The following is a 144179-nucleotide window of genomic DNA, read 5'->3' as shown; positions in this document are numbered from 1 at the left end:
GGAATTGGAGAAGTCTGAGGGAAAGGAGGACAAAAGCGAGCCATTTTTCTGGCAACCTATGTGTCATCAGGGGAAGGTGGGACAAAATCCTTTGAAACCCATGCATAGTTCATTTTAATGAAGATTAGCTCATCATCATTTTGGGTCGACAGATGGGTCTTTTTTCTGTCAGGATTGAGCCAACAGCACTGAAGACTCTTTCCGATAGCACACTAGCAGCAGGGCAAGCAAGCTCCTGTAAGGCATATTGTGCCAATTCAGGCCAGGCGTCCAGTTTAGAGGCCCAATAGTCAAAGGGGAATGACCTGTGCGGGAGAACATCGATATGGGATGAGAAGTAGTTTGTAACCATAGTTGACAACTGCTGTCTCCTGTCACTTTCAATCGATGCAGTATTACCAGTCGTGTGAGCGGGACTTGAAAAAACAGTCCACAACATGGTCATGAAACCCCTGTCTCCAATGCCAATTCTGATGAGTGCACCACGAACACCTCTTTCATGTTGCCCCCTACGGCTCATTGGAGAACCATCACCGCTGCTGTGTGCTGGGAATGCCTCAAACAAACAGTTTACCAGAGTTGCTTGTTTGTTAGCCAATATTAGGTCACGGTTCTCCTGTGGTATGATGTTTTGGAATTTGCCTTGGTACAGTGCTTACTAGGGATGGGCGAATCTACTCGTTAGGACTCGTTACTCTGCGAGTAGTAGGGGACTCGCAGGAGTCGGTACTCTGCGAGTTTCCAAGCGATTACTCGCACAGTAACGAGTCCAATGCAAATCAATGGCAATCCTAGTTTTTGCAGAGTTTCTTAGCGATTTTGTGTCAGCAGCTGGACACAAAATCGCTAAGAAACTAGGATTGCTTGTATTAAACTGTGAAAAAACTAGCTAGGAGTTCTCTCTCACTGTTTTGCAGCGATTCCTGTGCTGGGGGATTCCTGTGCTGGGGAGGAAGAGAATGGGGATGCGAGTTTTGCAGCGATTCCTGTGCTAAAGGGGAGAGAGAGAGAGAACTCCTAGCTAGTTTTGTGTGTCCTAGCTGGATACAAAATCGCTAAGAAACTAGGATTGCTTGTATTAAACTGTGAAAAAACTAGCTAGGAGTTCGTTCTCTCTCTCTCTCTCTCTCTCTCTCTCCTCGCATCCCCATTCTCCTCCTCCCCAGCACAGGAATCGCTGCAAAACAGAGAGAGAGAACAACTAGCTAGTTTTTTAACAGTTTAATACAAGCAATCCTAGTTTCTTAGCGATTTTGTGTCCAGCTGCTGACACAAAATCGCTAAGAAACTCTGCAAAAAAAAAAAACTGCATCCCCATTCTCCTCCTCCCCAGCACAGGAATCGCTGCAAAACTCGCATCCCCATTCATTAACATTGGACTCGCTAGACTTGCAACGAATAGCGAGTTTCCAAGTCGGACTCGTTACAACCTAGCGATTCCGAATATTTCAGGATTCGCCCATCCCTACTAAGCATGCAACTGGTATTCAAATTTCTCAGATTTTTCCCTTGGCTAAAGGTCTTTGCGCACTTCTTACAGATAACCTTTGCCTGATCATTAGGATTTTGTTCAAAAAAGTGCCACACTGCACTCTTCCTACTATGGAAGACATTTTGAGGCCTTGCACGCTGTGCTAATTTGACCGTCTGGCCTAGCTGTCCTGCAACTCTTTTGGTTTTTGTAACCCATTTTTGTACTGCTCCGGGCCTGCCAGATAACAGCTGTTGCGATGTCGTTGCCTGCTGTGGATGCTCCTCCTCCTCTTCTGAGCTATTGGCAGTGGCGCCCTCTTCCCCCAATGGATGCCAATCTGGGTCAACAACTGGGTCATCCATCACCTCCTCTTCAATGTCATGTGCACCTTCTTCTGTGTCACCATGTAAGGTGGCATAGTATGAGGGAAGGGACACCTGAATTTCATCAGGGTCAGATTCTGGCTCAGTACACTGCGAGGACAATGTAGTGCTCTGAGTGAATGTACCAGCAGCTAAATCTAGCAGTGGCTGTGCATCAGTGCACTCCATGTCAGATTCTTCTTGGACTGGGTAAATTCACGATTTGACTTGATAACCCAGGCATGGTATGTGAAAAGAGCTCCATGGAGTAATCTGTAGTGTGGCCTGCCGCATCCTTTACTTTTGGTATGGGAGAAGGACACAAGGAAAGGTGTGGTTCCTGACCATGAGCCTCCAATGACGACTCAGTGCTTTTATTGTTTGAAAGTTCAGAAGAGGAGGCGATAGAGCTGGAGTCTGTGTCAGCAATGTAAGCCAAAACTTGTTCCTGAAGCTCCGGCTTTAAAAGCGGTTTACCTACTCCCAGAAAAGGGAGCCTTCGAGGCCTTGTGGAGCCAGACGATGATGCAGGCTCAACACCTCCTGCATTAGGTGCTATTGTGCTTTTGCCACTACCAGCAGATCCATCACCACCACCAACACTATCATTACCATCTGGCAACCCCCACCCACTTGCACGGCCTCTTCCAACACACTTCCTCATTATTGGGAAAATGTACCCAAAATGCCACCAGCAATATGGTACTGTAAAACAAGGTACAAGGTGTATATAGTATTGGGGAGAATTTGAATCTCCCTACAGACTTGAGGACACTGAACTATTATCTCAGGCCCAGCGTAGATTACACCTCAATATAACAGGCTGAAATTGGATGGTGTATAAAATGTCTATATAGGACTGGGGAAAATTTGAATCTCCCTACAGACTTGAGGACACAGAACTAATATCTCAGGCCCAGTGTAGATTACACCTCAATATAACAGGCTGAAACTGGATGGTTTATAAAATGTCTATATAGGACAGGGGAGAATTCGAATCTCCCTAAAGACTTGAGGACACTGAACTATTATCTCAGGCCCAGTGTAGATTACACCTCAATATAACAGGCTGAAATTGGATGGTGTATAAAATGTCTATATAGGACTGGGGAGAATTTGAATCTCCCTAGAGATTTTAGCAAGCTGACAATGATGCTCTCCGTCCCAAGTATGGCAGCAGGTAGCCTAATAAGCAGGACTGCTCCATACAGAAGTGTGGAAAAATGAACGCTTGGTAACTGGGCAAAAAAGAGGATGAAAAGTATTTTTGCTTTTAAAAAAGCAGTTTGCACAGCAGTGTGAAAACAGCAATGCAGCTATCAGGGAGTCTTATAATGCAGCCTAATAACCAACAGAGCTGATGCACCAAAATATAGCCTCCCCTTGCACTGCACACTAACTGGTGTGTTGTACAGGCAAAATCGCTAGCAGCAGAAGCAGTTTTTTGTATCTTCTTCCCTGCCTAACGCTCTCCCTACAGAATTAGCAGCAGCAGTTCTCCCTATTCTGAGATCAGCAGAAGTAAGATGGCGGTCAGCGTGCACTCCCTTTTATAGCCCCTGTGACGCCACACAAAGCAAGCCAATCACTTGCATGCCCTTCTCAAAGATGGTGGTGACCGCTGCCTATGTCATCGCGTTGCCCACAGTGTGCGTCCTCCATCATTGGCTGAAAAAGGGCGCTGAAGCATCATTTCAAACATGACTTTGGCGCCATGGTCGCCGACCTCGTGGCCGACCTCACGCTATGGTCGGGTTTCGTTTCATGAAACCCGACTTTTGCGAAAGTCGGCGACTTTTGAAATTGACCGACCCATTTCGCTCAACTCTACTGACCAGCAGTAACTTATACTTAAAGGCTGTGACATCATTAAAATGGTTTGAGTTACCACCGCCCTCCCCTTTTTCTAGAGTACAGATTTGATTCTGAAAACTTCTAATAATCATAACTTGGCTTGAGAACTTAGCAGACTAATGGCAGACACATCACTCATCTTATATTAAAATTAGCTTTCTAAGGACTCCAGACACGGACTAGCTATTCCACTCTGTTCAGGAGAAATCCATTTCTCGGGTTCTTTTGGTGCTAGGATTTAGCAAAAACCACTGTAGTGAAGCATAATTGAAGCACGTCCCAATATGTCATTTTCAGTTTTTTTAGCATAAACTGCCGTCGAGTTATGTCGAAATGATTAGCTTCTAATTATAGGCTATGAGAAGAGCTGAGCACATTTTGAAAGACAAAGGCATTCCTTTGGGAGGGGGTGACAGGGAGGAGTGAGTGAGCTGTAGTTTCATGTTACAGGCAAGCAAGTGAAGGATCTCCCCTAGGGCAGGGGAAGGGGGGGTCGCAGCTGCAGCATGTGTGTAGGGTTGAGGGTGAAGGAGGGGGGTCACTTGTCTCTGCAGCTATGATTATAGCAGAAAGTTCTGGAAGGTGTATAGAGAAGGGAAGATTCCGGAAGGTGTGCTAATAAGGGGAATCATAGCTCATATTCACATTATCGTTACAGATATGCACAGAGATAGAAAGCAAACATCTGAAGGGCAAGACCAGGAAGACATACAAAAAGATCAAAGTGATATGACAAAACTTTAAACAGAGAGTGGGAATGTTGAAAGATGCAAACGGGAACAAACTAACTGAGCCAGAATAGATCAAGGAAAGATTGAAATAATACATGGAACACCTCTACAAGAACAACTCAGTGATACAGGAAGAAACTGAGACTGGAAATTGTAGCAAACCAAACATTTTGAAAGACAAAGTTGTTGCTGTGATAAAGCTTCTGTCAAAAAACAAAACACTTAGATGTGACAATATTACAATAGAGCTAAGAAAGTCTTCCAAAACAGAAGTTGATGTCATCATACACCTGTGTCAACAGATATTGCCATATGGTAAATGGCCCAAGGACTGGACAAGATTGCTTTTTATTCCTATTCTGAAGAAAGGAAATGCTACCGACTGAGGAAACTATCGAAGTATGAGCTCATACCTCATGATAGCAAAATACTATATATAAAATACTGCAAAAGATCCTGCAAAGCTACAACCTGACTTTGACAAAGAGAATCAAACCAGAGAATCAATCAAGTTTCAGAAAAGGCAAAGGAACAAGAAATGTAATTGCTAACATTAGATTGATAATGGAAAAGGCCAAAGAATATGACTAGGGGATCTATTTTTGCTTCATTAACTACAGCAATGCCTTTGACTGTTTTGGTCACCAGAAACTTTGGACTGCCATGAAGGATATGGGTGTGCCAACCATCTAATCAGCCTTATTAGGAACCTTTACATCAACCAAGAAGCAACAGTCTGAATGGGACACGACGACATGGCATGGTTCAAAGTAGAGCGAGGCTTCAAACAAGACTTCATCCTGTCACCATTTCTCTTCAATTTATATGCAGAAGCTATTTTAAGGAAGGCTGGACTTTCCAAAAAGAAGAAGTAATCAAAATCATCAGCAATCTTAAGTACACAGACAATATAACATTGATAGCATCAAGCGTAGATGAAATTAAATACTTATTATGGAGTGTCAAGATGGAAAGCTTGAACATGGGACTCCTACTGAACACAAAGAAAACAAAGATATTTACTACTGTCAGGTATGACTGGGACACATTTGAGATGGATGGCAGTGAACTGGAAGTTGTAAAGGACTTCAACCTACTTCAACCTACTTGGATCAATGATCACTCAAGATGCAGCGACGACACCAGAAGTCAATAACAGAATATCTATGGACAAATCAACAATGTAGTCACTGGACAAGGTCTTCAAATTGAGAAACATTTCACTGGCGACGAAGGCACGGCTCATAAATAGTCTTGTTTTTCTGTGGTAACATATGGATGCAAAACCTGGACAATAAGGAAACAGGATAGAAGAAGAATCAACGCCTTTGAAATTTGGTGCTGGAGAAGGATGTTATCAATACTATGGATGGCAAAAAGAACAAACAAAACCAAAACCAATCAAGCCAGACATGTCACTCGAAGCAAGGATCACTAAGCTCTGACTTTCCTACTTCATACGAAGAGAGCAATCACTGAAGGACATCATGGTCAGAAGAATAGAAGAAACAAGGCAAAGAGGAAGACTGGCAACCAGATGGCTTGATGCATAAATATAACGGTGTAGAAGACCCTGGTGGACTTATTTAGGCTTGCACAAGATCGATCACCATGGCTGGAGATCATGCTGAAGGTCATGAAATAATAATAATAATAATGCTAATGGCCTGAGAGGGTCCTGTTGTTGACCATTAGGCTGTTAATGGAATACTACCCAGGAAACAATCTTCAGTATAGTAAGGTTTAATATGGTGGCCAGGGGCATTAACACTGTCAGCACTAGTGTTGAGCGATACCGTTCGATACCCAAAAATATCGTATCGGATGGTATCACCCGATACGAAAAAAATATCGGGTATCGCCGATTCTGATACCGGAAGTCCCATTCAAGTCAATGGGACTTCCGGTATCGGAATTAAAAAAAGGCCTTTATTTCCTTGTTGGCTAATTCTACATAATTGAAAACAAATAAGAATCATGTAGAATGTATTGTGGGAGGTGGAGGAGACATTAAAAGCATAGTGGTTTATTCAAATCACATGGCATAGCATTAATTCCAATTTTTTTTTCAAGACGTTCGGAGTTAAAAAGATATTGACTATGTTAACTTTTTTATATTTAGTCAGATATGTATGTTTCACAACTTCCATGCTCTTCACCTTCTTTTGTACTTCTCCCACACTTTCTCCTTCATGATCCGCAGCAGTAGCATTTTTTTCATCAACTTTTTCTTCACCTTATTCATCTTCTTCTTCTTCTTCACCTTCTTCCCATTAATTTTTTTTTTTCCATTCTTCATATTCTTCTTATTCAGCTATTATTAATTTTCATATGCTATTTCTTCATCTTCTTCCTATTCTTCTTTTTCTTCATTTTCTTATGGCGACAGGCATTCCTGTAGTACTTATCTATAAAAGTGATAAGATTACACCTTACGTTCTGCCTGTCACAAAAGATTTACAACAGGATTTGTCCGCGTTCAGTTTGGCCTGCAGCAGCAGGCATTTTCCAGGGGCACCACGAGGAGGAACGGACTCACCCCCATTTACTGCTTAGTCTTCTTCTGCTTATAATTTTGATTTCTTCTATGCTGATTTTTTGTCTTATGCTTAATGTTCTTCTGCTTTCTGTTCTTCTGCTTTTGCTTCTTCTGCATCTTGTTCTTCTTTCTTTTGTTCTGTATCTTGGTGGTTGTCTTCATGCGAGAACCAGCTGACAGTACTGGAACCTGTAGTGGCAGCAGAAGGAACAATAGCCAATGGCACTACTGAGGAACAGCTGACGGTGCTGGACCCCGGTTACTATGCAGGAGGTACCTGTGCTAGAAACCACTACCAAGGACCAGCTGACGGTGCTGGACCTCGGATACCGAGATGGAGGCACCTAGGCCAAAGGCTGTGGCGAGAACCAGCAGACAGTGCTGGCACCCGGATGGGTAGCAGAAGGAACAAGAGCCATTGGCACTACCGAGGACCAACTGACGGTGCTGGACCACGGTTACTAAGCAGAAGGTACCTGTGCTAAAAAGCACTACCAAGGACCAGCTGATGGTGCTGGACCTCGGATACCGAAATGGAGGCACCTAGGCCAAAGGCTGTGGCGAGAACCAGCAGACAGTGCTGGCACCCGGATGGGTAGCAGAAGGAACAAGAGCCAATGGCACTACCGAGGACCAACTGACGGTGCTGGACCACGATTACTAAGCAGAAGGTACCTGTGCTAAAAAGCACTACCAAGGACCAGCTGACGGTGCTGGACCTCGGATACCGAGATGGAGGCACCTAGGCCAAAGGCTGTGGCGAGAACCAGCAGACAGTGCTGGCACCCGGATGGGTAGCAGAAGGAACAAGAGCCAATGGCACTACCGAGGACCAACTGATGGTGCTGGACCACGGTTACTAAGCAGAAGGTACCTGTGCTAAAAAGCACTACCAAGGATCAGCTGACGGTGCTGGACCTCGGATACCGAGATGGAAGCACCTAGGCCAAAGGCTGTGGCGAGAACCAGCAGACAGTGCTGGCACCCGGATGGGTAGCAGAAGGAACAAGAGCCAATGGCACTACCGAGGACCAAATGACAGTGCTGGACCACGGTTACTAAGCAGAAGGTACCTGTGCTAAAAAGCACTACCAAGGACCAGCTGACAGTGCTGGACCTCGGATACCGAGATGGAGGCACCTAGGCCAAAGGTTGTGGCGAGAACCAGCAGACAGTGCTGGCACCTGGATGGGTAGCAGAAGGAACAAGAGCCAATGGCACTACCGAGGACCAACTGACGGTGCTGGACCACGGTTACTAAGCAGAAGGTACCTGTGCTAAAAAGCACTACCAAGGACCAGCTGACAGTGCTGGACCTCGGATACCGAGATGGAGGCACCTAGGCCAAAGGCTCTGGCGAGAACCAGCAGACAGTGCTGGAACCCGGGTGGGTAGCAGAAGGTACCCATTGAAAGCAAAGTAGCCAGGCCGCAAGCCGGCCGCAGTTACCGAAACCCACAGTCCTACAGGGGTCCCTGTCCCATTGGCACTACGGATCCAGCCTTCAGTGCCAGTTCCCGCAGCCCACATAGGAGTCACCTAAACTGCAGGCACCGTAGAGTCGGCTAACCCGGCCGCAAGACGACAGGACAACGGATTGGTGGCATAGTGACCTTGACACTACCCGGAAACAGCAGGCGTGCTGGAACCAGGCTGGGCAACAGGCAGTCCCCGTGCCAAAGACACTGCCGAGAACCAGCTGACGGTGCTGGAACCCAGATGGGTATCAAAAGCTACAAGAGCCAATGGCACTACCGAGGAACAGCTGACGGTGCTGGACCACGGTTACTAGGCAGGAGGTACCTGTGCTAGAAAGCACTACCAAGGACCAGCTGACGGTGCTGGACCTCGGATACCGAGATGGAGGCACCTAGGCCAAAGGCTCTGGCGAGAACCAGCAGACAGTGCTGGAACCCGGGTGGGTAGCAGAAGGTACCCATTGAAAGCAAAGTAGCCAGGCCGCAAGCCGGCCGCAGTTACCGAAACCCACAGTCCTACAGGGGGTCCATGTCCCATTGGCACTATGGATCCAGCCTTCAGTGCCAGTTCCCGCAGCCCACATAGGAGTCACCTAAACTGCAGGCACCGTAGAGTCGGCTAACCCGGCCGCAAGACGACAGGACAAAGGATTGGTGGCATAGTGACCTTGACACTACCCGGAAACAGCAGGCGTGCTGGAACCAGGCTGGGCAACAGGGAGTCCCCGTGCCAAAGACACTGCCGAGCACCAACTGGCGTTGTTGGAGCCCAGGGACAATCATGGTGTAGGCCGAGGCCTACTTGGTGGTAGTTTTAGATTGTTTGTAGGCTACAACAGACTGTCAACGTGCTCCAATTAGGCATCTGTCTCCACTCTGTTTCCAGGATTTCACGTGACCACCAACACCGCCAGTTTATGCGTACAGTAGCCGTCTGCCCAATCCACACGTGTTGCTGTGTTACTGGGATTCTGTAATGTCAGCAGATCCCCTGATGTGTGTCTGCCACTGTCTCCTGCTCTGTCCACCTTCCCACCGCTTGCAGTGGGAAGGTGGACAGCGCAGGAGACAGTGGCGGACACATATTGGGGGATCTGCTGATGTTACAGAACCCCAGTAACACAGGAACACGTGTGGAATGCATGGACGGCTACTGTGAGCAGGAACTGGCGGTGTTGGAGGTCAGGGGAAATACTAGAGACAGAGTGGAGACAGAGGCCAAATCAGAGAATGTTTAAATCTGAAGTAGTTACAATTTGGAGGCAGCAGCAGTTTGCCCTCCACACAGCAGGGGATCAGCTGACGTTACTGACCCCCACTTTCACATGAACGAGTGTGTTTTTCTGTGTGGACAGCACTTCCGAGCACCAACTAGCATTGTTGGAACCCAGGGACAATCATGGTGCAGGCCGAGGCCTACTAGGAGCGAGGTGTAAAGCAGAGGTATTTTTACTTTGGAGGGAGCAGGACACTTTGCCCTCCACACAGCAGGGGATCAGCTGATGTTACTGACCCCCACTTTCACATGAACGAGTGTGTTTTTCTGTATGGACGGCACTTCCGAGCAACAACTGACGATGTTGGAGCCCAGGGATAGTCATTTTGTAGGCTCAGGCATACTTGGAGGCAGTTTAAGATAAGACGTTGTTTGAATTTGGAGGCAGTAGCAGTTTGCCCACCACACAGCAGGGGATCAGCTGATGTTACTGACCCCCACTTTCACATGAACGAGTGTGTTTTTCTGTGTGGACAGCACTTCCGAGCACCAACTAGCGTTGTTGGAGCCCAGGGAGAACCAGGGTGCAGGCCGAGGCCTACTTGGTGGCAGTTTTACAGTGTTTGTAGGCTACAACAGACTGTCAACGTGCTCCAATTAGGCATCTGTCTCCACTCTGTTTCCAGGATTTCACGTGACTACCAACACCGCCAGTTTATGCGTACAGTAGCCGTCTGCCCAATCCACACGTGTTGCTGTGTTACTGGGATTCTGTAATGTCAGCAGATCCCCTGATGTGTGTCTGCCACTGTCTCCTGCTCTGTCCACATTCCCACCACTTGCAGTGGGAAGGTGGACAGCGCAGGAGACAGTGGCGGACACATATTGGGGGATCTGCTGACGTAACAGAACCCCAGTAACACAGGAACACGTGTGGAATGCGTGGACGGCAACTGTGAGCAGGAACTGGCGGTGTTGGAGGTCAGGGGAAATACTAGAGACAGAGTGGAGACAGAGGCCAAATCAGAGAATGTTTAAATCTGAAGTAGTTACAATTTGGAGGCAGCAGCAGTTTGCCCTCCACACAGCAGGGGATCAGCTGACGTTACCGAACCCCACTTACACATGAGCGAGTGTTTTGTCTGTGCGGACAGCACTTCCGAGCACCAACTGGCGTTGTCGGAGCCCAGGGAAAATGAGGTAGTAGGCCGAGGCCTACTTGGAGCCAGGTGTAAATCTGAGGTTGTTTGACTGTGGAGGGAGCAGGACACTTTGCCATACACACAGCAGGGGATCAGCTGACGTTACCGAACCCCACTTACACATGAGCGAGTGTTTTGTCTGTGCGGACAGCACTTCTGAGCACCAACTGGCGGTGTCGGAGCCCAGGGAAAATCAGGTAGTAGGCCGAGGCCTACTTGGTTGCAGTTTGCGATTGTTTCTAGACTACTACTAACTGTCAACGTAATCCAATTAGGCCTCTGTCTTCACTCTGTTTCGAGTATTTCCGCTGGCTTCCAACCACGCCAGTTGCTGCTCTGAAATGCCGTCTGCACAACCAACACTTGTTCCTGTGTTACTGGGGTTCTGTAACAGCAGCTTCTCCCTAGAGGTGAGTCAGGCAATGTCTCCTGCTCTGTCCACATTTCCACTACAAGTAGTGGGAATGTGGACAAAGCAGGAGACATTGCCGTGCTCAACTCTGGAGATGAGCAGATGTTACAGGACCCAGGTACCACAGGATCAAGTGTGGATTGTGCAGACGGCACTTGAGAGCAGAAACAGGCGGTGTTGTAGGCCGGAGGAAATACTCAAAACAGAGTGGAGACAGAGGGCAAATCAGAGAACATATTAAATCAGAGGTAGTCAGAAGTTGTAGGCAGCAGGAGAGTTTGCCGTACACACAGCAGGGAATCAGCTGACGTTACCGAACCCCACTTACACATGAGCGAGTGTTTTGTCTGTGCGGACAGCACTTCTGAGCAACAACGGGCGTTGCTGTAGCCCAGGAAATAAAGTTCAGGTCATAGAAACATGAACACAACAGGAGACCTGGATCCTGTTGCCAGCCAATTATTTATTCTGGAAGAGGACTGGCAAATTCAGGTCAGATCCAGGCCTTGTTCATTTTCACAAAAGTAAGCCGGTCAACATTATCGGCGGATAGTTGCGTGCGACGGTCTGTTACCACACCACCTGCAGCACTAAAGACACGTTCCGATAATACACTGGCAGCAGGGCAAGCCAGCACCTCCAATGCATACTGGCTAAGCTCTGGCCATGTATCCAGCTTAGAGACCCAATACTTGAAGGGGGAAGAGCCGTCTGGGAGAACACTAACAGGGCACGACAAGTAGTCTGTCACCATCTGACGGAAACGTTGCCTCCTGCTGACTGGAGCCGTCTGTGATGGTGTAGCCATTTGTGGCGGTCCCACAAAACTTTTCCACATTTGGGCCATACTGGCCTTGCCTTGTCCTGCGGCACTGCCTCTGCTACCTCTTTGTGCAGAGCTTCCTCCACTGCCTCTACCCACATGGCTGCTTTGAAAAGCACTACCAGCAACACTTGTGGGGGGAATGGAGAACATGATGGCCTGCACAAGTGTTTCTTGGTACTCCCGCATTTTTCGCTCCCGGTTCAACTGTGGTATGAGGCTTTGTAAGTTGTCCCGGTAGCGAGGATCTAGGAGGGTGTACACCCAATAATCAGCCGTGTGGAGAATGTTGGCGATGCGGCGGTCATTTAACAAGCACTGCAGCATGAAATCAACCATGTGCTGCAGACTGCCAACTGGACCGGAAACGCTGTCCCCAGCTTGAGGCAGCATCTCTGCCTGCTCAGCATCACCCCACCCTCGCTGTACACACTGACTACTAGAGCCTTGTGTACCTCCCTCCTCTGGAGAGATGTGTTCCTCCTCCTCCATTGACTCCTCGTCATCCTCCTCACTAAGTGTCCCCTGCCTGGGCCTTTGTGTGGAAGCACGTTGCGCAGACTTGCCAGAAACAGATGGCATTTCTGACTGCTCATCCTCGACCTCTTCAAAAACCTCCTCACTTAGTGCTTGTAAGGTTTTTTGAAGCAGACAGATGAGGGGGACAGTCATGCTGATTAGTGCATCATCTGCACTGGCCATCCGCGTGGAGTCATCGAAGGCATGCAAAACTTGGCAGATGTCCCTCATAGTGGCCCACTCAGTGGTGGTGAATAGAGTTGAGCGACTTTTGGTTTTTTAGGGTCGCGTTTCGTTTCGTGAAACCCGACTTTTCCAAAAGTCGGGTCGAGCAAGATCGTCCGATTATAGGGAAAAGTCGGGGTCGTCCGAAACACGAAACCCAATGTAAGTCAATGGGGAATAAAAGTCGGCAGTGAGAGGAGGACAGGAAACACACCTACAGTGCCCATTTGAATGCCAAAAGCATCAATTCTTCTTACTTAAGCTTGTCAACCTTAATTAACTTCATAATACAAGTTACGCACTGAAAAATGGGGGTTATTTGGCTAAAGTTGTGGGGGGGGAGGGCTGGCTGCAGGTTTTCATGTGCCCTGGGCGAAAGAGCGCCCCTTTAACACATACCACAACTCATCATGCTCCGATACGGCAGAGAAATAGCGGTATAGTACAATGAAAAATACCTCACTTTTTACATCTCATGACGAGGCCCATCTATTTCTCCATACAGAATCATTGGTCCCATATAATGCTTGAAACAGTATATGATGAGCTCCACATAATGCTACAGTATATGTTGGTCCCCATGGATGAAGCTCCACTGTCTTATGGGCCCAAATAATGCTCCAAACATAATGGGCCCCATTTCTAATGCTCTAGTGTATAATGGGCCCTGTAAATGCTGCTCCAGTGTCTGATGTCCACCTTTGGAATGTTCCAGTGTATGGTGGGCCCCATCTATCATTCTCCAGAGTATAGTGCTCCCCAAAAATTGCTGTCCCAACCTTGAAAACAATCAAATAAGTCTCCTCGCTAGGGAATCCCTGTACTTGTCTGGATTCCTCGTCGTCCCCATCTTCCATCTCACTGCACAGTATTTCAACTTTGCAAGTACTGTGATCCTGGGCAAGCAGGGGGGGCCCACTCGTTGGCGATGGCACTGGCACAGGGCCCCTGATAGTACGGTGGTGTGTCTGATGGCGGGTGGGCCGAACCTGCACTTTCATCTGCAGCTTCCTCTTTGTCACCGTGTAAGATGGAACTGTATATGGGAAGGGTAACCTGAGTTTCATCAGGGTCAGATTCAGGTCGTGTAGCGTGCGAGGGGAATGTAGTGGTCTGGGTCAATGTACCAGCAGATTCATCGAGCAGTGGCTGGGCATCAGTGCACTTGTGTCGCCCCCAGGAGTACGGTCGCCACAGTGGCATTACCTTCTTCCTAGGGAGTGTGATGTCATGCTTGGGAGCAATGAAGGATCTCTCTAGCAGGTTAACTGATTGGGTGGCGTTATTCCCACGAGTCATGACCCTCCAAACAGCGTTCATGAAGGCAAAGTGTTTGTTTTACGTGGGCAGTATGGTTGCAAAGCTGAACCTTAAAGGAATGTCCAGAAGGGCACCACCAGGAGTGGAGCCTACGGTTAAATTCGACTCCACCTGGGAAACCTCAACCATGCCAGCTACAGAACAGATGCACACATTGCAAGCTTAATTCCGTTAACGAACGAGACTCCGTCATGCCCCGCGGTCCGAGTCCGGCTTACTAGAGGGACACGTGAGGCTCTGGCACATGAGATTGGCCAATAACTGGTGTGTCATGCCCTTACATGTCCGTGGCTGCATGTGCGCTACACTGAAAAGGCCAGCGTTTGTCGCTTACAGGTGCAGATAACCCGCTGAACAACGTTAGTGATGGGGATCACTGATTACAATTATTACCCGCGAACAATGATTTCCCAGTAAGTGCAGGTCAACCGCAGTTCCGGAATTAGGCCTAACCGTCATTCCTGAAAAAATGAAAAACTTACTTGTGCAAACCACAGGTGCTGTAGCTTGCTTAACAGCTCGCCAGCCGTTCTCACGCCCAGTATGGATTACACGTGATTGCACAAAGGTGAGAAAGGGTACCGCATCCCCAGATAACATGTATGGATAGCGTACACATTCAAAATATATGTCTCAGGAGGCAGGCTCAGACGGTGTTAGGCCCAGTATGGATTGCACGTGATTGCACAAAGGTTAGAAAGGGTACCGTTTCCCCGGATAACATGTATGGATAGCGTACACATTCAAAATATATGTCTCAGGAGGCAGGCTCAGACAGTGTTAGGCCCAGTATGGATTGCACGTGATTGCACAAAGGTTAGAAAGGGTACCGTATCCCCGGATAACATGTATGGATAGCGTACACATTCAAAATATATGTCTCAGGAGGCAGGCTCAGACGGTGTTAGGCCCAGTATGGATTGCACGTGATTGCACAAAGGTTAGAAAGGGTACCGTATCCCCAGATAACATGTATGGATAGCGTACACATTCAGAATATATGTCTCAGGAGGCAGGCTCAGACGGTGTTAGGCCCAGTATGGATTGCACGTGATTGCACAAAGGTTAGAAAGGGTACAGTATCCCCGGATAACATGTATGGATAGCGTACACATTCAAAATATATGTCTCAGGAGGCAGGCTCAGACGGTGTTAGGCCCAGTATGGATTGCACGTGATTGCACAAAGGTTAGAAAGGGTACCGTTTCCCCGGATAACATGTATGGATAGCGTACACCTTCAAAATATATGTCTCAGGAGGCAGGCTCAGACGGTGTTAGGCCCAGTATGGATTGCACGTGATTGCACAAAGGTTAGAAAGGGTACCGTTTCCCCGGATAACATGTATGGATAGCGTACACATTCAAAATATATGTCTATACATCAGGAGGCAGGCTCAGACGGTGTCAGGCACAGTATGGATTTGACGGCCCAGACTACACAGCGGAGGAGCAGGGAGAGGTAAAGATTGCAAAAATAGGGAGTTTTAGAAAGTGGCATATGTTGATGTTGGACATTCAGCTGATGCAAAAGGTGAAATAGGTCAAGTCCCAGGAAGAGGTGGACCAAAGCAAGCCATTTTTCTGTCACCCTATGTGTCATCAGAGGAAGGTGGGACAAAATCCTTGGAAACCCATGCGTGGTTCATTTTAATGAAGGTTAGATCATCCACATTTTGGGTTGACAGACGGGTCCTTTTTTCTGTCAGGATTGATCCAGCTGCACTGAAGACTCTTTCCGATAGCACACTTGCAGCTGGGCAAGCGAGCTCCTGTAAGGCATATTGTGCCAATTCAGGCCAGGTGTCCAGTTTAGCGGCCTAATAGTCAAAGGGGAATGACCTGTGTGGGAGAACATCGATATGGGAGGAAAAGTAGTTTGTAACCATAGTTGACAACTGCTGTCTCCTGTCACTTTCCATCGATGCAGTATTACCAGTTGTGTGAGCGGTACTTGAAAAATCAGTCCACAACATTGTCATGAAACCCCTGTCTCCAACGCCACTTCTGCTGTGTGCACCACGAACACCTCTGCCAAGCTGCCCCCGGCCCGTACGGCTCGTGTGAGAACCATCACCGCTGCTGTGTGCTGGGAATGCCTCAAGCAACCAATTTACCAGAGTTGCTTGTTTATTAGCCAATATTAGGTCAAGGTTCTCCTGTGGCATGATGTTTTGTAATTTGCCTTTATAGCGTGGATCCAGGATGCTGGCCAACCAGTAGTCGTCATCGTTCATCATTTTGGCAATGCGTGGGTCCCTTTTTAGGATCTGCAAGGCATAATCTGACATGTGGGCCAATGTTCCCGGTGTCAATGATGCACTGCGAGTGCTGGTTGGAGGAGCACTTTCTGGCAAATCCACATCCCTCCAGTCACGCACAAACCCTGTACCAGACCTTGCCACGCCAACATTTTCACTTGCCCCACGAGATGCATCCTCCTCCCCTAAGTAATCATCCCCATCATCCTCCTCCTCCTCCTCTTCTTCCTCCACCTCGTCCAGGAGAGGTCCCTGAGCAGACAATGGCTGAATGTCATCAAGGATTCCCTCCTCCTCTTCCTCCTCATCAACATTGGCTGCAGACGCCTGCTCCTTAAGGTGCGTCAAAGTTTGCATGAGCAGACGCATAAGTGGGATGCTCATGCTTAGGATGGCGTCGTCTGCGCTTACCAGCCGTGTGCATTCCTCAAAACACTGAAGGACTTTACAGAGGTCTTTCAGCTTCGACCACTGCACACCTGTCAACTCCATGTCTGCTCTCAAAGTGCCTGGCCGTGTATCCTCCCACAAATGCATTATGGCCTGCCTCTGCTTGCACAGCCGCTCCACCATGTGCAGGGTGGAGTTCCACCTTGTTGCAATGTCGATAATGAGGCGGTGGTTGGGAAGGTGGAGCAATCGCTGCAGCTTCTGCATACGAACGGAGTGTACAGGCGACCGGCGGATGTGCACGCACAGTCTTCGCACCTTCTGGAGCAGGGCTGTTAACTCCGGATAATTTTTGAGGAAGCACTGCACCACCAGGTTCAAGGTGTGAGCCAAGCAAGGTATATGGCTGAGTTTTGAAAGGGCTATGGCTGCCACAAAATTACGGCCGTTATCACTAACTACCTTGCCTGCCTCAAGATGTACACTGCCCAGCCATGACTCAGTTTGTCGCTTCAAGTACTCGGCCAGCACCTCGGCGGTGTGTCTGTTGCCCAAACACATCATCTGCAACACAGCCTGCTGACGCTTTCCACTAGCTGCTCGATAGGGGGACACATCGTGTGCAACAGTGGCAGCTGCAGATGGAGTGCTGGTACGACTGCGCTCTGTGGACGAGCTTTCGCTTCTGGAGGAGGAGGAGGAGGGTCGAACGCCTACAGCCAACTGTTTCCTATACCGTGGGCTAGGCAGCACTGTCCCACCACCGCTGTCCCCTGTGGACCCTGCATCCACCACATTAACCCAGTGCGCAGTGATGGACACGTAACGGCCCTGGCCATGCCGACTGGACCATGCATCAGTTGTGAGGTGCACCTTTCCGCTCACTGACTGCTTGAGTGCATGGACAATGCGGTCTTTCACATGATGGTGGAGGGCTGGGATGGCTTTGCGAGAGAAGAAGTGGCGACTGGGTAGGTCATAGCGTGGTACTGCATAGGCCATGAGTTCGCGGAAAGCTGTGCTTTCCACCAACCGAAAGGGCATCATCTCAAACGAGATTAGTTTGGCAATGTGGGCGTTCAAACCCAGTGTACGCGGATGAGAGACTGAGTACTTTCTTGACCTACTCATAGTGTCTGGGAGGGTGAGCTGGACTTGAGAGCTGCATATGGTGGAAGTAGCGGTGGACAGGGCGGACTGAGAGAGGGTTGATGATGGTGATGGAGTTGGTGTTCTTTCTGATGGCTTTCGTTGATATAACAGTGGGATTCCCTGACTGCTGTGGCCTTGCAACGACACCTCAACATTTGCTGCTGTGCTAATCGGTGGGCTTACAGTGGGGGAAACAATGTAGCATTGCTGACTACCTTCGTTGTGATCAGTTGCACATGTGGCACTTGAGGTTTGGTGTTGTGTCCACGCTTGCAAGTGCATGCTGGTTAAATGTCTAAGCATGCAACTGGTATTCAAATTTTTCAGATTTTTCCCTCGGCTAAAGGTCTTTGCGCACTTCTTACAGATAACCTTGGCCTGATCATGAGGATTTTGTTCAAAAAAGTGCCACACTGCACTCTTCCTACTTTGGCAGACATTTTGCGGCCTAGCACGCTGTGATCTTTTGACCCTCTGGACAAACTGTCCAGCAACTCTTTTGATGTTTGGAACCTGTCTTTGGAGTGCTCCGGGCCTGCCAGATAACAGCTGTTGCGATGTCGATGTCTGCTGTGGATGCTCCTCATCTGAGCTATTGGAAGCAGCACCCTCTTCCCCCAATGGATGCCAATCTGGGTCAACAAGTGGGTCATCCATCACCTCCTCTTCTATGTCATGTGCACCTTCCTCTGTGTCACCGTGTATGGTGGTATAGTGTGCGGGAAGGGGCACCTGAGTCTCATCAGGGTCAGAATCTGGCTCTGTACACTGTGAGGACAATGTAGTGCTCTGAGTGAATGTACCAGCAGAATCATCCATCAGCGGCTGTGCATCAGTGCACTCCATGTCAGATTCATCTTGGCCTGGGTAATTCACCATTTGACTTGATAATCCAGGCATGGTATGTGAAAACAGCTCCATGGAGTAATCAGTAGTATGGCCTGCGTCATCCTTCAATCTTGGTTGGGGTGAAAGACACAAGGAAAGGTGTGGTTCATGAACATGAGCCTCCAATGACGACTCAGTGCTTTTACTTTTTACAACTGAAGAAGAGGAGGCGATAGAGCTGGAGGCTAAGTCAGCAATGTAAGACAAAACTTTTTCCTGATGCTCTGGCTTTAAAAGCGGTTTGCCAACTCCTAGAAAACTAAGCATTCGAGGCCTTATGTAGCCAGACGATGATGCAGGCTCAACACCTCCTGCATTCGGTCCTATTTTGCTCTTGCCACTACCATCAGATCCACCACCAACACCATCATTACCAGCTGCCAACCCCCGCCCAATTCCACGGCCTCTTCCACCAGCCTTCCTCATTTTTGGTAGAAATGTAGACAAAATCCAACAAACTATATAGTAATGTAAAACAAGGTACAAGGTGTCTATAGGACAGGGGAGATTTTGAATTTCTGCAGACACTTGTGGACACTGGACACTTTTGGATTGTGTGAGGCCCACTGATATCTGAGCGCTATGTGACAGGCTCGATGGCACAGCTGTGACCAAAGTGACTAGAGGATAAGGGAGATTTTGAATTTCTGCAGACACTTGTGGACACTGGACACTTTTGGATTGTGTGAGGCCCAATGAATATCTGAGCGCTATGTGACAGGCTCGATGGCACAGCTGTGACCAAAGTGACTAGAGGATAAGGGAGATTTTGAATTTCTGCAGACACTTGTGGACACTGGACACTTTTGGATTGTGTGAGGCCCAATGAATATCTGAGCGCTATGTGACAGGCTCGATGGCACAGCTGTGACCAAAGTGACTAGAGGATAAGGGAGATTTTGAATCTCTGCACACACTTTTGGACACTGGACACTTTTGGATTGTGTGAGGCCCAATGAATATCTGAGCGCTATGTGACAGGCTCGATAGCACAGCTGTGACCAAAGTGACTAGAGGACAAGGGAGATTTTGAATCTCTGCACACACTTTTGGACACTGGACACTTTTGGATTGTGTGAGGCCCAATGAATATCTGAGCGCTATGTGACAGGCTCGATGGCACAGCTGTGACCAAAGTGACTAGAGGATAAGGGAGATTTTGAATCTCTGCACACACTTTTGGACACTGGACACTTTTGGATTGTGTGAGGCCCAATGAATATCTGAGCGCTATGTGACAGGCTCGATGGCACAGCTGTGACCAAAGTGACTAGAGGATAAGGGAGATTTTGAATCTCTGCACACACTTTTGGACACTGGACACTTTTGGATTGTGTGAGGCCCAATGAATATCTGAGCGCTATGTGACAGGCTCGATGGCACAGCTGTGACCAAAGTGACTAGAGGATAAGGGAGATTTTGAATCTCTGCACACACTTTTGGACACTGGACACTTTTGGATTGTGTGAGGCCCAATGAATATCTGAGCGCTATGTGACAGGCTCGATGGCACAGCTGTGACCAAAGTGACTAGAGGATAAGGGAGATTTTGAATCTCTGCACACACTTTTGGACACTGGACACTTTTGGATTGTGTGAGGCCCAATGAATATCTGAGCGCTATGTGACAGGCTCGATGGCACAGCTGTGACCAAAGTGACTAGAGGATAAGGGAGATTTTGAATCTCTGCACACACTTTTGGACACTGGACACTTTTGGATTGTGTGAGGCCCAATGAATATCTGAGCGCTATGTGACAGGCTCGATGGCACAGCTGTGACCAAAGTGACTAGAGGATAAGGGAGATTTTGAATCTCTGCACACACTTTTGGACACTGGACACTTTTGGATTGTGTGAGGCCCAATGAATATCTGAGCGCTATGTGACAGTCTCGATGGCACAGCTGTGACCAAAGTGACTAGAGGATAAGGGAGATTTTGAATCTCTGCACACACTTTTGGACACTGGACACTTTTGGATTGTGTGAGGCCCAATGAATATCTGAGCGCTATGTGACAGGCTCGATGGCACAGCTGTGACCAAAGTGACTAGAGGATAAGGGAGATTTTGAATCTCTGCACACACTTTTGGACACTGGACACTTTTGGATTGTGTGAGGCCCAATGAATATCTGAGCGCTATGTGACAGGCTCGATGTCACAGCTGTGACCAAAGTGACTAGAGGATAAGGGAGATTTTGAATCTCTGCACACACTTTTGGATACTGGACACTTTTGGATTGTGTGAGGCCCAATGAATATCTGAGCGCTATGTGATAGGCTCGATGTCACAGCTGTGACCAAAGTGACTAGAGGATAAGGGAGATTTTGAATCTCTGCACACACTTTTGGACACTGGACACTTTTGGATTGTGTGAGGCCCAATGAATATCTGAGCGCTATGTGACAGGCTCGATGGCACAGCTGTGACCAAAGTGACTAGAGGATAAGGGAGATTTTGAATCTCTGCACACACTTTTGGACACTGGACACTTTTGGATTGTGTGAGGCCCAATGAATATCTGAGCGCTATGTGACAGGCTCGATGGCACAGCTGTGACAAAAGTGACTAGAGGCTAAGGGAGATTGGATTGCTTTTAAAAAAGCAGTTTGTGGAGCAGTGGATAAACAGCAATGCCAGCCTGTCAGGAAGCCTTAGAAGGCAGCCCAACAACCAACACCACTGATACACCACTATATAGCCTCCCCTTTCACTGCACACACAGTGACTGGTGTGTTGTGCAGGCCAAATTGCTAGCAGCAGAAGCAGTTTTTTTTTCTTCTCAGCAGGACAAATAAAAAAAAATTGGGATTGCTTTTAAAAAAGCAGTTTGCAGAGCATTGGGTAAACAGCAATGCAGGAATGTCAGGAAGCCTTAGAAGGCAGCCCAACAACCAACACCACTGATACACCACTATATAGCCTCCCCTTGCACTGCACACACAGTGACTGTTGTGTTGTGCAGGCTAAATCGCTAGCAGCAGAAGCAGTTTTTTTGTCTTCTTCCCTGCCTAACGCTCTCCCTACAGAATCAGCAGCAACCTCTCCCTATACTGAGATCGGCAGAAGTAAGATGGCGGTCGGCGTGCACGCCCTTTTATACCCCCTGTGACGCCCACCAAAGCAAGCCAATCACTTGCATGCCCTTCTGAAAGATGGTGCTGACCCCTGCCTATGTCATCACGTTGCCCACAGTGTCCGTGGATCCTGATTGGCTGAAAAAGAGCGCAAAACAAACTTTTGAAACGCGACTTTGGCGCGTAAGTCGCCGACCTCGTGGCCGACCTCATCCTAGGGTCGGGTTTCGTTTCATGAAACCCGACTTTGCCAAAAGTCGGCGACTTTTGAAATTTTTCGACCCGTTTCGCTCAACTCTAGTGGTGAAGTGTGTCCGGCGCACAGTGCGACTTGTTTGCGCCTGATGCAGCTGGTACTCCATTACTGCTGCCTGCTGCTCACACAACCGCTCCAACATATGTAACGTTGAATTCCACCTGGTGGGGAGGTCACATATGATGCGATGTTCTGGCAGGCGGAATCGGCGTTGCAGAGATGCAATGCGCGATCTTGCCATGCTGGAACGCTGCAAGTGAGCACACTCTAGGCGAACCTTGTGCAGCAGTGCATCAAGATCCGGATAGTCCCTCAGAAAGCTCTGCACGACCAAATTGAGCACGTGTGCCAGACATGGTATGTGAGTGAGGTTACCTAGGCCCAGAGCTGCCACTAGATTTCGGCCATTGTCACTCACTACCAAACCTGGCTGGAGATTCACTGGCACAAACCACACATCGCTCTCCTGCTTGATGGCATTCCAGAGCTCCTGTGCTGTGTGGCTCCGATTCCCCAAAGAAATTAATTTAAGGACGGCCTGTTGACGTTTGGCCACACCTGTGCTCATATCTGGCCTAACAGGCTCACGCAGTGCTGATTCCGAGGAACTAGAGTAGGAGGAGGACTCAATATGTACAGACTGCATTCCTGCAATCCTTGGAGTTGGCAGAATACGTACAGAGCCACTCTCCAGATCTGTACCCGGCTCCACAACATTGACCCAATGGGCAGTGAGGGAAAGGTATCGTCCCTGTCCATGGCTACTGGTCCACGCATCGGTGGTCAGGTGGACCTTGCTACTGACGGCATTTAGTAGCGCATTTTTAATTTTTCCCTCCACATGCTTTTGCAGGGCAGGGACAGCTTGCCTGCTGAAATAAAAGCGGCTGGGCACATTGTATTGTGGAACTGCCAATGACATAAAGTTCCGGAATGTGTCAGTCTCCACCAGCCTGAATGACAGCATCTCAAGGGCCAGTAGTTTGGCAATGCCGGCATTCAGAGCCAGTGCTCGGGGATGGTTTGCCGAGTATGGCCGCTTTTTCTCCCATGCCTGTGCTACCGATTGCTGGTGAGTGGCCTGGGAGGGTGCTGATGACTGCGAACGTGGTTCAGTGGGTGGAATTTCACTGGGTCTCTGGACAACAGTGGCAGTGGTTCTTCCATGGCGTTCCAGTGAGGAAGCCGAACCAGCTGTGTGTGAGCTGGAGGAAGAGGCCCCAACACGAGCTGAAGAGGTGGTAGGTGCTGCTGAAGGTTGGCCTACATCTTCAGTGTGTCTGTGTAACTCCACCTCGTGCTTGGTACTCACATGTTTCCACATATTTGTGGTATTGAGGTTGCTCACATTTTTCCCTCGTTTCACTTTCTGATGACACAGCTTGCATTTGACAAAGCAAATGTCATCTGCAACTGTGTCAAAAAAAGACCACGCACTGCAAGTCCTGGGAGCGCCCGTTTTGTGTTTTGGAAGAGGATTGCTTCTCACGGGTGCCAAAGTGGAGGCTACAGGCAACCAAGTCTGCCCCGCCCTCTCCCTCCTCTTTTGGCCGTTCGGGGAATCTCTTCCTCAGAGCTGCTCCCACCACCTTCCTGTGGCTGACGCCATGATGGGTCAAGGACCTCATCATCTCCACTCCCCTCTTCAAGCACCGGCTGGTCCTGGGTTGTCTCGCCAGCACCGTACGCACCAGAAATTGGCAACTGAGTCTCATCATCATCTGATGCATACTGAGGTGTGCTGACCATAGGCACTGGCCCACCCGCCTCTTCAGATTCAGAGGGACAAAGCAGTTGCGCATCACTGCATACTCCCTCTTCTTCACGCTCTAGAATGCTGCTTGGCTGGCCCCCTCTTTCCAAGCCAACAGATTCTGAGAACAGAAGTAAAGATTGAGATGGCTCCTGTCCAGGGCTCTCAGACTGCCTGGGCAATTTGGCAGGTGGTGAAGAGACAGATGGTTGCTCTTCAGTGCTCTGGCCTTGGGAGGATGCGGAAGTCATTGAAGTGGATGCGTTAGCTGCCATCCATCCGACAACAGCTTCAATTTGTTCGTCACGCAGCAGTGGGGTACGGCGAGGTCCTACAAAGCTGCGCATGAAGGACTGTTGCCTGGTAAAAGTGGGGGATGCCGGGTCACTGGTGGCCGCAGCAGATACCGAATCCCCACGTCCTCTCCCTGCTGAATCCCCCCGTCCTCTCCCTGCTGAAACTCCACGGCCACGACCACGTGCCTTGCTCCCTGCCTTCTTCATCTTGGTAGACTGATAAAGATAGGCAGAAAAGTAAAAAAGGGGTGGCTTAGTGTTCTTATTCCTGAACACCTGCTAACCAGTATAAGAAACACTAATTTGGCTAAGAGTGTGTGTACTACACTTTAATATGATCTAATGTGGCCTAGACAACTGTAAAGTGGAGTGTTTGGTGAACTTTATTTCCTTTTTTTTTTTGGGTGGGGGGGAAAGGAAAGGAAAGGATGTGACCAAAGTTTGAAAGCTATAGTATCACAAACTTTTTGGAGCGATTACAATGCAGGAAGCTAACCTACAATGCAATTGATGAGGCTCCAAAAAATAGGGTGATACTAGCCTGGCTGGCCCTGAAGGGCACAAGCCAGCAAAAAGGCTCCTCTATCTAATTCTATATAGTGTTTGCAACCAACCAACCAATGACAATGGATGCAGTGGAAGCACGCAAATATAGGAGCAAAAATCTGGCTAAATTTGCTGCAAAAAAAGGACTATGTATGAGGCAGTGACGCACGCTGAGCGGACTACAGCTAGCGGTGGCTGTAGAACACACTGCAACGTGAGCTGCACTCACACACAGAGAGACCTATCAGACAGCCAAAAACAGTGCAGAGAAATGGGCTATAGCACTGAAAGGCTGCTGAAAGGCTCCGCTGTCCACTCCTTTAGTGTTTGCAACCAACGTATATGGATACGTATGGAAGCACACTATACAGGAAAAAAAAAAAGCAGCAATAAAAGAAAAATGTGTATGAGGCAGAGACACACGCTGGCCTGCCTACAAGCAGACGTGCCTGCAGGACACACTACACAGCGTGGGTCTGCACTCACACAGCCCTTGCAGACAGCTGTGAAAACAGCGCTGCTAGGGAAAAGCAAGCTACAGTGGTGGTTTATGTAGCCTGGATAAAGCACAATATTGTTTTTAGAATCGCTATTTCTAACTGTCCCTCACAGTCTTCAACAGCAGCCTGTCCCTAACTGAATTCACAGCAGAGTGACCAGAAATGGCGGCTGCAGCGCTTTTTATAGTGCATCATGACATCATTTCAGCAGCCAATCACAGCCATGCCAGTAGTTAACATGCCTACATGCCTAACAGGATATGCCCACACTTCTGAGGATCCCCATTGGCTGAATCAAATCGAGCGGGCTCCTAGCATTATGGGAACTTCCGATTTCGGTATTCGATATGAAAAAAGTATCGGAACTAAGTATCGGAATTCCGATACAGCTAATATCGGCCGATACCCGATACTTGCGGTATCGGAATGCTCAACACTAGTCAGCACACTTCAAGGAATGCTCAATGGATAAAGGATACACTAAAGTCCCAATACACCTTAGATGCCTGTCAGCTAGATAATGGTTTGGCTGTTTGTTCGGCCAGTAGTGAGGTTGCTTGGTTCTCCTGTACACAGGAACACTTGCTCTTCCAAGATACCAGCTACCAGACATCACTGGGGATGGCTTATCTCAAGGAGAACAAATAAATCAACAGTCCAAAATCACGCCAGATCCTTAACTCCCCCAACAAGCATCTCTCTGGGGTCCCCATACACAAGAGCCATTTGGCAGGTTTGGATGAATTTAGTCTAATGTATAAGGGAGACTTTAGACCCTTACCTATACTCTAGTCCCTGTTCCAATTGTATATTTTCCACTGGCTTCCATTCCCTCAGCGTATACAATTCAAATTACTAATACTGACCTACAAGGCCACCTATAGCCTGTCTCCTCCATATATCTCTGAATTAATCTCCCGATATCTTCCCTCACGTAGTCTCCTGTCCTCTCAAGACCTCCTTCTCTCCTCCACACTTATTCGCTCCTCACCCAACCGCCTCCAAGACTTCTCCCGAATAGCCCCCATCCTCTGGAATTCTTTGCCCAAACACGTCCGGCTATCAACCACACTCAGATCCTTCAGACGGAACCTGAAAACCCACCTCTTCAGGAAAGCCTATAGCCTGCAATGATCCCCGCTGCCCCTCACCACTACTGGAGCTACCGCCTCACCATCACTGGAGCTGCTGCAACCCCCCAACCTACTGTTTCCTTCCCCACCATCGTGTAGAATGTAAGCCCGAAAGGGCAGGGTCGTCTCTCCCCTCTATATCAGTCTGTGATTGTTAGTTTGTTTACTGTAAGTTATATCTGTAATTTGTATGTAACCCCTTGTGATGTACAGCACCATGGAATTGTCATGCTCACCATGTCTGTCATGTCTGCCATGTCTGTTTTGCCTCAAGAACCCCTGGAGCGGTGTGCACGCGCATCTCGTGTCTGCTATCCTGCATGTTACCTAGAGCAGTATGCACACTCACCTCATGTCTGTTGAGCTGCAGGATGCCTGCATTTCTGCTCTAGAATCCCTGATCATGTGTCCTTCCTGTGTTCCAGCATAGGCTGGTTCTGCATTCGTCTCAGATGTCTGAAACCCTGATCATGTGACCTCTCCTAGGATCCTGCACTGTCCGGTTCTGCAATCGTTTCTGCATGTCTGAAACCCTGATCATGTGACCTTTCCTAGGATCCTGCACTGTCCGGGTCTGCAATCGTCTCTGCATGTCTGAAACCCTGATCATGTGACCTTTCCTAGGATCCTGCACTGTCTGGTTCTGCAATCGTCTCTGCAGGTCTGAAGCCCTGATCATGTGACCACGCTCTGTGATCCCAGAGGACTGAACTGGAAGCTCTTCCCTGGTCCTGACACGGAAGTGGTGGTGCTATGCCCTATATCAGACTGCCCCTTCCTATGCTCAGGGCCTGAGTATTGTGTTGCTTCTCTGCATGGCTGCTTGGTCTGTGGGGTTGCTCCCTATATTCTGTGCCCTTGCACTCTGCTCTGTTGTGCGTCTCTGCACACGCTCCGTGCTCGTATTCCGTCTCTTGTCTTGTGCTTTGTCTCATGTTGTCCTCCGTGCTCTGTTTCTCCTTGCTATGTCTTCTTGTTATGTCCGCTCTGTCCCTGTCCCTGACGTGCCTCTTTACACATGCAGGCCTCGCTCTGTACCCTGTCCCTGGCGTGTCTCCTACACGTGCAGGCTCCGTTCTGTACCCTGTCCCTGGTGTGTCTCCTACACATGCAGGCTCCGTTCTGTACCCTGTCCCTGGCATGTCTGTCTACACGTGCAGGCCTGCGCTCTGTACTCTGTCTAGTCCCAAGGTTTTCCCTTGGCCCAGCTCTGGGCTTCGGCCTACGCTCCGCTACTAGACTCTGTCCCTGTCCCTGACGTGTCTGTCTACACGTGCAGGCCTCCGTTCTGTGTTCTGTCCCTGGGGTCCTCCTCGGTACGCGCAGGCCTCGCCTTGTACTTTGCTCCTGGCATGTCCTTTGCATGCGCAGGGTCCTGTCTACTACTCTATGCCTTGTCTCTGATACTTCGTGCGCTCTTGCACTTTTCGTACTAGGCTTTGCCGTGCTGTCTGCACGCGTCTCTGTCCTGTATCTTTGTCTAGCCCTGCCTTGTGGCTCCATGCCTCCATGCATGTGCCTGGTCGCCTGTGCCTGCCTGGTGTGCCTCAGCCGTGCCCCCTCTAGCCATGCTCGCTTGTGTGCCTCAGCCGTGCCTGCTGTCCAGTGCTATAGTGGTTTCCGGCTGCGTGGCCGCAGTGGTGCCGCCTCTAGTCGTGTCCGCCTGCTTATGCCATCGTCGGTACCACCTGCCGGTGCCCCCAGCTGTGGTCTCCGTGCTCCCTTGCATGCACACTGGTTCTCGCACTGTGCCTTTTCGTGCTACTCTTGCACAAAGCCTTTTGCCTCTTTTGCTCTGCTCTGAACCCTAGTTTGCCTGCCGGATTCCGTAACCTGCCGACCGCTGCTAGAGGTCTGGACCTAGATGACTGCGGCCTGATGTCTGGAGCTGATGTCCATAGCCTGATTCCTGGACCCTGTCAGTCGATGCCAGCACCCTGGATTCCGATGCCATTGAACCCGTCACTGGAGTGTCATCGCACGCGCAGGCCACCGTCCATGTGCTCCTCCCTGGCGTGCCCTCGCACGCGCAGGCCTCCGTCCTTGTACCCGTCCCTGGCATGCCCCTTGGCATGCGCAGGTCTCCATTCTGTGAACCTGATCCTGGCATGTCTCCTTGCACGCACCCTGTTTTGTCTCCTAGTTTGTCTGCCAGATTCCTGAAGCCAGCTGACTACTGTCGGAGGTCTGGAGCCAGATGTCTACACTCTGATGCCTGGACCCTGTCAGCCCTTGCCAGCCTTCCGGAGTCCGATTCCTCGCACCCTGCCTTGGACTTTGGCATGCCCTGGCATGCACCTTGTTATATGGATTCTGTGTGTTCATGTTTCGCACCTGTTTTACCTTGAAGAGTTCCTCATGCCTTGGACCTCGGCGTGCCCTTGCACGCATCTTGCTTTGTGTTCATTGTGTGTTCACCTTTGCACCTGTTGTACCCTGAAGTGTTCCTGAATGAAGTTTACTTGAACTAATGTCTTGTCTCGTCTTGTCTTGCTTCCTGAGCCGGCCGTCTGGTCCAGCAGCCATGTTGGCTCACCCCCTTGGTCTTGCCCCTGACACTCCCTGTATAGGGGGTGGTTCCTCACTAGGTCAGCTCGCCCTAGGTGGGTGGGTGCCACAGCCCAGAGGGTCCGCTCTTTCAAAGAAGAATGACTCAGCGTAAGCTGACGCTCATCACAGGAATCAATTGCGCTATATAAATAAATATTAATAATAATAATAATAATAACATAAACATTAATACCATTTGTTTCTAAGATATGTGCCCAGCTCATGATTGCTTATGGTCAAAATATGCCTTTCATTGTTTCATTATGGCCACTACACAAAGTTTCTTTATCCTATCATCCTATCATAGGTATTATATACATATAGGTTTCACACTTAACAGAACCTTCCCCCACTATACTTTGAGGCTTATAGCCCTTATACTTGAGAACAGTCTTATGGCATCACAAGTGGTTTATTACCTAATTTCCTACTTCCAGAGCACTATCCTGATTAAGATTTATGCCTGGCTACCTAAGGTAAGAAAGGGTATCATTGTGGTTTATTCTCTGTGTGTTTCGAAGTCATATAGAATCATAGAATGTTAGAGTTGGAAGGAGCCTCCAGGGTCATCTGGCCCAACCCCCTGCTCAATGCAGGACTCACTAAACCATCTCAGACAGATGTCTGTCCAGCCCCTGTTTGAAGACTTCCATTGAAGGAGAACTCACCACCTCTCGTGGCAGGCAGCCTGTTCCACTCGTTGATCACCCTCACTGTCAAAAAGTTTTTCTAATATCTAATCTGCCTCCTCCCATTCAGTTTCATCCCATTGCTTCTAGTCTTTCCTTGTGCAAATGAGAATAAAGATGATCCTTCTACAATGTGACAGCCCTTGAGATATTTGTAGACAGATATTAAGTCTCCTCTTAGCCTTCTTTACTGCAAGCCTGGAGTGTGAAGTGTGGAGCTGCAGCAGCTGGGACCCTAATATAAAAACCTTTTACAGTGTTGTGTCTCATACAACCACATCAGGTGAGTGGTTCTGCCTTTTGCGTATTGCCATAATTTGGATAAAACCCTATTGTGCTTTTATTGTTCCCCCAGCTATTATCTAATTACCCAGAGCTGTATACACACAATGTGCAAGCTACATACACATAGGCTAAGAGTAATCCCTGGCCAACATATAAAGACTTCCAGGGACTGTGTGTGTGTGTGAGGGAGGACCAGGGCTGTAGTCGTGGCCACTAACATCTGCAACAGGGTTCCCTGGTCTCCCATCACATAAATACGCTGCCCATCACTCAACATAACTGCAGTGCCTTTCATAGCTCCATCAGGCTCCTCTGAATATTTCTGGATAACTTCAGGATCCACTTTAGAAGTAACGGTGTAACAGTCCAGTTCAACCTTAAATGGAGCAAATTTACTGAAACTGGTGCACAGCATATTCATATTCTTTCCAGCATCTTCATCATCAGGGTTCACAGCATACAACTCCTCTTCTGTCCCTCCTCTCTCCACCACTAGGCCTTCTTCCGGGACGGACCATGCCAAACAGTCCCACACCATCTTCAGTGCCCAACTTTACTCCAGTCGGGTGTTCCCTCACTTGTTTCACCCCAGAAACGAAGGCATCAGCCCATGAGGTAAGCTGCCATATGTTGAATGTTGTGCCCGTACTGCCTAGTTTTCACCAGCAACTGCAGACCCACTTTAACTGCACTGCCAGCACTGTTGCTGTAACTCCTTCCTGTGATGATCCCGGTCACAAATATATGCTGGGTTCTGAGCTTGCCAAGTGTTACATGGCATGGTGTTGCCCAGGGATAGCCTGCCCTCCTAAGCTATGGGCGCCCTGGCACCAAATAGTGATGTGTCGTTTGTGAACGGTCCGACCCAAAGAGCCGGCTCCCTGCTGTGAACGATGGGAGCCGGCACCCCAGTGAGAGCCACTAAAATCCCCGACTGGCTCTCACTGGGCATAAAATCCCGCTGTTTGGCAGACGTAACTCTACCCACCTGAACAAAACTCCGCCCACTCAGCAATTTAATTGGTTCCTAGAAAGTGGGCGGGGTTTACGCAGTAGGTGGGAAGAGTTTCGGACGCCTGAACATGTAAGTAATAGGGATCCATTTAGAGTCCAAAAAGAGCCGTATCTTTTTGGTGAGCGGAGCCATGAGAGCTGTATCACCAAAAAGATCCGGACTGCCCATCACTAGCCCCAACTGACTACTAACAGGAAGTATCCTACACCTTATCCCACCAAGACACTCATATATTAACCATTTCTATACTCTACACTACATTTTCCCCATCTAGTGGCCCATCTGAAGCAATGCTCCCCTTTTACACTGTGCTCCATCTAGTGGCCGAAATGGGATAATACACTCTCCCTAAATATAACATAAGACATAATACACAATAACAGTAACATTAAATATACATCAAATATACCTAAAAGGGGTTATCGGCAGATATCAACATTACAACCCCTTACATTTGTGGTGCCCCTTTATGAAGTACAAGTACACCTGGCTATCATTGGAAAAAGTGATTTCCCTACTTAGGGATGGCAAAACCAATGGAAATGGACACCAGTAACAGTTGAAGAGAATTATGCTGACCAGGAAGCAACAAGCTTTGTGAATAGGTGTAAACAAAGCTACAAAGCTGTGTTTTAGCAACACGCCAACACTGGCGACAATTTTCTTGCACTTGCAACAGTGTGGTAAACACCTCGGCAGTGTTTTCTTCTTCTCAGTCTTCACTCAGCTGAGTGAACCTCTATGCTCTCCTCTCCTTTTTTTTCCCAGTAATGAAAGATCACTCATCCAGTAGGGCTGATCTCTTCCTCCTAGGGCAGGATACCAAGCACTGTATTGCAGGATGGAGTTCTTTCATGCTCCTCTGCAGCCTTAACTACAGAATTAGCAATGTGTGATAACCTTATTTCACATGGTAATAGTCTTTCACACATTGGTGCAATTCGGCCCGATGTCGGATCACCATACACGGACTGTCTGTGGTTCTCCTGACCTGAGCATGACAGCTTCATATATTTAAAGCTGTGTGAAAAACTGTTTGCCCCTTCCTGATTTCCTATTCTTTTGCATGTTTGTGACACTTAACTGTTTCAGATCATCAAACAAATTTAAATATTAAACTAAGATAACTCAAGTAATCACAAAATGCAGTTTTTAAATGAAGGTCGTTATTATTAAGGGAACTACAGAGTCCTGTGTGAAAAAGTGATTACTCCACTCACCCTTAAAACATAAATTAACTGTGGTTTATCATACCTTCAAGAAGCTGAGTTCACATATCCTAGCCACACTCAGACCTGATTACTGCCACACCACTCCTCAATCAAGAAATCACTTAAATAGTACCTGCCTGACAAAGTGAAATAGGCCAAAAGATCCTCAAAAGCTAAACATCATGCCACAATCCAAAGAAATTCTGGAACAAATGAGAAGCAAAGTAATTGAGATCTATTAGTCTGGAAAAAAGTTATAAAGGCATTTCTAAAGCTTTGGGACTCCATCAAGCCACAGAAAGAGCCATTATCCACAAATGGCAAAAACATGAAACAGTGGAGAACTTTCCCAGGAGTGGCCGGCCGACCAAAATTACCCCAAGTCGACTCATCCAAGAGATCACAGTCACGCAGTGACAGTCTTCGGTAAGGAAGGGGGGCCTCAAACTGTCCCTGGAGCTGAGACCCTAACTATCCCTGTCCCGGGGGTACTCTTGAAGGTCGAGAGGCCAGAGTCTCCAAACTTACTATGCTCCTGTTAATGTCCTAAGCTGTCCCTTCCACCAAGATGCCTGGGACAGATATGTTATTGTATAAACACATAAGACAAACAGGGGTAACAAAGAGCAACTTACATACAAAAACACTCACCAAAAGGGTAAAGAGGAATAAATGGAATGATAGGAGTGTACAAACCAAATGGGAATAGGATAATGGAGAAAGCATACATCCAAAACCAAAACGCAACAATCTCCAGCAGCAACTTCGAAATTCAACTTCAGCATACCAACTCCAGCAAGCCAAGAAGTAAACTTTCACAGGCAGGGATGAGAAGATCTGGCCAAGTTATATAGAGAGATAAAATAAGCAGGTCAGGAGCAGCTGTGAGATGGAGCTGCATGTCGCTAACCAGCATACAAAAAGTCTGTAACCTCTTCAGCGTCAAAGGAAGCAAAGTCCATTTAATATGAGGAATGAAACACATAATCTAAATGGAAGACCTTTGATTCACAGTGTGCAAAGATCGCCTAACCCCAGATAATTTAGATTGTGAGCCCCATCGGGGACAGTGATAATGTGTGCAAACTGTAAAGCGCTGCGGAAAATGTTAGCGCTATATAAAAATAAAGATTATTATTATTATTATCTCCTAGGAGGACGTGACACATTTGTGACAGTCCCAAAAAGACCTCACAACAACATCTAAAGAACTGCAGACCTCATTTGTCTCAATTAAGGTTAATGTTCATGACTCCATCATAAGAAAGAGACTGAGCAAAAATGGCCTGCATGGCTATGTTCCAAGATGAAAGCCACTGCTGAGCAATAAAAACATAAAGGCTATTCTCAGGTTTTGGGAGAATACTCTATGGACTAATGAGACAAAAGTTGAACTTTTTGGAAGGTGTATGACCTATTACATCTGGCATAGCATTTCAGAAAAGCAACATCATACCAACAGTGAACTATTGTGGTGGTAGTGTGATGGTCTGGGGCTGTTTTGCTGCTTCTGGACCTGGAAGATTTGCTGTAGTGAATGAAATGATAAATTCTGCTGTGTACCAAAAAATCCTGAAGGAGAATGTCCGGCCTTCTGTTGGTGACCTCAAGCTGAAGCGCACTTCGGTTATGCAGCAGGACAATGACCCAGAAGCACCAGCAAGTCCACCTCTGAATGGCTTAAGAAAAAAGAAAATTAAGATTTTAGAGTGGCTTAGTCAAAGTACTGGCCTTAATCCGATTGAGTTGCTATGGCATGACCTTAAAAAGGAGGTTCATGGTCGGGAACTTGCTAAGGTGGCTGAATTACAACAATGCTGCAAAGATGAGTGACCAAAATTCCTACAGAGCATTGTAAAATACTCATTGCCAGTTATCGCAAACGCTTGATTGCAGTTGTTGCTCCTAAGGGTGGCCAAACCAGTTATTAGGTTTAGGGGGCAATGACTTTTTGACACAGTGCCCTGTAAGTTTAGATTTCTTTTTCCCTTATTAACAAACACCTACATTTATAATCTGCATTTTGTGATTACTTGTGTTATCTTTGTCTAATATTTAAATTTGTTTGGTGATCTGAAACATTTACAAGTAAGTGTGACAAACATGCAAAAGAATAGGAAATCATCAAGGGGGTAAAGACTTTTTCACACAACTGTATATGAAGCTGTCTTGCTCGGGTCCGGAGAGCCATTGCCAGTCCATGCATTGTGATCCGACAGCAGGCGCAATTGCAAAGATGTGTGAAAGAGCCCTTATCGACATGCATGGTTATTTGTCAAGTTGAAATTTTCAACATCTGTAGTTCCCTGAGGTTGCCCACTGATTTGGCAAACTTTTCTCTTTAGTTGCCAACTTACTACATGACTTTGTTCTTCTGACTGCAACCGATCAAGTATAGATGGGCACCACCAAAATTATCAACAGTAGAAGAAGTACAGATTGTAAGGTGGCTCAGTGGTTAATACTGTTACTTTGCAGAACTGGGGTCCTGGGTTCAAATCCCACCAAAGACAACATCTGCAAGGATTTTGCATAGGTTTTCTATTACACTCCAAAGAAATACTGAGAGGAAATTTAGATTTTGAGTCCCTATGGGGACAGTGATGATAATGTCTGCAAAGCACTGTGGAATATGATGGTGCTATATAAGTGAGTAAAATAAATATATAAAATAAGCAATTCAGAAAAGACCAGAGTGAGACCGCACATCCGGAGAACAATTTTAATATTACATAAATATGAAGAACAATACTTGCTGTATAGTTTTCCTCATTAACAAATGCAATAAAAGTAAAAAAAAAGTTTAAAAAAATGAAATGTGAATTTTTTTTCATAAAAGTTGAAATCACCTCCTTTTTTCCCCATTAAAAATTAAGAAATAAAAAGAATTATACAAATACACATATTTGGTATTGCTTATTTGTAAAAGTCCAATCATTCAAAATATAAAATAATTGAATCCGATTGGTAAAGGGTGTAATGAGAGAAAAAATCAAATGCCACAATCGGCTGACGCAACAGTGCAAAAGATGTAATAACAGGCGATCTGCCCCAAAATAGTATCAATAAAATCATCGGCTCAGGGTGCAAAAAACAAGCCCTCAAAGCCCTATATCTCAAACACTGTACAGTAAATGTTACAGCTCTTGGAAAATGGCTGTTCTGTCTCCGACATAATTCATGATCCTTGACTGTCTATTTGTTTATATATATACAATGATTTCCTGTGAATATCCAGAATATTCAGTTTCAGCCATAGATTTAATGTTTTCTGTATCTTTGGCTCCATCTACTGACCAAAGTCGTAACTGCAGTGTTATTGTGTCTTAGTTTCACTTTCTAATCTTGTCTTTCCCTCCAATTCACAATGTATTCTGGATAAGTTTGCAAAGCATTATGGTTTAGTCCAACCCCATTCTTCCCACAAGTTTGCCATTTTCTCTCAAGCCTGCTTCCTGTGAACATCTCATTCCTTTACTCCCCTTGTGTCAGCATCTGTGGTAGGTAATCACACTTCCCACATCTAATTCCTATCTTAGATCCCCCTGCTTAGTTAACTCTCCTTTGGTTAGCTATTATGTATATTATGTATTCTTATCAACCCAGTACTGATTCTGTGTATATGTTTTGTATTGTAGTTTCACCACGCCAATATACCCTACGTTCAAAAAAATACAGATTCAACTACAGTCTCCCTTATTAAACCCCCGGTATAGCGGTTTAGCTGCCTGTATAAGCTACATGAATCCCAGTTCATTAGTGAGGACAGAACAATGGCATTGCAAGAAACATGTTTGAATTTTTTTTTCACCATTTAAATAGAACAAAAACTATGCATGTTTGATATCATCGCACTCGTACTATCCTGGGGAATAATATTGCTGGGTAATTTTTACCGTGAAATGAGTCCTGTAAAGAAAAGACAAAAAAACAACTGTGGAATTGCTTTTTTTGCTATTTTGACACACTTGGAATTTTTTTCACATAAAATGGACAGTGTCATTCAAAAGTGCAACTCGTCATGGCAAAGAAATTCACACGGCTATGAGGACAGAAAAGTAAAAATGTTATGGTTCTTAGTAAGGGGAGGAAAAAATGAAAGGGCAAAAGTAGAAAATTATTTGGCTGGAAAGGGATTAAAAATACTGATTGGTGTATACAAGAAATTTGCCCAGGTCCAGTGCTCTGGACCATAAGGAAAACCACATTCTCCAATTAAATAATTTTATGTCCTCATTAAAGTCATTCCTAATAAAAAATGTTTAAAAAGAAGCATAATTAATGCAGCAATATGTTGGAAAAGACTCAAAATACAAACCTACAAGGGGTGTACAGTTGTTAAAATAAATAGACATATGAAATAAACCCCATGGCAGGAAATAAGTAATAAAGATAAATGTAGACCTGGAAAAAGAGGAGATGGGATAGATGCACACAGTGGACATGACAATCTGAAGCCACCAGTGTGATGATTCAGGCAATATTCTGTGGGAAATTGTGGCAATCATGTAGGTGTTACTTGGACACTTACCACCTACCACCCTCCAAAACACAGAAACCATTATCCTTTTGAGCAGGCAGGATAAAGCCCCACTGTCAATAGGGTTCAGAATTGATTTGAGGAATATGACAAAGAGTTTAAAGTGATGACTTGTCTCTCCATATTCCCCAGGTCTCAATCCAATAATCAGTTGGATGTGCTAAAGAAACAATCCGTGGAGACCATTTAACATGGCGCCAGACTGTAGTTGTGGGCAAGATACTCATGTTTCACACCCTGGCACGCTATATGAAAATGGAGTTCCTGGCTGGTTTTGTGGACTTTAACTATGGGTGGCTCTTCATCCTTGCAAACCACATGGTGCCAGTGACATAGACTGGCCTGAATCAGATGTTATAGAGGTCAATGAGGGAGACCACCACTTAAAAATAAAATTTTACTGAACATAACGTGGGGGGATGTACAATGGATAGGGGGTGCAAATCTTCATGGACATTTCTCTTAATACATAGAACATCTTTATACACATACTTTCTTTGCTTCCTAAACTCACACGGTTCTGCCTCAGTTAGTTCCTCTGCCTTCACCACAACCCGGCACACTGCTTCAGGAGCTTCCCTTGTTCCCAATAACAGCACTAGAGTACAGTAAGCAAGAATCCTAATTCTCAACCTGCGGTTCCATGTCCTTTCTCCCCTTAGGGGAGTTACAGTACTTCTGCCACTATGGCTGTTACTTAACTTCTCTGCTTCCCGATGCCTCAGAACTACAACACGAAGCACTCTCTTTGTCTCACTTTCCCTGCTCCTATTCATCCCATTACCTCTGGCTTGCGAACTTGGGACCGTTACACTAGGCCTCCTGCCCCAGATCCTGTCTTTGGAGAATCGCTCACTCTGAGTATCTCTTTTCCTCTTCTCTAGCCTGGATCATGCTATCTGTTGAATTGGTCTCTCACTTCAAGGACATCCACTTCATGCAGCTCTGCTTACTTGGCAAACTATAGGTCTGCTGCTGGACCCTATCTGACTTCCTGACAGGAAACTCCCTCTGTCCCTTCCTTCACTTTAGTCCCATCCCACTCTGACCAGTCCCAACTATTAACCCTAACTCTCCCTATTAACTTCCTGTTGCTAGGTAGAACATAATCTTTCACTGTTGGCAGCGGATCATTCAGGATACTCTCCAAATGTGTGACAACAGAGTTTCTTTATTCAGGAACAAACAGGAACAATATGTGATAAGCTTGAGATCAGGAATAAATCATTTGTGTGTCTCTATCTGTGCAGCATCTACAGCAGGCTGCTTCTCTCACACACAGACACAGGGAAAACAAGAAATACAGTCACATGCTCTCCCTGTGTGAGCTTCTGGGAGTTCTTTTTTTGTTCTAACTTTTTAAAGATCATACAAATCTAGCAACTAAACACTCAGAGACAGGAATGAAGTTGTTGCACAAAACATATTCCAACAATCACTAATAACTTACATTGACAAACACATTACATGTCAAAACACACTGTAAGAATACACATGTTTTGAAGGGGAATGTAGGAAGAACTTCCATCTTCTTTACAACCGCACTGAGCAACGCACAAGACTTATAGGATGTGCTGCTAAGGTCTTGACTTCAGATATCACAGGATATCATTTGTGGTCCTGTACATTTGGTATTACGGGAGGTTGACACTATATTAGTTTTAATGTTATGGCTTTTATGGTGTTAAAGGGAATATGTCACCCTTTTTTTGGCCTTTCACTTGCCGGCATAGACATCGGGGGCTTATCTACAGCATTCTGTAATGCTGTAGATAAGCCTCCGATGTAACCTGAAAGAGAAGAAAAACACGTTATATTATACTCACCGAGGTGGGCGGTCCGGTCCGATGGGTGTCGCCGTCCCGTCCTGTTGAGGGCAGAGCAGAGTCCTGCAGTGCGCAGGCGTCGGGAGAGGTCTGGCGTCTGCGCACTGCAGAATTCTGCTCTGCCCTCAGCAGGGCAGAGCAAGCCATTTCAGGACGGGAGAAGAGGACATCATTGCATGAAGAAGGGAGGCGCCGGACCGGACCGCAATGCCCACCGGACCGGACCGCCCACCTCCGTGAGTATAATATAACGTGTTTTTCTTCTCTTTCAGGTTACATCGGAGGCTTATCTACAGCATTACAGAATGCTATAGATAAGCCCCCGATGTCTATGCCGGCAGCCAATAGGGGAAAAAAAGGGTGACAGCTTCCCTTTAAAGATTCAGAGACTGGAGAAGACTGTCACATTAGCATATACACACTTACAAAAATCATCAGTCAGATACCTAAAAGGGGGACTTCAATCTTGAAGTGAGGCATTACGCAGTTTCCATTGAATGCGTAAATATGTCGAATCCTCCCTAGAGAGCGAAACTCTTTGTAAATGACTGCACTGAATATGGGGGTGAATATGGGGAGGCCTATACCTCTATTAACTAAGAAATTACTGACATGTTATTTGCAATTATGTTTTAAAAAATCAGACAATTTCAAAAATGTGACTACAACACCTCTCATGTCCGACTGATCCTGCTTCATCTAATTGGACGTCTGCAGAATGAAAGCATTTTATGCCTCTCTGTCTCCGGCCTCATTAAAGGAAATGGGGCATTTTTAGGATAATATTTAACTCGGCAGAGTGTCGCTTGCCTCTCTCCTCCTACACTTGGCCTCCTCCTGATGCTTCCATGCTTTCTCCCTATCACTTTCTCTCCCTTTGTCCTCCTCTTGCATTCTTCTTTTCCATTTAGTGTGGCGGCTCCTGAATGAAAAAAGCAGTTTCCTTGGAAACCAAATTGTGGTCTGTGCCAGGGTCCATTTTCAGAAAAACACACACACACACATTGGAGAATAAAGCAGATCTGTAACCCACCTGACCTTGCAGTAAAGAAGCATTAAAGTGAATATTACAAAAACACAGGGGGACCCATGTCTCCCATGTTTTAGCACTAAATCTACAGCTCGTTCCCCCTTAGCGCTTTGCTTCTCCGAGCATCAGACAGAAACCAGTGTGTCTCCTGGAACACAATGCCCGGAGTGCTTGGGCTCTGGGGACAGAGATGATAAGACCTCTGTGCTACAGTCCTTATCAACCCTGACATACCCACTTAGGGTCTGGTTAATAAGCCCGCTGGGACTTTAATTACCATCTTTATAGACAAGAACGGAGCAATTTTCTTCTTGCAGTTCCTAAATCTTTGCATTATCAATATCCCAAATATTAAGAACTAAAAAGATGGTGCTAAACATTAGAATAACACAGATATGATGGGAATTAACCAATTCACCCGGAGGCCTGTTTTCACCTTCATGACCAGGTCATTTTTTTCAATTCTGACCATTGTCACTTTATGAGGTAAAAACTCTGGAATGCTTCAACAAATCCCACTGATTCTGAGACTGTTTCCCAAGAAATGTTGTATTTGTTAAAAATGTAATGTTGAGAATTTGTTCAAAATCTTTAAAATTTTGCAATTTTCAAATTTTGCATTTTTATGTGCTTAAACCAGAGAGTTATGTCAGTCAAAATAGTTAATAAATAACATTTCCCACATGTCTACTTTACATCAGAGCATTTTTTGAAACATAGTATTTTTTTGTTAGGAAGCTATAAGGGTTAAAAGTTAACCAGCAATTTCTTATTTTTCCATCCAAATTTACTAAACCATTTTTTCAGGAAAACATCACATTTGAAGTGACTTTGAGGAGACATCATTCTAAAAAATGCACCCCTGAAGGTGCTCAAAACCACATTTAAGAAGTTTATTCGCCCTTCAGGTGCTTCACAGATATTTGCGTACACCGATACCCCATGTGTGGGGGAAAATCACTGTTTTGGCACACAACAGGGTTCGGAAGGGATGGAGCACAGTTTCACTCTTAAAAACCAAAATTGGCTGGAATCGAGAGTGGATGCCATGCTGCGTTTGGAGATCCCTTGATGCCTAAACAGAGGAACCCCCCCACAAGTGACCCCATTTTGGAAATAAAACCCCTGAAGGAACTATCTATCTAGATGTGTGGTGAGCACCTTAAAACCACAGGTGCTTCACAGAAGTTTATGACGTAGAGCTGTGAAAATAAAATATCACATTTTTTCCCACAAACATATTCTTTTAGCACCAATTTTTTTCATTTTCACAATGTTAACAGGGGAAAATGGCCCCCAAGCATTGTTGTACTATTTCTCCTGAATACTTCGATACCAAATATGGGGGGGAAACACTTTTTGGCACACGGCAGGGCTCGGAAGAGAAGGAGCACCGTTTGACTTTTTGAATGCAAAATTCACTGAAATCGAGAGCAGATGCCATGTCACATTTGCAGAGCCCCTGATGTGCCTAAACAGTGGAAGCCCTCCACAAGTGACCACATTTTGGAAACTAGACCCTTCACAGAACTTATCTAGAAGTATGATGAGCATCTTGAACCCCCAGGTGTTTCACAGAAATGTATCTTGTTGAGCTGTGAAAATTAAAAAAATCACATTTTTTCCTCAAAATCATTCTTTTAGCCCCAATTATTTAATTTTCACAAGGGTAACAGAAGAAAATGAGAATCAAAAATTGTTGTGAAATTTCCCCTGAGTATGCTGATACCGTATATATGTATGGTGGAAAATTACTGTTTGGGCGTACGGCAGGGCTTGGATGGGAAGAAGTGACTGGAGTTCAAACTTTGATGGAATGGTCTGCTCGCGCCATGTTGTGTTTGGAGAGCCCCCGATTTGCTAAACAGTTGAAACCCTCAACACGTGACCCTATTTTGGAAACTAGACTCCCCATGGAATTTATCTAGATGTATGGTGAGAAACTAGGTGCTTCACAGAAATTTACAATGTTGAGCCGTGAAAATAAAAAAAATCTAGTTTGTTCCACAAAAATATTCTTTTAGCCCCAATTTGTTTATTTTCACAAGGGCACATGGTAGGGCACGGAAGGGAGGGAATGACAGTTTGGAGCATAGACTTTGATAGAATGGTCTGCAAGCCCCATGTCGCATTTGGAGAGCCCCTGATGTGCCTAATCAGTGGAAATCCCTCACAATTGACTCAGTTTTGGAAGCTACACGCTTCAAGGAATTTATCTAGAGCAGTGGCGGATTATAATGAGGTCAATCTGGGCGGTAGCCCAGGGCCCTGTGGTGTGGGGGGGCCCACCAGCCCAGGGTAAATTGCCCCATTATAATCCGCCACTGGCTTCAGGACGTGCAACTTTACCACTGACCTATACTGGTTACCTGGGACGCTGTCTCTTTAAATGAAAAAGCTGACTCATTTAATCAAGCTGCACACTTTACGCATGCGTTGTTCCACGCTGCCCAATTGCATTGCGGGAATTGTAGTCTCCTCTGCCTTGGAACCTTACTGCTTGGGACGTTCTGGGACACTACAGTTCCCATGGTGCTTTGCATCTCAGGTGGGCGGACCGTTGCTGTAGACAGTAGATACTAAACTTGAATGCAGCGGCGGGAAGGGATTGTAGTAATCAGGGAGGGAGATGTGTGATACTCGGTAGCTGCTCCGCACCCTTCACCGGCACTCAGCAGAAGTGTAGGTATCTCACTGTGTCCATTGCTGGGGCTGTGGCTGCATGGCAGTCATCCTGTGTGATTGGGGTACATGGCCGCTTACTAGCGCCCTGCTGTGTGTCATAAGCCTGGTAAAGTTAGTGTACACAGTCACTGTGGTGTAATGCACACATTGCGGCTCTGGTTCTATTTATTGTGAATACATGTGGTGCTGTATTCCTATATGCCGCTGCCTGCATACCATGTTCCGCTGCCTGTATACCATGTGGTGCTGTATACCACGTGCCGCTGCCTGCATACCATGTGCTGCTGCCTGTATACCATGTGCCGCTGCCTGTATACCATGTGGTGCTGTATACCATGTGCTGCTGCCTGTATACCATGTGCCGCTGCCTGTATAACATGTGGTGCTGTATACCATGTGCTGCTGCCTGTATACCATGTGGTGCTGTATTCCATATGCCACTGCCTGTATACCATGTGGTGCTGTATACCATGTGCCGCTGCCTGTATACCATGTGGTGCTGCATACCATGTGCCGCTGCCTGTATACCATGTGACGCTGCCTGTATACCATGTGCCGCTGCCTGCATACCATGTTCCGCTGCCTGTATACCATGTGGTGCTGTATACCACATGCCGCTGCCTGCATACCATGTGCTGCTGCCTGTATACCATGTGCCGCTGCCTGTATACCATGTGGTGCTGTATACCATGTGCTGCTGCCTGTATACCATGTGCCGCTGCCTGTATAACATGTGGTGCTGTATACCATGTGCTGCTGCCTGTATACCATGTGGTGCTGTATTCCATGTGCCACTGCCTGTATACCATGTGGTGCTGTATACCATGTGCCGCTGCCTGTATACCATGTGGTGCTGTATACCATGTGCCGCTGCCTGTATACCATGTGGTGCTGCATACCATGTGCCGCTGCCTGTATACCATGTGACGCTGCCTGTATACCATGTGCCACTGCCTGTATACCATGTGGTGCTGTATACCATGTGCCACTGCCTGTATACCATGTGCCGCTGCCTGTATACCATGTGGTGCTGTATACCATGTGGTGCTGTATACCATTAGCTGTTGCCTGCATACCATGTGCCGCTGCCTGCATACCATGTGCCACTGCCTGTATACCATGTGGTGCTGTATACCATGTGCCACTGCCTGTAAACCATGTGCCGCTGCCTGTATACCATGTGGTGCTGTATACCACGTGCCGCTGCCTGCATACCATGTGCTGCTGCCTGCATACCATGTGCCGCTGCCTGCATACCATGTGCCGCTGCCTGTATACCATGTGGTGCTGTATTCCATGAGGCTGTGTTATATACCATGGGGGGTACATTATGTTCTATGGGGGAGGCTGTGTTATATAATATGGGGGGATACATTATATTCTATTGGGAGGTGGGCTGTATTATATTCTATTCAGGGCTACATTATATTCTAATGGTGGCTGTTTTATATTTATTATATTCTATGGGGGGTGATTGCATCATACTCTATGAGAGGGTTACATTATATTCTGGGGGGGCTAGATTATATTGTATGGGGGCTTCATTATATGAGGAGGGCTACATTGTATTCTATGGAGGGGCTACATTATACTATATAAGGGGCTGCATTATATTGTATGGGGGGCTGTATTAACCTCTATGAGGAGGCTGCATTATATTCTATGGGGGGTTACATTATATTCTGTGGGGTGGCTGCATTATACTATAAGGGGTCGCTGCATTACACTATAAGAGGGGGTCTGCATTATATTCTATGGGGGGTTACACTATATTGTATGGTGGGGCTGCATTATACTCTGTGGGGTAGCTGCATTATGCTCTTTGGGGTGGCTGCATTATACTATATGTGGGCTACATTATACTGTATTGAGGACTATGGGAAATACATTATACTATGTGAAAAACTATGGGAAGTGAATTCTACTACATGGATGACTGGTGGTGCATTATACTATATGGAGCACTATAAGGAGTGTATTATACTATATGGAGGACTGAGCAGTGTATTTTAACATATGGAGGACTATGAGGAGTGTATTATACTATATGGGGAACTATGGAGCACATTTTATATGGAGGACTATAGGGAGTGTATTATACTATATGGAGGACTATGAGGAGTGTATTATACTATATGGAGGACTGAGGAGTGTATTATACTATATGGAGGACAATGGAGCACATTATATAGGACTATGGGGTGTAAACTGTTGATGTGCTGCTGATAACATACTGTATGGGGACAGATTGATCCATTAGTGATCGTTCTGTCCCCATCATTCTTTCTCAGACGGTGGAAAGAGGCCAGGAAACAAGTGTCGAACGATTTCCGTATTGTCAATCACACTCGTTTAGTGGCCTGAACTCAGTGCATGTAAATACAACTGAAATGCTTCTGTGTGATGTGCAATATGTTAGCATTTGGGGCCCCATTTTAAACTTTGCCTAGGGCCCCACTTTGCCTAAAACTGGCCCTGATTGCGATGTAGAGGAACCTGTTTTACCTTTATTGATTTATTGGGCTACTGGACCCCCATGTACTGAAAAGGCGCAGCTTATTGGGGGAGGGGTGGAGCCTTGCACATTGGAACAGGTTAATCCGATCGAGTGGGTGGCACCTGGTGCAATTTTTTTTTCTTCCTAATTGAAGGGTAAATTGACTAGAACAAGGGATGTTTGACAGGTTATAGTTTCACTCAGCAACTATTTTTGTGGAATAATCTGTTTCAGGTATATGATGACCCCGTCACATGACCCCGTCACATGACCGGGGGGCCCACAGAGTCTGAACAGCCCAGGGCCCTGGCTACCCTTAATCCACCCCTGATCTAGAGGCATAGTTTTATAGTAATGATTATATTGCTTTTGGTTTTACTTGTGTATGAATTTATAATGTGGTGTTATGTACAGCTGTGGCAAAAAGTATTGACACCCCTGCAATTCTATCAGATAATACTCAGTTTCTTCCTGAAAATGATTGCAAACACAAATTCTTTGGTATTATTATCCTCATTTAATTTGTCTTAAATGAAAAAACACAAAAGAGAATGAAGCAAAAAGCAAAACATTGATCATTTCATATAAAACTCCAAAAATGGGCCAGACAAAAGTTTTGGCACCCTCAGCCTAATACTTGGTTGCACAACCTTTAGCCAAAATAACTGCGACCAACCGCTTCCGGTAACCATCAATGAGTTTCTTACAATGCTCTGCTGGAATGGAATTTTAGACCATTCTTCTTTGGCAAACTGCTCCAGGTCCCTGAAATTAGAAGAGTGCCTTCTCCAAACTGCCATTTTTAGATCTCTCCACAGGTGTTCTATAGGATTCAGGTCTGGACTCATTGCTGGCCACCTTAGAAGTCTCCAGTGCTTTCTCTCAAACCATTTTCTAGTGCTTTTTGAAGTGTGTTTTGGGTCAATGTCCTGCTGGAAGACCCATGACCTCTGAGGGAGACCCAGCTTTCTCACACTGGGCCCTACATTATGCTGCAAAATTTGTTGGTAGTCTTCAGACTTCATAATGCCATGCACACGGTCAAGCAGTCCAGTGCCAGAGGCAGCAAAGCAACCCCAAAACATCAGGGAACCTCCACCATGTTTAACTGTAGGGACCGTGTTTTTTTCTTTGAAAGCCTCTTTTTTCTCCTGTAAACTCTATGTTGATGCCTTTGCCCAAAAAGCTTTACTTTTGTCTCTTCTGACCAGAGAACATTCTTCCAAAACATTTTAGGTTTTTTCAGATAAGTTTTGGCAAACTCCAGCCTGGCTTTTTTATGTCTCGGGGTAAGAAGTGGGTTCTTCCTGGGTCTCCTACCATACAGTCCCTTTTCATTCAGACGCCGACGGATAGTACGGGTTGACACTGTTGTACCCTCGGACTGCAGGGCATCTTGAACTTGCTTGGATGTTAGTCGAGGTTCTTTATCCAACATCCACACAATTTTGCGTTGAAATCTCTTGTCAATTTTTCTTTTCCGTCCACATCTAGGGAGGTTAGCCACAGTGCCATGGGCTTTAAACTTCTTGATGACACTGCGCACGGTAGACACAGGAACATTCTGGTCTTTGGAGATGGACTTGTAGCCTTGAGATTGCTCATGCTTCCTCACAATTTGGTTTCTCAAGTCCTCAGACAGTTCTTTGGTCTTCTTTCTTTTCTCCATGCTCAATGTGGTACACACAAGGACACAGGACAGAGGTTGAGTCAACTTTAATCCATGTCAACTGGCTGCAAGTGTGATTTAGCTATTGCCAACACCTGTTAGGTGCCACAGGTAAGTTACAGGTGCTGTTAATTACACAAATTAGAGAAGCATCACATGATTTTTCGAACAGTGCCAATACTTTTTTCCACCCTCTTTTTTATGTTTGGTCTGGAATTATATCCAATTTGGCTTTAGGACAATTCTTTTTGTGTTTTTTCATTTAAGACAAATTAAATGAAGATAATAATACCAAAGAATTTGTGTTTGCAATCATTTTCAGGAAGAAACTGAGTATTATCTGACAAAATTGCAGGGGTGTCAATACTTTTGGCCACAACTGTATAAGTTGTGTGGAGTACATCAGATTATAAAAGTGTGCTTTTTCAACAGTGTAAAAACTAATTTTATTAATTTGAGAATGTGTGGTACTTTTGAGGCAATCCTTAATGCAGAGGCCAGGCTACTCAGGTCAGGTTTCACGATGGTAATTTGTGTTTTTTCATAATCTCCTCTTGGAGCATACGCTGCACTGTTTTGTGATCATTCCTTCTTCGCTGTTTGGGGAAACCTCTCCTGTAAAATGTTGACCTGCGATGATACGGGCACCATCAGTTTCAGAAGTATTGGGACCCTCATTTTCCTGAGTGCCAAATATTAGGGCCTTGATGATTACCTCTGGAAACTGAAGGAAGGTCCCCATATTGCCTGCAGATCGAAACAGCACAAAAGAAGTGTAGAGTGCCATCTATATAATATGCATGACCAATTTTTTGTACTATACTTTGGCTTTTCACATGGCACTGTATGGTTTCAGGACCTCATCTCATGGATTTACACCCCCTCATGAATTTATTATAATCTAGGATACAATCTGGCTTTGGGACTTGTATTGTGGTACCTTGGACAGTGGCTAGTGATGAGCAAGTATACTCGTTACTCGAGATTTCCCGAGCATGCTCGGCTGATATCCGAGTATTTGGATGTGCTTGGAGGTTTAGTTTCTAGTGGGGCCTGTTGTGCCCTCGTTCCACCTGGGCATAGGAAGCTTGCGTCAACTCCTCGTCGGCTGGGCCCAGCGACTGAAATGTCGAACAGACATCGATCACCACTCTGCCGGACATCCGAGGAGGATCAGTGACACGTTGTAGTTGCATAATCGTAGTTTCTGGACTCGTAGTCGGCCATACCGTAGCCTCATAGTTACCGGTTCTAACCGGGTAGTTATTATTGTGTTACCTGTGTATTGTTGTTCTGATCCCTGCGAGGATAACGGTTGTTAGCTTGCTGGTTACTCAAGATAGCCCTAAAGGGTGTATATTTATCTATATGAAAGTTACACTTAAAGCTTACTCCGGCTCCCGTCTCATCACTGCATCTCCGAGCACAAGCGATGCTGTGGATTAAGGGGGTGATGGCGGCCCCCAGTCCAGTTTATCCTTGGGGGCTATGCTGAGTAACCTGCCCAGCAACACTATGCTGTGGAGCTGGATGGAACGGACACGTGGGCTATTTAGGATGCATCCGATGACCCCTGACCTAGAGGCAGAAGTGGCCCTAATGGCATTGGACAGGGAGGCTCGGAGTTCTGTGATGTTGAGGCTCCGGGGACAGCGAAACACCTTTATCAGGGTCTTGCAGATCTTGAAGGAGACCCATGGGGACCCGACGGACGTGGGAGAGTTGAGGACCCTGTTATTCAGTCGTATGCAAGGGGAAGGGGAGACGGTCACCCAATACATGAACATCGTTTAGGAGTTATAGACGGCCATTGAACAAAAGGACGGTGTAGGTGTAGGGCCCATTGACATAACCCTACATGAACTCTTAGTGACCAGGCTCCGAGATCCCCTGACTAAGCAAGCATTGCGGGAACGGGTCCAGGTAAACCCACATATGGCTTTCTCTGAGGTAGGGAATCAGGCGTGCGCCCGGGAACAAGAACAAGGGCTGACAGTTCCCGTGGGAAAGGTTCGGAGCACTGAAGTCTCCGTGAATGCCATCGGAGAGCCTCAATGGGTGGAAGAAATAAAACAGGAGCTAAAGAGCATTAAAGGCCAATTGGCCGAGGTGAAGAGAAGGGCCGAGACCACAAGTGGACAGTCTGGCTCAGGCACAGTGCCCTGGGGCCCTCGCAATCCCAGGGGCGGTGAGACACTGAGGCCTTGGGAATGCTTTGGATGTGGCGAGCCGGGCCACTTTGCGCAAGAGTGCATGCGGCGTGGGAGATACCCACCCCGGTGGCCATTAAACTACAGGGCTCTGAGCTGGGGGGACGCCGCTTGGAGCCAAAACCCACAACGTGGGGTGGTGGAAGTCCGGAAGACCTGATTGCAAAGTGTCTGGTAATATGGGCAGAGTTCGAAGGACGTGCAGTGTGCTGCCTGGTAAATACGAGGTCGCAAGTCACGACCATGCCGGAGACTTATTTCTGACAGCACTTTCCCAAAGCTGTGAGGCCCCAGTAGAGGTCCGTGATAAAGTTACTAGCTGCTAACCAGCTACCAGTCCCTGTTGTCGGAGTAGCATGAATGCAAATTTCATTATGCAGCAAACAACTTGGCTGCCGAGGGGTGATTCTGACCCAGGGAGACGCAAATGAAAAACACCCTGTCACCCTGGGTATGAACATATTGAGAGAGTTCGGCAGTCTACTCCTTAGTGAGCCTAACAAGAGACTCTGAGGGAATGGGGCTCCCGCACTCCCCAAGGGCAGGTCTTCCAACAGCTGGTGCGCGGGTCCTACAAGACTGCCAGGAGGGAGAGGTGCTGGGGAGAGTGATCGCACCGGCGACCCCTCAGCTCATGTTGCCGCCAGAGCAGATGGTGGTAGCCCTGCCCATCCGGGCCCATGTGCCTCTGGAGGGAGTAGAGGTGCAGGTGGAGCCGTGCAACACGGAGTGCCTACCCCCTGGAGTCCTAGTGGCCCGCACCTTGGCCACCGTGAGGAAGGGGACCGTTCTTGTGCACTGTGTCAACCTGGAAGATCAAGATGTCGTCCTAAAACCGCGCGCCGAAATGGCAAAACTGATGAAACCTTTGGAGGAGGTGCTACCGACCCTGGCATTACAGCTAAAAGTGCAGGCATGGGCGGTGACTATTCGTTCCATTAAAACCACCGGGGCCTCGCCCAAAAAGAAGGGCCGAGCCACCCTAGAGAAAATGCGGGCAGAACTCTCTGGCCTAACCCCGGCCCAAGTACATCAAGTAGAAGCACTCCTGGGCCAGTACCAAGAGGTATTCGCCAATCATAAGAACGACTTCAGGTGCACCACTGCCATTACGCACGGCATTCCCACTGAAGGAAAGGCCCCTATCAGAGAGCAATACCGACAGATTCCGCCACAGCTATACCAAGAGGTAAAAACACTGCTGGGTCAAATGCTGTGGAAAAGGGTTATCCGGGAAAGCCAGAGTCCTTGGGCGGCCCCCATTGTGTTGGTCCAAAAGAAAGACGGCACCTTGCGGTTCTGCGTGGATTATCGAAAGTTGAACGCCTGTACCATCAATGTTTACCATTCATGTAAACAGCATACCCGAGTGAAAAGTATATACACCCTCAAATAGAAACATTGAACCACACATGAGTTTAGAAAATAAACAATATGCGATTATAGTGGGTAAAGAATTCATAACCTGAAAAAGATAAACACTGCTAACATAGAACACTATACATAGATTGTGGCCTATTTCTTTTTCTTTTTTGTTAATTACAGATCGAATACCTAGGACATACCATCTCCGCAGAAGGCGTTAGACCATCCATGGAAAAAGTCACTGCAATACAAGGGTGGCCTACTCCAGAGACGGTAAAAGACGTACAAGCCTTTCTGGGGTTGGCCGGATATTACCGTCGGTTTGTAAAGTACTTCGCCCGTCGGGCCCGAGCCATGCAGGACCTACTGAAGGGAGCCCCTGCCGGGGTCAATAGATGGAAGATCCAGTGGCGGGAATCACAGGAAGAGGCCTTCCAAAATCTCAAAACCGCACTCTTGGGAGCCCCAGCTTTGGCCTACGTGGATTTCTCGCAACCGTTCATACTGCACACCGACGGGAGCCTACATGGGCTAGGGGCTGTATTGTCACAAGTCCAAGATGGCCGGGAAAGAGTGATCGCTTACGGTAGCTGATCGCTCCATGACTCTGAACGCAATCCCAACAATTACAGCTCCTTTAAGCTCGAGCTTCTTGCGGTAGTGTGGGCCATTACGGAGCGGTTCGTGGAGTACCTGGCAGGCTCTGAGGTAGTGGTACGGACTGACAAAAACCCACTGGCCCACCTCGACAATGCCAAATTGGGAGCCCTAGAACAACAGTGGGTGGCCCGAATGGCCAAATTCATTTATAAAATCATCTACAAACGGGGAGCGGAGAATGTGCATGTCGATGCCCTCTCCAGGATTAGATGAACGACCCCTGGGCAAAGCCTAGACGACGAGTTGGAAGGAGAAGAAACGCCGTTCGCTCTGGCCCCCGCCGGAATCACAGCTGTAACTCGGGGGCAATCCCACATAGGACCCACTAGGGGCATGTTAGAACAATCCGGGATAATGGTCCCAACAACAACAAGAAGATGGAGAGATTGTCCCCCTGCGTCAATGGGTGGCCATGAGATGGCTGCCCAGCGACACCCAAATAAAGACATTGACTCGAGACACTCTACTGATGCTACGCCAGTGGGAGAAACTGGTAATCAAAGTGGGACTATAGTACCGAAATACAGTGCTGCGCACAACATCAGCGACGACCTTGCAGGTCGTTATACCGGGAGTCCAGCTCACTGAACTTGCTCATGAGGCTCATGAAAAAGGGGCTCATTTCAGGGCAAAAGACCTTTCAGTGGCTTCAACAAATGGCCTACCACCCCCGTTTACAAGCCGCAGTGGAAGAAGTTTGCCATGCATGCCGCCTGTGTGAGTTAACTAAACCACCTGAGCAAAAGGCTCCGGTACAAACAATAGTAACAGCAGCACCCCTCAAACTCTTAGTGGTAGACTATTTAGCCATCGGTCCCGCTCACCAGGGATACGAGCATTGTCTAGTCATGGCTGGCCACTTTACCAAATTTGCCGAGGTGACCCCTGCTCTCGATCAAACAGCGGAATGGGCCGCCTATGCGATCTGTAAGAACTTTATCCAAGTATATGGCTGCCCCCAGTGGATCCATTCAGACCAAGGTGCATGCTTCTTGGGAAAAGTAATGGAAGAACTACATCGCTTATATGGTATCAACAAATCCCGGACCACACCATACCATCTCCAAGGAAATGGGGCCTGCAAGCGATTTAATCGGACATTAATCCAAATGCTACGCACCCTGGAAAGCGACCGGAAAGCCCGCTGGCCAGAATACATCCTCAAACTGGTCTGGGTATATAACAACCGGGTACATCGAGTCACCGGCTATACCCCGTACTCGCTACTGTTTGGCCAGGAAGGCAAAGGAATCACCGAGGTGGAGTTGAACCCAGTGGAAGAACAACCATGGGCGGGAGTCTCTTCGTGGGTCCGGAACCATCGGCATCGGCTGCAAACCCTTCACCGAATCGTCCATACAAAACTTCAGGACCTGGAACACCCGGGGAAGACTCTGTCCCAAACCACTGAATTTCAAGCAGGAGATCGTGTACTCGTACGAGATCAGCGTCCCCAAAACAAATCAGGGCACCACTGGGAAGAAAGTCCCTACCCAGTACTGCACCGAGTAAGCCCAGACGGACCGGTGAACGAAATACAATCTGAGCAAGAAGGAGACCTCCCTACCCGAACCGTACACCACAATATGTTGCGACCCTGTACTTCCACGGACCTCAAACGACCCAAGGCCCCTCCTCAGGTCCCAGAACCTCCGCCAATAGTGTGGAATGAGGATGACGAGGAAGACTCTCCGGCGGTACAAACGGATACTTCAAAAACCGATACCCCAACAACCCTAGTCAATCCACCACCTTCCACAACCCCAGAAGACTCCACCATAGTCGAACCGTGATGCTCCAAGCAGTCCATAGCTGGCAAACCCCCCGAGCGCTACGAACAGGACCAGTTCGTGTGGCAGAAAAGACTTTTACATCAAGAAGTGAGCCCAGACCGCACTAAGCCCTAGGACTGGCGAGCACACAGGATGGGGGAGTGTAGGAGGGAAAGTCCTCGCTGTGTGGCCGGACCGGAATCAAGGGGACTGTCACCAAGGTTCCTAGGGAGACTGTTTCCAGGGGACATATTGAGAGGACGGACCAGATACAGTTCTAGGAGTGGGGGTGGATCCGATATAAAGGGAGCTGAGAACACCAGCTAGGGGCACTCGACAGAGCAGGAGAGAAGGAGCAGGAGACCTAGGCGGGGCCAGACAGCCAGAATCCGGAGGAGAGAGCGACGACCAGAAAGAGCGGAGGGAGACTCACCACTACCAGGGAGGAGACAACCCGAGCGGTCAAGCAGAGGGATGCCGACCAAACGACTGCGCACCCGCTCCCGCAACTTCAGTCCGCGGTTGCGGCCTGCCTGCTGCCGCTCGCATCCGCCACTGCCCAGCTTCAGCCCGCAGTTGCGGCCTGCCCGCTGCTGTCCGCGGTTGCCACTGTCTGACTCTAGCCCGCGGTTGCGGCCTGCCCACTGTCGCCCGCGGCTGCCGCCGGCTGACTCCAGCCCGCGGTTGCGGCCTGTCCGCTGCCGCCTGCAGCCACCTCTGTCCAACTCCAGCCTGCAGCTGCAGCCCACACGCCCCGGGCCCCAATCATCGTCGCCCCGCCATCGCCAGGAGGCGCCAGGCAGAGGAACTCTACAGGGACCTGTTGTACCCTCGCTCCACCTGGGCATAGGAACGCCTGAAGCTTGCGTCAACTCCTCATCGGCTGGGCCCAGCGGCTATGACATCGAACAGACATCGATCACCACTCTGTCGGACGTCAGAGGAGGATAAGTGACATGTCGTGGTTGCATAATCGTAGTTTCTGGACTCGCAGTCGGCCATACCACGGCCTCATAGTTACCGGTTCTAACCGGGTAGTTATTATTGTGTTACCTGTGTATTGTTATTCTGATCCCTGCGAGGATAACGGTTGTTAGCTTGCTGGTTACTCAAGATAGCCCTAAAGGGGTGCATATTTATCTACAGTTGTGGCCAAAAGTATTGACACCCCTGCAATTCTGTCAGATAATACTCAGTTTCTTCCTGAAAATGATTGCAAACACAAATTCCTTGGTATTATTATCTTCATTTAAATTGTCTTAAATGAAAAAACACAAAAAGAATTGTCCTAAAGCCAAATTGGATATAATTCCACACCAAACGTAAAAAAGAGTGTGGACAAAAGTATTGGCACTGTTAGAAAAATCATGTAATGCTTCTCTAATTTGTGTAATTAACAGCACCTGTAACTTACCTGTGGCACCTAACAGGTGTTGGCAATAACTAAATCATACTTGCAGCCAGTTGACATGGAGTAAAGTTGACTCAACCTCTGTCCTGTGTCCTTGTGTGTACCACATTGAGCATGGAGAAAAGAAAGAAGATCAAAGAACTGTCTGAGGATTTGAGAAACCAAATTGTGAGGAAGCATGAGCAATCTCAAGGCTACAAGTCCATCTCCAAAGACCTGAATGTTCCTGTGTCTTCTGTGCGCAGTGTCATCAAGAAGTTTAAGCCCATGGCACTGTGGCTAACCTCCCTAGATGTGGACGGAAAAGAAAAATTGACAAGAGATTTCAACGCAAGATTGTGCGGATGTTGGATAAAGAACCTCGACTAACATCCAAACAAGTTCAAGCTGCCCTGCGGTCCGAGGGTACAACAGTGTCAACCCGTACTATCCGTCGGCGTCTGAATGAAAAGGGACTGTATGGTAGGAGACCCAGTAAGACCCCACTTCTTACCCCGAGACATAAAAAAGTTAGGCTGGAGTTTGCCAAAACTTACCTGAAAAAGCCTAAAACGTTTTGGAAGAATGTTCTCTGGTCAGATGAGACAAAAGTAGAGCTTTTTGGGCAAAGGCATCAACATAGAGTTTACAGGAGAAAAAAAGAGGCATTCAAAGAAAAGAACACGGTCCCTACAGTCAAACATGGCAGAGGTTCCCTGATGTTTTGGGGTTGCTTTGCTGCCTCTGGCACTGGACTGCTTGACCGTGTGCATGGCATTATGAAGTCTGAAGACTACCAACAAATTTTGCAGCATAATGTAGGTCCCAGTGTGAGAAAGCTGGGTCTCCCTCAGAGGTCATGGGTCTTCCAGCAGGACAATGACCCAAAACACACTTCAAAAAGCACTAGAAAATGGTTTGAAAGAAAGCACTGGAGACTTCTAAGGTGGCCAGCGATGAGTCCAGACCTGAATCCCATAGAACACCTGTGGAGAGATCTAAAAATGGCAGTTTGGAGAAGGCACCCTTCAAATATCAGGGACCTGGAGCAGTTTGCCAAAGAAGAATGGTCTAAAATTCCAGCAGAGCATTGTAAGAAACTTATTGATGGTTACCGGAAGCGGTTGGTGGCAGTTATTTTGGCTAAAGGTTGTGCAACCAAGTATTAGGCTGAGGGTGCCAATACTTTTTTCTGGCCCATTTTTGGAGTTTTGTGTGAAATGATCAATGTTTTGCTTTTGCTTCATTCTCTTTTGTGTTTTTTCATTTAAGACAAATTAAATGAAAATAATAATTCCAAAGAATTTGTGTTTGCAATCATTTTCAGGAAGAAACTGAGTATTATCTGACAGAATTGCAGGGGTGTCAATACTTTTGGCCGCAACTGTATATAAAAGTTACACTTAAAGATTACACCGGCTCCCATCTCGTCACTGCATCCCGCGTGCCAGCGATTACTACACGCGTACCTTAAGATACTCTCACACAGCTTGTACAGTTTAATTCTGTACCTGGACCTTTTACTGGGCAGGTATTGTCTGAATTTTAGCCTCCCTTTGAAATGAACCAGAGATTCATCTATACAGATATCCCTTTGGAGGTTGTACACCTCAGCAAATTATTTGCTGAAGTGTTCAACTACTGGCCGAATTTTATACAGACAATCAAAGTTAGGATCATCTCGGGGAAGATACTGCTCATTATCAGTAGAATGCAAACATTTTTTGATTGCTTCAAGTCCTGTCCTTGTCATGGCCATGCAGAATACCAGTGTGCTATAGAGAATATCAGTACTCCAGTATTGCCTAAACTCATTTCTGACTATTCCCATATGCAGCACAATTCCCCAAAATGTCATAATCTCTGCAGCATTTACAGGGGTCAATCTGGCATATGATGAGATGGGATTTGAATGAAAAATTGATGGGCATACAAGTTTGTCTGGGCCACCATAACATTTATTATTTCCTCACTGAAAAAGAATATGAAAAAGTCAATTTCAGTGAGGCCCGTAAACATCAAACTGGATTCCTGATCTACGAATGAAATCTGGTATAAGAGGCTAATAATTTTCAAGGGCTGGAGTTCATATGGGATCAATTGCTGTAGGGGTTGCCAGGGTCCTAGGGCGCCTTGCTTTAGGTCTCTCTTACTGGAGGAAGAAGAGGAACATAGGAATGTGGGATCTTCCTCTGAAGCAAGGAAAGTATATGCTACCGCTGGTGACTAGGGGCTTCTTGACGAATGGGACATTTTAATTAAGTTCTTCAAAACATTGGAGACATGTGTGTAAGTGGTGCTTTTACATGTGTAATGTGAGGGGCTTGTGTAAAAAGTACTATTTATTATAAAAAGTAGAGAGAAAAAGTAAAAATTTAGAAGAAATACTTAGAAAAAAATGAAAAGAATTATCAGTAGATGTAAAAAAATTCACTCCACTAATGCCCTACCTATGAAGTTACTCTGTACTATTTTTTTTCTAAAAGAAAACACTGCCCAACAAATTTCAGGGAAGTTCTTGTCCACTGAGAAAATGTTATTGTATCTTAAGATTTTGATATGCTGAACACGAATATGTGCTCCAAAAGTCTGTATCACGAGAGCTTTTTTCGATTTTTCGTTTTTGTTTTTTGCTCCTCTTCTTTCCAGAGCCATAACTTTTTTATTTTTCCATCAATATGGCCATATGAGGGCTTATTTTTTGCGGGGCGAGTTGTACTTTGAAAAACACCATTGGTTTTACCATGTCGTGTACTCGAAAATGGGAATTCTAAGTGCGGTGAAATTGCTAAAAAAGTGTTATCCCACACTTTTTTGTTTGGATTTTTTGCTAGGTTCACGAAATGCTAAAACTGACCAGCCATTATGATTCTCCAGGTCATTACGAGTTCATACACACCAAACATGCCTAGGTCCTCTTTTATCTAAGTGGTGAAAAAAATTCCAAAAATTTGCTAAAAAAAATTGCGCAATTTTCCGAGACTTGTAGCATCTTCATTTTTCGCAATCTCGAGATGGGTGTAGGCTTATTTTTTGCGTGACGGGCTGTCATTTTTAATGATACCACTTTTGTGTAGATACGTTCTTTTGATTGCCCGTTATTGCATTTTAATGCAGTGTCGCGGTGACCAAACAACGTAATTGGGGCGTTTTGATTTTCTTTTATCGCTATGCCGTTTAGCGATTAGGTTAATTCTTTTTTTATTGATAAATCAGGTGATTCTGAATGCGGCGATACCAAATATGATTAGGTTTGATTTTTTTTTATTGTTTATTTTGATTGGGGCCAAAGGGGAGTGACTTGAATTGTTTTGTTTTTTTATTTTTTTTTTATTTTTAAACACTATTTTTTTTTACTTTTGGCATGCTTCAATAGCCTCCATAGGAGGCTAGAATCTGCCATAGCGCAATCGCCTCTGCTACATAGAGGTGATGCTCAGATCACCTCTATGCAGCAAAATTATAAGCTTGCTATAAGCGCCGACCACAGAGTGGCGCTCATAGCAATCTGCCATCAACAACTATAGAGGTTTCGAGGAGACCTCTGGTTGTGATGGCAACGCAGCGATGGCCCCCGATCACGTGACGGGGGTCGTCGCTGCGTGTATTTCCGGACTGGCATCCGGAAGTGCATTTAAATGTCCGCTGTCAGAGTTTAGTAGAAAACACTGTGTGCACTACTGTAGTGGTGCCAAGTTAGGTTCCCAAACCATATATGATAAAATGAAAACCTGGCTCTCAACTTAATGCTTGGTGAGGCAGTTTATTGTAGTACCAGAAAACGTTTCGGTCGATATAGACCTTCATCAGTTACGTGCTAGTATGTTTGAAAGTAGCTTGAAGGAGGGCGCTTTTTATGTTATTCACTGATAACGCCAGTAATCAAATGGTCAGAATGCTGCTGTAACGCAGGATAATCTTAATAGTTGAAAATATCAGCGCAGCCTGGTCCTCCTGGACGTGGGTAAAGGACAAGTGGTGTTTACCCACGTCCAGGAGGACAAGGCTGCGCTGATATTTTCAACTATTAAGATTATCCTGCGTTACAGCAGCATTCTGACCATTTGATTACTGGCGTTATCAGTGAATAACATAAAAAGCGCTCTCCTTCAAGCTACTTTCAAACATACTAGCACGTAACTGATGAAGGTCTATATCGACCGAAACGTTTTCTGGTACTACAATAAACTGCCTCACCAAGCATTAAGTTGAGTGCCAGGTTTTCACGCTGTCAGAATTGACAGAGGCATTTAACTACTTAATAGGTGCAGACAGATCGCGATTCCTCTTGCGCCTATTGCAGGCACATATCAGCTGTTAAAAACAGTTGACATGTCGCGGCTTTGAGGTGGGCTCACCACCGGAGCCCACCTCAAAGCGGGGGATACTGCCAGCTGACGTACTATTCCGTCAGCTAGCAGTAAATGGTTAAGAAACAACAGTTCATAGTCTACATTATGATGTCCGAGACACTACATACATGTGCATCGATGTCAGTAGCAAAAGAAATTGTTCAAAAGTGTTTTGCAGATGATTTTCCTTTATAATCCCTGTTAGATGATTCTCGAATAAGATTCCAGCAATAGTCAGCCAGCATTGACGTACTTCACTTTCCCTGGTACCTTTTCTCCATCAGCGCAATGTCTTGGTGAAATCTTTCACCGTGTTCATCGCTAACGGCACTGAGATTGGCTGGAAAAAAGTCCGTGTGAGAATGTAGAAAATGCATTTTTAGCGACATATTGCATTTCATCAAATGATATGCTGTAAGCATGTTGTCCACGAGTTGTTCAAAGTTTGGTGCCCTGCAGTTTCCAAGGAAGTTGAAGGTCGCATCTTTAAAGGCTCCCCATGCCACTTGTTCAGCACCTTGCAAAAGACCATCATAGCTACAGTCATTCATTATATCTCTGATCTGTGGGCCAATAAAAATACCTTCTTTAATCTTTGCATCACTTATTCTTGGAAATTTCTGTCGCAAGTAAGAAAAGGCTTCAGATTCTTTGTTCAATGCTTTGACAAAATTCTTCATAAGCCCAAGTTTAATATGCAAAGGAGGGAGAAATATCTTTGCTGGATCAACGAGAGGATTATGTTTAACATTCTTCTGTCCAGCAACCAGGTTTTCGCGGCGTGGCCAGACCTTTCTGAAATAGTGCGCTTCTCGTGCACGACTGTCTCACTCACACATAAAACAACAATACTTGGTATATCCAAGCTACAGTCCAAGAAGAAGTGCAACAGCTTTTAGATCATCACATATGTTCCAGTTATAATTTCTATAATTAATGTGGGTCAACAGTAACTCCATATTCTCATATGTTTATTTCATGTGTACGGCATGTCCAATAGGTATAGGATAGATATTTCCGTTGTGTAGTTAAAGAGCCTTCAGACTTAAAACTGATGAGTCAATGAACAGTTGCCATTCCTTCTGGTCATGTTCGCATCCAACAACACCAAACAACCCCAAGATGTCGTTGCAAAAGGTCGACTGCGAAAAACAGAAACTCTTGTTCCTGGTAATAAGAGATTCTGTTCTTGTAGCCTTGATTCCAATAATTCTGCCTGACTCTTTCAAATCTCTGACCAAGTTACTCAGATCAGCTTGACTGAACATATGTGGATTAGATGTAGAAGGCTCAAAGTCTGTGTCTGCAGTAGTTTCATTTTCGACTGACATCGATAGCTCATTTACGTCATCCTCCATTGTACATCCTTTAGGCGGCTTTGGAACATGAAGACTTTCACCGTGTGGCACTGGTCTTATGGCTGAAGGAAGATTAGGATATTCTATTGATTTCTTGCTCTTTGCTGAATATCCTGTTACATTTGTAAGGCAGAAGAAGCAATCTGTTACATGATCTCTCTGCTCTCCCCATATCATTGGGACAGCGAATAGCATTGAAGGTTGTGATCCATTCAGCCATGCTCTAAGGATGTTAGTATTGTCTTTTGTTTCCTCCCCTGCTCAGGAGATGTGGTATGCTACGTACACGGTCAGCCGAATGATACACTGCGCCTGCGCGGAATTCGCATAATAAGTGCTTGCATATGTGTAGATCAGCGATTTATGATATTTTAGTGGAAAATTCAGAATATACTGTTTCAGAAAAAGTTCATATATGAGTTTTTAAAATTATAACATAATATTATAATGTTTCATATCATTTCTCAAAAACCTTATGTGATAGGAAAAATCTGAAGTAATTTCTGAAATCAGCATGAAAAAATCTATCAGGAACACTCAAAATTGTCTGCCACAGAGAGGAGTCAGTGAGGTCTGGCGCTGAGCCACAGGTAGTGATAGGTCGCATGGTAGTAATAAAGGCTGGGTGCAGCAACAACTCTCAGACCTCGTAGGGTGTGTGGAGAAGCGCACGCCGGGTGGAGAGTTGCCGTGGATGACTCTTGGCTGCACAGCAGTAAAACGGACTAGGGGCTCAACGGGTCAGAGCGGTGACCACCCGTTGCTGCTAGAAGGAGAACGACTTGCTAGGCGAGGATCAGGAAGAACTCAACACCGGCTTTAGCTGGCAGCCACCCAACCCAGGAGAAGAGACAGACACCCGAGTCATGCTAAGTGAAATTGAGATATATATATATAAACTGCCACCTCGAGTTATCCTTTGCCTTTGTATCCTTCGGCATTCATCTGATTTATTCCCTGTTACTCCTTGCAAGGAGGTCTATCCCTGTAATAATTAAACCAGTAATTGTTTACCCCTGTTAACCCTTGCGCTGTGCCTCTGTGTCATTGCATACAATTACCTGCGTTAAATATATACGACGCATGTCGGGATGGGGATTAAAAGTTGCCATTAGACATGATAAAATTATGAGAAAACTGTAGTTAGCCATTGACAATAAAACATATATAGAAGCAAATTTACATTCATGATAATTGATAATTGAAGTTTTAAAGATGAGATTTGCTGTCACATCTAACTATTTAGAAAGCTTTCATAGTCTATTCCATGAGTTTAAATCATCCCCAATATCATCAGGTTTCCTTATGAAGACTATGTTGATGGTCCTGAATAGTGTTGAGCGATACCATCCAATATTGAAAAATATCGGATCGGATTGGATCGGCCGATATCCAAAAAGTATCGGGTATCGCCGATTCCGATCCCGGAAGTCCCATACAAGTCAATGGGACCGAAATATCGGAATTAAAAAAAACCCTTTCTTTCCTTGTAGGTTAATTCTACATGAAGAAAAACAACTAATTATAATGTAGAATGTATTGGGGGAGGTGGAGGAGACATTAAAGCCATAGAGGTTTAGCCCAATCAAATGGAATAGCAGGAATATTTTTTTTTTTTTAAAGACGTTCGGAGTTACAAAGATATTGACTATGTTAACCTCTTTTATATTTTGTCAGATATGTATGTTTCACTACTTCCATACTCTTCACCTTCTTTTTTACTTCTCCCACACTTTCTCCTTCATGATCCTCAGCAGCAGCAGCAGCAGCAGCACCTTTTTCATCAACTTCTTCACCTTATTCATCTTCTTCTTCTTCACCTTCTTCCTATTATTCTTTTTTTTTTACATTCTTCATATTCTTCTTATTCAACTATTATTATTCTTCATATTCTACTTCTTCATCTTCTTCTTAGTCTTCTTCTTCATCATATTCTTATTTGTGACAGTTATTCCTGTAGTTGTTATCAATAAAATTTTGAAGATTACACCTTCCGTTCTGCCTGTCACAAAAGATATACAACAGGATTTGTCCGCGTTCAGTTTGGCCTGCAGCAGCAGGCATTTTCCAGGAGCACCACGAGGAGGAACGGACTCACCCCCATACACTGCTTAGTCTTCTTCTGCTTATAATTTAGATAATATCATTTGCTCTGATTTTTAGTCTTATGCTTAATGTTCTTCTGCTTTTGGTTTTTCTGCTTCTTGATCTTCTGTCTCTTGTTGTTCTGCATCTTGGTGGTTGTCTTCATGTTCTTTGTCCTCTTGGTCATCTTCTTCAGGGTCATCTTTTTGGTCTTCTTCGGTGTGGTCTTCAGGGTCGTCGTCTTCAGGGTCGTCGTCAGGGAGATCCAGAGTGACAACCAAAAACCATTTCCACAAGCTCGAACTTGGAAAAGCAGCAGAAGGTACAAGAAGGCTGAGGAACTGATGAGAACCAGCTGACGGTACTGGAACCCGGATGGTTAGCAGAAGGAACAAGAGCAAATGGAACTAGCAAGGACCAGCTGATGGTGCTGGAACCCGGAGGGGCAGCAGAAGGAACAAGAGCCAATGGCACAACCGTGGACCAGCTGACGGTGCTGGAACACGGTTACTAAGCAGGAGGTACCTGTGCTAGAAAGCACTACCAAGGACCAGCAGACGTTGCTGGAGCTCGGATACCAAGAAGGAGGCACCTAGGCCAAAGGCACTGCCGAGAACCAGCTGACGGTGCTGGAACCCGGATGGGTAGCAGAAGCTGCAAGAGCCAATGTAATTAGTGAGGACCAGCTGACGGTGCTGGAACCCGGAGGGGCAGCAGAAGGAACAAGAACCAATGGCACAACCGTGGACCAGCTGACGGTGCTGGAACATGGTTACTAAGCAGGAGGTACCTGTGCTACAAAGCACTACCAAGGACCAGCAGACGTTCCTGGAACTCGGATACCGAGAAGGAGGCACCTAGGCCAAAGACACTGCCGAGAACCAGCTGACGGTACTGGAACCCGGATGGGTAGCAGAAGGTACCCATGAAAAAGACAAAGTTGCAAGGCCTCGAGCCGTCCGCAGTTCCGAAACCCACAGTCCTACAGGGGGTGCTTGTCCTATTGGCACTACAGAACCAAACCAACCTTTATTACCAGAACCCGCAGCCCACATAGGAAGCACCTAAACTGCAGGCACCATAGACTCGGCTAACCCAACCGCAGCACGACAGGACAATGAGTCGGTGGCAAAGTGACGTTGACACTACTCGGAAACAGCAGGCGTGCAGGAACCAGGCTGGGCAGGAGGGAGTACCCGTGCCAAAGACACTGCAGAGAACCAGCTGACAGTGCTGGAACCCGGATGGGTAGAAGAAGCTGCAAGAGCCAATGGAACTAGCGAGGACCAGTTGATGGTGCTGGAACCCGGAGGGGCAGCAGAAGGAACAAGAACCAATGGCACAACCGTGGACCAGCTGACGGTGCTGGAATATGGTTACTAAGCAGGAGGTACCTGTGCTACAAAGCACTACCAAGCACAGGCAGACGTTGCTGGAACTCGGATACCGAGAAGGAGGAACCTCAGCCAAAGGCACTGCCGAGAACCAGCTGACGGTGCTGGAACCCGGATGGGTAGCAGAAGGTACCCATGATAAACAAAGTTGCAAGGCCGCGAGCCGGCCGCAGTTACCGAAACCGACAGTCCTACAGGGGGTGCTTGTCTTATTGGCACTACGGAACCAGCCTTTATTACCAGAACCCACAGCCCACATAGGAAGCACCTAAACTGCAGGCACCATAGGCCTGGCTAACCTGACCGCAACACGATAGGACAACGTATTGGTGGCAAAGAGATGTTGACACTCCCCGGAAACAGCAGGCGTGCTGGAACCAGGATGGGCAGGAGGGAGTACCCGTGCCAAAGACTCTTCTGAGCAGCAACTGGCGATGTTGGAGCCCAGGGTCAATCAGGGTGTGGGCTGAGGCCTAATTTCATCAAGTTTAATATCTGTTGTAGACTACTACTGATTTCAAACGTGCTCCAACTAGGCCTCTGGCTCCACTCTGTCTCTATTATTTCCCCTGGCCTCCAACCCCGCCAGTTGCTGCTCAGAAGTGGCATCTGCACAATCAACACTTGTTCCTGTGTTACTGGGGTTCAGTAACATCAGCTATTCCCCTGATGTGTGTCCGGCAATGTAGTGGGAATGTGGACAGAGCAGGAGACATTGCCGGACTCACATCTGGGGTTCAGCTGACGTTACTGAACCCCAGTAACACAGGAACAAGTGTTGATTGTGCAGACGCCACTTCTGAGCAGCAACTGGCGGGGTTGGAGGCCAGGGGAAATACTAGAGACAGAGTGGAGCCAGACGCCTAATTGGAGCAAGATTGAAATCAGTAATAGTGTGAATGTGGAGACAGCATGAGATATTGCCGTCCACACAGCAGGGGAGCAACTGGCATTACTGAACCCCAATAACAATGGAGCATGTCTTTCTCTCTGTGCAGATGGCACTTTCAAGCAACAACTGACTGTGTTGAAGCCCAGGAACAGTCAGGGAGCAGGCTAAGGCCTAATTGCAGCAAGGTTTATAGGTGATGTAGTTTGAATGTGGAGGCAGCAAGAGATATTGCCGTCCACACAGCAGGGCAGCAGCTGGTGAAACTGAACCCCACTAACACAGGAGCATGTGTTTCTCTCTGTGCAGTCGGCACTTCCAAGCAACAACTGGCTGTGTTGAAGCCCAGGAACAGTCATGGAGCAGGCTGAGGCCTAATTGCAGCAAGTTTTATAGGTGATGTAGCTTGAATGTGGAGGCAGCAGGAGATATTGCCGTCCACATAGCAGGGGAGCTGCTGGCATTACTGAACCCCACTAACACTGGAGCATGTGTTTCTCTCTGTGCAGATGGCACTTCCAAGGAATAACTGGCTGTGTTGAAGCCCAGGAACAGCCATGGAGGAGGCTGAGGCCTAATTGCAGCAAGTTTTATAGGTGATGTAGTTTGAATGTGGAGGCAGCAGGAGATATTGCCGTTCACACAGCAGGGGAGCAGCTGGCATTACTGAACCCCTCTAACACTGGAGCATGCATTTCTCTCTGTGCAGACGGCACTTCCAAGCAACGACTGGCTGTGTTGAAGCCCAGGAACAGTCATGGAGCAGGCTGAGGCCTAATTGCAGCAAGTTTTATATAGGTTGTAGACTACTACTGATTGTAACCGTGCTCCACATAGACCTCTGGCTCCACTGTCTCTAGTATTTCCCCTGGCCTCCAACCTCGCCAGTTGCTGCTCAGAAGTGGCATCTGCACAATCCACACTTGTTCCTGTGTTACTGGGGCTCAGTCACGTCAGTTGATCCCCTGATGTGTGTCCGGCAATATCTCCTGCTCTGTCCACATTCCCACTACTAGTAATGGGAATGTGGACAGAGCAGGAGACATTGCCGGACACACATCAGGGGATCAACTGACGTGACTGAGCCCCAGTAACACAGGAACAAGTGTGGATTGTGCAGACGCCACTTCTGAGCATCAACTGGCAGGGTTGGAGGCCAGGGGAAATACTAGAGACAGTGGAGCCAGAGGCCTAAGTGGAGCACGGTTAAAAATCAGTAGTAGTTTGAATGTGGAGGCAGCTGGAGACTTGGCCGTCCACACAGCAGGGGAGCAGCTGGCGTTACTGAACCACAATAACACAGGAGCTAGTGTTTTTCTCTGTGCAGACGGCACTTCTGAGCAACAAATGGCTGTGTTGAAGCCCAGGATCAATCATGCAGCAGGCTGAGGCCTACTTGGAACAAGTAGAAAATCGGATGTTGTGTCAATGTGGAGGCAGCAGGAGACTTTGCTGTCCACACAGCAGGGGAGCAGCTGACGTTACTGAACCCCACTAACACAGGAGCTAGTGTTTGTCGCTGTGCAGATGGCACTTCTGAGCAACAAATGGCTGTGTTGAAGCCCAGGATCAATCATGCAGCAGGCTGAGGCCTACTTGGACCAAGTAGAAAATCGGATGTTGTGTCAATGTGGAGGCAGCAGGAGACTTTGCCGTCCACACAGCAGGGGAGCAGCTGACGTTACTGAACCCCACTAACACAGGAGCTAGTGTTTTTCTCTGTGCGGACAGCACTTCCGAGTGACAACTGGCTGTGTTGAAGCCCAGGATCAATCAAGCAGCAGGCTGAGGCCTAATTGCAGCAAGTTTTATATGGGTTGTAGACTACTACTGATTGTAACCGTGCTCCACTTAGGCCTCTGGCTCCACTGTCTCTAGTATTTCCGCTGGCCTCCAACCCTGCCAGTTGCTGCTCTGTCCACATTCCCACTACTAGTAATGGGAATGTGGACAGAGCAGGAGACATTGCCGGACACACATCAGGGGATCAACTGACGTGTCTGAGCCCCAGTAACACAGGAACAAGTGTGGATTGTGCAGACGCCACTTCTGAGCAGCAACTGGCGGGGTTGGAGGCCAGGGGAAATACTAGAGACAGTGGAGTCAGAGGCCTAAGTGGAGCACGGTTAAAAATCAGTAGTAGTTTGAATGTGGAGGCAGCTGGAGACTTTGCCGTCCACACAGCAGGGGAGCAGCTGGCGTTACTGAACCCCACTAACACAGGAGCTAGTGTTTTTCTCTGTGGAGACGGCACATCTGAGCAACAACTGCCTGTGTTGAAGCCCAGGGATTACAGTTCAGATGGTAGAAACATGAACACAACAGGAGACCTGGATACTTTTGCCAACCAATTATTTATTCTGGAAGAGGACTGGCAAATTCTGGCGAGATCCAGGCCATGTTCAGTTTCAGAAAAGTAAGCCGGTCAACTTTATCGGAGGATAGTCGCATGCAACGGTCTGTTAGTACACCACCTGCGGCACTAAAGACACGTTCCGATAATACACTGGCAGCAGGGCAATCCAGCACCTCCAATGCATACTGGCTAAGCTCTGGCCATGTATCCAGCTTAGAGACCCAAAACTTGAAGGGGGAAGAGCCGTCTGGGAGTACACTGACAGGGCAAGACATGTAGTCTGTCACCATCTGACGGAAACGTTGCCTCCTGCTGACTGGAGCCGTCTGTGATGGTGTAGACATTTGTGGCAGACACACAAAACTTTGCCACATTTGGGCCATACTCGTCTTGCCTTGTGCTGAGGCGCTGCGTCTGCTCCCTCTTTGTGCAGAGCTTCCTCCACTACCTCGACGCACAGAGCTGCTTTGTAAAGCGCTAGCAGCACTGCTCTCGGGTGGAATGGAGAACATGATGGACTGCAGCAGTGTGTCTTGGTACTCCCGCATTTTACGCTCCCGGTTCAACGGTGTTATGAGGCTTTGTAAGTTGTCCCGGTAGCGAGGATCTAGGAGGGTGTACACCCAATAATCAGCCGTGTTGAGAATGTGGGCGATGCGGTGGTCGTTTTTCAGGCACTGCAGCATGAAATCAACCATGTGCTGCAGACTCCCAACTGCCCAAGAAACGCTGTCCCCTGCTTGAGGCGTCATCTCTGCCTACTCTGCATCACCCCACCCTCGCTGTAAATACTGACTAGAGCATTGTGTACCTCCCTCCTCTGGAGAGATGTCTTCCTCCTCCATTGACTCCTCCTTATCCTCCTCACAAAGTGTCCCCTGCCTAGGCCTTTGTGAGGAACCACGTAGCGCAGACTGTCCAGAAGCAGATGTCATTTGTGACTCCTCATCCTCCACCTCTTCCAAAACCTCCTCCCTTAGTGCTTGCAGTGTTTTTTGAAGCAGGCAGATAAGGGGGACAGTCATGCTGACTAGTGCATCATCTGCACTCGCCATCCGTGTGGAATCATCGAAGGCACGCAAAACGAGGCAGATGTCCTTCATAGAGGAGTAGGAGGAGGAGTCAATGTGTACAGACTGGATTCCTGCAATCCGTGGAGTTGGCAGAACACGTACACCGCCACTCTCCAGATCTGTACCCGCCTCCACAACATTGACCCAATGGGCAGTGAGGGAAAGGTATCGTCCCTGTCCATGGTTACTGGTCCACGCATCGGTGGTCAGGTGGACCTTGCTACTGATGGCGTTTAGTAGCGCATGTTTTATTTTTCCCTCCACATGCTTTTGCAGGGCAGGGACGACTTGCCTGCTGAAATAAAAGTGGCTGGGCGTGGTGTATTATGGGACTGCCAATGCCATGAAGTTCCGGAAGGTGTCAGTCTCCACCAGCCTGAATGAGAGCATTTCAAGGGCCAGTAGTTTGGCAATGCCAGCATTCAGAGCCTGTGCTCAGGGATGGTTTGCCGAGTATGGCCGCCTTTTATCCCATGCCTGTGCTACCGATGGCTGTAGAGTGGCCTGGGAGTGTGAGGATGACTGGGAACGTGGTGCTGTGGGTGGAATGTCACTGGGTCTCTGGACAACAGTGCCAGAGGTTCTTCCTTGGCGATCCTGTGAGGAAGCCGAACCAGCTGTGTGTGAGCTGGAGGAAGAGGCCCCAACATGAGCTGAAGAGGTGGTAGGTGGTGCTGTACGTTGGCCTACGTCTTCAGTGTGTCTGTCTATTGCAGAGAAAGGGAGACACAAAAGCGCAATAGGGTCTTATCCGCGTTACAAAGAGAGATTCCACTTAAGAAATTTGCTCACCTGATTAGGGTAAGAGAAAGCATATAGTCTGGCGGCTGCTGCAGATCCACAGGTCCTCAACGACCAGAAGAAATAACGTATTCAGGGGAATTTGTAGTTATATTCCGCGCTGCCGCAAGAAAGTATTCCAGGAGATCAATGTCAAAGATTCACAGTGGTTTATTCTACGCGTTTCGGGGGTCACATGCCCCCTTCATCAGGAAATACCAGATGTGGAATACGTTATTTCAGTGTGTCTGTGTAACTCCAGCTCGTGCTTGGTCCGCACATGTTTCCACATATTTGTAGTATTGAGGTTGCTGACATTTTTCCCTCTTTTGACTCTCTGATGACACAGCTTGCATTTGACAAAGCAAATATCATCTGCAACTGTGTCAAAAAAGGACCACGCACTGCAAGTCTTGGGAGCGCCCATTTTAGCTTTTGGAAGAGGATTGCTCCTAACTAGAGTTGAGCGATACCGTCCGATACTTCAAAGTATCGTATCAGATGGTATCGGCCGATCTTTAAAAAAAGTATCGGTATCGCCGATTCCGATACCGGAAGTCCCATTCAAGTCTATGGGACTTCCGGTATCGGAATAAGAAAAACCCTTTCCTGCCCTTGTACAGCCTCTCTGGGGTCTGTACGGGCCTTTCGGGGGGCTGTGCCGGCCTGCCAGGGGGTCTGTGCAGGCTCCGGTGGTCTGTGCCGGCCTGCCGGGGGGCTGTGCCGGCCTGCCGGTGGTCTGTGCAGGCTCCGGTGGGCTGTGCCGGCCTGCCGGGGGGCTGTGCTGGCCTGCCGGTGGTCTGTGCAGGCTCCGGTGGGCTGTGCCGGCCTGCCGGGGGGCTGTGCCGGCCTGCCGGGGGGCTGTGCAGGCTCCGGGGGGCTGTGCCGGCCTGCCGGGGGGCTGTGCCGGCCTGCCGGGGGGCTGTGCAGGCTTCGGGGGTCTGTGCAGGCATCGTCCGATGGGACTACAAGTCCCATCGGGCGATGCCTGCTACCATGACAGTGATTGACACATTAGCCAATGATGGGACAGTAGTAGTCCCATCATCTGGCTAATGTGTTAAATGTAAAAAAAAAAAAAAAAATTACATGCTACATACATGCTACGTTCATACTACATAAATACTACATAAATACTACATGCAACATACATACTACATATATACTACATACATACTACATATATACTACATGCATGCTACATACATACTACATACATACTACATACATACTACATGCATGCTACATACATACTACATACATACTACATGCATGCTACATACATACTACATGCTACATACATACTACATGCTACATACATACTACATACATACATACTACATATATACTACATGCATGCTACATACATACTACATGCTACATACATACCACATACATACTACATACATGCTACATACATACTACATATATACTACATGCATGCTACATACATACTACATATATACTACATGCATGCTACATACATACTGCATGCTACATGCATGCTACATACATACTACATACATACTACATGCTACATACATACCACATATATACTACATACATACAATACATTCATACAATACATACATAGACATACAGTACATATAACATAGAGTAACATACTTACCAATACTTGTCACATTGTTCCCGAAGCCATTGTCTTTTCCGGAATAAATATTAACATAACAAACCACAAAAATACTCACCCACGATCCGAAGCAGTCCACGAGTGTGTCCCACGACGATCTTGGGTAGAGAACTGCAGCATCAGATGATGCTGCCGTTCTCTACGGGCTGCAGGAATCCAATGACGGAAGGTAGGTATCCTTCCGCACTGTATTCCTCCGCCACTTAAAAAAAAAAAAAGTCCCTAGTCTCACTTTATGCCATTGCTGTGTGGGAATTTCCCACGCAGCAATGGCATAAAGTGAGACTAGGGACTTTTTTTTTTAAGTGGCGGAGGAATACAGTGCGGAAGGATACCTACCTTCCGTCATTGGATTCCTGCAGCCCGTAGAGAACGGCAGCATCATCTGATGCTGCAGTTCTCTACCCAAGATCGTCGTGGGACACACTCGTGGACTGCTTCGGATCGTGGGTGAGTATTTTTGTGGTTTGTTATGTTAATATTTATTCCGGAAAAGACAATGGCTTCGGGGAACAATGTGACAAGTATTGGTAAGTATGTTACTCTATGTTATATGTACTGTATGTCTATGTATGTATTGTATGAATGTATTGTATGTATGTAGTATATATGTGGTATGTATGTAGCATGTAGTATGTATGTAGTATGTATGTAGCATGCATGTATCATGCAGTATGTATGTAGCATGCATGTAGTATATATGTAGTATGTATGTAGCATGCATGTAGTATATATGTAGTATGTATGTAGCATGTATGTAGTATGTATGTGGTATGTATGTAGCATGTAGTATGTATGTAGCATGCATGTAGTATATATGTAGTATGTATGTAGTATGTATGTGGTATGTATGTAGCATGTAGTATGTATGTAGCATGCATGTAGTATGTATGTAGCATGCATGTAGTATGTATGTAGTATGTATGTAGTATGTAGCATGTATGTGGTATGTATGTAGCATGTAGTATGTATGTAGCATGTAGTATGTATGTAGCATGCATGTAGTATATATGTAGTATGTATGTAGTATGTATGTGGTATGTATGTAGCATGTAGTATGTATGTAGCATGTATGTAGCATGCATGTAGTATGTATGTAGCATGCATGTAGTATGTATGTAGCATGTATGTAGTATGTATGTAGTATATATGTAGTATGTATGTAGCATGTAGTATGTATGTAGCATGCATGTAGTATGTATGTAGTATTTTTTTTTTTTTTTTTTTAACATTTAACACATTAGCCGGATGATGGGACTACTACTGTCCCATCATTGGCTAATGTGTCAATCACTGTCATGGTAGCAGGCATCGCCCGATGGGACTTGTAGTCCCATCGGACGATGCTTGCACAGACCCCCGGACATCAGCACAGCCCCCCGGCAGGCCGGTACAGACCCCCACAGGGTGCACAGACCACCGGCAGGCCGGCACAGCCCCCCGGCAGGCCGGTACAGACCCCCACAGGGTGCACAGACCACCGGCAGGCCGGCACAGCCCCCCGGCAGGCCGGTACAGACCCCGGGCAGTCCACACAGCCCCCCGGCAGGCCGGCACAGCCCCCCGGCAGGCCGGCAGAGACCGCCGGAAGGCCCGAAATGACGGCGCATCATGATGCGCACACACCGCGCATCATGATGACGTCAGTCTGTCAATCAACTTTGAACTTCCGATTCCGATGCCGAATTCCGATATTGAAAAAATATCGGAAGTCGGTATCGGAATTCCGATACAGCAAGTATCGGCCGATACCCGATACTTGCGGTATCGGAATGCTCAACACTACTCCTAACGGGTGCCGAAGTGGAGGCTACAGGCAACCAAGTCTGCCCCCTCCCTCTCCCTCCTGTTTTGGCCGTTCGGGGAATCTCTTCCTCAGAGCTGCTCCCACCACCTTCCTGTTCCTCACGCTATGATGGGTCAAGGACCTCATCATCTACACTCCCCTCTTCAAACACCTGCTTCTCCTGGTTAGTCTCGCCAGCACCGTACGCACCAGAAAGTGGCACCTGAGTCTCGTCATCATCTGATGCATACTGAGGTGTGCTGACCATAGGCACTGGCCCACCCGCCTCTTCAGATTTAGAGGGACAAAGCAGTTGCGCATCACTGCATACTCCCTCTTCTTCACATTCTTGAATGCTGCTTGGCTGGCCCCCTCTTTCCAAGCCAAAAGATTCAGAGAACAGAAGTAGAGACTGTGATGGCTCCTGTCCAGGGCTCTCTGACTGCCTGGGCACTTTGGCAGGTGGTGAAGAGACAGATGGTTGCTCTTCAGTGCTCTGGCCCTGAGAGGATGTGGAAGTAATTGAAGTCGATGTGTTAGCTGCCATCCATCCGACAACGGCTTCAATTTGTTCCTCCTGCAGCAGTGGGGTACGGCGAGGTCCTACAAAGCTGGGCATAAAGGACTGTTGCCTGGTAAAACTGGGGGATACTGAGTCACTGGTGCCCGCAGCAGGCACAGAATCCCCATGTCCTCTCCCTGCAGAATCCCCACGTCCTCTCCCTGCTGAAACTCCACGCCCACGTGACCTCCTCCCTGCCTTCTTCATCTTGGTAGACTGATAAAGATAGGCAGAAAAGTACAAAGGGGGGACTTAGTGTGCTTATTCCTGAACAGCTGCTAACAGGTATAAGAAACACTAATTTTATAAAGTGTGTGTGTGGACTACACTTTAATATGAGCTAATGTGGCCTACACAACTGTCAAATAGAGTGTTTGGTGAACTTTACTTTGTTTTTGTTTTTTCAAAAAAACAAAAAGGATGTGACCAAAGATTTTAAAGCGACAGTGTCACAAACTTTTTGGCGCTATTACAATGCAGGAAGGTAACCTACAATGCAAAAGATGAGGCTCCAAAAATAGGGTAATACTAATCTGGCTGCGGCTGAAGGGCACAAGCCAGAAAAAAGGCTCCTCTATCTACTCCTATATAGTGTTTGCAATCAACCAATGTAGATGGATACGGATGGATGCACACTAATAGGAGAATGAAAAATGAGCTGCAATAAAAGAAAAATATGTCTGAGGCAGTGACGCACGCTGAGCGGCCTACAACCAGACGCAGCTGCAGGACACATAACAGCGTGAGCTGCACTCACACACAGAGACCTCTCAGACAGCCATGAACAGTGCAGAAAACTGGGCACTAGCACTGAAAGGCTGCAGAGAGGCTCCGCTGTCTACTCCTATAGTGTTTGCAGCCAACCAATGTAGATGGATATGGATAGATGCACACTAATAGGAGAATGAAAAATGAGCAGCAAAAAAATAAAAATATGTATGAGGTAGTGACACATGCTGAGTGGCCTACAACCAGACATGGCTGCAGGACACACTACACAGCTTGAGCTGCACTCACACAGACCTTGCAGACAGCTGTGAACACTGCTGCAAGGCAAAAGAAAGCTACAGTGGTTGATTATGTAGCCTGGGTAAAGCACAATATGATTTTGAAAATCGCTATCTCTAACTGTCCCTCACAGTCTTGAACAGCAGCCTGTCCCTAACTGAATTCACAGCAGAGTGAACCCTAAATGGCGGCGGCGGCTTTTATAGTGCATCATGACATCATTTCAGCAGCCAATCACAGCCATGCCATTAGTTAACATGCCTACATGCCTAACAGGATGTGCCAACACTTCTGAGGATTGTCATTAGCTGAATCAAATCAAACTGACTCATAGCATTATGGGAACTTCCGATTCCAGTATTTGATATGCTAAAAGTATCGGAACTCAGTATCGGAATTCCGATACAGTGAATATTGGCCGATACCCAATACTTGCGGTATAGGAATGCTCAACACTAGTCCTGAACCATTCATAATCTCACCATGTCTCCTTATGAAGCCCCTGGCCATCATCCTGGACCATCCAAGATCTCATTATGTTTCCTTATGAAGCTTCTTTCCATTGTCCTGAAACCACCCATGATCTCATCATGTTTCCTTTTGAAGCATCTGTCTATGATCCTGAAACCCGCCATAATCTCTCCATGTTTACTAATGAAGCTTCTGTCCATCGTTCCGAACAATCGATAATTTCTCCACGTATCCTTATGAAGATTCTGTCCGTTGTCCTGAAACCACCCCTGATCTCACCATGTTTCCTTATGAAGCTTCTGCCCATTGTCCTGAAACCACCAATTATCTCTCCCTCTTTCCTTTTGAAATTTCTGTATGTAGTTCTGAAATCATCCTTGATCTCACCATGTTTCCTTATGAAGCCTCTGTCCATGGCCTTGAACCATCTGTGATAACACCATGTTTTCCTATGAAGCCTCTGTCCATGTTCTTGAAGTCACTCATGATCTCACAGTTTCCTTATCAAGATTCTGGCTCTGGTCTTGAAGTCATCCATGACCATGTCATGTTTCTGTCCTGAAACCACTCATGATCTCACCATATTTCCTTACGAAGCCTCTGTCTAAGGTCTCAAAACCCTTCATAATCTCACCATGTTTCCTTACATAGCCTCTGCCTATGGTCCTGAAATCACATATGATCTCACCATGTTTCCTTATGAAGCCTTTGTCTCTGGTCCTGAAATCTAAGTAAGGACTGATTGAGGGATTATGATTGGCATCATGTTTAGCCCCTGACCTCACTGCAATGAATCAATGAGCTTGTAATGGAGACAAATTGCCTTTTACTGGCCACATAGGAGCAAGTCACATATTTCTTTTAATTTGTAGCTGACAGCTTGTTCTACAGAATGACAGTACTGTGTAAACTACTCGACACACACATATATGGATTTTCACAGCCAGATAGACACACACCCCATGATTGGGATTTAGGGGTCATGAAGTACCAGGAATGTGACAGTCAGAGAGACATTTTCACGCTGGGTTTACTGAACGCCAATCTTGTTAACCAGTCAACCTTTGTCTATGGGAGTTGCCTTGTACTGGGAGATCTTGGGCTCAAGCAGAATAAAAACTACTTAAGACTAAAGCATGCTGCCAGATTAAAACAAAGACATATATTTACTTCAGGTTACATACTACAAACAATATGCATAGAGTGGAATCAGTCTGGTGCTATAATAAGATCATATTTTTTTAGTTATCCAGGAAACTGTTTGCTATTGCATTTATTAAGGTAGAAGTTATTATTTTTCTTAGTTGACTAATGAAAGCAACCCTTTCACTAAAAAATAGCCTACTAGCCAAAAAGTTCATCCCCAGGACCCTGCAACTGGACATAAGTTCTTGTACCACCTAATGGCAAGTCAACCTTGGGTTGGCCAAGGTGACAACTTCTCTGTGCTTTAGCTTATAGAAAAGGGCCCTAAATGGAGAAGCACCCTCTATTATGTCTTTATCCCACCATTAGAAATAAATATGGATGGGGATGACTTCAGCAGCTTAACTCTTCAAAAGCAATTTCTAGCTTCAAATGGCTTTTTTGTACTTATTTATTCTGGCATCTCTCAAAGTTGGTAAAAGTTATAAAAGCATTTTCCAAACTCAGCAAGATCTATTCCAGTGGTGGACACAGACAGAAAAGGGGCCCCTGTGCAACAACAGCCTATGAGCCCTTTGCAGTCCAACAGATCGGTTGTCAGAAGCTCCTCGCTGGTTTTGGAGGTGGTAGTGGCCCTCGTGTCTCTTTGTGCGGCGGCATTAGTGATATGTCCGCCCGATCCATTCATAGTATCGGTGGTAGTTTGCTAATCAATGGGATGGTTGGTATAGAAAACTCATATTTTAATGTCCTGCTAGAGAATTCTGGTGGGGCCCTTGTAGGGAAGGTGACCTGACGGACGGACGGACTAGTCAGAGTGAAGAAAGAAAGGTTTGCACAGTGTGGGTAGGAGACAGTGATTACAGTGGGGAAACAACTAGAAAAGTGTAGTGGACGTGCAGTACCTTGGGATGACCATTAGATGGCAGGGTGGAGTGTGAGTAAAGGACTTTACAGCAGCTTAGGGCTTTAGAAACCGTTGGTCATGGGGGGCGTGGTGACAGTTAGTGACAGTTTCAAGGAACCGGGGAAGTTATAAATTCTGAGGGAGGGTTCCAGAAAGTTCCAGTCCCCAGGGGGAGCCCAGGTGACAGGAGGACTTCGCCAGTCTGTGTGCCCTGAGGAGAATCCGACCAAGGGGACTGAGGAGAGGGAAACGTCAGGGGGTGGTCCTGACAGAAAGATACCGCAGAAGAGACGAGGCAGTGAGTGCCATATACCGTATTTGACACGACGACTGACCAGTGAAAGCGCTGTTGGTTATTGGGCCTAGGGCGGCCACAGTGGCGGACCTGGCAGGAGCGTCGAATAAGTGAAGGAGGGACAGTACGCATATGTACATCCCTATTGTATAAGTACGGTGTGCAAACGGCTCTGGAAACGGAGGGCCGATAAGTGAAGAAATGTGCGGTGTGCTGCGGAGGCCGTCAGGCGGACGGCAAGCAAAGAAATAAACTTGGACCTGTTGCACCCAGAATCTGCCTCATCGTGTCTCTGTTATCATCGCTGCGCGGTACAAAAGTAGGACCACCCCCCCCCAGCTCGGCACCCCACCACCGACACTACATTTGGCGTAGTCGGCAGAATCGCCGCCGCTAATACATCATCTTCTGCGGCAGGCCTGCCTCAAAAAAAAAAAATGGAAAAGGACTTAGTCTACTCAGTCTGGAATATAATTACCGGTGGATTACAATTTGTTTACCAGTGGATTATAAATGAGGAGCGCAGTGACGAATCTGTGTGGCCAGTAGAGGATCCGGGGCGGTACCAGAGACAGTGCAGTATGGCAGCGCTCCTTCAACGCAGAGGCGAGGTCCGGGTGTTCGCAGTAGTTCCGAATGGATTGGGACCCCCTCCAACGTACCCCCGTGGACAGCAGTATGTGTCCGGAGGCCGACGTTTCCAAGCATTGGACCCTGACAGGTGGGTGGAGAGGCCTGCCAACGCTCCACCCTGCAGAGGGAGTGCCACCGAAGAAAAGCCTGGGAGCGACTGTTTGGCGCCATTCGATTGCTGCCCACCGGACGGTATGAGACGCTGCGGAAGTCGGGGTATTGGCCGCCTAGAATGGCAGTGGCGGCAGGAGAACGAGCTGAGACAGAAGACGTCATCTTCGGGTCCATGGGCAAGAAGAGGAATCTGTGCGGAGCCCGTGCGGAACCAGAAGGAGCGGCCGCCATTGATACCGGCGGAGAGTCTCCTTGCGGAGCCCCTGAGTCTGGAGGCTAGGCCCGCTGAGCAGCGAGTTGGAGAGCGGAGGCTGCGGGATGAGCCGTGCGGTGGTGTGACGGAGGCCATGGCGCCGAGGAAGGTGAGAGTTCCCCCGGCCTTGCCGACAGCTTCACAAGCGGCCCCTATCATTTTGCCACAACACGCAGCCTCCAGTGTACCGGAAGGCCCGGCTGCGGAGGGCCCTATGCTATACGTGGAATTGAGCAGGGCCCTAGCTCCCGTTCCCGAGCCTTCCCGCCCGGAGTCACCAGGGCGGAGCTTATTTACAGAAGGCGCGGTTGCGCTCCCTCGACCGGTGTCAGCCTCATCGCCCGAACCGGCCGTTACCCCGGCTTTGCTGAGAGTTGTGGATGCGGCCTACCGGGTGGCCGCGGTGAAGCCAGTATTGGAACCGGCTGGGGTCTGTTTATCGGGCCCTGTGGACCAGCCCTCCGGAGTCACGGCTGCTCCCATCCGCTACCTGGCCCCAGTGGCTGCTGGGCCACAGATATCATCGGCCGCCTCTACCCCACACCCTTTCTCGGCAAGGTCCCACCCATCGGACTCTGGGACTGGTGCGGTACCCTCCGTTTGGGTTGCGGAGGTTATTAAGGGAAAGAAGACACGGGAGAAAGCGATTTGGAAACAGCTGCATGACAAGGGGGAGGCTGGCATGGCAGAGAAGAGATCGCAGGGGCGGCTGGTATACACCGACCTCGAGAAGGGGTACGGTTTCATCCGTGATAAGACTGGCCAGAAAGTGTATGTGAACGTGGCCTCTATACGGCATGGCCGGGCTCTGGAAGTAGGGGACTTGGTCTCTTATTATAAGGAATACTGCCCCCGCGGGTATTATGCGGTGGCAGTGCTGGCGGAGCCTGAGCAAAGCGGACCTCCGTGAAAAAGGACTGTTATGGACACTTTCGGTTCCCCCAGGAGTTCCACGGCTGTGGAGCCCTCACCTCTGTCCATTGAGAGTGGTATAGACTGTCAGGAGTTCGATGCACCGTTGTGCAGATTATAAGGACAGTTGCATTTAGAAAAAGTTTTGTTGTTGTTTAACTGATGCAACTATTTTCTCTCTCTTTCTTTCTTCTTTCTATGTTCTTTATATACAAAAATATGTTTACCTGACAGAACGGGGATATGGAAAGCGGAGGAGTGTCCAGGTCCCAGGAAGGAGGGAGGAGGAAAGAAGACATGCAATGTTATGTTATATTTTAGTTTTAAAAGCAAGAGAAAATGAAAAAAAAAAATTATAAAAATGGGTACTTGTGCTATTATAGAGTTGTTTGATGTATGATATGCATATGTAAAATGCAACAGGTCCGAGTGCGGGAAGGTCCGAGGGACCAAAAGGAAGAGTTGAGATCCGAAAGGGGTCTACGAGTTGAGAAGGTCTGGGAGACCGGGACGCCGACCATGACATGTAATTGAAAGAAGGAAAATGAGTTGGAAGACGTGAGAAAGACAGCCGTCCTAGGTCAGGTCCCCAACACCACGGACACCCCTGAAGAAGGAAAGGCGGGCGCCGGCAATGATCTGGTAGGTGAGTGGCCTCGATCATGGCGTACCGGATAGTGAAAGGTAACAGTAGGGGAGAGTAGGGGAAAGCTACACGCCGTAGAGAGAATACGGGTGTACCTTGCCCAATTTGAAAGACGTTGTCATGTGGCGTGCGCGCTGGTGAGTAGCAGTAGGCTGCTCAGAGCATAGTGCTCCCAGTATGGTTCGGCCCCCGCAGATAGTGGGTTTGGCTCAACTTCTGGTCCGACAACAGAATGTAGGTGTAGATTCAGAACGACGAAGGCAGGGATGACGATTGTCGAGGACGACAATGGACAAAGGAAGGGGGAGTGTAGGGAAGGTGACCTGACGGACGGACGGACTAGTCAGAGTGAAGAAAGAAAGGTTTGCACAGTGTGGGTAGGAGACAGTGATTACAGTGGGGAAACAACTAGAAAAGTGTAGTGGACGTGCAGTACCTTGGGATGACCATTAGATGGCAGGGTGGAGTGTGAGTAAAGGACTTTACAGCAGCTTAGGGCTTTAGAAACCGTTGGTCATGGGGGGCGTGGTGACAGTTAGTGACAGTTTCAAGGAACCGGGGAAGTTATAAATTCTGAGGGAGGGTTCCAGAAAGTTCCAGTCCCCAGGGGGAGCCCAGGTGACAGGAGGACTTCGCCAGTCTGTGTGCCCTGAGGAGAATCCGACCAAGGGGACTGAGGAGAGGGAAACGTCAGGGGGTGGTCCTGACAGAAAGATACCGCAGAAGAGACGAGGCAGTGAGTGCCATATACCGTATTTGACACGACGACTGACCAGTGAAAGCGCTGTTGGTTATTGGGCCTAGGGCGGCCACAGTGGCGGACCTGGCAGGAGCGTCGAATAAGTGAAGGAGGGACAGTACGCATATGTACATCCCTATTGTATAAGTACGGTGTGCAAACGGCTCTGGAAACGGAGGGCCGATAAGTGAAGAAATGTGCGGTGTGCTGCGGAGGCCGTCAGGCGGACGGCAAGCAAAGAAATAAACTTGGACCTGTTGCACCCAGAATCTGCCTCATCGTGTCTCTGTTATCATCGCTGCGCGGTACAAAAGTAGGACCACCCCCCCCCCAGCTCGGCACCCCACCACCGACACTACACCCTCACCAATGAGCTGGAGTGGGGAGAAGCTACAAAGCATCTCTGTTTAAGGAGGACCCAGCACATTCATGTATCATGCAGGCAGACCACTGATTTCAATAGACACTGTGCAATGATTGCTTTTTCCACTGGTGGCAGAGGAAAGGAACTGAACACTTGTGGCTCAAAGAAGAGCTTTTGCTGGAGGTCCAACCTTCAAGGCCCCCAGTGATGCCGAGAAACAGAGCTTGGAAGAGGAATTGAATACTTGTGGCTCATAGGGGATAACGTTTCTATTACTGGGGGTCCAATCATCATGGCTCCCAGTGATGCGATGAAACAGGGCTTGGAAGAGGATTGGCCAAATGCAGTGGTGGTCAATCACCTGCACCTCCACTTCATTCATAATGGAACCGCTGGAGGGGAGATAGCAGAGCGCTGCATTCATCTGGTCTTCAGCACTCTTTTAAAAATTAATGGCGCGTCATTGAGCATAATCGACCTCTGTTCAACTCACCTGGTGGACTTCAGAGTCCTGGTTCTCAGGATTCCTGGGGGCTATGATGGTCAGACCCAAACGATTGGACAGTTATCCCCTATTCCATGGATAAGGGATAACTTTCAAACTTGAGAGTACCCCTTTAAGATTACAGCTGATTGCTGGCGATCTCAACAGTAACACAACAAGAGGTCAGTTTAAAATAGACAACCCCTTCAATGGGAAGCTATCACGATCGTTAGATCACCAGGCAGGATGCTATTGAGCAGAAAGAGCTGAGCAGATTAATATATAGTTTAGTGTATAAAATGAAAATGAATAACACTTATTATTTACCGGTAATTGAAATTATTTATTTTTCTGAGGTTAGAAGTCAAGTGGGTGAGCTATCTCCACCTACTGGACTCATGAGTAAAGAATGAATAGAAATTGAAATTAATAGATTACAAGTTATAATAAATCTATTTTTCAGAAAATTATATATCAATCCGCTCAGCTCCATCTGCTCTATAACATACTGACGACAGATCTGACTTCATGTTCAAAGTGATTGGTTCCCTTTAAGGGTTTATTTTTTCTTTGCTTTTATCCAAAGTTGAGTCTCATTGCTTGAGAGGGATGCTGCACGTGCCACTGTGCCATCAATCATCTCAGCGTCTCAATGCTATATATTCCATGACTTTTGCAGATTAATCCCATCAATGACAGAAGAAAAGACTGGAGCCAGCAGACAGAAGAAGCAAAACTTTTCTCGGAAGCTTTTGCGAAAACAACACGTCTCGAAACAGAAGGTGGTTGTTATGCTGCAAAAAAAATAAAAAATAAAGAAATTGCACAGTGTCAAAATAATTATTTTTCTCAGTGGTTACTGTAATGTCAATTCCAAGAGGTCACTTGAGCGGGAAGAAAAAAAAATTCTTCACCTCTGTTCTCTCGCTGGAAATGTCAAAATTAAATGCAGCTAAGGCAGTGGGCCTCTACTATTAAAAGTGAAATGGAAAGTGGCCTCATTGTCCATAGCAGCAAATAGCAATTAATTTTTCTTGTATGGATAAGAAATTAAAAGTTTTTTTGTTTTAGGGAATAATGTTAATTTTTTAGGGAGACACTTTTGGTACATCTGTGATTGATCTGTAACCACAAAATAAAGATAAATATAATAATAAGACTTCTCAAACTTGGGAACAGATCTCCCTAATGGGGTTGTCCACTATTCGGACAATGCCATCTCAATCAGCATGTTTTCCCCAGTAAATAGCAACACTTATGCTCACCTCCGGTGACGACACCATTCCTGCAGTGTCGGACACACCCTCCCATGGCTCACACGAAATTGTTATGTCACGTGAGCCCTGTGCTTCAGTCTCCCTACGGACTTATCCGACATCAAGACTCTGACTTCCTCTTCATAGGCGGGGAGACTGACGCCAGCGCTGATTGGGCTCACATGATATAAAAATCTCTCCAGCGAGCATCGGAAGAGCGAGTGCCGACACCACTGCTACTACGTCGGCATTGAAGGTGAGTATATGCGTTGCTATTTTACAAGTGCAAACATGCTGATTGAGACAGCGTTGTCCGAGTTATGGACAACCCCTTTAAAGGGAATCTGTCACCCTACGTCATTATACTTGACGCTAATACTATTCTAAAGACGCCTTTGTATAATCTGATTTTTGCAGTGTAAAGTGCAACAATTAGTATGACATGAAGTAGAGTGTAGAAGAAAAGCAGGAAGCCACCAGAGACAGCTGGAAAAGATGATGACTCGTAGGTAGTGTTGAGCGATACCGTCCGATATTGAGAAATATCGGATCGGATTGGATCGGCCGATACCCAAAAAGTATCGGGTATCGCCGATTCCGATACCGGAAGTCCCATTCAAGTCAATGGGACAGAAATATCGGAATTAAAAAACCCCTATCTGTACTTGCACGGAATTAAATATCGGAATTAAAAAACCCCTATCTGTACTTGCACATCCTGTTTGGGAGGGGGAAAGAGTGTGGGCAGTGTGTGGGCGGACACTGTGCGTGTCTGTGTGTGCGAGCGGGGTCTGTGCGGGCTTGCCGGGGGTCTGTGCGAACTGCCGGGGGTCTGTGCAAACTGCCGGGGGTCTGTGCGGGCCTGCCGGGGGTCTGTGCCGGCTGCCGGTGGTCTGTGCGGACTGCCGGGGGTCTGTACAGGCCTACCGGGGGTCTGTGCTGTCTGCCGGGGGTCTGTGTGGGCCTGCCGGGGGTCTGTGCTGGCTGCCGTGGGTCTGTGCGGGCCTGCCGGGTGTCTGTGCAGGCTGCCGGGGGTCTTTGTGTCTGTGTGCAGGCATCGCCCGATGGGACTACAAGTCCCATCGGGCTATGCCTGCTACAATGACAGTGATTGACACATTAGACAATGATGGGACAGTAGTAGTCCCATCATCCGGCTAATGTGTTGAATGTAAAAAAAAAAAAAAATATATATATACATACTACATATATACTACATTCATACAACATACATACATACTACATACATACTACATATATAAAACATTCATACAACATACAGTGGGGCAAAAAAGTATTTAGTCAGTCAGCAATAGTGCAAGTTCCACCACTTAAAAAGATGAGAGGCGTCTGTAATTTACATCATAGGTAGACCTCAACTATGGGAGACAAACTGAGAAAAAAAAATCCAGAAAATCACATTGTCTTTTTTTTTTCATTTTATTTGCATATTATGGTGGAAAATAAGTATTTGGTCAGAAACAAAATTTCATCTCAATACTTTGTGATATATCCTTTGTTGGCAATGACAGAGGTCAAATGTTTTCTGTAAGTCTTCACAAGGTTGCCACACACCGTTGTTGGTATGTTGGCCCATTCCTCCATGCAGATCTCCTCTAGAGCAGTGATGTTTTTGGCTTTTCGCTTGGCAACACGGACTTTCAACTCCCTCCAAAGGTTTTCTATAGGGTTGAGATCTGGAGACTGGCTAGGCCACTCCAGGACCTTGAAATGCTTCTTACGAAGCCACTCCTCCGTTGCCCTGGCGGTGTGCTTTGGATCATTGTCATGTTGAAAGACCCAGCCACGTTTCATCATCAATGCCCTTGCTGATGGAAGGAGATTTGCACTCAAAATCTCACGATACATTGCCCCATTCATTCTTTCATGTACCCGGATCAGTCGTTCTGGCCCCTTTGCAGAGAAACAGCCCCAAAGCATGATGTTTCCACCACCATGCTTTACAGTAGGTATGGTGTTTGATGGATGCAACTCCGTATTCTTTTTCCTCCAAACACGACAAGTTGTGTTTCTACCAAACAGTTCCAGTTTGGTTTCATCAGACCATAGGACATTCTCCCAAAACTCCTCTGGATCATCCAAATGCTCTCTAGCAAACTTCAGACGGGCCCGGACATGTACAGGCTTAAGCAGTGAGACACGTCTGGCACTGCAGGATCTGAGTCCATGGTGGCGTAGTGTGTTACTTATGGTAGGCCTTGTTACATTGGTCCCAGCTCTCTGCAGTTCATTCATTAGGTCCCCCCACGTGGTTCTGGGATTTTTGCTCACCGTTCTTGTGATCATTCTGACCCCACGGGGTGGGATTTTGCGTGGAGCACCAGATCGAGGGAGATTATCAGTGGTCTTGTATGTCTTCCATTTTCTAATTATTGCTCCCACAGTTGATTTCTTCACTCCAAGCTGGTTGGCTATTGCAGATTCAGTCTTCCCAGCCTGGTGCAGGGCTACAATTTTGTTTCTGGTGTCCTTTGACAGCTCTTTGGTCTTCACCATAGTGGAGTTTGGAGTCAGACTGTTTGAGGGTGTGCACAGGTGTCTTTTTATACTGATAACAAGTTTAAACAGGTGCCATTACTACAGGTAATAAGTTGAGGAAAGAGGAGACTCTTAAAGAAGAAGTTACAGGTCTGTGAGAGCCAGAAATCTTGATTGCTTGTTTCTGACCAAATACTTATTTTCCACCATAATATGCAAATAAAATGAAAAAAAAACAGACAATGTGATTTTCTGGATTTTTTTTTCTCAGTTTGTCTCCCATAGTTGAGGTCTACCTATGATGTAAATTACAGACGCCTCTCATCTTTTTAAGTGGTGGAACTTGCACTATTGCTGACTGACTAAATACTTTTTTTCCCCACTGTATACTACATTCATACAGCATACATACATACTACCTATACCGTATACTACATTCATACAACATACATACTACATACATACTACATATATACAACATTCATACAACATACATACATACTAAATACTACATACTACATACATACTTCATATATACTACATTCATACAGAATACATACTGTACATACTACATACATACTTCATATATACTACATTCATACAACATACATGCATACTACATATATACTACATTCATACAGCATACATACATACATACATACTACATAATACATACATACTACATATATACAAAATTCATACAACATACATACATACTACATACATACTTCATATATACTACATCCATACCACATACATACATGCATACTACATACTACATACATACTACATATATACTACATTCATGCAACATACAACATACATACATACATACAACATACATATTACATACATACTACATACAATACATTCATACATTCATACAATACATACATATAGACATACAGTACATACAACATAGAGTACATACTCAGTGTCATCTGTGTCATAGCCAGTGTCATCTGTGAAAAAATATGAAAATAACAAACAACCGATATACTCCCTGATCCGCAGAAATCCACGAGTGTCCCACGCTGATCTCCCATGGAGAACAGCTGCATCAGCTATGATGCGACCGTTCTCTAGGGGCTGCAGGAATCCAATGACGGGAGGTAGGTATCCTTCCGCACTGTATTCCTCCACCACTGTAAAAAAATAGTCCCTAGTCTCACTTTTGGCATTGCTGTGTGAGAAAGTTCCCACGCAGCTTTTGCCATAAAGTGAGACTAGGGACTATTTTTTTACAGTGGCGGAGGAATACAGTGTGGAAGGATACCTACCTCCCGTCATTGGATTATTGAAGCCCCTAGAGAGGGGTCGCATCAGCTGATGCTGCTGTTCACCATGGGAAATCGGCGTGAGACCCTCGTGGATTTCTGCGGATCAGGGAGTATATGGCTTGTTTGTTATTTTCATATTTTTTCATAGATGACACTGGCTTCGGGGATCAAAGTGACAAGTGATGGTGAGTGTGTACTCTATGTTATATGTACTGTATGTCTATGTATGTATTGCATGAATGTATTGTATGCAGTATGTATGTGGTATGTATGCAGTATGTAGTATGTATGTATGTATGTATGTTGTATGTCTGTAGCATGTTGTATGTACAGTGTTGGCCAAAAGTATTGACACCCCTGCAATTCTGTCAGATAATACTCAGTTTCTTCCTGAAAATGATTTCAAACACAAATTCTTTGGTATTATTATCTTCATTTAATTTGTTTTAAATGAAAAAACACAAAAGAGAATGAAGCAAAAAGCAAAACATTGATCATTTCACACAAAACTCCAAAAATGGGCCAGACAAAAGTATTGGCACCCTCAGCCTAATACTTGGTTGCACAACCTTTAGCCAAAATAACTGCGACCATCCGCTTCTGGTAACCATCAATGAGTTTCTTACAATGCTCTGCTGGAATTTTAGACCATTCTTCTTTGGCAAACTGCTCCAGGTCCCTGATATTTGAAGGGTGCCTTCTCCAAACTGCCATTTTTAGATCTCTCCACAGGTGTTCTATGGGATTCATGTCTGGACTCATTGCTGGCCACCTTAGAAGTCTCCAGTGCTTTCTCTCAAACCATTTTCTAGTGCTTTTTGATGTGTGTTTTGGGTCATTGACCTGCTGAAAGACCCATGACCTCTGAGGGAGACCCAGCTTTCTCACACTGGGCCCTACATTATGCTGCAAAATTTGTTGGTAGTGTTCTGACTTTATAAAACCATGCACACGGTCAAGCAGTCCAGTGGCAGAGGCAGCAAAGCAACCCCAAAACATCAGGGAACCTCCGCCATGTTTGACTGTAGGGACCGTGTTCTTTTCTTTGAATGCCTCTTTTTTTCTCCTGTAAACTCTATGTTGATGCCTTTGCCCAAAAAGCTCTACTTTTGTCTCATCTGACCAGAGAGCATTCTTCCAAAACGTTTTAGGCTTTTTCAGGTAAGTTTTGGCAAACTCCAGCCTGGCTTTTTTATGTCTCGGGGTAAGAAGTGGGGTCTTCCTGGGTCTCCTACATACAGTCCCTTTTCATTCAGACGCCGACGGATAGTACGGGTTGACACTGTTGTACCCTCGGACTGCAGGGCAGCTTGAACTTGTTTGGATGTTAGTCGAGGTTCTTTATCCAACATCCGCACAATCTTGGGTTGAAATCTCTTGTCAATTTTTCTTTTCCGTCCACATCTAGGGAGGTTAGCCACAGTGCCATGGGCTTTAAACTTCTTGATGACACTGCGCACGGTAGACACAGGAACATTCTGGTCTTTGGAGATGATCTTGTAGCCTTGATATTGCTCATGCTTCCTCACAATTTGGTTTCTCAAGTCCTCAGACAGTTCTTTGGTCTTCTTTCTTTTTTCCATGCTCAATGTGGTACACACAAGGACACAGGACAGAGGTTGAGTCAACTTTAATCCATGTCAACTGGCTGCAAGTGTGATTTAGTTATTGCCAACACCTGTTAGGTGCCACAGGTAACTTACAGGTGCTGTTAATTACACAAATTAGAGAAGCATCACATGATTTTTCGAACAGTGCCAATACTTTTGTCCACCCTCTTTTTTATGTTTGGTGTGGAATTATATCCAATTTGGCTTTAGGACAATTCTTTTTGTGTTTTTTCATTTAAGACAAATTAAATGAAGATAATAAAACCAAAGAATTTGTGTTTGCAATCATTTTCAGGAAGAAACTGAGTATTATCTGACAGAATTGCAGGGGTGTCAATACTTATGGCCAACACTGTATTTAGTATGTATGTAGTATGTATGTAGTATGTATGTTGTATGAATGTAGTATATATGAAGCATGTATGTAGTATATATGTATGTTGTATGAATGTAGTATATATGTAGCATGTATGCAGTATGTATGTATGTTGTATGAATGTAGTATACATGTAGTATGTATGTAGTATGTATGTATGTTGTATGAATGTAGTATATATGTAGTATGTATGTAGTATGTACAGTTGTGGCCAAAAGTATTGACACCCCTGCAATTCTGTCAGATAATACTCAGTTTCTTCCTGAAAATGATTGCAAACCCAAATTCTTTTGCCATAAAGTTCTCCAAAAAATATGACATAGTTGTCATGGGAGATTTCAACTATCCAGACATTTGTTGGGAATCTCTCTCAGGCAAAACTAACAGGTCAAGGAAATTCTTATCCTCTCTTGCTGACAACTTTATCTTACAAAAGGTAGGGGAGAAAACAAGGGGAACTGCTACCTTGGATCTAATCCTTATAAACAGGGAGGAAATGGTTGAGAAGGTAAAAGTGGCTGGGACCCTAGGAGGTAGCGACCATGCTATTTTAGAATTTTGGATAACTAGAGGAGGAAGACCTGTGAAGACTCAGACGTCAAGGTTAGATTTCAGAAAGGGAGATTTTAAGGGATTCAGAAAGAGAATTGGAGGGATCCAATGGCTGGATATCCTTAAAGACAAAAATGTCCAGGAAGGATGGGAAATCTTGAAAAATGAAATTCTCAAAGCACAATTGTTAACAATTCCAAAAAGAGGGAAGAATAGGAAGCATTTAAGGAAACCAGGATGGATGAACACAGAACTTAAGCATATGCTAAAAAGGAAGAAAAAAATGTTTATAAAATGGAAAGAGGGAGGCATATCTAAAGAAGAATATAATGCTGTCTGCAGAACCTGCAGGGCACAAATCAGATTATATAAAGCTGACAATGAATTGAGGCTTGCAAGAGATGTCAAAAGCAATGATAAAGGATTTTGGGGATATGTCAAAAGTAAAAGAAAAGTCAAAGATGCTATAGGATTTTTACAGGATGAAAATGATGAAATGGTAAGACAGGATGTTGAGAAGGCCGAACTTTTAAATTCCTATTTTGCATCTGTTTTCTCTCAGAAAGGAAATGTAACATCAACTGTTCTTCACTGTCCTATTAAGGGAATAGAAGAATCCAGGATATCTATAAACAGAAAGATAGTGAGGAAACAATTAGCTAACCTAAATGAATTCAAGTCTCCAGGTCCAGATGAATTACACCCCAGAGTACTGAAGGAGATAGCAGAAGAAATTTTTGAACCCCTCTCCATAATCTTTGAAAATTCTTGGAGAACAGGAGAAGTCCCAGAAGACTGGAGAAGAGCAAATGTTGTTCCTATCTTCAAAAAGGGGAAGAAGGTGGACCCAGGCAACTATAGGCCGGTGAGTCTGACTTCTATACCAGGAAAGATCTTTGAACAAATTATTAAACAACATGTATGTCAGTACCTGGATAAGAATGAAGTGATTAAACAGAGTCAGCATGGGTTTGTAACTAATAAGTCATGTCAGACTAACTTAATTTCCTTCTATGATGGAATCACTGATTGGGTGGATCATGGAAATGCTGTTGATATAGTATATCTTGACTTCAGCAAAGCATTTGACAAAGTATCTCATACAATCCTTATTGAAAAAATGACTACGTATGGAATGGACAAGACAACTGTTAGGTGGATTCATAACTGGCTTAGTGATCGGACCCAAAGAGTGGTCGTAAATGGCTGCACATCCTGTTGGAAGAATGTCTCAAGTGGGGTACCACAGGGCTCTGTCCTGGGCCCTGTATTGTTCAACATCTTTATCAACGATTTAGATGAAGGAATTGAGGGTAAACTGATTAAATTTGCTGATGACACAAAGCTAGAAGGGATAGCTAATACTAGAGAAGAGAAGAGAGAGAGAGGATTCAAAAAGATATAAATAAACTGGAGAAGTGGGCAGCAACTAACAGAATGGTTTTTAACAGGGAAAAATGCAAAGTACTACATATGGGCAATAAAAATGAAAAAAGCATATACAGAATGGGAGGAATAGGGCTAAGCAACAGCACATGTGAAAAAGACTTGGGTATACTAATAGATCACAGACTGAATATGAGCCAACAGTGTGATGCAGCAGCAAAAAGGCAAATGCAATTCTAGGATGTATTAACAGAAGCATACAGTCTAGATCACGTGAAATCATTATTTCCCTCTACTCCTCTTTGGTCAGACCTCATCTGGAATATTGTGTCCAGTTTTGGGCACCACATTTTAAAAAAGACATCAACAAACTGGAGCAAGTTCAGAAAAGAGTGACCAGAATGGTGACCGGTCTGCAAACCCTGTCTTATGAGGAAAGGTTGCAGGATTTGGGAATGTTTAGTTTGCAAAAGAGAAGACTGAGAGGAGACTTAATAGCTGTCTAAAAATATCTAAAGGGCTGTCACATTGTAGAAGGATCAACTTTATTCTCATTTGCACAAGGAAAGACTAGAAGCAATGGGATGAAACTGAATGGGAGGAGACACAGATTAGATATTAGAAAAAACTTTTTGACAGTTAGAGTGATCAATGAGTGGAACAAGCTGCCACGAGAAGTGGTGAATTCTCCTTCAATGGAAGTCTTCGAACAGAGGCTTGACAGATATCTGACTGGGATGATTTAGCAAATCCTGCTTTGAGCAGGGGGTTGGACCAGATGGCCCAGGAGGTCCCTTCCAACTCTACAATTCTATGATTCTATGATTCTATTATTATCTTCATTTAATTTGTCTTAAATTAAAAAACACAAAAAGAATTGTCCTAAAGCCAAATTGGATATAATTCCACACCAAACATAAAAAAGAGGGTGGACAAAAGTATTGGCACTGTTCGAAATATGATGTGATGCTTCTCTAATTTGTGTAATTAACAGCACCTGTAACTTACCTGTGGCACCTAACAGGTGTTGGCAATAACTAAATCAAACTTGTAGCCAGTTGACATGGATTAAAGTTGACTCAACCTCTGTCCTGTGTCCTTGTGTGTACCACATTGAGCATGGAGAAAAGAAAGAAGAAAAGAACTGTCTGATGACTTGAGAAACCAAATTGTGAGGAAGCATGAGCAATCTCAAGGCTACAAGCCCATCTCCAAAGACCAGAATGTTCCTGTGTCTACCGTGCGCAGTGTCATCAAGAAGTTTAAAGCCCATGGCACTGTGGCTAACCTCCCTAGATGAGGACGGAATAGAAAAATTGACAAGAGATTTCAATGCAAGATTGTGCGGATGTTGGATAAAGAACTTTAACTAACATCCAAACAAGTTCAAGCTGCCCTGCAGTCCAAGGGTGCAACAGTGTCAACCCGTACTATCCGTCGACATCTGAATGAAAAGGGACTGTATAGTAGGAGACCCAGGAAGACCCCACTTCTTACCCCGAGACATACAAAAGCTAGGCTGGAGTTTGCCAAAACTTACCTGAAAAGCCTAAAACGTTTTGGAAGAATGTTCTCTGGTCAGATGAGACAAAAGTAGAGCTTTTTGGGCAAAGCCATCAACACAGAGTTTACAGGAGAAAAAAAGAGGCATTTAAAGAAAAGAACACGGTCCCTACAGTCAAACATGGCGGAGGCTCCCTGATGTTTTGGGGTTGCTTTGCTGCCTCTGGCACTGGACTGCTTGACCGTGTGCATGGCATTATGAAGTCTGAAGACTACCAACAAATTTTGCAGCATATTGTAGGGCCCAGTGTGAGTAAGCTGGGTCTCCCTCAGAGGTCATGGGTCTTCCAGCAGGACAATGACCCAAAACACACTTCAAAAAGCACTAGAAAATGGTTTGAGAGAAAGCACTGGAGACTTCTAAGGTGACCAGCAATGAATCCAGACCTGAATCCCATGGAACACCTGTGGAGAGATCTAAAAATGGCAGTTTGGAGAAGGCACTCTTCAAATATCAAGGACCTGGAGCAGTTTGCCAAAGAAGAATGGTCTAAAATTCCAGCAGAGCATTGTAAGAAACTCATTGATGATTACTGGAAGCGGTTGGTGGCCGTTATTTTGGCTAAAGATTGTGCAACCAAGTATTAGGCTGAGGGTGCCAATACTTTTGTCTGGCTCATTTTTGGAGTTTTGTGTGAAATGATCAATGTTTTGCTTTTTGATTCATTCTCTTTTGTGTTTTTTCATTTAAGACAAATTAAATGAAGATAATAATACCAAACAATTTGTGTTTGCAATCATTTTCAGGAAGAAACTGAGTATTATCTGACAGAATGGCAGGGGAGTCAATACTTTTGGCCGCAACTGTATGTATGTTATATGAATGTAGTATATATGTAGCATGTATGTAGTATGTATGTATGTTTTATGAATGTAGTATATATGTAGTATGTATGTAGTATGTTTGTATGTTGTATGAATGTAGTATATATGTAGCATGTATGTAGTATGTATGTTGTATGAATGTAGTATATATGAAGTATGTATGTAGTATATATGTATGTTGTATGAATGTAGTATACAGTGGGGAAAAAAAGTATTTAGTCAGTCAGCAATAGTGCAAGTTCCACCACTTAAAAAGATGAGAGGAGTCTGTAATTTACATCATAGGTAGACCTCAACTATGGGAGACAAACTGAGAAAAAAAATCCAGAAAATCACATTGTCTGTTTTTTTTTTCATTTTATTTGCATATTATGGTGGAAAATAAGTATTTGGTCAGAAACAAAATTTCATCTCAATACTTTGTGATATATCCTTTGTTGGCAATGACAGAGGTCAAACGTTTTCTGTAAGTCTTCACAAGGTTGCCACACACTGTTGTTGGTATGTTGGCCCATTCCTCCATGCAGATCTCCTCTAGAGCAGTGATGTTTTTGGCTTTTCGCTTGGCAACACGGACTTTCAACTCCCTCCAAAGGTTTTCTATAGGGTTGAGATCTGGAGACTGGCTAGGCCACTCCAGGACCTTGAAATGCTTCTTACGAAGCCACTCCTTCGTTGCCCTGGCGGTGTGCTTTGGATCATTGTCATGTTGAAAGACCCAGCCGCGTTTCATCTTCAATGCCCTTGCTGATGGAAGGAGGTTTGCACTCAAAATCTCACGATACATGGCCCCATTCATTCTTTCATGTACCCGGATCAGTCGTCCTGGCCCCTTTGCAGAGAAACAGCCCCAAAGCATGATGTTTCCACCACCATGCTTTACAGTAGGTATGGTGTTTGATGGATGCAACTCAGTATTGTTTTTCCTCCAAACACGACAAGTTGTGTTTCTACCAAACAGTTCCAGTTTGGTTTCATCAGACCATAGGACATTCTCCCAAAACTCCTCTGGATCATCCAAATGCTCTCTAGCAAACTTCAGGCGGGCCCGGACATGTACAGGCTTAAGCAGTGGGACACATCTGGCACTGCAGGATCTGAGTCCATGGTGGCGTAGTGTGTTACTTATGGTAGGCCTTGTTACATTGGTCCCAGCTCTTTGCAGTTCATTCATTAGGTCCCCCCACGTGGTTCTGGGATTTTTGCTCACCGTTCTTGTGATCATTCTGACCCCACGGGGTGGGATTTTGCATGGAGCACCAGATTGAGGGAGATTATCAGTGGTCTTGTATGACTTCCATTTTCTAATTATTGCTCCCACAGTTGATTTCTTCACTCCAAGCTGGTTGGCTATTGCAGATTCAGTCTTCCGAGCCTGGTGCAGGGCTACAATTTTGTTTCTGGTGTCCTTTGACATCTCTTTGGTCTTCACCATAGTGGAGTTTGGAGTCAGACTGTTTGAGGGTGTCTTTTTATACTGATAACAAGTTTAAACAGGTGCCATTACTACAGGTAATGAGTGGAGGAAAGAGGAGACTCTTAAAGAAGAAGTTACAGGTCTGTGAGAGCCAGAAATCTTGATTGCTTGTTTCTGACCAAATACTTATTTTCCACCATAATATGCAAATAAAATTAAAAAAAAACAGACAATGTGATTTTCTGGATTTTTTTTTCTCAGTTTGTCTCCCATAGTGGAGGTCTACCTATGATGTAAATTACAGACGCCTCTCATCTTTTTAAGTGGTGGAACTTGCACTATTGCTGACTGACTAAATACTTTTTTTCCCCACTGTATATGTAGCATGTATGTAGTATGTAGTATGTATGTTGTATGAATGTAGTATATATGAAGTATGTATGTATGTTGTATGAATGTAGTATAGATGTAGTATGTATGTAGTATGTATGATGTATGAATGTAGTATATATGAAGTATGTATGTAGTATATATGTATGTTGTATGAATGTAGTATATATGTAGTATGTATGTAGTATATATGTATGTTGTATGAATGTAGTATATATGTATGTTGTATGAATGTAGTATATATGTAGTATGTATGTAGTATGTATGTATGTTGTATGAATGTAGTATATATGTAGCATGTATGTAGTATGTATGTATTTTTTTTATATATGTAGCATGTATGTAGTATGTATGTTGTATGTATGTAGTATGTATGTAGTATATATGTAAGTTGTATGAATGTAGTATATATGTAGCATGTATGTAGTATGTATGTTGTATGAATGTAGTATATATGAAGTATGTATGTTGTATGAATGTAGTATAGATGTAGTATGTATGTAGTATGTATGATGTATGTATGTAGTATATATGAAGTATGTATGTAGTATATATGTATGTTGTATGAATGTAGTATATATGTAGTATGTATGTAGTATATATGTATGTTGTATGTATGTAGTATATATGTATGTTGTATGAATGTAGTATATATGTAGCATGTATGTAGTATGTATGTTGTATGAATGTAGTATATATGTAGTATGTATGTAGTATGTATGTATGTTGTATGAATGTAGTATATATGTAGCATGTATGTAGTATGTATGTATTTTTTATATATTTAGCATGTATGTAGTATGTATGTTGTATGTATGTAGTATGTATGTAGTATATATGTATGTTGTATGAATGTAGTATATATGTAGCATGTATGTAGTATGTATGAATGTAGTATATATGTAGCATGTATGTAGTATGTATGTATGTTGTATGAATAGAGTATATATGTAGTATGTATGTAGTATGTTTTTTTTTTTATTTTATTTTACATTCAACATATTAGCCAGATGATGGGACTACTACTGTCCCATCATTGGCTAATGTGTCAATCACTGTTATTGTAGCAGGCATCGCCCGATGGGACTTGTAGTCCCATCGGACGATGCCTGCACACACACAAGACCCCCGGCAGGCCCGCACAAACCACCGACAGCCGGCACAGGCCCCCGAGAGGCCCGTACAGACCACCGGCAGCCGGCACAGGCCCCCGGCAGCCGGCACAGACCACCGACAGCCGGCACAGGCCCCCGAGAGGCCCGTACAGACCACCGGCAGCCGGCACAGGCCCCCGACCGGCCTGTACAGACCCCCGAGAGGCCCGTACAGACCACCGGCAGCCGGCACAGGCCCCCGGCAGCCGGCACAGACCACCAACAGCCGGGACAGGCCCCCGAGAGGCCCGTACAGACCACCGGCAGCCGGCACAGGCCCCCGACAGGCCTGTACAGACCCCCGAGAGGCCCGTACAGAACACCGGCAGCCGGCACAGGCCCCCGATAGGCCCGTACAGACCACCGGCAGCCGGCACAGGCCCCCGAGCGGCCTGTACAGACCCCCGAGAGGCCCGTACAGACCACCGGCAGCCGGCACAGGCCCACGACAGGCCTGTACAGACCCCCGAGAGGCCCATACAGAACACCGGCAGCCGGCACAGGCCCCCGAGAGGCCCGTACAGACCACCGGCAGCCGGCACAGGCCCCCAACAGGCCTGTACAGACCCCCGATAGGCTCGTACAGACCACCGGTTGCCGGCACAGACCCCCGACAGTCGGCACAGACCCCCTGCAGTCGGCACAGACCGCGCATCATGATGCGCACAGACCGCGCATCATGATGACATCATTTCAGCAGGCAATCACAGCCCCAACAGTGGCTCATTGCATTATGGGGACTTCCGATACCGGCATCCGATATTGAAAAAATATCGGTACTCGGTATCGGAATTCTGATACAGCGAATATCGGCCGATACCCGATATTTGCAGTATCGGAATGCTCAACACTACTCCTGACCCGTCAGATTTACCGTATTTTTCAGGCCGTAAGACGCACTTTTTTCCTCCAAATTTGGGAGACTGTAGCATGTGGGGAGGGGGCAGCGGTGGAGTGGGATCGCACTGGGATCGCAGGAGGCAGGAAAATGTTGCCTGCTGCAGGAATCCAGCGCTGGGGAAGCCACTGGTCCCAATACTTAAAGTGAAGTGAATATTCATTAGCCGCTTCTCCCCCCACCTGTCAGCTGATTAGTGAGCGGGGAGCAGCAAATGACAGATACACATGGTTTCCCCAGCGCTGGTTTCCTGCAGCAGCTTGGGAGATCTGTGTCTGGTGGAGGAGGTGGCAGGAGCTGAGTGCAGCAGGAGGGATCGTATACCTGACAGGCAGCACAGCCCTGGCTGTGCTGATGATGATGCTGAATGCTCCTGTGGAGGACCTGTGGTGAGGACATGAAGAGGACGGGCTGTAGCATCACATGACCGCACAAAGCCCTGCCTCTTCATGATGTCATAACAGGTCCTGCAAACACCGCACTACAAACAGTGAAGCGTCCTCTTACATGACCTGTGGTGAGGTCATAAGAAGGAGTCATAAGATCTGCAGGACATGCTGAGAGTTAGAGTTCTCCTATGGGATCTTAAAGCAGCACTCCAGTGTTATTTTTCAGTGCTGGAGTGGTGCTTTAAATATCAGCCCTGTACCCCTATACTTATTCTCACCCTCCAGCGTCTTCACGTAGAACTTTACAAACACCACACTGGTCCCGCAGCACCATCTTCTATCCGTAGCTTCCAATATAATAACATACCATTTGATATAATAACACCACATATAATAGTATGTTATTTATGTTATTAAATATTTTACCACATTTTTTGCTTCAAATATATTTTTCCCTATTTTCCACCTCTAAAACCTGGGTGCGTCTTATAGCCCGGTGCGTCTTATAGTCCAAAAAATATGGTATATAATATTATTTTTTTTTAAATTATATTGTTTTTATTATTCCAGCACAGGCACTTGTTTTTAATATTAATAATCATACTACTTATTGCCACTTGTAATAATAAAGGCTTTTTTCATTTCAACACCTTTGTGGTCCTTGTGATATTATTATTGTACAAATTATTATTATTTTTATATATTGGTTTGGGTCCTTGTTTTCTTTGGGATAATTTTCCTCTTCATGCCTGAGTGGTTACGACTCTCTTTTCTCAACACACCCTATTATTTGTTATGAATATATGGTGATGGGTAGAGTTGAGCGATACCGTCCGATACTTCAAAGTATCGGATCGGAATGGATCGGCCGATCTTAAAAAAAAGTATCGGTATCGCCGATTCCGATACCGGAAGTCCCATTCAAGTCTATGGGACTTCCGGTATCGGAATAAGAAAAACCCTATTTTTACCTTGTACAGCCTCTCTGGGGTCTGTACGGGCCTTTCGGGGGGCTGTGCCGGCCTGCCAGGGGGTCTGTGCAGGCTCCGGTGGTCTGTGCCGGCCTGCCGGGGGGCTGTGACGGCCTGCCGGTGGTCTGTGCAGGCTCCGGTGGTCTGTGCCGGCCTGCCGGGGGGCTGTGCCGGCCTGCCGGGGGGCTGTGCCGGCCTGCCGGTGGTCTGTGCAGGCTTCGGGGGTCTGTGCAGGCATCGTCCGATGGGACTACAAGTCCTATCGGGCGATGCCTGCTACCATGACAGTGATTGACACATTAGCCAATGATGGGACAGTAGTAGTCCCATCATCCGGCTAATGTGTTGAATGTAAAAAAAAAAAAATTACATGCTACATACATGCTACATACATACAACATGCATACTACATATATACTACATGTAACATACATACTACATATATACTACATGCAACATGCATACTACATGCATGCTACATACATGCTACATACTACATACATGCTACATTCATACTACATATATACTACATGCATGCAACATACATACTACATATATACTACATGCATGCAACATACATACTACATATATACTACATGCATGCAACATACATACTACATATATACTACATGCATGCAACATACATACTACATATATACTGCATGCATGCAACATGCATACTACATATATACTACATGCAACATACATACTACATATATACTACATGCATACTACATACATGCTACATACTACATGCATGCTACATACATACTACATGCTACATATATACTACATACATACTACATATATACTACATGCATGCTACATACATGCTACATACTACATACATGCTACATTCATACTACATATATACTACATGCATGCAACATACATACTACATATATACTACATGCATGCAACATACATACTACATATATACTACATGCATGCAACATACATACTACATATATACTACATGCATGCAACATACATACTACATATATACTGCATGCATGCAACATGCATACTACATATATACTACATGCAACATACATACTACATATATACTACATGCATACTACATACATGCTACATACTACATGCATGCTACATACATACTACATGCTACATATATACTACATACATACTACATATATACTACATGCATGCTACATACATACTACATGCTACATACATACTACATGCATGCTACATACAATACATTCATACAATACACACATAGACATACAGTACATATAACATAGAGTAACATAATTACCAATACTTGTCACATTGTTCCCCTAAGCCATTGTCGTCTACGGAATAAATATTAACATAACAAACCACAAAAATACTCACCCATGATCCGAAGCAGTCCACGAGTGTGTCCCACAACGATCTTGGGTAGAGAACTGCAGCATCAGCTGATGCTGCCGCTCTCTACAGGCTGCAGGAATCCAATGACGGAAGGTAGGTATCCTTCCGCACTGTATTCCTCCGCCACTTAAAAAAAAAAAGTCCCTAGTCTCACTTTATGCCATTGCTGCGTGGGAATGGCATAAAGTGAGACTAGGGACTTTTTTTTTTAAGTGGCGGAGGAATACAGTGCGGAAGGATACCTACCTTCCGTCATTGGATTCCTGCAGCCCGTAGAGAGCGGCAGCATCAGCTGATGCTGCAGTTCTCTACCCAAGATCGTTGTGGGACACACTCGTGGACTGCTTCGGATCATGGGTGAGTATTTTTGTGGTTTGTTATGTTAATATTTATTCCGTAGACGACAATGGCTTCGGGGAACAATGTGACAAGTATTGGTAAGTATGTTACTCTATGTTATATGTACTGTATGTCTATGTATGTATTGTATGAATGTATTGTATGTAGCATGCATGTAGTATGTATGTAGTATGTATGTAGCATGTAGTATGTATGTAGCATGCATGTAGTATATATGTAGTATGTATGTAGTATATATGTAGCATGTAGTATGTATGTAGCATGCATGTAGTATGTATGTAGTATGTATGTAGCATGTAGTATGTATGTAGCATGCATGTAGTATATATGTAGTATGTATGTAGTATGTATGTAGTATATATGTAGCATGTAGTATGTATGTAGCATGCATGTAGTATGTATGTAGCATGCATGTAGTATGTATGTAGTATGTACTGTAAGTAGCATGCATGTAGTATGTATGTAGTATGTATGTAGCATGTATGTAGTATGTATGTAGCATGCATGTAGTATGTATGTAGCATGCATGTAGTATATATGTAGTATGTATGTAGTATGTATGTAGCATGTAGTATGTATGTAGCATGCATGTAGTATGTATGTAGCATGCATGTAGTATGTATGTAGCATGCATGTAGTATGTAGCATGTATGTAGCATGCATGTAGTATGTATGTAGCATGCATGTAGTATGTATGTAGCATGTATGTAGCATGCATGTAGTATGTATGTAGCATGTATGTACGTAGTATGTATGTAGCATGCATGCATTATGTATGTAGCATGCATGTAGTATATATGTAGTATGTATGTAGTATGTATGTAGCATGTAGTATGTATGATGCATATATGTAGTATGTAGTATGTATGTAGCATGTAGTATGTATGATGCATGTATGTAGTATGTATGTAGCATGCATGTAGCATGTAGTATGTATGTAGCATGCATGTAGTATATATGTAGTATGCATGTAGTATATATGTAGCATGTAGTATGTATGTAGCATGCATGTAGTATGTATGTATGTAATATGTATGTAGCATGCATGTAGTATGTATGTAGCATGCATGTAGTATGTATGTAGTATGTATGTAGCATGTAGTATGTATGTAGCATGCATGTAGTATGTATGTAGTATGTATGTAGTATTTTTTTTTTTTTTTAAACATTTAACACATTAGCCGGATGATGGGACTACTACTGTCCCATCATTGGCTAATGTGTCAATCACTGTCATGGTAGCAGGCATCGCCAGATGGGACTTGTAGTCCCATTGGACGATGCTTGCACAGACCCCCGGACATCAGCACAGCCCCCCGGCAGGCCGGCACAGCCCCCCGGCAGGCCGGTACAGACCCCGGGCAGTCCACACAGCCCCCCGGCAGGCCGGCACAGCCCCCCGGCAGGCCGGCAGAGACCCCCGGAAGGCCCGAAATGACGGCGCATCATGATGCGCACACACCGCGCATCATGATGACGTCATTTCGGCTGTCAAATCAGTCAACTTTGAACTTCCGATTCCGATGCCGATGCCCGATATTGAAAAAATATCGGATGTCGGTATCGGAATTCCGATACAGCAAGTATCGGCCGATACCCGATACTTGCGGTATCGGAATGCTCAACACTAGTGATGGGTATTTTATCTATTTTTTCATTATTGTGATATTTTGTACATATATTGTGGGTGTGTTGGTGCTTTCTTGTTTTCTACTGCATATAAAGGTGAATCCAGTCATTGTACAGGAGGAGGTGAGCTGTGATATCATCTATTGTGAATGGTGAATCCTGTGTTATCTACTGTATATAGAGGTGTTATCAGTCATTGTACAGGAGGAGAAGGTGAGCTGTGACATCGCCTATTGTGAATGGTGGATCCTGTGTTATTTACTGTATATAGAAGTGTTATCAATCATTGTACAGGAGGAGGAGGTGAGCTGTGACGTTACATATTGTGAATGGTGAATCCTGTGTTATCTACTGTATATAGAGGTGTTATCAGTCATTGTACAGGAGGAGGAGGTGAGCTGTGACATCACCTATTGTGAATGGTGGGTCCTGTGTTATCTACTGTATATAGAGGTGTTATCAGTCATTGTACAGGAGGAGGTGAGCTGTGACATCATCTATTGTGAATGGTGGATCCTATGTTATTTACTGTATATAGATTTGCATAGTTTTAGGCGCTCCCTCAAAACACATTTGTTCAGTGCGGCCTATCACGTTCACTAATCAAAGTCATTCTATGTGTAAGTGTGCATGTGTAGCCCATTCACTATCTCCATCCATTCCTCACTCCCTCAAGATGGCTGGACCATCATTGTAAATACATAATTGTAAATACACACCTGTACTTTGTATCTCCCCGACCTCATTGTAGATTGTAAGCTCTCATGAGCAGGGTCGTCTGATTTTGCTTTAATTATTGTATTGTTAACGTTGTTACTTATGACTGTTGTGTTTTGAAACTGTTAAACTGTAAAGAGCTGCGGAATATGTTGGCGCTATATAAATAAAGATTATTATTAGATTTGTCACCTGTGTAACCCTGTCTGTAATAATAATGAGACTGCTGAAAACTCAACTAACATTAGGTCTGGAGGCCAGTGGAAAGATGTCAAAATTTCTGATTATTTATATGGATAGTGGTAGGAAAAATGCTAATAAAATTAAGCATAAAATCTAAATTCAACAATGGTACATTTTCTGTTAACACATTCCCTCTAAAAAACAAAGGGCCTACATACCTTTAGTATTTATGCAGCCCCGGCAGTAATATATATAGCCCTACCACAAAATGAGTACAATAGTGGCGAGATTTTCAAGGCCTTTCTTCAAGTTTCCTAAGTACAGACTGGAATAAACAATGAGCAATTTTTGATTCCTCTCCATTATCCGCGGCTAACTTCTTCTAAAAACATTACTTTAGATTTCAATGGAGATGACCTTTAATAAACCAAAGTAAACAATACATATCCTACATTTGCAGAAGCATCTGCTTATTTCCAGTGTTTGCTTTGCAACTAGTTTCATAATGAAACCATTACAAAAATTATACAATTATTTCCACATACAATATATGTATATATATATACACTCACTGGCCACTTTATTAGGTACACCATGCTAGTAAGGGGTTGGACCCCCTTTTGCCTTCAGAACTGCCTCAATTCTTCGTGGCAGAGATTCAACAAGGTGCTGGAAGCATTCCTCAGAGATTTTGGACCATATTGACTTGATGGCATCACACATTTGGCGCAGATTTGTCGGCTGCACATCCCTGATGCGAATCTCCCGTTCCACCACATCCCAAAGATGCTCTATTGGATTGAGATCTGGTGACTGAGGAGGCCATTTGAGTACAGTGAACTCATTGTCATGTTCAAGAAACCAATCTGAGATGATTCGAGCTTTATGACATGGCGCATTATCCTGCTGAAAGTAGCCATCAGATGTTGGGTACATTGTGGTCATAAAGGGATGGACATGGTCAGCAACAATACTCAGGTAGGCTGTGGCGTTGCAACGATGCTCAATTGGTACCAAGGGGCCCAAAGAGTGCCAAGAAAAAATTCCCCACACCATGACACCACCACCACCAGCCTGAACCGTTGATACAAGGCAGGATGGATCCATGCTTTCATGTTGTTTACGCCAAATTCTGACCCTACCATCCGAATGTCGCAGCAGAAATCGAGACTCATCAGACCAGGCAACGTTTTTCCAATCTTCTACTGTCCAATTTCGATGAGCTTGTGCAAATTGTAGCCTCAGTTTCCTGTTCTTAGCTGAGAGGAGTGGTACCCAGTGTGGTCTTCTGCTGCTGTAGCCCATCTGCCTCAAAGTTCGACGCACTGTGTGTTCAGAGATGCTCTTCTGCCTACCTTGGTTGTAACGGGTGGCAATTTGAGTCACTGTTGCCTTTCTATCAGCTCGAACCAGTCTGCCCATTCTCCTCTGACCTCTGGCATCAACAAGGCATTTCCGGCCACAGAACTGCCGATCACTGGATTTTTTTTCTTTTTCGGACCATTCTCTGTAAACCCTAGAGATGGTTGTGCGTGAAAATCCCAGTAGATCAGCAGTTTCTGAAATACTCAGACCAGCCCTTCTGGCACCAACAATCATGCCATGTTCAAAGGCACTCAAATCACCTTTCTTCCCCATACTGATGCTCGGTTTGAACTGCAGGAGATTGTCTTGACCATGTCTACATGCCTAAATGCACTGAGTTGCCGCCATGTGATTGGCTGATTAGAAATTAAGTCTTAACACACAGTTGGACAGGTGTACCTAATAAAGTGGCCAGTGAGTGTATGTATATATACATTATATTTATATATATATATATATATATATAAAAAGTCTATTTGGTTTATTAAATACAACCACTCCTCAGGAACTTAGTACCACTGCAGCAGTGCGCCTATACATTCGGCCATATAGAACAAATACGGTGTCTCACTGACCCCGGTCAGCATAACACGGATTCCTCTCCGTTACCTGTTAGCGTCGGCCACACAGGTTCCCGGATGCCTCATGTCCTCAGAGGTATCCAATAAACACAGCCTATTTCTGACCCTGGTCAGCATATCACGGATACCTGTCCGTTACCTGTTGGTGTCAGTCACACAGGTTCCCAGATACCTCTTGTCCTCAGAGGCATCCCATAACCACTTCTCACTGACCCCGGTAAGTATCAGCCACGGTTGTCAGCCCGTCCACTCCGGAGGTATCTCATTACCCTCGTTCCTCTGGCTCAGACTAGCCAGCACTGCCACACGTGCCAAACACACAGGCTCTATTAGGTAGCCTTAACCACACCCACAGGTGAGGTAACATCACATGCACTGGTCAGGTGATCATGACATCGCCACAGGTCCTTAAACATACACAACCACATACAGGCTTCATCTTCAGTATTCCGACACACACCCCTTGGGTGGGTATGTAGGTGATTGGACTCACCCATCTCTCCAAGTCACCTGGAAGCCTCCCAATGTATAGCAAAAACCCAGAGCAGTAGATCTGCTGATCAAAACACGCCCAGGCTTCCATCACAAGGCCACCCACCTCTGTGATACATACCGCCCATTAATCACAGGACCAGTCGCTATGCCACAATATTCACTGCTCAAAAAAATAAAGGGAACACTTAAACAACAGAATATAACTCCAAGTGTATCAAACTTCTGTGAAATGAAACTGTCCACTTAGGAAGCAACACTGATTGACAATCAATTTCACATAGAATTATAGAATCGTAGAGTTGGAAGGGACCTCCTGGGCCATCTGGTCCAACCCCCTGCTCAAAGCAGGATTCGCTAAATCATCCCAGTCAGATGTCTGTCCAGCCTCTGTTTGAAGACTTCCATTGAAGGAGAACTCACCACTTCTCGTGGCAGCCTGTTCCACTCATTGATCCCTCTAACTGTCAAAAAGTTTTTTCTAATATCTAATCTGTGTCTCTTCCCATTCAGTTTCATCCCATTGCTTCTAGTCTTTCCTTGTGCAAATGAGAATAAAGTTGATCCTTCTACAATGTGACAGCCCTTTAGATATTTGTAGACAGCTATTAAGTCTCCTCTCAGTCTTCTCTTTTGCAAACTAAACATTCCCAAATCCTGCAACCTTTCCTCATAAGACAGGGTTTGCAGACCGGTCACCATTCTGGTCGCTCTTTTCTGAACTTGCTCCAGTTTGTTGATGTCTTTTTTAAAATGTGGTGCCCAAAACTGGACACAATATTCCAGATGAGGTCTGACCAAAGAGGAGTAGAGGGAAATAATGACTTCACGTGATCTAGACTGTATGCTTCTGTTAATACATCCTAGAATTGCATTTGCCTTTTTTGCTGCTGCATCACACTGTTGACTCATATTCAGTCTGTGATCTATTAGTATACCCAAGTCTTTTTCACATGTGCTGTCACTTAGCCCTATTCCTCCCATTCTATATATGCTTTTTTCATTTTTATTGCCCAGATGTAGTACTTTGCATTTCTCCCTGTTAAAAACCATTCTGTTAGTTGCTGCCCACTTCTCCAGTTTATTTAAATCTTTTTGAATCCTCTCTCTCTCTTCTCTAGTATTAGCTATCCCTCCTAGCTTTGTGTCATCAGCAAATTTAATCAGTTTACCCTCAATTCCTTCATCTAAATCGTTGATAAAGATGTTGAACAATACAGGGCCCAGGACAGAGCCCTGTGGTACCCCACTTGAGACATTCTTCCAACTGGATGTGCAGCCATTTACGACCACTCTTTGGGTCCGATCACTAAGCCAGTTATGAATCCACCTAACAGTTGCCTTGTCCATTCCATACTTAGTCATTTTTTCAATAAGGATTGTATGAGAGACTTTGTCAAATGCTTTGCTGAAGTCAAGATATACTATATCTACAGCATTTCCTTGATCCACCCAATCAGTGATACCGTCATAGAAGGAAATTAAGTTAGTCTGACATGACTTATTAGTTAGAAACCCATGCTGACTCTGTTTAATCACTTCATTCTTATCCAGGTATTGACATACATGTTGTTTAATAATTTGTTCAAAGATCTTTCCTGGTATAGAAGTCAGACTCACCGGCCTATAGTTGCCTGGGTCCACCTTCTTCCCCTTTTTGAAGATAGGAACAACATTTGCTCTTCTCCAGTCTTCTGGCACTTCTCCTGTTCTCCAAGAATTTTCAAAGATTATGGAGAGGGGTTCAAAAATTTCTTCTGCTATCTCCTTCAGTACTCTGGGGTGTAATTCATCTGGACCTGGAGACTTGAATTCATTTAGGTTAGCTAAGTGTTTCCTCACTATCTTTCTGTTTATAGATATCCTGGATTCTTCTATTCCCTTAATAGGACAGTGAATAACAGTTGATGTTGCATTTCCTTTCTGAGAGAAAACAGATGCAAAATAGGAATTTAAAAGTTCAGCCTTCTCAACATCCTGTCTTACCATTTCATCATTTTCATCCTGTAAAAATCCTATAGCATCTTTGACTTTTCTTTTACTTTTGACATATCCCCAAAATCCTTTATTATTGCTTTTGACATCTCTTGCAAGCCTCAGTTCATTTTCAGCTTTAGCTAATCTGATTTTTGCCCTGCAGGTTCTGCAGACAGCATTATATTCTTCTTTAGATATGCCTCCCTCTTTCCATTTTATAAACATTTTTTTCTTCCTTTTTAGCATGTGCTTAAGTTCTGTGTTCATCCATCCTGGTTTCCTTAAATGCTTCCTATTCTTCCCTCTTTTCGGAATTGTTAACAACTGTGCTTTGAGAATTTCGTTTTTCAAGATTTCCCATCCTTCCTGGACATTTTTGTCTTTAAGGATATCCAGCCATTGGATCCCTCCAATTCTCTTTCTGAATCCCTTAAAATCTGCCTTTCTGAAATCTAACCTTGACGTCTGAGTCTTCACAGGTCTTCCACCTCTAGTAATCCAAAATTCTAAAATAGCATGGTCGCTACCTCCTAGGGTCCCAGCCACTTTTACCTCCTCAACCATTTCCTCCCTGTTTATAAGGATTAGATCCAAGGTAGCAGTTCCCCTTGTTTTCTCCCTTACCTTTTGGAAGATAAAGTTGTCAGCAAGAGAGGATAAGAATTTCCTTGACCTGTTAGTTTTGCCTGAGAGAGATTCCCAACAAATGTCTGGATAGTTGAAATCTCCCATGACAACTATGTCATATTTTTTGGAGAACTTGGCCATCTGATGCATAAAGAGTTCATATATATCTTCGGCTTGCACAGGCGGCCTGTAGTAAATGCCTACAATGGTGTCCTTTCCATTGTTCTGTCCTTGTATTCTTACCCAAACAGTTTCCACAGAACTCCCAGTCTCTGAAGCTTCAATCTCTGTGCAGATATACACGTTTCGAACATACAATGCGACACCCCCTCCTCGTTTATCAAGTCTGTTTCTTGCAAATAAGTTGTATCCTTCTAGTCTTGTATTCCAATCATGTGTATTGTCCCACCAAGTTTCAGTGATTCCAATTACATCATATTTCTGTTCCTGTGTTAGTAGTTCCAATTCTCCTTGTTTGTTGCCCATGCTTTGTGCATTAGTATAGAAACATTTTAGTTTGTGATTGGTTTCTCTTTCTCCAATATTTTTATTAATTAGATTCTTTCGTCTTTGTTCTTCCTTTCCACTTCTAATAGCAGAGTTCTCAATAGCATTTGTCAGGTGTATGGCTTTTTCTGGTCTTTTGCTTCCCTTCCCATGTTGTTCTAGTTTAAAGCTCTCCTTACAAGTGTAGCAAGGCGACTTCCAAATACATGCTTTCCAGTCTTCGTAAGGTGCACCCCATCTCTAGCAAGTAGTCCATCGTATAAGTAGTTCACTCCGTGATCCAGAAATCCAAATCGTTGCTGACAGCACCATCGACGTAGCCAGTTGTTCACCTGCAGAATCTTATTCCACCTCCTTGTTCCATGGCCATCCACTGGGAGGATGGAAGAGAAGACCACCTGCGCTCCCAGTTCTTTCACTTTCTTGCCTAAGTCTTCAAAGTCTCTGCAGATGGTTTCCAGGTCGTTTCTTGCGGTGTCATTTGTCCCCACATGTAGTAGCAGGAATGGGTAGTCATCTGTAGGTCTGAAGAGTTCTGATATCCTGTCAGACACATCTTTAATTTTTGCACCTGGAAGACAGCACATTTCTTTTGTAGTTATATCCGGTCTGCAGATAGCGGCCTCTGTTCCTCTCAGCAGGGAATCCCCCATGACCACCACTCTCCGTTTCTTCTTCACAACATTTTTCTTTCTCCATCCAGGAGGACTCTGAGGGCGTACAAGGTTGCTGTTTGTTGGCAAAGTCTTATCCTGATGTATTTCTTCATCGTTTTCCTGCGTGAGAGCCTGGTACTGGTTCCTGAGCAGTATGGGTGCTGACTGCCTCCTGATCCTCCTGCTTCTCTGGGTCACATGTCTCCATTCCTCTGTTTCTTCAGGTGCACTTCGAATTTCTTCTCTTTCTGTAACATGAAGAGATAATTGTGCTCTGTCCAAGAACTCTTCACCTTCCTTAATGATCTTCAACGTAGCTAACCTCTCTTCGAGATTTTTCAACTTCTCCTCCAACAGGGACACAAGCTTGCATTTGTGGCATGTGAAGTTTGGCTTTTCCACTGGTAAATCTGTGAACATGTAGCAAGAAATGCAGCTCACCAAATGGCTCCTGGCCTCTTCCATCTTGAGATTTCTTAAAAACGATGAAAGATGAGCCAAATTTCGCGCGCCGGCCAAAACCCAGTGATCGTTGAGCTCGCGGAGACTCTTCACTTATCCCAGAAGGCACTGGGAATATGCAAATGATCTCCTCAAGACTCTTCCCCTGGTTTTCCGATTTCCTCTTTTCAGCTGCAACGGCCAAAACCCAGTGATTGTTGAGCTCGCGGAGACTCTTCACTTATCCCAGAAGGCACTGGGAATATGCAAATGATCTCCTCAAGACTCTTCCCCTGGTTTTCCGATTTCCTCTTTTCAGCTGCAACGGCCAAAACCCAGTGATCGTTGAGCTCGCGGAGACTCTTCACTTATCCCAGAAGGCACTGGGAATATGCAAATGATCTCCTCAAGACTCTTCCCCTGGTTTTCCGATTTCCTCTTTTTCTTTTCAGCTGCAACGGCCAAAACCCAGTGATCGTTGAGCTCGCGGAGACTCTTCACTTATCCCAGAAGGCACTGGGAATATGCAAATGATCTCCTCAAGACTCTTCCCCTGGTTTTCCGATTTCCTCTTTTCAGCTGCAACGGCCAAAACCCAGTGATCGTTGAGCTCGCGGAGACTCTTCACTTATCCCAGAAGGCACTGGGAATATGCAAATGATCTCCTCAAGACTCTTCCCCTGGTTTTCCGATTTCCTCTTTTCAGCTGCAATGGCCAAAACCCAGTGATCGTTGAGCTCGCGGAGACTCTTCACTTATCCCAGAAGGCACTGGGAATATGCAAATGATCTCCTCAAGACTCTTCCCCTGGTTTTCCGATTTCCTCTTTTCAGCTGCAACGGCCAAAACCCAGTGATCGTTGAGCTCGCGGAGACTCTTCACTTATCCCAGAAGGCACTGGGAATATGCAAATGATCTCCTCAAGACTCTTCCCCTGGTTTTCCGATTTCCTCTTTTCAGCTGCAACGGCCAAAACCCAGTGATCGTTGAGCTCGCGGAGACTCTTCACTTATCCCAGAAGGCACTGGGAATATGCAAATGATCTCCTCAAGACTCTTCCCCTGGTTTTCCGATTTCCTCTTTTCAGCTGCAACGGCCAAAACCCAGTGATCGTTGAGCTCGCGGAGACTCTTCACTTATCCCAGAAGGCACTGGGAATATGCAAATGATCTCCTCAAGACTCTTCCCCTGGTTTTCCGATTTCCTCTTTTCAGCTGCAACGGCCAAAACCCAGTGATCGTTGAGCTCGCGGAGACTCTTCACTTATCCCAGAAGGCACTGGGAATATGCAAATGATCTCCTCAAGACTCTTCCCCTGGTGTTGCTGTTGTGCAAAAGTAATAGACAACAGAGGGAAATTATTGGTAATTATCAAGACCTCCTCAATAAAGGAGTGGTTCTGCAGGTGGGGACCACAGACCACATCTCAGTACCAATGCTTTCTGGCTGTTTTGGTCACTTTTGAATGTTGGTTGTGCTTTCACACTCGTGGTAGCTTGAGACGGACTGTACAACCCACACAAGTGGCTCAGGTGGTGCAGCTCATCCAGAATGGCACATCAATTCGAGCTGTGGCAAGAAGGTTTGCTGTGTCTGTCAGCGTAGTGTCCAGAGGCTGGAGGAGCTACCAGGAGACAGGCCAGTACACCAGGAGATATGGAGGGGGCCATAGGAGGGCAACAACCCAGCAGCAGGACCGCTACCTCAGCCTTTGTGTAAGGAGGAACAGGCGGAGCACTGCCAGAGCCCTGCAAAATGACCTCCAGCAGGCCACAAATGTACATGTATCTGCACAAACACTTAGAAACCGACTCCATGAGGATGGTCTGAGTGCCCGATGTCCACAGATTGGGGTTGTGCTCACAGCCCAACACCGTGCAGGATGCTTGGCATTTGTCACAGAACACCAGGATTAGCAAATTTGCCACTGGTGCACAGATGAATGCAGGTTCACACTGAGCACATGTGACAGACGTGACAGAGTCTGGAGACGCCGTGGAAAGCGATTTGCTGCCTGCAACATCGTTCTGCATGACTGGTTTGGCAGTGGGTCAGTAATGGTATGGGGTGGCATTTCTTTGGAGGAACACCATTTTTCTGAAGACACTGTGTCTGCAAATTTGCACAAAATGGCACAGTAATACGGTATGCACATGCGCTGACTTGGCACCACACTGCGCAGGGGTCGCCCTTCCCGGCTTCGGACAAAAGGACGCATTTACCATTAAATATAAGATTTTTTGATTGATCCCAAGTGAAGAGGCGTGTGGTCTCCATTATATGATTGTGCATTTGTATGTGTATATATCAGGGGTGGGGAACCTGTTTTTCTACCAATAGCCATTTGGATATTTCTATTATCCTTTGGAGCCATGCAAAATTATTAACTTGAAATTTATCCTGCTATATTTGATCAAAAATGTAATTACCTCACCCCTAATGTGATGGCTGGAAATGCTACTCTTTGGCTAGTTTCACACTTGCGCCTTTTTGCGCAGCGTTTCGAGGGCACATGATACGCATGCAAAAAACGCTTACAAACGCTTGTAAACGCTGCTTTCATTCAAATAAGCACAAGGGAAGGAGACTGCACAGCCCGTCTGCTGAGAGAGAATCCCTGAATTGCTTCCAGGCTAGCCTGCTCCGTTACCATCTGTAATCAGGATCCTGGACTGCAGTTATCAAGTAAAGGTGCAGAAATTGCACCCCTCTGTGTCTTGTCTGCTTCCTACCCTTACGGCACTGCTACATCCCCGTTCCAACCACCTCTACACTGCCCTGGGACTATAGCTTCACCTGTGGGGAGATTTTACATCCTTGCTGCTGCACCCTACCATCAGTCCCAGCGGATCTGCATGCAGTGTCGGCTTAACACCTCCCTTGCCGAGCACCACAGGTGGCGTCACAAACTATTCCATTCCATTAACTACATTCCCCCATTACTTGGGTGCCCAGGGCCACGGACCGGGTCACCGCTGCTGTGACACATTCCCCTGACACCGGCCCGGTACCAAGTACCCCACAGCCCTGGGAGGGTGACCCAATACAGGTAAACCCGGATAAATTTACTGATTATACCCGGATGTCCCAACAAAGCTTCAGGTATTTGCTTGGTCGTGTCTAAGATGCCATCCGGAGACAGGACACACAGCTCCGTTGAGAGATTCCTCCTGAGGAATGGCTTCTGGTCACATTACGGTACGTAGTATTGCAAAACCAATGCCTGCATAATTTTCTTTGTTCTGACATGTACTATTCCAAAGCTGGCAGAATTACTGTTCTGCCATGTAGTTAACCAAAGGCTGCAGGATTATTTTTATGCCATGTAGTAAAGAAAAGGCTGCATATTTATTTGTATGCCATTTTTGTTTTCTTTTTTTAAATTTTCTTTTTTGGTGTTGTAAAAATCCATATACATAAATATTGATTTTTGTTGTTTCTCGGTTTCCCAGATTTCTGGCTACTGGAGAGAGCCTCTTTTCACTCCACTTCCAGTACCGGATTGGAATATCAACCTTGTCGGGAATAGTTGCGGACACCTGCCGGGCTTTGTGGGACATTCTCTATCCTGAATTTATGCCCCTGCCCACTGCAGAAAAGTGGATGGAAATTGCTGAAAGATTCTGGACAGTCTGCAATTTCCCAAACTGTTTGGGTGCGGTTGATGGGAAACAGATCCGTATTATAAAACCAAAAAGAACAAGCTCTGAGTACTAAAACTATAAAAACTACTTTTCTACAGTACTCTTGGCTATTTCGGATGCAGACTGTATGTTTGTTGCAGTTGACATTGGGGCATTTGGCCGTGGGAATTACTCCCAGGCTTTTAAGAACTCTGACATGGGCCGGAGGTTGCATGGCAACCAGTTCAATTTCCCCATGCCACGGCCTCTTCCCAACACCGAAGGTCTGCCACAGCCCTTTGTAATGGCTGGGGATGAGGCATTCCAGATGTGCCAAAACCTGCTCAAACCCTACTCCAGCCGGGACTTGGACCACACCAAAAGAATTTTTAATTACAGGCTGACCAGGGCCAGAAGAACTGTTGAATGTGCCTTTGGTATACTTGTCTCCAGATGGCGCATTCTCTGCACAGCCATTAATCTGAAACTGGAAACAGTGGATGAGGTGGTGAAGGCGTGTGTGGTTCTACATAATTTTGTGATGGTTAGAGAGCACCCGGACTTTGAACTCGATGATGCAGCTCCTATCCCATTGCCTGAATTTTCTCAGCACCCTCTCAAGTCATCCGTTGAAGTTGGCCAAATGAGGGACCAATTTGCGGCCTACTTCAACTCAGATGTAAGACGGGTGGAATGGCAAGATCAAATTGTGTAAAAAGTTTTCTTTTGTGAGTATGTTAATAAAAAACCTGTGCACTATGTCTTTTTACACTTCAATACAATAATCAACTGGCCAGGTGTACCAGTGAATTCATGATGCTGTGTTTTGTGCATCATGAATTTACTAGTACTCCTGACCAGGTGCCTATACATACACTCAAGTTGTAGTTGTATGATCTTTATCATCTCTACTATTTATGACACCTAACGCTGTGACTATAAATATTATTTGTAGTATCATCACTGTGGCTTCAGTTTGAACGCAGAGTGGAGACATAATAATGTTTAAACAACTTCTACAATACTCAGGCCAGGTGTCATGCTGAAATGAGGATGCCAAAAGTAACGCATCCTGACTTCAGAAGGTTATCACACATGGGCAGGAGAATACACATAAGAAGATGAAAAACAGGACCAAAAAAAATGAAGAGAAAAAAAATGTAAAAAAAAAGGGACATTCAAAGACTGGATACTTACATTGCGTCTCCTCGCCGGGACTTGGGTAGGCTGCTGTTCCGCCTCACTTGCCGGGTCCGATGCTGAGGTCTGTAAAAGAACACAAATTGTTACCCATTTGTAGAGGCAGCTTTACTTACCCAAATGCAGCAAGATCCTCACCTCACGCTCTGCTTGGTCCAGTTCTTGCTGGGATGGCGAATATTCGGATCCAGAAGACATGCGGGAATTAAAAAAAACATTAGTACATAATAAATTTTAAAGGACAGGCACACATATATAGATTTTAGAATACTCACATTTTAGCTTCTTAAGCTGTTATCCAAAGTTATGTCTTGTCTCTTGCTGGGTGGGTGTATTTTCTCTTCCGGGGCTTCTTATCTCTTGCAGACTGTCTGTAGAGTAAGTGGTCTGGCACTAAAGACACCTTCTTTTATGTACACTCCTCCAAAACAATGTTGCTTGTTTAGGGGGTGGTTTAAACCAATGTCTAGACATTGTTTACTCTGAAATCGTGTGTGCTCACAAAGCGCTGATGTGCGCACTTCACAGCGCACGTCAGCGACCCCATAGACTATAATGCTATTTTTTTGCGCATTGCGTGCGCACACGTGCGCATGTGATTTTTGAACGATGTTGGGCGGAACAACAAATGCAACATGTAGCATCCGGCGCGTCCGGTCGCATGAAAACGCAGAGGCACGCATGCAATCGCTAGACACTGCACCCGCCATTTTAAAGATAGGGGACCATTGCGTGTGCGACCAATAGCGCACGATGCGCTGCACGAAAAATTGCTAGTGTGAAACCAGCCTTTGGTGCGACGTATGATGGTGGTAATTATCATATTACATAGTTACATAGTATCATAGTTTTGAAGGCTGAAGGAAGACCTTATGTCCATCTAGTTCAGCCTATTTTTAGTGCAGCTGTTCTGCATTGTTGATCATGGGGAAGGCAAAAAACCCACAGAGTAGAAGCCAATTTTCTTCATAGGGAAAAAAATTCCTTCCCCTAAGCTGGGTCAACCATCTACCTATAATATTATGTTATTCATAACCTTCTATACTGTTACTCACAAGAAAAGCATCCATTCCTTTCTTAAATTCATTCTGTGAGTTGGCCATCACCACTTCCTCAGGAAGAGAATTCCAGAGCATCACTGCTCTTACCGTGAAGAACCCTCTTCTATGCTGGTGCAGAAATTGTCTTTCCTCCAAACGAAGAGAATGCCCCCTTGTTCTTGTCACAGTCCTTGATACAAACAGTTCATTGGAGAGATCTCTGTATTGCCCTCTGATATACTTGTACATATATATTAAGTCTCCCCTTTTCTATAGTAAATAGACCTAATTTTGATAACCTTTCTGGGTATTGTAGTGAACCAACTACATTTATCATTTTAGTAGCCCACCTTTGAACCCTTTCAAGTTCAGTAATGTCTTTCTTGAGGGTGAATTATGTTTTCATCTTGTGTCCACAGACCTCTTCTAATGCATCCCATGACCCTATTTGCTTTGGTGGCAGCTGCCTGACACAGGGCACTCCAATTTAGCTTCTTATTGACTAAGATGCCTAAGTCTTTTTCCATGTCTGATTTCCCAAGCAGTTTCCCATTTAGTAAGTAATTATAGCATCTGTTTCTCCTTCCCATGTGCATAACCTTACACTTATCGGTGTTAAACCTCATTTGCCATTTTTCAGCCCAATTCTCCAAACTGCTTTTCCAGTTTTTCCCTGGGTCACACTCCACTCTTTGCAATGAATTTGGAAATTAACTTGCAGCAGTAAATTGTGAACACAAATATAGGAGACACTGAGGTTGTTTTATATAAATCCCATAGGAGACACTGAGACTTCTGTACACACAGCATATAAGAGACACAAACTGCTGTATATACATCACATAGGGGACACTGTGTTAGGCGTCGGATTCCTGGCACTGCACAGCGGGAGTCCAGAGCCAGACATCCTGCGGTCTCCCATTCTTCCTTGACCACTCCGGGTGTTGCTCAGCAAACAAGGCGAGCCAGGCTTGCTGCTCAGACTCGCTCTGACAGCCTGGATGTTGCTGCCACCTCTGGTGCAGCAGTAGCAGCGCAACCTGCTCTGCAGGGAACTGCTTCTGAGGCTAAGTCCTCATGCCGTGCTACTGGGCATGCCCGCAACTTGACCTCTCACTGGAGAGCAGGGGTCACATGCTCAGGTCCTACGTCGGATCTGATTGGTCCTTCCCAAGCTAATAGAAGGTCCCGGAAGCGCATTGCTATAAAAAGCCCGCATGGAGGCTCGGCGATGCGCTAGTGTAGCATATTATGCTGTGTGTATGGTGACGGATGTGTGGACTGGTGACTGACGCATTATGAAACCCCTTCCCTCGGATATTACGAATGGTGACAGAGAGTTGGATAGTCAGTCTCAGCCTGTGGCAAGCTACACGCCACGTGATCCGCGCCTACACTAGTGTCTGTCGGCGCCCGTGTCTCAGCGCCGACGTCTGCGTCTTTACCTGCCACTGCGCTGCACTAACCGCAGCTACTCTTGGTCGCTGTTGCGACGCCACACGCAGGACTCTGTGACATTAACAGAGCCGCGTCTCGGCATCACATTGCATCTTGCGACTCTGTGCCAGAACAGAGCCGTCCTTAGCGTTCGGGTGACGTTAACCCGAGCGCAGTACCTCATTGATTTGGTGTATCTGCCATTGTTCAGCAGCGGTCTTGTCACCTACCGCACGGTGGACTCCGGGCGGCGAACGCACCTCCTGTTATTTTATATTTGGTGCGTTCTGCCGTCCTAACATTACACCTGTTGCCAGGGTCTGGCTGACAATGGCAGACGTGCAGCAGCTGCAGTGCTACATTCGGCAGCTGGAGAGCAGGTTGGCGGCTATCGAGAGCACCAACTCAGCTGCGAATGCTGCGCTAGCTGCCGCCCAGACGGTCGCTGAAGCCGTCTCACGTGTGCCCACACTTTTGCCCTCGCCAACAATCTCTTCCCTCCCGCTCCCCGATAAGTTTTCGGGTGAGAGCGCCATCTGTAGGGGATTCGTCAGTCAGTGCTCCATTCACCTGGAGTTGCTGGCTGCACGGTTTCCTACAGAGCGGGCCAAGGTGGGCTTTATTGTCTACTTGTTAGCTGGCCGGGCATTGCAGTGGCCCACACCGTTGTGGGAACGTGATGATCCTGTGGTTCAGGGGCCTGCTCAGTTCCTTGCGGCGCTGAAGCAGGTCTTCTTGGGACCACGGGTCACACATGATACGGCTCTTCAACTGTTAGCATTAACACAAGGGTCACTCTCGGTTAGCCATTATGCTGTCTGGTTTCGGACATTGGCTTCCGAACTGGAATGGCTGGACAAAGTGTTAGTCCCAGTGTTCTGGAGAAGCCTAGCTGAGCACGTCAAGGATGCTCTAGCCACCCGAGATATTCCCACAACTCTGGAGGAATTGATCTCCGTCTCCACCCGTATTGATCTCCGGTTCACGGAGCGCGGGCTGGAGAGGACTCAATCCAGACGTAAGATTAACCTGGCTCCTACCTTTACCGAACCGCTGAGCCATTCCACTCAGGAGCCTCCCTCCTTCGAGCCCATGGAGGTATCTCGCACCGGTACTAAGCCACGTCAGGTGCGGGGCTCTGTGCGCTGTTATCACTGCCGACACTTTGGCCACTCGGCTGGCACATGTCCTCAGCGGCCAAAGGGACGACCCCGTTCCATGGTTGTAGGTGGTGGCCAGTACCAGATGGAGCCCTTTTCGCCTAAGCCGGTATTCCGGGGTACTCTGGATAATGGTTCCTCCACCTGGGAGGCAGAGGTTACTCTGGACGCCGGGGCCGAGGGGAACTTTATGTCCTCGAGTTTTGCCCAGAGTCACTCTATTCCCCTGGTATGACTCCCACAACCTCTGACCATCAGGGTGGTGGATGGGGCACTATTGCCGTCTCAAGTGACCCATCAAACGGTCCCACTCAGTCTCGCCATGTCCCCCTCACATCGGGAGACCCTGTCCTTGCTTATTATGCCTCATGGCATCGATCAGGTACTTCTCGGGGTTCCCTGGCTTCGTTGTCACTCCCCTCACATTGATTGGGCGTCGGGGAGAATACTGGGCTGGAGCAAGGACTGCGAGGGAAGGTGTCTAAGGGACAGTCTTCAGGTAGCGTCTACAGAGCTGCCTACAGATCTCTCCACGCTTCCTGAACCTTACCATCAGTATGCGGACGTCTTCTCTAAGAAGTCTGCGGAGACACTCTGCCGCACCGTCCCTATGATTGCCCGATTGACCTCCTGCCGGGCACAGAACCTCCTCGAGGTTGTGTCTACCCATTGTCTCTTCCGGAGATAGAGGCAATGTCCCAATATATCCGGGAGAACCTGGCGCGGGGCTTTATCAGGAAGTCGGTGTCACCGGCTGGGGCAGGCTTCTTCTTCGTTCAGAAGAAGAGCGGAGAGTTACGCCCCTGTATCGACTACCGGGGTCTCAATGCCATCACGGTAAAGAATAAGTACCCTCTCCCGTTGATCTCCGAGTTGTTCGACAGGTTGCGTGGGGCGCAGCTATTCACAAAGCTAGACCTACGAGGGGCATACAACCTGATCCGTATTCGCAAGGGAGACGAATGGAAGACAGCTTTTAATACCCGGGATGGCCATTATGAATATCTGGTCATGCCATTCGGCCTTTGTAATGCGCCCGCTGTCTTCCAGGACTTCGTCAACGACGTCTTCCGTGACATGCTTTCTACCTCGGTGGTGGTCTATCTGGACGACATCCTCATCTTTTCGCCAGATTTGCCCACCCACCGGAAAGATGTCTGCAGGGTATTCGACCGCCTGCGGGCAAATTCCCTGTTCGCCAAGTTGGAGAAGTGTCAGTTTGTGCAGGAGTCCTTGCCATTTCTGGGCTACGTCATCTCGGCCCAGGGGTTGGCTATGGATCCGGCCAAACTGCAAGCGGTTATGGACTGGCAGGAACCCCATTCTCTTAAAGCGGTGCAGCGCTTTTTGGGGTTCGTTAATTATTACCGTCAGTTTATACCCCACTTCTCCACTCTGGTAGCTCCTTTGGTTGCTCTCACGAAAAAAGGAGCTAATCCTAAGGTGTGGACCGAACAGGTTTCTAAGGCTTTTTCCTCCATAAAGTCCCACTTTGCAGGCGCTCCCATTTTACACCGTCATGATGTGGATAAGCCGTTTATCCTTGAGGTAGACGCTTCTTCCGTCGGTGCAGGAGCAGTCCTTTACCAAAAGGATGCTCAAGGTCGGAAGCATCCCTGCTTCTTCTATTCTAAGACCTTTTCACCGGCGGAGAAAAATTACTCCATCGGCGACAGGGAGCTGCTGGCCATGAAATTGGCTTTCTCCGAGTGGAGACATCTCCTGGAGGGAGCCCGGTTCCCCTTTCAGATGTTCACGGACCACAAAAACCTGGTCTATCTTCAGACGGCCCAACGCCTGAATTCCCGTCAGGCCAGGTGGTCGCTCTTCTTCTGTCGCTTCCGCTTCACCCTGCACTACCTCTCCGGGGAGAAGAACATCCGAGCAGATGCCCTCTCGCGCTCGGTGGTCTCAGCAGAAGAAGGAGAAGCTGAGCCTCGGTTAATTCTCCCTCCGGAGAGTTTTACGACCGTGGCTCCTATCGCTCTCGAGTCGGTACTGCCAGGCAAGACCTTGGTGCCCCCTCGGCTACAGCCGGAGGTTCTTGCCTGGGCACATGCCTCCAGGCTAGGTGGCCATTTTGGTAATAAACGGACCACCGAACTCCTGGCAAGGTCATATTGGTGGCCACATATGGCTCGAGACGTCAAGGCATACGTGAAAGCATGCGTCTCGTGTGCCTGAAACAGGCCCTCTAGACAGAGGCCGGCGGGGCTCTTGTTTCCCCTGCCAGTAGCGGATAGACCATGGGAAATGGTGGGCATGGACTTTATAGTTGGCCTGCCCAAGTCCAGTGGCAGTACGGTCATCTGGGTGGTTACCGACCATTTCTCCAAAATGGTACATCTGGTGCCACTCGCACGCCTACCTTCCGCCCGAGGTCTGGCCATCCTGTTCATTAAGCATGTATTCCGTTTACATGGTATGCCGGACAAAATCGTAAGTGACCGAGGTCCCCAGTTTGCGTCTCGTTTTTGGAGGGAGCTCTGTAGCTTACTCAACATCGAGCTAAATCTGTCCTCCGCCTACCATCCTGAGACGAATGGCTTGGTCGAAAGGGTCAATCAGACCTTGGTCACCTATCTATGACATTTTGTCTCTGCCAGGCAGGATGACTGGGCATCCTTGCTGCCTTGGGCTGAATTTGCCCTAAACAATGCGGTGTCCGATTCCACTGGTCAGACGCCTGTTCTCCTAAATTATGGTCAACACCCACGCGTCCCTGTCCCAATGCCGGTGTCCTCCACTGACTCCAGGGTGGCAGACTGGGCAGTGGAGGCCCGGGACATTTGGGATCACACTCAGGATGCTATCCGGGCATCTAAAGAAAGGATGAGGGCGTCCGCCGACACGCACCGGCGACCTGCGCTAAGCTTCTCCCCTGGCGACATGGTGTGGCTCTCCACCCGGAACATTAAATTGCGGGTCGAGTCTCCCAAGTTCGCACCACGATACATTGGACTGTTCAAGGTTCTCGAGCGACTTAGCTCAGTGGTCAATCGCCTGGCTCTTCCTCCACATTTGGCCATATCGGACGTGTTCCATGTGTCCCTCCTCAAACCAGTTCACATGGTCCGGTTTTCTGAGCCATCCACCGGGTCATCAGACTTATCGTCTGATGAGTATGAGGTTAATGCCATCGTGGGGTGCAGGTTTGTCCGTGGCAAAAAGTTCTATTTGGTGGACTGGAAGGGTCATGGTCCCAAGGCTCGGACCTGGTGGAGAATATTCATGCACCGCTCCTGGTCACGGCTTTTGAGCGCAGTGAGGCTAAGAGGGGAGGGGACCCTGGGTGGGGGGTAATGTTAGGCGTCAGATTCCTGGCACTGCACAGCAGGAGTCCAGAGCCAGACATCCTGCGGTCTCCCATTCTTCCTCGACCGCTCCAGGTGTTGCTCAACAAACACAGCGAGCCAGGCTTGCTGCTCAGACTCGCTCTGACAGCCTGGATGTTGCTGCCACCTCTCGTGCAGCAATAGCAGCACAACCTGCTCTGCAGGGAACTGCTTCTGAGGCTAAGTCCACATGCCGTGCTACTGGGCATGCCCGCAACTTGACCTCACACTGGAGAGCAGGGGTCACATGCTCAGGTCCTACTTCGGATCTGATTGGTCCTTCCCAAGCTAATGGAAGGTCCCGGAAGCGCATTGCTATAAAAAGCCCGCATGGTGGCTCGGCGATGCGCTAGTGTAGCATATTATGCTGTGTGTATGGTGACGGATGTGTTAACTGGTGACTGACGCATTATTAAACCCCTTCCCTCGGATATTACGAATGGTGACAGAGAGTTGGATAGTCAGTCTCAGCCTGTGGCAAGCTACACGCCACGTGATCCGCGCCTACACTAGCGTCCGTCGGCGCCCGTGTCTCAGCGCCAACGTCTGCGGCTTTACCTGCCGCTGCGCTGCACTAACCACAGCTACTCTTGGTCGCTGTTGCGACGCCACACGCAGGACTCTGTGACATTAACAGAGCCGCGTCTCGGCATCACATTGCCTCTTGCGACTCTGAGCCAGAACAGAGCCGTCCTTAGCGTTCGGGTGACGTTAACCCGAGCGCAGGACCTCATTGATTAGGTGCATCTGCCATTGTTCAGCAGCGGTCTTGTCACCTACCGCACGGTGGACTCCGGGCGGCGAAGCACCTCCTGTCATTTTATATTTGGTGCGTTCCGCCGTCCTAACACACTGAGACTGGTGCATACTGTATATATCACATAGGGGAAACTGAAACTGGTGTATATACATCAGATAGGAGACACTGAGACTGCGGTATACATCATAAAGGAGACACTGAGACTGCAGTGTACGTCTCATAGAAGACACTGAGACTGCTCAAAGTACATCACATAGGAGTCAACAAGACTGCTGTATATACATCATATCGGACATACTGAGACTGCTGTATGTATGTGGCACCCCTAAGGGTCCAGTTGCCATAGAGGTACTGCACCTCAGCCAGAGGTGTGGTACTCTGCTCTCAGGTAAGCAGGGGGAACTACCCAGTACCCACACACTAGCCCCCAATACCAGACCTCTCCAGGCCAGGGAGGAACTAGGTAGAGGGTGTGGGTGGAGGAAGTAGATAAGGGTAGGACAGCTGGAGAGAAAGCTGACAGTTGGGTGTGGAGAGTTGTTATGGAACAGGAATCAGTTGGAGGAGGAGTCAGGAAGGAAGACAGTTGCTGGAAGGGACTGGAGGAGTGAGGAGTTCGTCCCTAGACTAGAGAAGAGTGAGAAGAGAAAGAAGGGTTCCTAGGGGCATGGGAAGTGAAGAATCCATCTGAATCTGAACTGCAGCGTCGGCTTTATCATCCTTGCCGAACACCACAGGTGGCGTCACAAATTATCCCCATCATTATTCCCCAAAACCATCAAAACTATCTTTATTTCCATTGCACACCCAGGGCCACGGACCAGGTCACTGCAGCCGTGACATCCCCTGAAGAACTGACCGGCCCAATACCGAGTACCAACGGCCCTAGCGAGTGCTGAATGTACATCATATAGGAGACATGGAGGCTGCTCTTCACCTCGAATCAACCAGAATGCCCTGTGCATATTGCCATACCATAAGTGTGAATCAGCTCCTTGTAAGTAACTCAAAAAAATGTATTTATAAAAAGAAAACAAGACCAGGATCTAGAGTTGAGCGATTTTGGTCGGATCAGGTTTCATGAAACAAAATTTGTTTCACATGAAACTGGTCCAACTAGGGCAAAAAAAAGTCAGGAGTTTCGTCCGAAACCCGACCCCAATGCAAGTCAATGGGAAATAAAAGTCGGCATGGCAAACCATTTTTTTTTTACTTTTATTTGGTCAATGCCAATCAGGAGCCGTAAAGCCAAGATTTCCAACTGTTCTCAACAATTCAGTAGCTTTGTTCTGCAGAGGTGTTGAATGCGTATTTTCTGTCCCTTGCCCAACAGGAATAAGTAGTGTTGGCAGCTCCTGAGGCCAAATGGAAATGCACAATCGGAAATAATATAGGAATCGTTTTTACTAGTAGAGGCTTTTCACGAGCCAAACAAAGATGTCTTTGGAATGAAAAAAAAAGCGATGTAGGGAGAAAGAGCTAGTCTACATCCGGAACACTATAGAAAAGCTCTTCTCAGAGCAGCATGGAGCAAGCCCTCAATAATAAATGGAGCCCATTAATGCAGACTCTGAGAGAGTGTTTGGCTGTCACAGGCACTGATCCTTTTCACGGAGCTAAACAGCCAGCATCTGAAATATTAATAAAATTTTTACAAGTCTTGCTTTTCTATGCGAGCAGCGGAGTTGTTTGAAATCAGAGACCCAAGAGCTGTAAGAAACGTCCTCAATACAAGTGCCTCTCATTAGAGGAAGTCAGAGGACGAGGACATGGAAATCACAATGCCAGGCGGAATAATGAAAAACATTTATTCCAGAGCAACTCTAGACTTTCTGCTTCAGGCTTTGGCACACACAGGCCTCCACGTTAAATGTGCACCTTTGCCGGCCTTGTCGATCCAAACTGCCTTTCAACCGTAAAACAGCAAGGTTGGAAATTCAGAACAAACAGCTTTACGGTTAGAAGGAGAATTAAAATAGCGCAGAAGAGTAAATTACAAGGTTTCCTCGGCTGTTTTTAAATCCCCTACTATTGTGCGCTAGGAACGATTTGTGCGTTCATGAGAGGAACATGCGGTCGATTCCAAGATGTTCACCATTGGGTGGTAATCAGGAATAAATTTTTAGATCAAGATAATAGAGGCCACCAACAGTCATCCCTATTCATATTGGTAATCATGGCTACGCCTTGGAGAATTACGTCGATGTAATTATTGCGGCTCGTTAATGAACTTGTTTAGATAAAAGTCTATTAAAAACTAGAAGTTTAAAAAAAAAGAAAACATCTAAACGAGGAGAAATCCTTTGCGCGTAATCAATAAGCGGATTATGCTGAAGAAAAACATGACACGGTAAGGAGAAGGATGGAGCTTGCCTATCGGTGGAGGGTTTCACCTTAGTAGCCTGCGGAGAAATTGGAGACTTAACAGAATTTAATGATGCCTTGTGAATTTGCTTTCGATTAGATGTCATTTTGTGCAGACTTTATTCATTTCGGTCCTGAGAAAGTTTGTTGCTCTGTTATGTTATACGAAGAGATCAGATTAGTTCTAAATAAAAAAATAATTTGTCGCCCTGTGGCATAATGCCGATGTTCTTTTTTTACCTGGCTCAAGTTACCATCAAATCACCCTGCTATTGCTGGGAATCCCAGTTGGCTAAAACATGAGCCGCGCGAAGGTGTTCCCATGACTCCTCCGAGGACTCAGAAGGAAGTGTCTGTAGTTTTAACTGGAATCTAGGAAAAGATGAGAAAGTAACAATCTTTTGTCCCGTAAAAGAATCTTCTTTATTATGGCAATTTAAAACATGGATGCAGGAGAGCGGGTCATCATGAGGACTACTCCTGTTTTGCATGTGGCTGCTGCTTCAATGGGTCAAGACCTGGACCTGTTGCAGCATCGGTTATTCGCAAAATGGCTGTCGTTCTCATAGTCATCCACTCCCCTGAATCCATGTTTTAAATTGACATAATTTACTGGACACAAGATTGCCTCCTTCTCAACTTTTCCTCGATTCCACAAAAACTTGTCTTTCTTCTGGGTGGAGCACCTGTTAATCCTAAAGTTGGCAAACTGTAATCAGTTCCATGAGGTTGTTTTGAAGTGCACAGGTTTGACAGATGCCAGTAATTTTCTTTTTTTTTCATCTGTAGTTTCATCTTCTTAGGCTGCCTTGTGCTCCTCTGCCCACAGTTGGGTTACCTACAACCTTCTCTTCCCCCAGTTCATCCTCCAGGGTGTGAAATCCCTTAGTGACCAATACGTGTGTATATGTGCTAGGGCTTGAAAGTAAAGGAGGTACATCAACAGAGGATTGCACTAAAAGTACTATTGTTGGTGTCACATCACCAATGGGCTGGAATCAGGTGGACAGCGATAAAACATGGCAATTCCAAAGATAACTGACTTGCCTATTGGTGCACAGTGGGAGTTAAAAACTTGGAATAGGACCTCTTTCAGTTCAGTGAAATGGTCTACTCAGAAATCATTTGGGATGTTTTATATACATCACTTGTATAAATGCTCTTTTAGGTAATGTAGATACAGTGGGCTTGGAAAGTTTTCACACCCCCTTTAAATTTTTCACTCTATGTTTCATTGCAGCCATTTAGTAAATTCAAAAAAGTTCATTTTTTTCTCATTAATGTACACTCTGCACCCCATCTTTACTGAAAAAAGCAGAAATGTATAAATTTATGCAAATGTATTAAAAAAGAAAAACTGAAATATCATATGGTCATAAGTATTCAGACCCTTTGCTCAGTATTGAGTAGAAGCACCCTTTTGAGCTAGTACAGCAATGAGTCTTCTTGGGAATGATGCAACAAGTTTTTCCACACTTGCTCAGTTTGGCTGGATGGCCAAGTCTAGGAAGACTTCTGGTGGTCCCAAACTTCTTCCATTTAAGGATTACGGAGGCCACTGTGCTCTTAGGAACCTTGAGTACTGCAGAAATTCTTTTCTAACCTTGGCCAGATCTTTGCCTTGCCACAATTCTGTCTCTGAGCTCCTTGGCCAGTTCCTTTGACCTCCTGATTCTCATTTGTTCTGATATGCACTGTGAACTGTGAGGTCTTATACAGACAGTTGTGTGCCTTTACAAATCAAGCCCTATCAGTTTAATTAAACACAGCAGGACTCCAATGAAGGAGAAGAACCATCTCAAGGAGGATCACAAGGAAATGGACAGAATGTGACTTAAATATGAGTGTCTGAGCAAAGGGACTGAGTACTTATGACCATGTGATATTTCAGTTTTTCTTTTTTATTACATTTGCAAAAAAATCTATATTTCTGTTTTTTTTCAGTCAAAATGGAGTGCAGAGTGTATATTAATGAGAAAAAAATAAACATTTCTGAATTTACCAAATGGCTGCATTGAAACAAAGAGTGAAAAATTTAAAGGGGTCTGAATACTTTCCGTACCCACTGTATAACAGAAGGAGGTGCCCTATCTTCTATTGGAAGAGTGGCTTCTATTTGGCAGGACTTGGTGCAACCATCTGTTATATTGTCACCCATTGATTTGATTTGGAACTGTTCAATAATACATGGAATTGTGTGGCCGCCTACAGTTTACCCTGTCAAAAACAAGGATTTTAACAGATTATTGTTTTGGCTTAGTTTTGAGAAGGGGGTGTTTAATTGGGAAAACCCATTTAAAGTGATTTTTGCAGTACTTGGACAACCCTTCCTCAATTACTATATTCCCTAATGTAAAATAAAAACAGCCTGTATTCACCTCCAGCACCTTTCCAAAGATGTTGGTGGGGGATCTACCATAATAATGTCACGCGAGCCCTGCAGGTAATCACTGGCCGGTAATGGGACATTTCATTCACACTTCCTTCTGAGGAAACTGATATCTGGAGTAAGTGAGAAAGCAGCCGCAGTTCTAATTTCCTCTGTTCAGCAGCGGAACAGCTCTTTTTTTTATTTTTTACATGTAGGAATATAGTAATTGGGAAGGGGTTGTCTGAGTAGTGGAGAACTACTTTAAGGTAGATATAGTCAACCTAGCAAAAGCAATTGTTCACAAGAAAGTCACCTATAAACACCCAGACACTTACACTTTCATCAGGAGGAAAAAGGGCTGAATGTTCCTCTGCAAAAATGTTCTTTAGTGTAAAAGTTGCAGAAAGGTCCTTAACTTAAGGAGTCAGGATGGAATCATCTTTTGAAATCAATTATTCCTTTTGCATGAGCCAATATATCACTTTAACAGGGATTGCTGTTGGAAATTGGAGCAGAAGAGGGGTTTCAACATTACGTTTTTTGGGGGTAGTGTGTTGAAGACACTCTGTAAAGAGAAGATAGCAAGGTCAGTGGGCAGGTTTCCAAGTAATGTGTGAATTGTGTGTGTCCAGTTTTATTTCACGGGTAGGGATGAGCGATATTGCCCGATATCGTATCGGAAATCCGATTTCCAATATTGAAAAAATATCGGATATCGGAATTTCCGATTTCCGATATCAATGCAAGTCAATGGGAGAAAAAAATCGGAATTACAAAATGACCACTACAGTGCTATATAATGGATAAAATGGAGGGGAAACACCTCAGGATAATGGGGAAGGAGTTTGCTGAGGCAGAGGAGCAAAAAAATCGCTAGAAAAATGCACAGAGCGAAAGCTGTAGCAGGAAAACTGGTCGCCATCTTCTTAACAGCGGTGTTTTTTCTTTGGGTTAGGATTAGTTGGGGTAGGGTTAGGGGTTATGGTTAGTAGGGTAAGGGTTAGGGTAACGGTTAGGGGTTAGGGATAGTTAGGGTTAGGGTTAGTGATTTTACATTATTAAATTAAATCTGCCGGTGGTGGTGTCAATATGCCCTTTGACTGACATGTGTCCACGTTCACCTCACCTTGCTTTGCAGGGAGTTTCCAGGAGCACCACGTGGAGGAACGGATGCACTCCCTTTAAACCATGCTTAGTCTTCTGCTGATTATATTACTGTTATTCAGTAATTCTGCATATTGATATTCTGCTTTTGGTTCATGTACATCTGCTCCTACTGCTTCCTAAACCTCTGTCTATGGTTATCCTGCTATTGGCTGGTCGCAGAATGTCCCAAACCCAGAGGAAATACGCAGAAGTAATAGTAGGCACAGGAACTTGAGAGAACCAGCTGGTGAGTCTGGAACCCGTATAGGCAGCAGAAATCAGCATAAGAGCCAATGGAAGTAACGGGCACCAGCTGACGTTACCGGAGGCCGATAACTAAGCAGGAGGTAACCTGTGCCAGAATGCACTACCAAGAACCAGCAGACGTTACTGGAACTCGGATACCACAAAGGAGGGACCTAAGCCATTGACTCTACTGAGAACCAGCTGACGTTACTGGAACCCAGATAAGCAGCAGAAGGTAAAAGTGCCAGTGGCTGTACTGGGCAACAGCTGACATTACTGTAGCCCGGATACCACAATGTTGTAGTGACATAAGCCAAAAGCACTGCCGAGAAGCCCAAAAAACCCCACAAAGAAGCAAGTTCAAGATCAAAAAGACAGGAGTCCGGGGACATCTCCATCTGTTTTCTTGTCTTGGGTCTTCTGCATCTGTCTTCCTGTCTTGAGTCTTCTGCATCTGTCTTCCTGTCTTGGGTCTTCTGAATCTGTCTTCCTGTCTTGGGTCTTCTACCGGAGTAATGTCTTCTCGGCAGAAGGTGCAAGAGCCACATTTGCCCCCGCAACCCGGTCACAGTCTTCTTTACTCCGCAGTCGCAGCAGGGGAGGAGGAGGGCCTACTGGCACTGTCAAGACCAGCCTTGAGCGCCAGGTCCCGGAGTCCACGTAGGGGGCTCCTACACGTCCGACACCACGGATAACAGCAAACTGAGCCGGAATGATGTACGGCGGGGGCGTGGAACAGTGCGGCGGACACAGCCGTGTAACGGCGAGCGTTGTCGAAACACGGTTTGGAGCAGGAGGTACCCGTGCCCTTGGGCACTCCTGAGAACCAGCTGGCAATGCTGGAACTCGGTTTACCCCTCAGGGGAGGCACCTGTGTCCGCACTTCACTGCCAGGAAACAGCCGGCGTGGCTGGATCCCGCCTCTTGTGCTTCTGCCTATAGGTGTTTGGCATCTGTCGTCCTTTTTTTCTACTTTGGTCTAACGAGGTACAGCTGGTGTTACTTTTTTGCGCAGAAACACAGCATGCTGTGAAAGTGGCTGTCACAGAAATGGGCACTAGCTGGCGGTACTAGAGCCCAGAAACACGGCACGCTGTGAAATCAGCAGTCACGGAAATGGGCAATAGATGGCGGTACTAGAGCCCATGGAAAACAGTATGAGGTGAAAGAGTCAGTCACAGAACCAGGTGCTAGATGTTGGTAGTAGAGGCCAGAGCACTGGCATAACAGATGATGCTGTGTGCAACATAGGCACATGACAGAGCATGCATACTGCTACCAACCATGCATGTAACCTGTCTACTCTGGCCCAGGGCAGCAAAAGTCACCAGAAATCCAGGCCTGGTTCATTTTTACGAATGCAAGCCGGTCCACATTTGCAACGGATAGTCTGGTACGTTGGTCTGTTAGTACATTGCCAGCTGCACTAAAGACACGTTCAGAAATCACACTGGCACCAGGTCAAGCCAGGACCTCCAAGGCATACTGGCTAAGTTCGGGCCATGTATCCAACTTGGATACCCAAAATTTGAAGGGGGCACATCCATCCTGAAGCACACTGACAGGGGTGGAGAGGTATTGTGCCACCATGTCACGGTAACGTTGCCTCCTAGGGCGTTGCACTGTCTGTGCTGATGGTGCCCAAACTGTTTGCGGGTTCAGAAACCATTGGAACAGGTTGGGTATACTGAACCTGTCAGTAGCAGATGTACTGCTTCTGCTACCGGCTTCTGAACGGATTCCGCTGGGCCCAGGATGCACTGAGGTGCCTGCTACTGCACGCGCCTCAATGCTATGCGGTGGAAAAGAGTACATGAGTGAATTAACCAGTGCATCTTGGTACTCCTGCATTTTACATGCCCGGTTCAACGGTGTAATTAAGCTTTGAAGGCTGTCCGGGTAACGTGGATCTAAGATGGTGGCCACCCAGTAGTCATTTGTGTGGAGAATACGAGCCACGTGTGGGTCGTTTCTCAGACACTGCAGCATGAAGTCACTCATGTGCTGAAGCCTGCCAACTGGCCATGCATCGCTGTCACCAGCTGGAGGAATGTGCTCTGGCTGCTCTGCATCACCCATCCACGATCTATCTGGTGACTACTAGTAGAGCACAGTGTACTTTCCTCCTCTGGCTCATCCTCATAGTCCTCCTCATCCTCCTCGCTTGCTGTGTCCTGCCTGGACCTTTGTGAGGCACCCACAGAGCTTTGTACCAACCGGGCCGATGAAGATTGCCTTGTTGGTGCAAGTGTCTCATCATACTCCTCCTCCTCCAGAGAAACCTCATCCCTTAGTCCTTTAAGTGATGATTCTATAAGGCATATAAGGGGAATAGTCAGGCTGAGTAGGGCAGCATCCGCGCTCACCATCAGAGTGGAGTCCTCGAAGCACTTCAAAATGGTGCATATGTCCTTCATGGATGCCCACTCTGTGGTTGTAAAGTGGGAGGGCTGAGATGTGTGTCGCCTACTTTGCGCCTGCTGCAGCTGCAACTCCATAATTGCAGGTTGCTGCTCACACAACCTCCGCAGCATATGCAAAGTCGAATTCCACCTGGTGGGGAGGTCAACAATGATGCGGTGCTCAGGCAGGTCCAATCTGCGCTGCATGGCTGAAAGGCGCGGTGCAGCCATGCTTGAACGTTGCAAATGAGAGCACTCGTATCTGACTTTGTCCAGCAGCTCCTCAAGGTCAGGATAGTTCCTAAGGAAACTCTGCACCACCAAGTTTAGGACATGGGCAAGGCATGGAATGTGAGTCAGACCACCTAGGCCCAGAGCCGCGACCAGGTTTCAGCCGTTGTCACACACCACCATACCTGGCTGGAGGTTGAGCGGCGCAAGTCACATGTCGCTCTGCTCCTTGAGCGTGTCCCACAGCTTGGTTGCAGTGTGGCTAACATCACCCAGATAAACCAATTTCAAATGTTTGGCCGATGCAGTGCTGAAATCGATTGTTGTGGTATGTCTGGGTGCAGGCGAGTCTGACGAGGAGTATGAGGAGGAGTCAACTTGTACGGAGGAGATGCCTGCAATTCGTGGAATTGGCAGGACCCGCGCACTTGCACTGTCTACTTCAGTTCCAGGCTCAACTACATTTACTCAATGGGCGGTGATGGAAATGTAGCATCCCTGGCCATGCTGACTGGTCCACGCGTCGGTGGTCAGGTGGACCTTGCTACTAACTGTATTTTGTAGCGCATGCTTAATTTTATGCTCCACATGTTGTTGCAGGGCGGGGACGGCTTGCCTGCTGAAGTAGAAGCGGCTGGGAAAGCTGTATTGTGGGATTGCAAACCCCAACATATCGATAAAGGCTGGCTTGCTCGCCAGCCAGAATGGTAGCATTTCCACTGCAAGCAATTTGGCAATGCGAGAATTCATGCCTTGTGCTCGTGGGTGGTTTGCTGAGTACGGGCACCTTTTCTCCCACACCTGTGTGACAGATGGCTGCACACTGGATTGGGAGTGTGAGGATGCCAGCGATTGGGATGCTGATGCTGACGAAGTACAGACAGTGTGCCGCGGTACATCACTGCCTGCTTATGCACCCTGGCATTCTTGCGAGGAAGCGGGAGCAGCTGTTTGCGAGCTGGAGTAAGAGGTGGCCGCTGTGGCTGAAGAGGTGGAAGGTGGGGAACCAGCTGCAGGTGGCGAATCATCTTGGGTGTGATGCTGTCACTCCACAGGGTGCCTCTTCCTGACATGCGTCAACATATTGATGGTATTAAGGTTGCTGACGTTCTTCCCTCTCCGCACAGTTTGTCGACAAACCTTGCATCTGACTACTGTAACATCATCTGCAACTTGATCGAAAAAGGCCCATGCACCACAACTCTTGGGCGCACCCCTTGTGTTCTTTAAAAGAGCCCTGTTCCTAATGGGTGCTGAAGTTGAGGGAGCCAACAACCAATTTTTCCCTCTTCCTCTCCCACGTGGACGGCCACGCTGCGCCACACCTGCAAGCTCTTCCTCTGAGCTATCCCCACTTGCTTGCTGCCCCTCAGCATGCCATGATGAGTCAAGGACCTCGTCATCCAATACACTTTCATCAGCAGAAACTCGCAGCTGAGTTTCATCATCATCTGCTACCTGGTTTCTGGTCACTGTGGGCACTGGCCCACCCTCCACTTCTTCCTCAGACGGACACAGTGGTTGCGCATCTGTGCACACTACCTCTTCTTCAGCTGCAGGAATGCTGTCTGGATTGCACACAGATTCCAAGCCAACAGATTCTGAGAAGAGGATTAAGGTTGGCTCCTGGACCTCTGAATGTCTGGGCAATTTAGAGGGCGGTGAAGAAGCAGATGGGTGCTGCTCTTCAGTGGCCTGACCCGTTGTGGTGGAGAGGTCTTGGGAGGATGCTGTGCTCACTGAGGTGGATTCATCAGCTGCCATCCAACCAACAACGGTTTCTACTTGATCCTCTCTTATCAGCCTATGGCCCTGTGCTCCTAACAAGCTGCGCATAAATGACTGCTGCCGGTTGAAAGTAGGTGCTGAGTGACTTAGGCCTGCTGCTTGCTCTGGATGTGCACCATGTCTAGCTGCTGATGCACCTCTTCCGCGGCCGCCGTGGGGACGTCCCTTACTCCCTGCCTTCTTCATCTCTATCGATGGATTCAGAACGGCAAGAAAATAATTATTAGGAATTAGTGTGCTTATTCTTGTAGGACTACAAACAGGTATAAGAAACACTAATGGCACTGTATGATGATGGTGTGTCTGCTACACTTTATTTGAATCTAGTGTGGCCTACACAAAGAGTAACGTGTGTTTGTGGTATTGATGTACACGTTATGGTCGGATGTCACAGCGCAGTAAATGAAACTGCTGTGATACCAAAAAAAAAAAAGGATTCTCCGGGACTGGGCCAGGTGCTGTGTGGCACCAGCCACAGAGGTTATTTGGGTCCCTCACAGTGCAATCCCTATATAGTGTTTAACTTTTAGGAAAAAATAGGGGAAGGGGATTTAAGGGATGAAAAGAAAAGGCAGTGAGACACACACCACACAGTGCTGCAGCAAGAGAAGCTGCAGCAGCTGCAGCGAATGTCCTCTCACTAAGCACCTCACTGAGAGCCTGCACAGCACAAAAAATGAAACTGAGCGGGGTCAGTGAGGAAAAAGACTGCTTCTGTAAAACACAGGGGCTGCTACAGTCGCTGAAAAACAATTTCTATCGCTATTAGATCCGAGATCTCTCCCTATCTCCAACAGCAACCTATCCCTATCTGCTTTCACAGTAGAGTGAGGCTAAAATGGCAGGCGCAGCCTTTTATACTACCTGATCACACCATCCAGCCAGCCAATCGCAGCGCAGCCACGAGTTAGCAAGTTTGGACACCTCCTTCCAAGCTTAGGGGAGTTACACAATGTTGTCAGCAATTCTTCAGCTCCTGATTGGCTCCACGGAGCGCCCAGTGGCTGAAGGATTATGGGATTTCCGATTTCCGATGTGAAAAAAATATCGGAATCGGAAATCGGAATTCCGATATCGCAAATATCGGACCGATTTCCGATATTTCAATATCGGAAAGCTCATCCCTAGGCACGGGTGACACAGGTTGAGTCAGATAACAGGGGGTAGAAACTGAGCAGACAAAAAAAGCAATAGCAAATCAGGGGCATAAACTGCAGACAGAAAAAAGCATCCATGGACACTGTACATGATGTACAGTATGGGAAGATGCCATAGCCATATTCTGAGTATGTGTGGTAGAGGTGCACTTGAATTGCCAGAGACTCTGTTGATAAACAGAGTGTGGTGAGACCCAACCACCACCCAAAGAACGTCCTATAGACCTAAAAGACAGACATAACCAGCTACAGTGGGGAAAAAAGTATTTAGTCAGTCAGCAATAATGCAAGTTCCACCACTTAAAAAGATGAGAGGCGCCTGTAATTTACATCATAGGTAGACCTCAACTATGGGAGACAAACTGAGAAAAAAAATCCAGAAAATCACATTGTCTGTTTTTTTTTCATTTTATTTGCATATTATGGTGGAAAATAAGTATTTGGTCAGAAACAAGCAATCAAGATTTCTGGCTCTCACAGACCTGTAACTTCTTCTTTAAGAGTCTCCTCTTTCCTCCACTCATTACCTGTAGTGATGGCACCTGTTTAAACTTGTTATCAGTATAAAAAGACACCTGTGCACACCCTCAAACAGTCTGACTCCAAACTCCACTATGGGGAAGACCAAAGAGCTGTCAAAGGACACCAGAAACAAAATTGTAGCCCTGCACCAGGCTGGGAAGACTGAATCTGCAATAGCCAACCAGCTTGGAGTGAAGAAATCAACTGTGGGAGCAATAATTAGAAAATGGAAGACATACAAGACCACTGATAATCTCCCTCGATCTGGTGCTCCACGCAAAATCCCACCCCGTGGGGTCAGAATGATCACAAGAACGGTGAGCAAAAATCCCAGAACCACGCGGGGGGACCTAGTGAATGAACTGCAGAGAGCTGGGACCAATTTAACAAGGCCTACCATAAGTAACACACTACGCCACCATGGACTCAGATCCTGCAGTGCCAGACGTGTCCCACTGCTTAAGCCTGTACATGTCCGGGCCCGTCTGAAGTTTGCTAGAGAGCATTTGGATGATCCAGAGGAGTTTTGGGAGAATGTCCTATGGTCTGATGAAACCAAACTGGAACTGTTTGGTAGAAACACAACTTGTCGTGTTTGGAGGAAAAAGAATACTGAGTTGCATCCATCAAACACCATACCTACTGTAAAGCATGGTGGTGGAAACATCATGCTTTGGGGCTGTTTCTCTGCAAAGGGGCCAGGACGACTGATCCGGGTACATGAAAGAATGAATGGGGCCATGTATCGTGAGATTTTGAGTGCAAACCTCCTTCCATCAGCAAGGGCATTGAAGATGAAACGTGGCTGGGTCTTTCAACATGACAATGATCCAAAGCACACCGCCAGGGCAATGAAGGAGTGGCTTCGTAAGAAGCATTTCAAGGTCCTGGAGTGGCCTAGCCAGTCTCCAGATCTCAACCCTATAGAAAACCTTTGGAGGGAGTTGAAAGTCCGTGTTGCCAAGCGAAAAGCCAAAAACATCACTGCTCTAGAGGAGATGTGCATGGAGGAATGGGCCAACATACCAACAACAGTGTGTGGCAACCTTGTGAAGACTTACAGAAAACATTTGACCTCTGTCATTGCCAACAAAGGATATATCACAAAGTATTGAGATGAAATTTTGTTTCTGACCAAATACTTATTTTCCACCATAATATGCAAATAAAATGAAAAAAAAACAGACAATGTGATTTTCTGGATTTTTTTTTCTCAGTTTGTCTCCCATAGTTGAGGTCTACCTATGATGTAAATTACAGACGCCTCTCATCTTTTTAAGTGGTGGAACTTGCACTATTGCTGACTGACTAAATACTTTTTTTCCCCACTGTATATTTCTCCCTTTACTATATTTTCCATTGTTTACTGTCACATTAGTTAACTAAAAGCCCTATATATATTAGATTAATGTTGACGAGTTCGGACAATGGTCTAATGTGTATGGGGTGCTGGCTCATTGATCATCGGGAGTGATGTCAATTGGAGATGTCCAATTTTAGACTTCTGATTGTGTTGTTCGCCAGGACCACACGAAGTGTCAGTCAGCAGCTTTCTCGTAGAGAATACAGGAGCACTTGGCAGAACGGGCTTTCTATGTATGGGAGAGTCGGCTGAGATGGCTGTCAGACGATAGTTCAGCCAAAACATCATTCAGCCAACAGCCATCTAATGTGTATGGCCAACTTAAAAGTTTTGCCACGCAAATGCCACCACCATTAATAACCAGTCCACTAAAAGAATTGAATGTTAGTGTTCACTAATCTCTACCAAACCATTGCTACATGTGCATCTACTTGGGTGGTCAGTGATCATCATTGGTCATCATGTCGTACGGAGACTGAAAGTTATCACTTGGACCAAGTGGTAATAACATCCAATCTAATAATGACTGGAGTTGTCCTAAAAGACCATTCACTTTTATTCCCACAGATTTTATGTAAATGCCCCTCTTACCCACATACACTCTGCCCCCTCTACAGCCGTTCCTTTATACAATGATGATATTTTCTTTTGAGGTCTTAATGAGCCGCATTTGAGCAGTATGAGGGTGAGATAATGACGCTTAATCCTCCAATTTCATCCTATTTAGAGAGGAGCTGGATTGTGGCTGCTCTCTATCACATGCAGAAATTGTTGACAGCCCCAGAAAGATAAGTGCTGGGATAACATGATTTACACACAGATGAGTGTCATTTCTCGTCCTCCTGGGGTGGAATTCACAGCATAAGCAGTTATGTATTTCAGCTTTCTCTGCAATGTACAAGTGTAATTGTGTTTTATGATATATTCTGTACCTAGGGATGATTCCTCCATAGTCTCTGGAAGGCAATGTTATATCAGCAGAGGTGTGGAGGGGGGTGTTATAGACATTTAATGCAGCAGAAGAACAGGTAGATGTTCCCAGGCACTGAAAAGCTGCTATTGATTATGGAAAGAGATTATGATTCTCCTTATGAAAGTGAAAGAGGAGGTAAAAACGTTTCCAGGGAGTATGAATATTGATGCACTTATTGACGGCTGTAGTATGTTTTCATTTTGGGTTGGTTGGGGATTAAAAATGCACAAAGTGAACTAAAATGTCATTACAATTGTTAGGCTTACCTGGTGAGGAGGATCCACTGAAACTCAGGTTACATGGGGCACATGAGCGTTGATGAAAAAGCAGAAAGGGCAGCGAAGACTTGGCACACGTAAGACTCTCAGGAGCAGCAGGACGGATGTAGTGTAACCCAGCAGGGATGTAGGAAAGTAAAGCCCAGTATGCACAGAAGGTGGTGCACACCAACATACAGGTCTAGAGTCTCAGTCCCAAGACACAGATGTGTGTCTTAATAGGCCTTAAATAAGCCTAGGGAGAAGATGTAATTGACAAATATAGCCACATTTTTCCACAAAATCTGATTTTCAGAGAAACAATCACTGCAAATCAAAAGTGCTCCAAAGACTCCAGTTGCCCTGAAAGAATGTGTGTAACACTCTGAGGTCTACTAAGGCTTCTGAGATCTACTACGGCTGTATCCAACCCCTTTAAAACTCTTTAATGAAAACATCAGTCTCAGTAATATCTAAGTGGTCTCACATATATGTCTATAGGTAAGCATATGGTAACCGCTATTCATTGCTGTGCTGTCACATACTATCTGTAATGTTTATTAAAAGTTTTATGGCTTTCTCTCCTTATTGCTATGGCTAAGCTGTGAGGTTCTCTCAGTATCCAGATTCACCTCTAAATGGATGCTGCCTTCCCTGCCTAGGCTTTCACACCGACTATGATAGCTCCTCTTGATTTACTGTTCAGTACCATGTGATACAATAGCTGCAAGGTATTTTGTGGAAGTGAATCTTCTTTCGATGTTGTAATGTTCTATATAAATTGTCAGAGTCCAGTTTAGGTAACTTACATGAGGTAAATTGCAAATTGTTCAAATTCACTAAGTTCAACAAATTCCTAAAAACTTAACACTAATTAGAAAAAAAAATATTTGTTCATCTCTAGTGTTTGCGATTGGCTTTTGGAGACCTTCTTGGCTTGGAAAATATTTAGTGGTCTTGCATAGTATGGAATAAAGTATTGTGATATTGCTTGACTTATGGCTCCTGTACATATTAGACTAAGGTCAGCCTAACCTGTCAATATCACTGGAATTGGCCTTATGTATCTGTGGGTCTCCTGCCATGTATGGGGGGCTCCCAGTGGAGAAAGATTCAAAGTGTTGGATTTCTGATAGCTTTTCCTTTTCTTCTCCCAGAATTAAGGCACTTCCAGGGGAGTCATTCTTCAAACAGCTATCTCTTGTGTTTGGGAAGTTTTTAGAAAAGGTTTAGGTATTCATGCTTGGCTTTAAATGAAATTATGTAGAAAATGTTTGAGTGTTTTTGATTAACATAGGATAAGGTTGAAAATATCGTATTTAGTTTTAAATATGTTTTGATGACCGTGCACGACTTGGAATATGCTAAATCAGTGAAGCTTGACTTGGAGTATGTTATGGTAGAAACCCTGAGCTTTGAATTAATTTCTACGGCCTTGTTTGGCTAAGAATAGGTCAGTGGTCATTCCTGAACTTGGCAAAAACGGTGATCCTGGCTTGGAATGGGTTTGGTGGAAGTGTTGAACATAAAACTTGTAAAACAACATGCGATTTCCTTTCATCGGCAAGAGAAGGATCTCGTGACCTCAGACGGACTTCTCCATAAGCGATGGCCGGGGGCCATCACAATGTAGGGAGACTACGGCACACAAGATGAGGTGCAAACAACAAAGGGTTAATTTATTTACAGGCAAGGAATGCAGTGATAGGAAGGTGTAAACAGGAGTATGCAATGACATAAAACAATTTACAAAAGTGATATTCTCGAGCTGGGCCGGCAAATGGTACGGAGCACCAACTATTACAGATCAGTGTAATTTTCAAAAGGCAAAACAATGCATTAAAGTACAGTATGCTGCTACCCTAACTTTAGCCTATCTGGCCTCTGCTACTCTGGCCGCACGGATACCGTGCTCTATCTATTGCAGCCTATCCTAAACCCTAAACATGTGCGCACATGGGGTTAACACTCACAGTAACATTGGTGTCTCAGTTCCTTCCCTGGGGCCATCTGCAGTTCTCTGCAAGATGATGCGACGTCCTCCCTGAAAGCTCTGTGCAACGTGGTCTTGTCCTTGTGTGAAAATCCTGAGCCTGTTTCTAGAAACGGTGGATTCCCTCCTCTGAATTCCTTCCTTGTATATCTTCGTGGCTTCTCACAGAAACACAGGAAAACCACCTTTGTTATCCCCAGAAGGGTCTACACGATCCCACAAGTTCAGTCAGTTGCAAGCGGCACATTTTCTCCTCACGGCTCACAGCATGACTGCTTCCAGCAGACTCCCAGCTCAGAACACTCACAGGAAAAATAGCCCCTCCCCTCTCATAGCTGGCAGAACAAACCAAAACAGTCTTATTGCAGGGGAGATCCAAATGTCCAATTGCTCTAGCCAAGGAGGTACTGTCTCTTAAAGTGGCAGTTTGTCTCTACTGTCCATAGCAATGCCACCCCCTTAATGTCCTTTGGGCATAGCCTTCATTGAGCTTGGGTGCCATTGTCGTATTTTGTAGAGCTGCCAACCTCCACAGCTAGGTAAGGACAGGCATTGTGGATTTCTAGGATCCCAAAAAACTATAGTTTCTCTACCATTGCAAAAATGATTTACTGTGTTTTCAGATACTATCCTGCATATCGATAAATAATTTTAGTCTTAGCTATTATCATAGTGATACATCACGAGTGTGTTTTTATTATTACTCAATAAAGACCTAAAGGTTTTATTGTTTTTTTCTAGTTTATTAAAGTATTGTGGGTATGGCTCCAAGTCCATTTGTTTTCTGGTAGTTTTTATACAGCAGAGCTAATGAATATGAACTACCATAGCCTGTATAAAAGCAGAGGCAGGGAATGCAGCAGCCTTTTTGTGATAAATCTGGATAGTGAGAGGACATCACAGCTCACGGCTTAGCCATAGAGTAAGAGAGATAAAGCCATAAAACACTGAAGAAGCTGTTCAGATAATGTGTGAAGAAGATAAGTGTGTGAGTCAAACATTTTCCAGGGCATCTAGAGGGTTTGGAGTACTTTTGACTTGCGGTGAATTCGTTCGTCAGAAATTGTATTTGACGAACCTAGTGAAAATGAATGTCAAAAGTTTGGTCATCTCTAATGAACATGGTTGTAGGCATCTACTAGCATTTGGCACCACAGCTCTTCATGCTCTTGTGAAAATAGACAAATATCACTCTAGAGAGCTGAGGCTACTTTCACACTTGCGTTTTTTTGCACTTCGTCTTTTGCGCATACAAACGCTGCTTTTTTTTCCAGCATTTTTTGTGCGCATGAAGAACAAAAATGCAGCGTTTGTATGCGTTTTCTATGCGTTTTCAATGCGTTTGCATTTTTTTGGACATTGTTTGTCTTCCCACAAAAAGAAATCTAGATAACAATCTTGCAACACACACCACCAATGGGACATCAGTGGCGGTGTGGTATGGTAATATACAGTGGGGCAAAAAAGTATTTAGTCAGTCAGCAATAGTGCAAGTTCCACCACTTAAAAAGATGAGAGGCGTCTGTAATTTACATCATAGGTAGACCTCAACTATGGGAGACAAACTGAGAAAAAAAAAATCCAGAAAATCACATTGTCTGTTTTTTTTTTCATTTTATTTGCATATTATGGTGGAAAATAAGTATTTGGTCAGAAACAAAATTTCATCTCAATACTTTGTGATATATCCTTTGTTGGCAATGACAGAGGTCAAACGTTTTCTGTAAGTCTTCACAAGGTTGCCACACACTGTTGTTGGTATGTTGGCCCATTCCTCCATGCAGATCTCCTCTAGAGCAGTAATGTTTTTGGCTTTTCGCTTGGCAACACGGACTTTCAACTCCCTCCAAAGGTTTTCTATAGGGTTGAGATCTGGAGACTGGCTAGGCCACTCCAGGACCTTGAAATGCTTCTTACGAAGCCACTCCTTCGTTGCCCTGGCGGTGTGCTTTAGATCATTGTCATGTTGAAAGACCCAGCCACGTTTCATATTCAATGTTCAATGCCCTTGCTGATGAAAGGAGGTTTGCACTCAAAATCTCACGATACATGGCCCCATTCATTCTTTCATGTACCCGGATCAGTCGTCCTGGCCCCTTTGCAGAGAAACAGCCCCAAAGCATGATGTTTCCACCACCATGCTTTACAGTAGGTATGGTGTTTGATGGATGCAACTCAGTATTGTTTTTCCTCCAAACACGACAAGTTGTGTTTCTACCAAACAGTTCCAGTTTGGTTTCATCAGACCATAGGACATTCTCCCAAAACTCCTCTGGATCATCCAAATGCTCTCTAGCAAACTTCAGACGGGCCCGGACATGTACAGGCTTAAGCAGTGGGACACGTCTGGCACTGCAGGATCTGAGTCCATGGTGGCGTAGTGTTTTACTTATGGTAGGCCTTGTTACATTGGTCCCAGCTCTCTGCAGTTCATTCACTAGGTCCCCCCGCGTGGTTCTGTGATTTTTGCTCACCGTTCTTGTGATCATTCTGACCCCACGGGGTGGGATTTTGCGTGGAGCACCAGATCAAGGGAGATTATCAGTGGTCTTGTATGTCCTCCATTTTCTAATTATTGCTCCCACAGTTGATTTCTTCACTCCAAGCTGGTTGGCTATTGCAGATTCAGTCTTCCCAGGCTGGTGCAGGGCTACAATTTTGTTTCTGGTGTCCTTTGACAGCTCTTTGGTCTTCACCATAGTGGAGTTTGGAGTCAGACTGTTTGAGGGTGTGCACAGGTGTCTTTTTATACTGATAACAAGTTTAAACAGGTGCCATTACTACAGGTAATGAGTGGAGGAAAGAGGAGACTCTTAAAGAAGAAGTTACAGGTCTGTGAGAGCCAGAAATCTTGATTGCTTGTTTCTGACCAAATACTTATTTTCCACCATAATATGCAAATAAAATGAAAAAAAAAACAGACAATGTGATTTTCTGGATTTTTTTTTCTCAGTTTGTCTCCCATAGTTGAGGTCTACCTATGATGTAAATTACAGACGCCTCTCATCTTTTTAAGTGGTGGAACTTGCACTATTGCTGACTGACTAAATACTTTTTTGCCCCACTGTATAGACCCTGTCTACAGCCGTATTCTTCACATTTGCTTGATTTTTCTCTTGTCAACATGGATCTGCTCTGGAAGAATTTTCACTTCAACTTGGATTTGGACATCGTGATGGCTAGGGATATGCAGTTGCTTGCCATGAACAAAGGAAGAGAGAGACAGCGAAGACGGCAGTGGCGGCGTTTGTGGATACATTCGATTGTTGAACTCCGGGAGAGCCGTGGGGCGTACCACACCCTCTACAGCGAGCTACAGGCAAACCCGGAGAAATTTACAGATTATATCTGGATGTCCCAAGAAGGCTTTTAAAAACTCAGACATAGGCCGGAGGTTGTATGGCAACCAATTTAATTTCCCTATGCCACGGCCTCTTCCCCACACCGAAGCTCCGCCACTGCCCTTTGTAATGGTTGGAGATGAGGCTTTTCAAATGTGCGCAAACCTACTGAAACCCTACTCCAGCCGTGACTTGGACCACACCAAAAAAATCTTTAATTACAGGCTGACCAGGGCCAGAAGAACTGTAGAGTGTGCTTTTGGGATTCTTGTCTCCAGATTGCGAATTCTCGGCACAGCCATTAATCTTAAACTTGAAACAGTGGATGAGGTGGTGAAGGCGTGTGTGGTTCTACATAATTTTGTGATGGCTAAAGAGCACCCGACCTTTGAACTCAATGATGCTGCTCCTAACCCATTGCCTGAATTCACTCAGCACCCTCTCAGGTCATCCGTTGAAGTTGGCCAAATGAGGGACCAATTTGCGGCCTACTTTTTCTCTAATGTAGGACGGGTGCACTGGCAAGATGAAATGGTGTAAAAATGTTTTCTTGTGTGTATATTAATAAAAAACCTGTTTTGATACCTGTACCGAGTGCACTATGTCTTTTTACACTCCATTAAAACAAACAACTTCCCATGTATACCTGTGAATTAATGATGTTCTCACACCGGGGCAGGTAACTACACATACGAGTTAAACTGCAGCATCGCTAGATTTCGTGAAATATATTGGTACGCAGCGACGCTGCAGGATAAAAATCATATGTGTATTAACCTGCCCATGATTGATAAATAGTTATAATACTAGGCCTGTGTATTGGCCATAGGCTTGGGTATTGGCCATATGACGTGTATTTTACCCATCAGTTGATTGAACACACACTTAATAAGAGTATGTTGTTAATTACAAGGTATATCTATTATCCCCCTGGCCTAGTATAACAATAAGTGAAATGAGGATGGTAAAAACAGCTCATCCTCAAAACACTTAATGACACCTTGCAAAGTTGAAGGCGCATTGTGTGTATGGCGCAGTGTGTGTAGGCAGCGCAAAAAATATTAATCAAACTTTGCTATGGTAAACCAGAAATTCAAATTTATTTTTAAACAAAAAAATTATAAAAAACTTTATTTTTTTCAGCGTTTGGTGGCAGATGGTTGCAAGTTGGGGGTGTGCAGTGAGGATGAACAGCTTATAGTGGATGAAGGTGTAATAGGGGAAGGTGCAACAAAACTTGTGGGTGAAGGGAGGCCAGTGATGGGAATGGAACTAGACACACTAGGAGGAGAGGACAGAGGTTCAGCAACAGTGGTCCTAACTGTTTTTTGTCTCCTTAAACTGGCCTGCCTGGACCTCCTTGGGCCCAATGCCTGCCTTGATTGTTGGCCCCGCCTGGAACTTGTGGCAAATAAGGAATGTAGGTATGTAGGTCCCCGTCTGCTGCTGCTGTACCTGCTGCTGCTGTGGCAGCTGCTGATGCTCTGTGGTGGTGGTGGCAATGCTTGTCCTTGCTGGAGGACTGGTGGTGGCAGTGATGGTTCATGTTTGCGGAGTGGTGGTGGCAGGGCTAGTACATGTTATAGTGCTGGCGGCAGGGCTGTTCCACGTTGGAGGAGTGGTCATGATGGCTGTGCTCCAAGCATGCATGGGGGTGGCGGTGGTGCTCCAGATACTGTAGGAGCAGCGCTTGCCATGGTGGTGTTGGTGAAGTGACCAGCAGCACTCAGACTTTTGGTGGTGCAATGGTGGGTGTCCTGGCTTTGAATAGAGGTGTCCGTGCAGTGGTATGCAGCACAAGTCGGTAGTGAGGTGAAGCGAGTCAATGGTGGCACAGTTGGAAATAACACCACTGACTGCTGCCCGTACCGATTATGCTGCATAGCCTGCAAGAAAGCATTGTGGCAGGCCTGCAGCACACTCAGCTGTTGCTCAGGACTAAGGTGTTCCGCCATGCCCTTTTCAATTTTACTTAAAAAATGGTGCTCTAGTCTGTTGAGGTCAGCCTCCAGATGATCAAGGCGCTGTTTGACAGAGTGGAAGCGGTGTTCCATGTGGTTAATACCACGTTCCATTAGTGAAAAAACGCTTTCCACTCTGTCTGACAGCGACTTGAGGCTGGCATTAAAGGCCTCGCTCAAGTGCATAAACTCGGGCAAGACATTCCTGTCCAAGGGCCTCTACCGCTGGCGGGTAGTGCCCGCATAACCAGTGGCAGAGACCTGGGACAAGGAAACACCTGATTGACCAGCTTCCTGGTCAGCAGCTGTCCGTGTTGCAGACGTGCAAGGTGCTTCCTGGCTGTCGGATGGCTGAGACGGGTCCGAGGTCGTCCGATGAAGGACCGCTTCAGGGCAAGGTTGCAGGGTGCTGCTCCAGGTGCTGTTGAAGAAAGGAAAAACATTACTATCATGCATTTACAAGAAGCATCAGCTGTGGAATAGAAAAACACAGATTAATAAAAACCCAAAATTTATAATACTTACGCTCTGGCGGCAAGGACCGGTCTTAGGAACTGCAAAGCTTGATAGTGCCGGTATTTTGTTCTGGTCCTTGCCGCTGAACCACTGCGAACCTGCCCCTCAGCACGAACATCAGTGTTGAAGCGGTCCTTGATCGAGCGCCAACGTGTTTGGAGTTTTCACTGTTGGAAAAACAAACAAACAACATTTAACAATTGTGTTTGATGCACGACATATGCTATCACTAAACCCAACAGTGCCATCACGAACAAGAGTCAATGCGGCACAATACAGCAATACAATACCCAAAGCAGTCACTGTTGAGCCAGATGACACTGTTGGGTTTCCTGCTTGAATATATATAGCACGAAACCCAACAGTGCCATCACGAACAAGAGTCAATGTGGCACAAAACAGCAATACAATACCCAAAGCAGTCACTATTGAGCCAGATGACACTGTTGGGTTTCCTGCTAGAATATATTTAGCACAAAAAACAACAGTGCCATCAAGGACAATAGTCACTGCGGCATAACAGAGCAGGGAAATACTTACTAAACGCCTTTTTGGAGGTTGCAGTGGCGCTGTCCCAGCCATCCATCAATGTTGTGGCCACCTCATTCCATAGCCGATGGGTCACCACATTGTCCTTGTACAACCGGTCACAGCTGTCCCACAACGGGGCACGCTCCTGGACCAGGCGGATAAGGTTCTCATTATCCAGGTAGACGTCTTCATCCTGTTGTGGAATCTAGACAAAAAACATTCATTAGAATATTCGAATTTTGTGTGAATAAAAAGTTAAAAAAGATCTAGAAAAGAGGAAAGATAGAAGATAAAAAATAAAGGACATTACAAATCATTTGATACTTACATTCCGTATCACCACCGGGACTTGGCTTGGCTGCTCATGCTGTTCGCCCTCACTAGTCGCGTCTGCTGAAGATGACTATGTCTGAAAAAAAACCAACAAATGTTAGAGATTTTGAGAAGCAGCAGATATACTTACCAAACGCACGGAAATAATCACCTCAAGGTCTGCTTGCGCCAGTTCCTGCCGGGATGGTGAATATTCAGATTCCGAAGACATACTGCATGTAAAAATAATACAAAGCATTAGTACATATCCAATTTAAAAGGACAGGAATAAATTTTTAGATGTAATAATACTCACATTCTTAAATGGTGTCTTCTTTTGCAGTCTCCGGTCCAGGTGAAAAATTGTATCAAAAATTTATTCTGCCAGTACAAAATACAATGTTTCGGCCATATTGTGGCCTTTTTCAAGTATAACATAACAGCACAAATGGTGGCCTTTTATAGTGTGGCACAGCCAGTCACCATTTAGGTAACACCCATCACAGAAAATCCATACATAAAATACATGTAAATACATCCATCAGATACATATATATTCAATAGCACCGTTTATCTAGTCATTAACAATAATGGTCATATTTATATTAGAAA

This window comes from Dendrobates tinctorius, unplaced genomic scaffold (assembly GCF_039654945.1).
Source record: "Dendrobates tinctorius isolate UK_male_01 unplaced genomic scaffold, ASM3965494v1 ptg000158l, whole genome shotgun sequence".
NCBI classification, from domain to species: Eukaryota; Metazoa; Chordata; class Amphibia; order Anura; family Dendrobatidae; genus Dendrobates; species Dendrobates tinctorius.
This window is presented reverse-complemented; position numbering follows the sequence as displayed.